Below are 115255 nucleotides of genomic sequence, written 5' to 3'. Positions count from 1 at the left end.
GATGGGGAGGGGAGGAGATGAAAGGATGCAGGAACAAGTCCTGTCAAAGCTGATAGCATTGACCATCTGTCCGGCATGGCACACATGGCCTCAATCCAGCAATGGGCGCTGCACACACATTATGTCACATATTGGCTTCAGGGATCCAGTTGTGAGAGCTATATGCACAGTAATCCTTTGCTTACATGTAAGTGTGAATGTTAGAGAAGATGAGGGCATCTCTCTCTCACCCCTCCCTTCATATGTGCTTTTTTCTGCCTCTGTAGCGCAGCCTGCAGTCTCTTTAAAAAAGGAAACACGTCCCCCTGGAGTGATTCCCTGCTCTCAGGCCTCCTGTTTGCAGTGGATAATCATTTCCCTACGCTGAAGCAGAACTGATTGTAAATCTGCATCTATCACCACAGCAGCCATTCGGATTGAATTAACAAGTCACTACAGCCTTAATTACTTTGTCAAAGATGAAAAATAGTAATTGATCTTGTCCTGGATCAGCTCGCATCTCCCCCTCCTCTCCCATCGGTACCTTGCCCCCCACTCCAAGTCCTTGCAGATAAGCAAATAAATAAATAAATGCAGGGGAAATGAATCCTAATCGTATGAATGTTGGAGTTACGGAAAGGAAAGCTCAGGTTTCAAAATGCAAAACTGCAGGGGGAGGCCTAATAGTTCAGGAGTGGAGGTAAACAGGGAGAACAATTGATCAATAGCCTTGAGATACTGGGAGGGTGAAAAGTAACCCTATAACACACACTCGCAAACTTCACTTTATCTCAAGGGTGGGGAACTGACCCTCCTGATGTCAGTCCCAGTCAATTCAAACTCCTGTCAGGCCCAGGAGGTGGTATTGGATTTTTTGAATAGTCAAGTTACTTTAGAGCCGGTCTAATGTAATTACTGTCTGTTTAAGAGAAACAGGTGCCGGTGTTTCTGTTAATTGCTCACAGGCGTGGGCTCTGCTCCTTGTATATAAGGCTCTGCCAGAAAGCCTTCTGTATCTCTTAGTTAGATCTTTCAGTTTGATTAATCTCTTAGTAGATCACTCTCTCAGTTATTCTCAGTTTAAGAGATTCCAAGTTGAATCTTAGTAAGAGAGACTCTCAGTTTAAGAGATTCCTTAGTTGAATCTTAGTATGAGAGTTACTTAGTTTTAATGCTAGTCTGCTGTTAATTCTCGGGTAGTTTAATGGGAGTTATGTGGGAGTTTGTGGGAGGTTTGGAATGTGGGTAGATAACGTTGCTAAGAGAGGAAGCATTTATCTTTAGTTTAAAGTCTCTTTAGAGTCAGTTTGTTTTTCAGTTAAAGAAACCCAACCGTTTGTATTTTCATCTGCATACTTTTACAAGTGTGCAGCTAGTAAGGGGTTTCATATAAGGGAGATAATTCCCTGTGCTCTTGGTGGTGTTTTCTTAGCCAGGTCAACTTCTGACTGTGTATACTCTGCATGAAGCGTACTTTAAAGGGCCGCTGAAAACTGGGATATATGATTTAGGTTAAGCAAGTCTCAATACCCAGTTTTCTCCAATATTATTCTTATCATATATATTATTATCCAAAAGGTGGGCAGTGGCTGGAGGGCGGCTCCTCTGGCGGGGAAGAGGCAGAGGCTGGACGCGGCACCTCCCGACTCAGCTGGACGCTTTGTGCCATGGTGGCCACGGCAGACAGAGGTTCCGGGCACGGCGCTGCTTCGGCATGGCGGAGGCAGGCTAGGGTGACGAGCTGATGCCAGGAGGCGCTGCGTCCAGTCTCCACTTCTTCCCTGGCACCCTCCAGAACTTGGCGCCCTGGCGCCCCACACCACTAGCCTCTATGGGTAAGACGCCCCTGGATGTAGTCAAGTCACCCTGGAGGACCACAGATTCTCCTCCCCATCCCTGCTTTAGCATATGGCTTGGCTCACTATTCTGGCGCTGTATGGCAGCACACCTGCTCTGTGATGTTGGCATGCTGTAACCTGGATTGAATGGCATTTGGGAGTGAATAGTAGAAAATGGGATTCTAAAACTAGCTGGTGTTGTGATTCCTTCAAGTTTTGTGATGATATGAGAGAACTGCTGAAAAGGCAGAAGCAAAAACAATTAGGGCATTATCCAACCAGAATTAAACACGCTTAAATGCTAATAAGATCAAGGATTGTACATGCTTAGCTGTCTCCAACTGAAATCAAGAGGACATATAAAAATGTACACTGATAATAACACTTATGTATAAAAAGTGATGTGCCTCAGCTTTAACAGATTTTTAAAATATATTGTATAATTCCCTGTGATCCTCAGATGAAGGGCAGTATAGACATTTTAATAATGGTGATGATGTTCTAAATCAAATAACCCAGAAATGATTTAATGGATTGACTGCATCAATTGTGTGTGTGCATTTAGAATGGCAAGTCAAATATGCATAAGGGCATTTTAAATATTTGTATAGCCCAAACCTAAATGTCCTTTGTAGATGCAGCTAAAGCGGCATCCCAACTATCACAATGCTGAGATGTACACATGTGATGTTCAAAAACTAGTGCAGATTGATCAGCCTCAGTTACTTAGTGAAAACAATGTGCCTCACAGCTTGTTTGAGGTCCCACCATCTGACTCACTTTGTCAGTATTTAGCATACTACGCACGATAAGGGTATTTTGATGGTGACCCATTAGGCAGGATTTCTGAAACATTGGACAGTAACAGCAAAGTTCTCCTAGAATTGTTGTTTCTTGTCCCTTGAAATGCAGCTTTTCTTTGCATCCAGAATGTCTGATATTGGATTAAACAAACACAACATTATTTGTTAGCTTATTTTCTACAGTTCATTCTCTTTTTCTCTAGCTCTCTTCTAAGTGCTCTCATTTTCTTCATTCCTGAGCATTCTCAAAGGGCAGACTACAGTGAGAATGAGAAAGAGAGTGAGGGTGCAGAGATGGGGAACCTGTGAGCCTTCAGATGTTGCAGAACTCCCATAGCCCTTGGCCATTGACTATTGTGGGATGTATCATCACTGAAGCAGTCAAGTACAACATTTTCCTGTTGCCTAGAATGGACCCACAGGGGGATGTGGCTCATGACAGGGAGGACTTCCTCTCATACCTGCTCTGGAGCCTCCTCCCTCTGTGTGCAGCAGAGGAGCATATGCCTATGCTGCCCGGGGGGGGGGACGCACTCCCGAGGGGGACAGGGAGCGGGGCACACTCCCAAGGGGGGGTGCGGCATGGAGGGTGCCCTCCTAGGCACAGGATAGCCTCTCAGGTGCATGGAGCGGTGTGCCCCCCCCCCCCCGCAGCCAGGGGCGGAGTGAACCGCCCATGGGGGTGGAGCAAGTTGCCGATGGCAGATATTCAGTGTGCCGCCCGCCCACCCGCCCACTATTGCCAAATGTCACCCCCCTCAGCGAAGACATTCAGGGCAGTTCGCTCCAACTGCACCCCCTTCCTCTGCCCCTGCCTGCGTGTGACCAGGTAGATGGACATGACCCTAGCTGACCATGTAAACGGGCTAGCCACGCAGCCATCTTCCCTTTTTCCATTTTCTCATTTCGGACTTCTCCTGAACCTCCTCTTCTGGCTCATAGCCAGCACATGGCTCATCCTTACAGAGGATGGAGGCCACAAGGTCGAAAGTCTGAGACGTAGCTCAGACTTCTTTTCTCTACAAATGTAACTGTAACCACAAGAAAAAAGCCTGCCTTCAGAATACTGCTGTGAACTGAATGCAAGTAAACTTTACTCTTACTTTTAAAGAAGACTGCCATGTTATTATTTTAAGAGAGAAATAAAGGGGAAATTTACCAGGAACAATCCAGACTGGACAAGCCAGACTGGATTGCTTAATTTAAAGGATTCTAATGAATCATTAACTTGCTTCCAGCAATCTGCAAAGGAATGTGCTCTGCTGCTTGCTCACTAGCATGAGTGAGGAGGGATAATATTTAATCAATATATCCTCTCCTACCTTCCTCAACATTCCCACAACTATGCTCACTAAGATTGATGGAAGTTGGAGTCCAATGACAGATTGCCACCCACACCTGTTCTAAAGAATCAAACTTTTCAGCGCAAGCAAGAGAATGAACTGCAGCTCTTAGCACACCAGGGGGCTTGCATGGTTCTGCTGTGAATGGGGCCAGGTCCTCTATGCAGCATTATGAGAACAGTTAGAAAAGTCCACAAACGGTACCTGCTACCATGGAACTTCATTTTCAAGGAAGATGGGTTGCTAGCTAGTTGAATTACTTTGCCCTACATGCCACACACACAGTGTTCTCGAAGCTACGAACATGAGTTTGACCAAACCAAAGTGTGTGGTTCTCCTAAGCTAAGGTTTTGTTAATGGCCCTCCAGAATGCAATGGTGCCAGCTCTCACCAATGCCACACAAGTGTCATTGCATGGCTCTTAACAAGCTTGACTGGAGTGAAGGGCAGACAATGGAACCAGCCATGCCAATGGCAGGTGCTGCCGCACCACAGATGGCGACTGTGGACAAGGTCCAGCAATGGCACCTGCCAGTCATACAGCTGGGCCATTAGATGATTTCAATACTGCACATCCCAGGAATTAGGAAATATTGCATGGCTGAGGTTACAGCTCATCTCTTGCATTCTCTCTCTCATTCTGGCTGATCATTTTCAGGACTAATCTCAGCCAATTATATCTTAAGCAAAACCTACTTCTGATGAGCAATAAATTGAATAAATAAAATAATAAACAAAGAGAGGTGCATGAACATCCCTCCTCTTGCATTTTTTTAAATGACTGGCTTGTTTTACCATTTGGATTATGAGAAGGGAAATAAGGCTAGCATGCAATCAGTCGTGCAAGGCTGTTTCTTGGATTTCAGTAGCTCCTTTTACTGCAGAACAAAGCCATCAAAGCATGGGTAGATAAAACAGACTTTGTTAAAGGTGACACATTTCTTTGTACTTTCCCTGCTCTCTCTCTTTTTAAATGAAAAGCTATATTTTTGAACCTTTCTTAGATATGGAAACAAATCATTAACCTGTTTTTAATGTAATGCTCACTGGCTTATGAAATTCCATGAATTTAATCTTTCCTCCCGAATTACATCAGATTATTATGACCTACCAATTTCCTATTAAAATTGACTTCCTGCAATTTATTATATGTGATATAAAGTATACAGCACATGACTGTGTTGTCTGCCACAGTGAGCTGTGGGTTAGATTGGTTGAAATTAATTTTGATTTGCTGCTGGTAGTGTTCTAATCGTGGTTTTAAATATTGCTGGCTGGCTTGAATATGAGTGTCCCCTTCTTCTGTAACTGTACAGAATTTCTTAGCGTGGGTCCTTTCAGTTAATAAAGAGCCAAGTCGCTTGGACAGGGAAATCATTACCTTTATAAGAGCTCTCTGATAAAAGTTCTCTCTCATTTCATTTGAAATTATCCCCAGATAATGAAGGGTCTGGTAAATCTTTAAAGCCTTAATTGCTTGTGCGGTTAGGCTTCTCTGTGGCAGCTTGTGTTAACTCATCAAGCAGTGGAAGCAGGATGTGCACCTAGCCTTGTGTTCTTGTCTCTAGTTGCTTTAATTTATTTACACAACAGCTGCTGGAATGTTCAAATACACATTATGAATCTAGACAGTAAGAAGACTGTGAATAGGGGACTTGGCTCCTGTCAGGGAAGTTTCATTTAATAATATTGGAAGTTGGGAGCTCAAGGGGATCAGGTGCGCGGTGGGGAGGGGAAAACAGACACATCTGGAGGAGGTTTCTGCATCACTGGCCAGGCAGGCATGCTGCTAACATCTATTGTCCACTGACCATGTACGCACTATGCCACCAAGGATTTCTGCTGGCCACTATATCATATCTTTAGAATACACTCCCTATAGACATCTATGGTTTCAGCAAAAAATGTCAGTCAGGGGGTCCAACTAAACTGAACCCTTAATCCACCTCTCCCCTCAAGGCTGAAACAGATTCTAACTTCAAGTAAAAGCTCAGAATAAGGGCTTATCTAAATAAACAAATACAGTGGTACCTCTAGTTACGAACTTAATTTGTTCCGGAGGTCCGTTCTTAACCTGAAACTGTTCTTAACTAGAGGCGTGCTTTTGCTAATGGGGCCTCTTGCTGCCGCTGCGCCACCAGCGCACGATTTTTGTTCTCATCCAAGGGCAAAGTTTCCAACTCAAGGTAACTCTTCCAGGTTAGCGGAGTTCGTAACCTGAAGCGTTTGTAACCTGAGGCATTTGTAACTCGAGGTACCACTGTAAACAGTAATAGAATCATAGAATCTTAGAATCATAGAGTTGGAAGAGACCACAAGGGCCATCCAGTCCAACCCCCTGCCAAGCAGGAAACACCATCAAAGCATTCTTGACATATGCCTGTCAAGCCTCTGCTTAAAGGTAAAAGGTAAAGGGACCCCTGACCATTAGGTCCAGTCGTGACCGACTCTGGGGTTGCGCGCTCATCTCGCATTATTGGCCGAGGGAGCCGGCGTACAGCTTCCAGGTCATGTGGCCAGCATGACAAAGCCGCTTCTGGCAAACCAGAGCAGCACATGGAAACGCCGTTTACCTTCCCGCTGTAGCGGTTCCTATTTATCTACTTGCATTCTGACGTGCTTTCGAACTGCTAGGTTGGCAGGAGCTGGGACCAAGCAACGGGAGCTCACCCTGTCACAGGGATTCGAACCGCCGACCTTCTGATCAGCAAGCCCTAGGCTCAGTGGTTTAACCCACAGCGCCACCTGGGTCCCTAAGCCTCTGCTTAAAGACCTCCAAAGAAGGAGACTCCACCACACTCCTTGGTAGCAAATTCCACTGCCGAACAGCTCTTACTGTCAGGAAGTTCTTCCTAATGTTTAGGTGGAATCTTCTTTCTTGTAGTTTGAATCCATTGCTCCGTGTCCGTTTCTCTGGAGCAGCAGAAAACAACCTTTCTCCCTCCTCTATATGACATCCTTTTATATATTTGAACATGGCTATCATATCACCCCTTAACCTTCTCTTCTCCAGGCTAAACATACCCAGCTCCCTAAGCCGTTCCTCATAAGGCATCGTTTCCAGGCCTTTGACCATTTTGGTTGCCCTCTTCTGGACACGTTCTAGCTTGTCAGTATCCTTCTTGAACTGTGGTGCCCAGAACTGGACACAGTACTCCAGGTGAGGTCTGACCAGAGCAGAATACAGTGGTACTATTACTTCCCTTGATCTAGATGCTGTACTCCTATTGATGCAGCCCAGAATTGCATTGACTTTTTTAGCTGCTGCATCACACTGCTGACTTATGTCAAGTTTGTGGTCTACCAAGACTCCTAGATCCTTTTCACATGTACTGCTCTCAAGTCAGGTGTCACCCATCCTGTATTTGTGCCTTTCATTATTATTTTTTGCCCAAGTGTAGTACTTTACATTTCTCCTTGTTAAAATTCATCTTGTTTGCTTTGGCCCAGTTGTCTAATCTGTTAAGGTCATTTTGAAGTGTCATCCTGTCCTCTGGGGTATTAGCCACCCCTCCCAATTTGGTGTTATCTGCAAAGTTTCTCAGGATGCCCTCAAGCCCATCATCCAAGTCATTGATAAAGATGTTGAATAAGATCGGGCCCAAGACAGAACCCTGTGGCACCCCACTAGTCACTACTCTCCAGGATGAGAAGGAGCCATTGATGAGCACCCTTTGGGTTCGGTCAGCCAGCCAGTTACAAATAATGGTGTACTGGTGCACTGAACTGCGGGGCAGTAGAATACAAGTTTTTTTTTTTTTACCCTACATGAAGGCTACGGTTACATGAAAGCTGGCAATATCAACCCCACTGTGTGGGAATTCCAACAGATGGCTGCAGCGCCTGGAGACAATCAGTCCAGTTGTGCATCCAGAACAGTGACCAGAGGAGGAATGACTGCTGGGAGAAGCGCAGAAAGAATAAATGCCATGACACACCTACATCAGCACCACCAGACGCCTTCATCTGCCCCAGCCGCAACAAAACATGTCTCTCCTATATTGGTCTCTACAGCCACAGCAGGCGCTGTAACTCTCCCTTAGGTGTTACTGGACTGCAACTCACAACATCCCTGACCATTGGCCGTGCTGACTGGGACTGATGGGACATGGAGTCCAACAACAGTTGGTGGGCCAAAGATTGCTCACTGCTGCTGTGAAACAAGGTGAACCCTTGGAAAGAAGCCTCACCTGCACCTGACAACTAAAATCCAGATTTGGCTTGACAAGCAATAGTCCCTGCCCCAGAAATTTACTGAGAACGAAGCTATCTCCAAGTACCAATAAGTTCAGCCTGGTCCTCCTGAGGAAAATGCTTCGCTTGGTTCACTTTGAAGTATGGTTTATCTTGCAGCAGAACAAGTGCTGACCTATTTTACACTGACAAGTTTCATTCCTCAGTATGTGGAACGTGAAAGAAATAAGTCCTTAAGACTGAAATTCAGTAGGGGGGACACACACACACACACAGTTTCCAACAGAAAGGAGTTTGATTTGTCAACAATGGCTAAAAATTTGTAGTGCTGAGCTTTTTGGCTACTGTCAAATTTATTTTGGGCAGGCTTTTTTCCTTCATTGTGCAAGTGCAATTTTGGAAAAAGCGAGCACAAAGGACAAAGGACCCATTATTCTGAAGTTAAAGCAACTGAATACAGATCCTGCAACTGCCATCCACTTCACTAGCATATTTATTAGCAGGACATTAAATATACGATTCTGGAATAGCTCCACAATGGACCATTTTCCAAGTAGGAGTGAGGGGGAGAGCGGCATTTAGATGAAGGGCAAGGGATGAATTTAGAGAAGCCACTTCTTGGTGGATCTGGTTAGTTTCTGTGTAATTCTAAGCATTGAGTTGAATGGGGCTTATACCCAGGTAAGTGGGAACAGGACTGCCACCTTAATAGTTGCTTCTCACATATGTGAAAAAGCACAGTAAGAGGGTAGCAGCGAATCAACAATGGGTCCAAATAAATGCAAAATCTTGGAGGTAATTTATTGAACTGCAATGTTTTTCAAGTTAAAATAGGACCTTTTCTGGGTCCCGCCACCCTCACAGGCATGCTTGGTGGGGACATGGGATAGGGCCTTCTTGGTGGCTGCTCCCAGACTCTGGAATTTCCTCCCTAGAGAAGCTATACTGGCTCCCTCCTTCCTGTACTTCCACCAGCAGACGAAGAGACTCTTGTTGCAATAAGGCTTTTGGGAACTGCTTTTAATGGAAGGGCTGGTCCCAGGCTGTTTTTTATTATAGCTACGGTATTTGTATGTTTTAAATAGCTATTTTACACACACACACACACACACAGAGAGAGAGAGAGAGAGAGAGAGAGATTTAATTCTATCAATGTTTAAAAGTTTTTTAAAAATGTTTTTCCCCCCTATGTTTTTATTGATTCTTGTTTTTATCTGTAAGCCATCAGGAAAAAAGGCATAATATAAAATATGTCCTTTATCATGGGAGATATAAAATGAAGAATATACATACAGAAATATAGCGTAAGTAGGATAAGTGCTGAGAAAATATAGTTAAGCATGGAAAACATCACACAACTTTTCAAAAATTACATTTTGAAAGGAAGCACGGTATTATAAATATTAAAACCAACTTCTTTCTGTATCTATTGTGTCAATACCTCAGTAGCCCAACATTCAAGATACTGATCAAATAACATACTATGGTTAAAACAATAAAATATGCTATCAGAACGTTAATTATATATTTCTGTGTGTATGCTCTGGCATTTCGGTATCTCTTGATGAAGGCTATCTAGTGAGATACACCTGGACTTGCACTCCCATGTCCTTGGCTATATTAATTTCCATGCATCTTAGTACAAAAGTGGAAGTGTAAACTATAAGTGGAGGGAACCTTCTTAAAATATGGAAGCTGCTTGCAACGGTAGAGAAAATGCAGGGGGAAATCTGGAAACATGCTCTTTGGTTATTCTCCCTACTAGAGATGCAAACAGCACAGGCCAAGTGAAAGAAAACAGAATATTTCCCCTCCATTGCATCTACAATACATAGGCTGTTAAGGCCTCTTATCTTGGTTCTCTTATTCTACTCTTCTACTGCTTGGCCATCCAGATAAGTCGGTCTGACATAATGCTTAATATGCTGGCAGATTCCCAAGGGGCAGATGGTTCACAGGATTGCAATGATGGTGAAATTGATTAAGAGATCATTGGCTACAATAGTACATATCCTTTTCGGTTATCTAGATGCTTGCTTTAACCCCCTAATATATATATATATATATATATATATATATATATATATATATATATATATATGCCAACAAGATTATTTCATGAGCATGCTCACTCTCCACACATCTGCATTTACCTGAGACAGTCCTGTGTATCTTCTACCAATCCTAGATACAGTCTGTTTGGCAAGACTATCTTCTTCTCTGTCCATCGATTCATGCCTGCACTATCAGGGAGTAGCAGAGAATCATTTCAGCAGCAATAGCAGGATTGATGTTTGGGCAGCCAGATGAAAGGGATACTGCCCTCTGTCCTTCCCAAAGCACTGGATCTGCTCAGAGAGACTTTTAACACAACCTTCTCTCAGGCAGGTTTAATATTAACTGTTGAATTGTATCACACTTTAGTGGTTTGAAATGCTGAAAGGAAACAGCCTGCCACACCAAGGCTTTTAAAATTTGAACTTCAGGAGGTGATTACGGCAAACTTTATCTAATAGAGATAGCAGGGAGAGAAGTGCTAGCAGCTTGATTCAGAAGCCAGGCAATAAGGTAAATTAGCCTTATGTCTCTGCTTACCCTGGAAAACTGACACGGTGGTATAATAATGGAAAGCATTTCTAAATAATGGAACGTAACAACAGGGCCATATGAACGCCAGCATTGGCGTAGTCCCAGGGCATGTTGCACTAAGGGCAAAAATTTTAGGGGTGTAAAATTTCAAAAGAAAAATGAATAAAGTAGTAATAATAAAATTTAAGTAAAATAAAAAAATTCCTTCAGTAGCACCTTAAAGACCAACTAAGTTTTTATTTTGGTATGAGCTTTCGTGTGCATGCACACTTCTTCAGATACCTGAAGGTATCTGAAGAAGTGTGCATGCACACGAAAGCTCATACCAAAATAAAAACTTAGTTGGTCTTTAAGGTGCTACTGAAGGAATTTTTTTATTTTACTTCGATCCAGACCAACACGGCTACCTACCTGTAATAAAATTTAAAAATAGCATGGCTTCCCCCTCACACAGAAAATCTCCCAATATTTGCCTGGGTGGACTGCAGAGTGGATTTGGGAGATGACTGGTTGCTAGGGCACCCTCTGCAGGGCTTTAGAAAGATACCCACTCCTGACCAATCCCCCACCCCACTCTCTGCTGTGCTCGCCGCTCATGGAGCACTGCAGTTGCCACTCGGGTAGGTTGCTGAGCTATTGCCCCTTCGTTCTAGCCTATCGGTGGACAGTGTCAAGGATACTTGCCTTGCCCCGGGCACTGGCAACCCACACTATGCTACTGGGAATAAGGTAGTTCCAACCAACAGATTTGGATTTTCTAAGTAAGCATCTGATTTATATGATCAAGGCTGCAATCCCAACCCCATTTATGTGGAATTAAGTCCTACTGAATTCCAAATGGTTAGAAATGGTTAGAATTGTGCTGTAAGAATTGTGCTGTCTAAGAAATTTTGCCTAGCAGGAGCATCACCGAAGAACACTGAGAAAAACACCATATTTTAATAGTCTACTGATGAAAGATCACCTTTGATTTCAATTTGATAATTGATTATGAAATACTCTTAAAGGTTATATATTTATTCCTTTTTGCACATATCCCACATATGTATTGATGGTGGGTGGCACTGAGCCTAGGGCTTACCGATCGGAAGGTTGGCGGTTCGAATCCCCACGGACGGAGTGAGCTCCCGCTGCTCGGTCCCAGCTCCTGCCAACCTAGCAGTTCAAAAGCACATCAAAGTGCAAGTAGACAAAAAGGTACTGCTCCGGTGGGAAGGTGTACGGCGTTTCTGTGCGCTGCTCTGGCTTCGCCAGAAGCGGCTTAGTCATGCTGGCCATAAGACCCGGAAAAACTGTTTGCGGACAAACATAGGCTCCCTTGGCCAGTAAAGCGAGATGAGCGCCGGAACCCCAGAGTCCTTTGTGACTGGACTTAACTGTCAGGGGTCCTTTACCTTTACCTTTTTAAAGGTGCTTAACTGGTTTGAATGAAAAACACTGATTTATGTTTTAAATGCAGCATCATAAGGGATGATGGGGAGCAAGGGAATAGGGATGGTGGATGTTTAACCCACAACTTGTTTCACTGGGGAAGGGGGCATTGGTTGCTCCAGATCACTTCCTCACTGCTGCTTAAAGAAAGCTCATCTTATAAGGTAATGAATCTGAGGTTTTACAGTTGTTGTGGAAAAATTAGGAGCTATGAATACCTTAGAAAATCTTTCTTTAAAATTTTGGTTAGGTGGCTTGCAGACAAAAGGAGTGAACCACCACTAGTAGTTTCCTTATGTTTCTGTTTCCAATGCAAGAATCAATTCACTTACATGGGGAAAGCATAGCTCTACTACAGTTCCTGAATAGCAGAGAAGTTCCACCACATGCACTCCCCCAATCCAATTTTCCAGCTGAATGGACAGTGGGTTAAGGCTATCCAGTAACGTGACAAAGGTCAATGCTATTAAGAGGTCCTCCCCCACCTAAGTTGCTCATTACTAGTTCATTGCACACTTCATCGAGAGGTTCAATAAAAAGCTCAATTGTATATACAACTGAACTTTGTTAAGTTCAATAATCATGATGCAATATTAGCCTTCCCCTAGTTATTCCCAAATGCCAGGAGAGACCCATAATTGGCCTGCCCCACATGATCATATTTTACGGTCCATGTATCTAGCATGTGAGTCTGTCCACCCCCTCTCCTAAAGAGAATCACTGCCACAGAACATCAGAAAGCCAAGATGGGGAATAAGTTAAAAAAAAATTGGTTTGGCATTTCAGAGTGAGTGTGCTTCCAAATTGCCAGTCTTTCTGGGGGCAGCAATAGGGAAAAATCCATTTAAATGCAGAGTGGAAGATCTTTGTTAACCCAAGAACCAGCAGACGTAACCTTTCTTTCTACCCCCTCTCCTGGTTGCCAGCTCTTCAGTTTTTGAACACCTTTACAATTTAGTAGCCATGTTGTGAGTTTACTACAGGTGTAATGCTTAGTAAAAAATAATAATACAATTGGCGAATTTCTTCTCGATAGTTGAGCTAGAGGAAATCAGTGCAATGGGACTTCCCCCTTTCACACCTCCTGCCCCTTCTCAAATCTGCTCTGGAGGGATGGGAGAATAATGGAGATCATTCCACCAGACATGGAGAAATGCTTGTGCTGACAGAACAGTATCCTTAATGCTGAGTTGCACCAACCACAGAAAAATGATCAGTGTAAAGCATCTTAAAACAAATGTCAGTGTTTGAATATTGGTGATGCTACTATAAAACACGATGGAAACCATTTTTGGATATATTAGACAACTATCTGGGTGCACCAACCCTATTTTGTTCTCTAGAGCTTTATTCCACTACATTATACACATTTCCATGGGACTTTGAGTTGTACCCAAGTGGAAAATCAAATTAACTTGTTGAGTAATTTTTATTCCTCTTTAATTTGTATGGTCCCCATTAAGTGGTTTGGTTTTTGTGTGTGTTTTGCTTTGGTTACCCACTGCCAGCAGCAGTAGGAACAGCAGCAGTCAAAAGTCAAAAGCAGCACTGAGCTCATTCCATGGTACTTGCATTTAGTTGCTATGGATCATTTCATGTGTTGCCACTGTTACCAGCATCTATCTGAGATGGTTGAAAGTGTTTAGTAAAAACCTTAACAGCATTGCCTTCACTTTCCCCAGCTGCTTAGGCAAGTTTATCTTTGCATGGCAGAATGTCATTAGGTTTTCCAACCCATGGTGCAGATTATCTTGAATAAAGTCCCCAAATCTGGAACTTAATTTATTGCTATTTTCCCTAGGACCAGCCCAAGACATTTTGGGCTGCATCCAATGTTCTCTGCTAGTGCAAAGGTTCTTTAATGTTGCACAACAAAGGAATCCAACACAACAATTCTGCTAGCAGAAATGAATTGTGTAACAGATTGCAGAATCTATTGTGCAACATAGCAGCAACTTGCCTATGCATTCTCTTGTGCAACAATGTCCTGATGGCGCAAAATGTTTTGCTAGCAGAAAAAGTACGGTATATTGCTAAGTGACTTCAGCTTAGCACTACATTGGATGCAACCCTTTGTTGCCCAAGATGAAGGGCAAGTTTATTTGTCTTCCATTTCACATACAGAATCAGACTGGGGTAGAAGTTGCCTCTTGCTTCAAAACTGACAGAAGACAATAGCTCAATTGGTAGAGCATGAGACTCTTAATCTCAGGGCTGTGGGTTCGAGCACCAGGTTGGGCAAAAAGATTCCTTGCATTGCAGGGGGTTGGACTAGATGATCCTTGTGGTCCCTTCCAACTCTACAGTTCTGATTCTGTGACCTCAGCATGTCAGCTCAAGTGGTGCAATGCAAACTAGGGTGCTCAGGAAGAATGGCAGGAAGCAGCAGCACACACAGTAGGGTTTACTGCCTGAAGCAGCTGATCACTCTGCCTATTTGCAGAGGCAGCCTTGCTGTACCCACGTGTGAGCGAAGGACAATGTTTTGTGACTATTGCTTCTGCTGGGATTGGACCTAGTCCAAGACACTGACTGTCCCATGGGAGTTTATCAACTTCCTTTTCTGCCTTTTTGCTCGATACCTCCTGTAGCAAGGAAAGTAGGCTGAGATGACATGACTTCTCACATTTGATCCCAATTTTCTCATTTGGTAGCATCTGTAGGCCCTATGTATGTCAGGTGTCCCTTGTTTATGAATGATTCTAGAGGCTGCACTTCTAAAGCAGGTCAAAGTCTGCCTAAGGAGTACGTATTGGGAGATGGTGTAAATATTGCTCTGCAGGTGGAGGCAGCACATGCGCTCTTAAGGAGGCCCCAGAAAGCTCAGCAGGTGTAATTGTACCACCAGCAGTTTTTCACAGGGTTAATAAAGGGTGGATGTGGCAAACGCCTTGGATCTGCAGGATCCCAAACCCTTGTTCCCCTGAAACAATTCTGAAAAGGGCGGCAGAATCCTACACCAGTCCTGGAGAGAGTGTAGTGATTTTCTATCCATTATGTTAATATCAAAGGGAACATTAGCAACAGAAATAAATAAATCAGGGGTAGTGGACAGAGCAAACAAGAAAACTTCACCTTCTTCCATGCTAGCCAGAGTGAGGCAGCAACGATTAGGAAGTTCTTCAGCTGTGGGATTTCCCCTCTCCCCACATTTTAGTATTGCCTAGGTAGCCTTGCATTCTTTAGTATGCCCCCCAATACCACAAAGTCCAACTTCTCCATCAGTAAGCATTCTTATATAATCATGCCACTTTGACATCGTCTGGGAATAAGGATAACCCTTTCTTTTTAAAGGATCTGAATCAGGCGGCTGCAGCGATTGTATGAAACTATCTGTCATGCTTCTCTGCATTCCTTTACCCATTAGAACATTGTCGAGTTTAAGATTAAGCACTCTTCCTGCCGGATCACAGGCCCTGCATCCCATTAAAGTAAACACACTATGTCCTAGAGAATTAAAAACAAAGGACAACCAAGAAAGAGTGAGATGGGGAAAAAAACTCCAAATCTATTAAAGGCCCCAATAAGTGGCTCATTTCTTACGAAAAGACCCAGAGCAGTCGCCATATTAATGGCTTTCCCTTGTCCAATGACAAAGCTATGTTCAGTTTTGCAGCTCAGTTGCTGATACACTCCGAAATCATCTAGTGGCGTATTATAAATGGAAAAGTTCCCTACTGTTTTCCAGTTCCATAGAAGCGTGTTTTATTTCTTTATATGCACTTGACACCCAGAAGTAAAACCTATTTTATACTTTGGCAAAAATAACCGGGAAAGGTTGGGTCAAACTCAGTTCTGGATAATACTTCTTAATTTCTGGAAACTCCACATGTATACAACCCTTTCTAATTTATCCAGGAACAACTAAAAAGGCATCTGATGAGTAATAGCTTACCTCATAGTCCAAGAGTTTTTTCTTGCTTCTTCTCTGTGAAAGGGCCCGTGTTCCCCCCAGTGTAACATAGCTAGCTTTAGGAAAATATGTCTCCAAAAACAGCTTTGAAAATTATTTTCGTATAGCTCATTGCAAAATGGTAAAGGTAAAGGTAAAGGGACCCCTGACCATTAGGTCCAGTTGTGACCGACTCTGGGGTTGCGGCGCTCATCTTTCATTATTGGCCGAGGGAGCCAGCGTATAGCTTCCAGGTCATGTGGCCACCATGACAAAACCGCTTCTGGCGAGCCAGAGCAGCACACAAAAACGCTGTTTACCTTCCCGCTGGAGCGGTATCTATTTATCTACTTGCACTTTGACGTGCTTTCGAACTGCTAGGTTGGCAGGAGCTGGGACCGAGCAACGGGAGCTCACCCCGTCGTGGGGATTCAAACCACCGACCTTCTGACTGGCAAGCCCTACACTCTGTGGTTTAACCCACAGCACCACCTGCGTCCCTGCAAAATGGAAGTAGATGCAAATAATAATGGGATTTTTGATGATTATACTGAAGTATTTGCCCGTTCTGAGTAACTTTTAATTATTAGCTACAGGAGTTTACCCTATAGCACTCTTCATGATTACCAGACCTGGTGCCTGTCAGGAAAAGGCCTACTTACGAGTAGGACCCTGGCAGAGACACATGCCCGGCTGGCATGTTCTCCCCCTCCTGGGCGATCGTTCGGGAGCTTCGTAAGCATTCTCCAGCCCGAACATCACAGCAACTGGTGCCAGAAGACACCAGCATACTTTAGGCATCCGCAGAGGTTGCGCAGTTGCGTAACAGACCTCAGTAGCACAGCATCTTGGCTAAACTACTTTATTTACATATAAACACACACGGAGCTCTTCATCGTGGCTCCCTCTCTCTCTAGCATCAGACAGCAAAGAGAAAGAACAAAGGAACAACAGTTCCACTTAGGAATACGGTAAGACAAACATCCTGTCTACGTCACTTCCCACTCTGTGGAATCAGAACACATACCCAGTCATGTGATAGACAACAAACCCATGACTGACTGCACACGGGGAATGAATCTCCCAACAGTGCCTATATACAGCAAATGTTCCATCTTCAAAGGCTAGTCATATCATTGCTTTAAATAGTTAAAGGAATCATTAAATATAAAAACAGTCTGCACAAACTGTAGTTACATCAGCTAATGACAAACCTCTTAGCTTTAATAGCCCATGTGGCTTTGCATCATTAATAAGCTATTTAGTGATGTGATTAATTTGAAATCTTATTTTTAAGTATTAGCACCACTTGTAAGAATTTATTAAAAGAACCATTTTCTTTAGTAATGCACTGATGGGATGTTGTTGTTGTTTAGTCGTTTAGTTATGTGCGACTCTTTGTGACCCCCCATGGACCAGAGCACGCCAGGCACTCCTGTCTTCCACTGCCTCCCGCAGTTTGGTCAAACTCATGTTCATAGCTTCAAGAACACTGTCTAGCCATCTCGTCCTCTGTCGTCCCCTTCTCCTTGTGCCCTCCATCTTTCCCAACATCAGGGTCTTTTCCAGGGAGTCTTCTCTTCTTATGAGGTGGCACTCTTGGTGGAACATCACAAAATTATCCCTGGTGACTGAAACTTAATGCAGAATCGGTTTGCAATGTTAATTCCCAACATGGCCTGGGCCATAGCCTTATAGAGACAGGAGGGGGAAGTGTTCTATACAGCTGTTCATTGAAAGCAAATATAGCCACCTTTCATATTTCTAGCCAATGACTGCAGATGCATAGAGATGATCCACAAACTGGAATATATCCAGAGGATGACAACACAGATAGTTTGGGGATAGAGAACAAGGATGTGAAGAGCTGGAGCTCTTTAGCCTGGAGAAAAGATTATTTAAAAGGCAATATGACAGTTCTCTTCCAATATTTGAAGGGATATCACATAAATGGGCCAAACTGGTTTTCTGTTGCTCCAGAGGGTGGGATCTAAACCAGGCATCCCCAACCTTCGGCCCTCCAGATGTTTTGGAGTACAATTCCCATCATCCCTAACCACAGTTAGCTAGGGCTCATGGGAGTTGTAGGCCAAAACATCTGGAGGGCCGCAGGTTGGGGATGCCTGATCTAAACCAACAGATTCACATCAAAAGAGAAAATGATTTAGATTAAACATTTGTAAGAATGTTCCCAACTGCACTGGCTGTGTTGACAGTGGAGAAGACTCTCTCTGAAGATGGCAGTGGTGGTCTCTCATTTCTAAGTGGGCATGCAGCAGCCTCTGCTTAAAATCTCCTGTTGGGTGTGCTGCATAGCTGCCAAGTTTTCCCTTTTCTCGCGAGGAAGCCTATTCAGCATAAGGGAAAATCCCTTAAAAAAGGGATAACTTGGCAGCTGTGGTGTGCTGCAGTAGTGGATTTTCTGCTAGATAAGATGACCTTTGCAGTTCCCTCCATCACAGACAAGAACACTTTAAATGAGGATGTGTACCCCTTTGGCTACGACTAGCATTCCCCCGCTTCCCGGTTCTGTGTACATGTCAAGGTGGAGGGGAGGGTCTCATGCAGATCTTTGGAATAGGCAGAACCTCCAGCCTGCTCTAAAGCTCCTCTCAAAACACACCATACCTCACTTGAATTCTCTGCAATACAAAGAGAATGAAGGAGAAAGTGACTAAATGGAGAGCTGAGTGTCCTTGAGGTGACAGGGCTAATTACCCAAAGGCTAGGGGCAGCAATCCCTTCGGACTGCATACTGGAGGGCAGGAAATGCATTAGATAAATTCACACTAAACATTGCCATCTTGCCCTCTGCACCATTTGTTGTAAAGACACGTGCATAGCCTCAAACATCTAGTAGTGAAGGGGGAAAGAGAATTTTTCTAAAGTGTTACAGGTATTGCAGCAGATTGTACATGACTTTAAAAAAAAACAAAAACCTATGTGCCCATTTTTGCTATTCTTTATTTCAGATAGCCAAAGAATCCAGGTGTATGTTAAAACCAGATTGGTCTTTAACTCAAATCAATGTACTGCAAGCAGCAGCACTGATTACGAATGGCAATTGCGGTATTCTGAATCGGTTGGGAGGGTCGGCAGATAGGCAATAGTATGTCATGATGTATTGCACATTTGTCTTGTTACAGTTTACAGATTTAAAGTATGACAATCTTAACGGGTGATGGGATTTTATTCTGTAAGTAGAAGGGCATATAATATCAAGTGTCACAAGTTAGCAAATCAAAGAATTGACAAGACTGATACCTCAAAGTCTCAACAGGTGGCTCAATACAAAAATCTCATAGTCAAGACACATAATAAATTTATAGTGTCAATACAAAAAACCTTTATTTTTTCAGTTGTAATATAAAAATAGTTGAGGAAAAATAATGTTTTGACCATCTAAAGGAGGCCAAAACTGGAAAAAATAATGCAATAAGTAAATCCCAGAAGATTCCTTGTCAAGAACCTTGGCTATGTTTCTAAATTCTTACCTTAAGTATCCAAGTATTCAACAATGCCATGTTCAGAGTAGACCCACTGAAATAAACTGACAGTCATGCATATCTTCAATTCATTTATTTCATTGAATCTACTCTGAGTACAACTTAGTATGATTTCATTAACATGTCAAAAGTATTTTTTAAAGTTGTGCTGCTCACGTCCACGATACCAGACTTGCAATAAACTTAATTCCCTTGTGGTTTCTTCTACTAAGAAGCTTTGGATTGTATGAAATGGCCTGCAGAGAAGAACCACCAGTCTATGGGAACACACTTTCTAGCACCATCATTTCCAGAAAAACGTATTTCAAAGTTGTTGATCCAAATAACCATTGTTTTTATTCATTTTATACATTTCAAAGCCAGCTGTGGAGTAGTCCTCACTGAAGACTGTATGTCTGCTTCACATTTTTCAGTGAAAGTGTTATGATGAGGGAACGTGGATCTTTTCTGTTTTTGTGGACTGTTATCTTTCCTTTCAGTTCTTCACCTACAAAAAAAATGCACAAATGAAGCAACTTTATTAGTTTACCAAGGAAATGGTTACATATAGTGTTACTAAATTTGCATGCACAGTGACACCTGCTTCATTGAAGGCACTTGTAATATGGTAAAAAGTCATGACAATTGAGATCACATTTGGGTCGCATGTTTTTGAATATTTGGGTGGCATATTTTTGAAACCTTCACCATCCTATTAATGTAACAGTAGGAAGAAAAGAGTCGCCCTTAAAACGCTGGAGCACTGAATACTGCCCCCAGTGACTCTGGAAAAGTCCTTCTGCCTTTTGATTACCAAACTGAAACCTACCACTCCCAAAAGATTTCCCTAATAAGAATTCTGCACACACTCACATAAAACCATAAAGTTGGTTCTCTCCTGCTCAGAGATGCTCAAAGCAACACCATTGCTTTGATATCCCTTCAGTTGTTGGAAACTATGACATATTTTGTTTGACAGCTTTCTAATGATTTTAAAACAGAGATGGGGCTAAGGGATGGGCAGAGATGGCAGGTAGGAAGGAAGCTAAGTGGCTACATACTTTTGTGCTGCCTTTGACCTTAAAAACATAAAGGGATGATATCCAAATTGGCACCTTGCAACCACCCTAAAACCTTTGTCAAGGAGACAAAAAGCAACCACGCTTGATAACCTTCTGTGAAGTCTCTGTCAGGTTATCTAATGGGAGATGGAGGCACAGGTAGTTTAATAAACTGAAGGTTTTAACAACCATGCTTTTAAAAAAAAACCAATACCAAAACATTACAGCATTAGATAGGCAAATCCATCTGTTTGCAGTTGTCTGTTCTATGCTTTGTAATTGCATGAGTATTTGGAAGGACTTAAAGGATTTGGCTAAAGGGTATTTTGAAGAACTGTCTGTATTTAAGAAAGAACCAAATGTATTTATTTTATATTACAAAGTAAATTGTTGACTGTTTTTGTTTAAGATTTGCCAGATCTTTTGGTAGGTGTTTAGTGCAGATATTTTGGCAATGTACCAAAAAGATCCTGCTTATTTAAATATTATCCCTGGATGTTTCAGCTGAATTTGTTTGTCCCAATCCTTCGAAGTGTGTTTAATTTGCTATTGTTGTTGTTGTTGTTTAGTCGTTTAGTCGTGTCCGACTCTTCGTGACCCCATGGACCATAGCACGCCAGGCACTCCTGTCTTGCACTGCCTCCCGCAGTTTGGTCAAACTCATGTTCGTAGCTTCGAGAACACTGTCCAACCATCTTGTCCTCTGTCGTCCCCTTCTCCTAGTGCCCTCAATCTTTCCCAACATCAGGGTCTTTTCCAAGGATTCTTCTCTTCTCATGAGGTGGCCAAAGTATTGGAGCCTCAGCTTCACGATCTGTCCTTCCAGGGAGCACTCAGGGCTGATTTCCTTAAGAATGGATAGGTTTGATCTTCTAGCAGTCCATGGGACTCTCAAGAGTCTCCTCCAGCACCATAATTCAAAAGCATCAATTCTTCGACGATCAGCCTTCTTTATGGTCCAGCTCTCACTTCCATACATCACTACTGGGAAAACCATAGCTATTAAGCAGTTTGCTATTAAGCAGTTGCTTATATTCCACCCCAGAGAGAAATGTGCTTCAGCAGTGGGCAAAATCATCATTACCACCTTTTATGTATCCTTAGAGGTTTTCAATTGTTTTATTAATTTAGGGAATGAACATAAAGCTGCTAGTATAAAAAAAGAAAGAGAAGTTTAGTATAAATTTTGAAGACAGCACCAGCACATTTTATGTAAGACAAAGTGTTTACTTGGTATTACAGGAACTATAGCAGACTGTACAAAATGGAGAGCTGCTGTACCTTCAAGGGATGAGGGAAACTTGTTTTTATAACCAAACACATTAATTCTCCAACATGTATGACAGAAGTCCTGATGAGCAATGAAATGAATGATTTTATCTGAGGAACAGGATAATATTAAGAGAATTCTGAAGCCTTGGGCTGCAACTTAACTGGGAGTAAGCTCCATTCAACTCTGTAGAAATTAATTCTGAAATGACATACGTATGGGATTCTATAGATATATTGTATGGAATGGTGGCACTAAGCTTAAAGCAGCCTGAATTAAGGCACATATTGGCTTTCCCCCAAAGTGGCTTTCCTATTCACTCTTCAAACCAGGAAGTGCAACTTCCTGCATATTTCATGCCTCTCCTTGTATAGAAAAATTAGAAAAGTATTATCTGTGCTCAGGCACTGAAGACTGTCAGCATTGACTAATTTATTTGTCCTATTTATTTTTCTTCTAATACTGTAGCAGTTAGATCTTCTATTCCCTTTATATAAAGCAATACCCCTCCTTGTATTTTTTTAATTGAGTTTCTAAATTTGAAATATAAATGCAATAAAAGAACGTATAATAGAACTTTTACTCCATAGGAAATTCTGTCTTTCCCTTCTGCAGCCAATCCAACCCTTTCTCCTAACTCTTTCCATCTTCTGAGAGAGCAGGTAGAGAAATGAATCTTTGTGTCTCCTTGTGTCACAAACATATAACTTTGCAAATTGAGCCTGGAGATTTTGTGAATACATTCATGAATGCTCTGTTACCTTTATAACATTGCTATTTATATGAAGTTCAAAACTGGATGAATGCATGAATCTTTGGGAAAGGTGAAGCTTTACTAAAATCACTGCAGGGGGAATTATTACTGATGGCTATTTTAAATAAACAGGCCTTAAAATATCCCATCCAGATGCCTCATGAGTCTTCATGAGGGGCAGATACATGAAAAAAATCAGCATGTTGACAAAGCATAATCAATAGTTTCATAATTTATTCCAGATTAACTAATGCAGCAGACATGGTTTGATTTTTAATTCTGTTCACAAATAGTCCAGTAATTTATTATGAAAATAGGTAATGTACATTTGGCATAAAAACATATGTGGTCTCCATTTTTGAGTGGCTGGAGAAAGCCTACGTAATCATGGTTTGATCTGAATTGTTTGTGTAAAACAAAAATATGCATACAGTGGTACCTCGGTTTGCGACTGCAATCCGTTCCGCGGAGGCGGTCACTCACCAAAGGCACACTTCTGTGCGTGTGTGAAGCGTCGATAGGGCGCTTCTGCGCATCCGACGCCGCAGGACCCAGATGTAAACACTTCCGGGTCCGCGGCAGTCACTCGCCGAGGTAGGAGTAAACTGAGGTTTGACTGTACATGTAATGGGTGGGAGTATCTCCTTAGAAGAGCTATCCTTATTCTGGAACCGGGTGACTCTTTCGTGTATTAAAATATCAGCTCCTAAGTAAAGATCTTCTATTAATGTTATGTGAACAGGACTAGAGATTGGTTTGATGAGAAAAAGTAAGAAGGGAAAAAGCCTATTTGGTACCACATGTGATGTTTTACAGCCCCCCCCCCAATGCCTTTTTAAATAATTGCCTTTAAAGTTCCAGGATTGCTTTATTATAGTATTATCTTGGGTTGCTGACACTCTTTGTACAGTACTTGCGAGTCTTCATAAATTCAAGAATATAACTAATCTGACCTTTTTAGCTCTATGGAGTGCCATTGCTTCCTTTGTTAGAAGCTCTGAGAAGCACATTCAATAACTGCATAAATACAGAATTAAATCTCTGTGCTAGTTAATATTGTTGACAGGGGCATTTTGTGAAGTCATCATAAGCATTCAAGAACAGCAAGACCATACATGTGTCTGAATGCAAGGCACATCTGAACCCATTGAGCTGATGGGATTAATCTTATTCATTGTTGTGTATGGGCAGTTATGCAACTGAGGCCTTTTTAAAAACAACTTCAATTCCAAAAGAAAAGAGCAGCAGAAGAATTGAGGCCCTAAAAAAACTCCAACCCCTTCTATCCCCCACACCCCAAAGGCAGCAGAAAACTGAATGTTAGCTGAGAACTGAAGGTGTCCTAGTTCATATAAAATTAATTTGCATGTTGCAAAATCTAACTCAAAATAATTTTGATAGTATAGACAAGATTTCACAATCATTTGGAGTATACATAAAAGAGGCTGGTCTTTAAAAAAAATCAACACACACTAGTGTATAAAATTGATTAATATGCCCAATATGCGTCAATCTGCTCACAAAAATATTCTGTGTCTGACAGCAGCACACAAAAGCCAGCCAAAATGTCCCTAAAAATGTGGACAATCAGATCCTACTGTAGAGTTATAATTCTACCCCCTGGGGGATTTTATCAGAATACACAGTCTAGCTTTAATTGCCTAAAAATGAATTAAACTTGCTATTTAAACAGCTCTAGTGATGCATACCTTGAGGCAAGCTGCAAGAGGCAACATTTCTATAACAACCTACCACAGCTTTCATTAAAGGTAGCCCCCAGTTATTTATAACCATGTTAATTGCATTAAGCAACCCAGACCATCAGTTTAATTCATTGTCTTGAGGAAGATCATTGCCTTTTCCTCGCCCCAACAGGCCACGTTAAATCTTTTGTGCCCAGCCATTTCCGTTGCTAAACTAAAGCAATGGCTGTGTAATCATAACAGAGAGGAAGATCAGACCAATTAATCAATGCCATATAGATATAAAATGACTGATGTGCTTTCAACAGCTCTACTGCTCTATGCCCTGCAGAAAACGCTTCCAGAGACTGAGCTGCATCACCTATGCTCAATAAGATGCAAGGAAGGCACAAGTCATGTCATGGTTTGATCAAGACTGAATGCATTATCTTTCTACTGCAGTACTGTCATTCTTCCCTTGGAGAACACTTAAGTTGGCTTTGCATAGTAAAAAGTACAGCAAACAGGAACAGAACAAGAAGTGTGCTGTTTCTGCAGCATACAAAATAAGTAGGTTTTTTCCCCTTTTAAAAAGGCACTGCTCTATGGCCGAGCATGTTCTAGCATTTCTGCTCATGTATCGTTGAGCCTCTTGCTTAAACCGAAGGGCTACTCAGTGACACTACAACATACTTATGGGACAAACTATTCATATGAAGTGATATTATTTATTTATTTATAATATTTATTAGTCACTAAATTAACAGACTTTCTGGGGATGCACAAGATGATTCAACCATTCCCATTGCAAACAAAGGGGGAAAGAGAAGACCAGCTCCAATTACAACAATTAGGACTCAGTTACAGCTCTCAGACAAGACAGAAAGTTTGTGGGATTATCATGCAAGTACAGAAACAGTACTCAAATGGAGAAAATAGATTGGGATGGCTACATTTCACTGTATCCAACAATAAAAGGATAGAAAATGCCATATGGGATTTGGAGGAACTCCTCTGCCTTGAGCAGAAAAGATTGCTTATGGTGGCCTTTTCAAATGTTATGGCCTGTGAAATCCAAGGGATCGTGGAAACGGCCCCAACGTGAAGCACACAGTAGCAAAAAACCAATGGGACAACAGTACTGAGACACAATTGTGGAAATGTGTGTGCAGCTGCTATAGAAATCTTCAAAGGAGCTTATCAGTGAAGCAGAATCAAATGAAAAAAGGCACATCCAAATACTGCAAACAAACAAACAAACAAAAACCAATTTGAACTAGTGAAGAAAAATAAACAAAATGGTTGTCTCACCCCAAAATAGGAGGTGATGGGCAGAAGGTGAAAAGTGCGCTTAATAGGTGCAGTGTGTAGGACAGTGGTGGCGAACCTATGACACGCGTGTCAGACATGACACGCAGAGCCCTCATTGCTGGCATTCACCCCATTGGCCCATTTGCACTGTTGTTGTCCCCCCCCCCCATTTGTTCTCCCGCTCCTCCAGAGATTGGTTTTTTAACCCTTTCTGTGCTGTTTTTCTGGCGCTTTGGCAGACTATGATTGGGTGTAACAGCGGTCGGTTTTTAACCCGTTCTGTGCTGGGGTTTTTGGCACTTTGGCAGACTGTGTTGGTGCTGCGTGTTAGTTACAGTGAAGGTATTATTCGTCATTTATTTCTGTTCTCTTCCCCCCCCCCAAAAAAGCGCAGCAGCTTTGGGGCATCCCCCGCAAAAAAGCAAAGCAACTTTTGCACCCCCCAAAAAAACCTCCAAAACTTTGGTTAGCAGCTCCCAAAAAAAAGCTCAGCAACTCTGGGCACTTTGTGATAAATATGGGGGTTTTGGTTTGGTTTGGTTAAATAATTAGTTTTTGGTTTATTAAATACAGTTATATATTACAATTATACATTTTTGTTATTTAAACTATATATATCGTGAAATTAGTTTTTTTCTCAAAGTGACACCCCCCCCTCCCGAGTTATACTCGGTTTTTTGGTGAATTTTGACACACACTGGTGTAGGAGGAGAAGGAAGAGGATACAGGGGGTTACCAATGGGGTGGTTAGTAGGTAAGGTGGGGTGGCACAAAAGGTGGGGGAGACAGTGGCATGGACATGAGCAGGCATAGGCAACCTTGGCTCTCCAGATGTTTTGGAACTACAACTCCCATAATCCCTAGCTAACAGGGCCAGTGGTCAGGGATCATGGGAGTTGTAGTTCCAAAACATCTGGAGAGCCAAGGTTGCCTATGCCTGGACATGAGGATGAAGGTGAAAAAGGGTGCAAAGTGGGGCTGCAGAATAGAAGAGAGAAGTGGCTCCAGAAATGGGGTTGGGAAACTTGGTGGCATGGGGTGGGAAGGGGGTTAATGGAGGAATGGCAGGGGAGCTGAGAAGCAAAGGAGAAGCTTCTAGTATTGTATATTACGTATTATCTTTGCTGGGGTGTGTGTGTTAAATTAAAAAGGCATCTCTTGCATATTACGGAGGCCATGTTCTTAAAGGGAGTGGGGAGTTTTGTCCAGAAAGGGTATCTGTTATACCACAGTAGGGCTACTTGCAGTGGAGTGGGTGCTTTTAAAGGCTGGAGTCACACACTAGGATGCAAGTCCCACTGAACTTCATCAAAGCAGCCAATATTTGGTCTGCATAGTGCAAAGTAAGATTTTTCTAACTAGAGTGGTAGGAACTGATATGAATGAGTGATGTTCCAGAATATGATGGCGATTCACAGTGAGGTACAACAGAATGCTGTCACCATGCTCCATTTGTTCGTAATACCTTGCTGCGTAGCTAAATGACAGAAGAAAGGGAAGCCTTAATATGTAATAGACAAAGGGAACTATCCACTTTGAAAGGCATTTTTTGAAGTACATTCTTGACTGACATAGATACGCCCCATAGATTTAACAAGGCTACCTCATGAATGCTCAATGGTGTTTTTATGCAAGAACTGTCTTTAGCTTTGAAGCCTACCACAAATTAGAAGTCTTCCTGCTCTTAAAAGTTTTTTATTTCTCGCCAAAATAGAAAGGATATGCTTGAGAGCACCTCTGCTTTACCAGGCTGCAATCTCAACCTAATGTTTAATATAACTTTTCTTGAAATCTTAAAAAAAAAGAGATTTTGCACTGTCTTGCTCTGAACAGGAGGAAAACCATTAACTTGAACCAAAAAAAGAGAGGGGGAAAAACACACAAAACCCATTAGCAATAAAACAGCACATGGTTGCATTTTATGTTCTTCATAATGCCTTGCAGTGAAAATAAAATGTTTGTTGTTTTCCACAGCAATTTAAAAGGTTGTACACAGCAGAGCAGTGCAGCCAAAACTCGTCAGAGGAAAACACTTTTCTGAAGACCAGTTCATCCTTGGTAGTTTAATATTCTAGGTAGGAGAAAATATGTACACACTGATGGACATTTTTAATGTATATGTAGCGTGATTTATTCTGTCATAAGTAGACAGATGGGCAACTACTGCAAAAGTCATATGTGAAGTAGCCTTGACACTCTTCTTCCCTATGGATTGTGTTCAACTAAGTCCTACTCAGAGTAGACCCACTGAAATTAATGAATACCATCCTCTTTTTAAATTTTAAAGACATATACACATTACTGATGAAGGTGCTGGTAATGAAGTGTGCTGCCTACATGCAATCCTGCAATATGAGGGAGCTTTTGACATTGAGATTTCGACATATTCCCATGTTTGGCACCCCAAGAGGGACCAGAGAGAGAGAGAGAGATAAATCAGAATTATTATTTTTTATAATATTTGAGACTAGCTTACTGTCTCAAAAGGAAATTAGAACATTTACTGAAAAGTATTAAAATCTATAAACGGCACACTAATACCAGTCTGAGATTAGGAACGTTAAAACCAGTACACAAGATGTTCTTAGAAGCATTCCTAGGAACCAACAGGAAAACTGGGATGTTGGTCAGTGAAAAAGAGAGGTTTGGGGTTAATTGGGTAAGGAGTTTGGGTTGAAGAGTGAAAGTGGTATCACAGAACAAAAATGAACAAAGTTGCTTGTTTGCAGAAGGAAAAGGGGAGGTTAGCAGGGAAGTTTCTAGTGAGTTTTTGGGAATGTTTTAAGGTGAAAATCAGAAGAAATTAGATTTTGAGGTAATGGCTGCTTTCATCTTCAATCCCTTTCTCCTACACCCGCTTTTTTGAAACCCCCTTTGCACCCCCATTTCCCCCTTCACTCCCTTTTTAACTCCACCCTGAAGGGTTAAACAAAAGCAGAAGTTCTGGTGCAGAGTAAATTATGTATGGATTCTGGAACACATGACAAGGAAAAACTGATAAGCAGATTTACTGTGATCACTGGTATAGAAAGGTCATGCACTTATTAGGTACATATGCTCAGGGTCTAAGATTGTTCTTAAAGTCACTGGACCTTAGTTAACAGAGTTCTTATAGTAGATTAGACACCTATTTTTTAATGTTAAGCGTGTTCTGACAAATGCCACTGCACATTTATTAATTTAGAACAAGCAAGAAACGTCAGCTAAAATGACCTGTGGAAAAAAGCTAGTTAGGAGCCTAACACTGCCGCATCCACCTCAAGCACACACATTTGGAGTTGTGGCAATGGGCAAAGAAAGTTTCATGTATGCCTGCCTTCAGTGGACATTTCAGCAGCCCACTCGAAGGGAGTCTTGTGTTCTTCAGGTTAGATCAGGTACCCTCCAGGTGTTGTTGGATTCCAACTCCCATTTGCCCCAACCAGCATGGCAAATGGTCAGGCATCAAGGGAGTTGTGGTCCAGCAACATATGGAGGGTACCATGTTGTCTACCCCTGGACTAGATGTAGACCAAAAGCAACTAAGGCCTGCTTCACATAAAAGGCTACAGTGGCCTTATTCATTCTTTCTTCACGCACAGCTTCTACATGTGGGCAAGTGGGCAGTGGATGTCTACCGCTGGCCCTGCTCCTGAACACTGCACTGGTCATGCCACATTTTGGTTGCAGTGCTATTTGCAGGGAAGGAGGGAAAATTTAATAAAACAGACAAGTCTACATATGAACAGCTGCTCCTACGCTGCTTTCCCAGCCGTGCAACCAGTACCATCAGGGGCGTGGCAAGAAGCACAGTTCCACTGCAGAAGCTACACGTGGAGATCAACTGTGTGTGCATATTGTGTATTTCACCACCCCTGAAACCACTGCATATGAATGCATTTTCCTTCTCTCCCTTGGGAAGTTATGGATCAACACACTTCCCTGCGTGTGAATGCGGGTAAATTCTGTAAATATACACTACTTGTACATGAAGTGTATGCTCAACCTAGAAACACATTAAGTAATATGGCCTAGTCCATATACTGGTCAAATTTGATTTAAGCAAACAGTGACCTGCTCTGCACATGTAGTGCGAACAAGTCATTACGACATGGTATGTAAACATCACTGCTCACTGGGGAAATAAGGTACCAAAGTCTTTCTTGGACTCTTACGACTCCTGGCTGGATGACAGGGGTTGCAGTTTTGATTGTTGTCATGTAAAAAGTCCCTGCATGTAGAAAGCTAGTATATAGGGGAGAAATACTTTTGCCTAGTCCTCTTTCTTTTGTTCTACTTGCCTATGTGCAGAGTATGTGTATTCATCTATCTAGTGAAAGAGCATTCATAATGCAATACTGCATGAGGCAAAGTCCTTGTAAGCCTCTAGTCACATTATTTTGGTGAACTAAAAGCAAGAACTTTCACATATAGTATAAGGCAGGAGGGAAATTATTATTGGATGTTGTGCAGGAAATTCCCAAGTGTTTACTTTCAGCTTTTGAAACAAATCTGAAAGCGTGTCAAGAAGAATCTAGTATTGCAGAAATTATATTTAGCTAGGGGGAAAAAATACTGTACCTTCTTCCACAGAAATTGGGTTCTCCAAAAAAAATGCTGTTTGCTTCCAGTGTGTTTTGGTAAAGCAGGGACTAGTTGAGAACAATACCTACAGTGACAGAGTTCAAAAATCTGTGATGACATACAAGACTTAATATCATGCTACATTTATCTAGCACACATACATTAAATGCTTGCAACAGCAAAACAGGCTTATTCCAAAACACCTTAAGGCAAAAAGTTGACAAAATATACAATATATCTTCAAATTAATGTTGAACATGTACTCACTGTTTTGCTGCAATTCTTCTCAAAATATATATCAAAATATCCAGCAACTGCCTGCAATTTAGAAATAAACAAACGTCAGCAATCTTCACGTTCATTATCCTTGAAGTGTTTCTTCATATCATCAGTATAAATGCTGGAAATAATATCTTGAGTAATACCAAGTTCTTGCTTGGGCACGGGCATTCAAAACAAACTGAAAACTCAACCGCCTTGATGTCATTCAGCAAATACAATGGCTCCTTAACATGTTGTTTAAGGCCAGCAAGTATGAAGGGTTAAAGCTGAGGCCTTTAGTCAGTTAAGGTTTGTCCTTCCATTTTCATTACTGTAATAGAAGCAATATTGTTGTGTTTCTGGGGTATGGAGAATGGGGAGCTACTGCAAATACACTGCCTGGAATCAAAGTAGAAATGAAAAGACTACCAAAGTCAACCAAAACTGCCCAAAGCATGCATTCATTTGTCTGGTTACTTTAAGAGAGCCCTTGCCTCCGGTGCATCAAACTGTGTTGCAGAAAATGCACAAGATCATCAGAAGGAAATAAGAAGAGCTTCTGGATAAGGTCAGGCCAAAGGCCCTTCTAGACCAACAACTAGATGCCCATGGGAAGGCCCCAAGCAGAACCTGAGTGCAATAGAGCTCTCCCCACTTGTGATCCCAGCAACTGGCTTTCAGAGGCACACTGCCTTCAACAATGGAAGTGGAACACAGTCACAGTCGGAGACACAAATATCTTTGGGGGTCTTTTTATTAAAGGGGGAGGCTTGCCTGAACAACTAATGTTACGCCATTCCTCCCACTTTAGTTTTCTGTCTTCCTTCTTAAAAGTTGCATATATCTTTTATCTCTTAGAATTACAGACTGGCTGTCTGTACTTCCCCACAGTTCATCTTCTGCAGAACCATTCTAATTGAGACTTGCTATATACATTTGATCGCTGAAGAATTGATGCTTTTGAATTATGGTGCTGTAGGAGACTCTTGAGAGTCCCATGGACTGCAAGAAGATCAAATCTATCCATTCTTAAGGAAATCAGCCCTGAGTGCTCACTGGAAGGACAGACCGTGAAGCTGAGGCTCCAATACTTTGGCCACCTCATGAGAAGAGAAGACTCCCTGGAAAAGACCCTGATGCTGGAAAAGATTGAGGGCACAAGGAGAAGGGGACAACAGAGGACAAGATGGTTGGACAGTGTTCTTGAAGCTGCCAACATGAGTTTGACCAAGCTGCGGGAGGCAGTGGAAGACAGGAGTGCCTGGCGTGCTCTGGTCCATGGGGTCACCAAGAGTCGGACACGACTGAACAACAACAATATACATTTGAGAGATTAGATAGTTTCGTAATTTAGCGGAGCAATTATTTTTATTTATTTGACCTTTTATCCAACATTATACGAACAGCTTTGATACAAGATACAAAATATTATTATTTTTTAAGTTAAAGCAGAAAGGTCAGCGTAGAAAATAGAATATAAAGATAAAAACTGCAATAAAACTGAAAATGGTGTTGACTCTTAGAAACAGTTACTTCAGATATTACTTTGTTTTACACGCAAGTGACTTATGCTTGCTTTTACCTCCTTCCCCACCACAGCACTTCGTCTGACAACAGATATATAGGTCCCCAGAGAAATAATCACAATAGACTCCAGCATCTCCACTAGAGTCACTCAAACACTATTCTCTGAACAGTAACCAGTAGGAAATTGAAAGCAAACACAATGGGATTGGCCGTATATAACTGAAGATCTGGCCTATTGAGCACTGCAAAAGGATGCTTTTTGTTAAAGATACACCGCAGTAGAGTAATTATTCTGCCTTCTGTTCTCAACATCCCATCAACAGACAGAACTGCTCTGCAAGTTGCATAGAAGGCGGCTGTTTTGAAAAGTAGGCAAGCAAAACAGAGCAAGGAGGTTAATGAGATGAAGAAATTCACCAAAACAAAAAACAAAAACCCCACACCAAATTTCTCTTGCTCATAAACCAAGTCAGCTATGCAGAGGGGAAAAGGAGGAGCACCAGAGCTGCAAATGTGATCATTAAGCCTGTATGCAGACCTGTGAAATCAATTCACAGACCAAGCTGACACTGAAATATAAGCCAGGCTAGTTGCTAGAAATTCTCCCAAATATATTACTGGGAACATGTAAATAATCAGACATCAGTAGCCATAATGTAACCAATCTGGGAACTGCAAGTACAAGGTCTCTCTCTCTCTCTCTCTGTGTGTGTGTGTGTGTGTGTGTGTGCATGATTTCTCACACAAATCAAATCTATTGCAGCTCTGTGCCTTACTTATTTGTTCTGTTGCCACAGTGGGGCACAATTTTATTCAGAGAAACCACAAAATAAGCAGTCTCTCTCTCTAAAAAAAATCAGTGTCTGTTGAAGATGGTCAAACACCCACAGTTTACTCATTCGTTATCCTATATTTCAGGCTCTCTCTCTCTCTTTTTAAGAACAGAGCAAAGTGCAGGGTAATATCTGCTTATTCATTTACCTGCGCCGCTTCTTTAAGAAAACACTTCTGTCCCCAATTGTAAATCCTTGTCTGATTTATACAAACCCCTGTGAAACCAGTTAAAAGCAATTTGACCAATTCACTTAGGAGAGAGGAAATTAAAAGTTACCATCATCGCTATCAGCTGCAGGGAGTAATTTATCATTTTTGTTCCTCGTCAGTATCGTGTTCCAACAGCATGCAGCTAGAGCAGATACAATTAGGCAGCTGGCCACAGAAGTAGGAGGATAATGTGCTTTTGATGGAGTTTATCCAAGCATGGAGATGAAATGCTTGTAAGCCATGCAGCAGAGAGGGAGAGGGAGACAGACAATCGCTATGTTCTTGGTGCAGAAATACCACTTCTGTTTTTAAAATGATATTTTTTAAATGAAAACAACTCAGTACCTCAAGATTACTGAATGATCCTTACTCTTCAAAGGGGGAGGGCGGTACTGAAGAAAATTTACTTCATTTATTGTACCCTGTACAAAGCCTCATTCCATCTCAAAAGGAGAATAATTGAGCATATTAGGTATTATTCAAGTAGTCTTTGTACCACACTATTCAAAGTGTGATACTGTCTGAAAATTAAATCATCTTCAGCCTTGTAGAACTGCTTTTCATATGACAAAGCGTTAAGATTTTTATTCCTGGATGAAAGCAGTTCCTCTTTCATTCATCACTTCCAAGCTGTGGTCTACAAAGATCATGGAGGGGAAATAAATGGTGGAGAAATTCTCTTCACCCTAGTATTGCTGAACTTTGCAGCCAGATAACTAGATTCCTGCTCACCTAGCTCTAAATCTCAGCAGTCTAATGTTATAACTTAATTGACCTATAGTGGTGATACCTGAGATTTGGGTCTATTAGAAGCTGCCTGGTTCGCACAATTTCAACAATACAGATTGAAGTAGGAAGGTATTTTCCCTCCCATTGGAGAGTATTTTGAGAGTTTGGGTGCAAAACTGGATCAGCTATGTATGTGCTATGCATCCTCTGACGCCAACACTCCACCCCCAGGATAACCCTCTGTGGGTGAGCCAGAAGAAACACTGACAACTGGGAAACCCTGGCCTGTGAGCGCTCCAGTTGGAGAAGAGCCTTTACCAAAGGTGTCATGGGCTTTGAAGAAACTCGATCTCAGGACGCAATGGAGAAACGTGCTAAGAGGAAGGCATGCTTGGCAAATCCACACCGTGATCAACTTCCGCCTGGAAACCAATGTCCCCACTGTGGAAGGATGTGTGGATCCAGAATTGGCCTCCACAGTCACTTACGGACCCATTGTTAAAACCGTGTTTATGGAAGACAATCTTACTCGGCTACAAGTGATCACCAAAGAAGAAGAGGAGAAGATGGAACCACCCGAGTCTGAATAAGAAGGGAAAGCAGGGTTAAAATTTGCATTGCCTATCCTTACTGCTCCCAACTCCGAAACCAAGCCAATCATGTGGCAGAACTCTCAGCAGTCTTTAAAGGGCCCTCAAAGGCAGATTCCATGCTTTTAGGGTGAACCCTACATGTCCAGTCAGAAGTAAGTTTCATCATATTCAACAGGGCTTACTGTCAGGTAAGTGGATGGAGGACCGAAGCCTTAGCCATACAGCAAAACTTAAGGTGTAACAATTTAGATCACCGCTAACACCACCAACTAGTAAGAACCTATAAACAGCAATTGATACTTAACTTATTAACTGATATTAACTAAAAGCATCTTACAATACCTGTTTTGTGCTAGGGAGGAAACCACCTACAGTGGTACCTCGGGTTAAGAACATAATTCGTTCTGGAGGTCCGTTCTTAACCTGAAACTGTTATTAACCTGAGGTACCACTTTAGCTAATGGGGCCTCCTGCTGCCACCATGCGATTTCTGTTCTCATCCTGAAGCAAAGTTCTTAACCCGAGGTACTATTTCTGGGTTAGTGGAGTCTGTAACCTGAAGCGTCTGTAACCTGAAGCATCTGTAACCCGAGGTACCACTGCATTAAGCTCATTAATTTTAGTATTTATACTGTGCTTTTAATCAAATAAACTTGGGCAATTTAATTTAATTTTATAGCCTGCTTAATCCCAAAAGCTCTGTGAATGTAGCAATATATTAAAGCTGATTATCAGACATTTTAAGAGTACCTATTGGGGGGGGGGGGAACCAGATAGCCATGCATATGGTGCTCTTGTATTTCTGCTCTTTGCTTACAGAGCCCATGAGGTTGGGTAAAGTGGTGGAAGCACAAGAGGCAGTGCCCTGCCTGTTCAACCGCTTGCAGAATGCTCCCTCTTGCCGGGAGCATTCCAGCGCGTGACGCTGTTGCTCATCTTCCCTGGCCCAGGGCAGAGAAGATGAATATTAAAGCGTTGAGGAATGCACCCCCTCTCATGTGGGGCATGGTGTGGCAGGGGGGCAGGGAGAGGAACATTCCCATTTCACCACAGGTCGTGAAATGGAACAGGCTGCCCATTTGCTTATATGTGTGTTATTTCAAATTGGCCTATGGTGAGAACATGCATACACATGGTCATCTTGGGTTGAGCCAAAATACCATTATTTACAGAAATGTGAAATGGTTATTTTGGGTAATATTGTTCATAGGCTTCACAAACCCACTTTGCCTAAACACACACCTTACACTTTGCTTGTATCTATGATAGAGATGGGAAGTTGACATATAAGGATTGGGGAATGGCACAGAGGATCAGGCCCGCAATAATGGCGGCCTAGAGCTCCATTGCAAATGGCAGGTGTTTGGGTCATGAGAAAGCAGGGGATAGAGAAGAACAGGCAGATTTATGAAGAGGGAGGGAGTGTTAAAGTGTTAATAGTCGCCTGTTCCAAGATTAGTAGGAATTTCACAGTGACCTGCAAACCTGGGTCAGTGACTGTATATTAAAGTTCTAAGAGTGGCTGAGCACGAATCTCTTGATATATGCCAAAGTCTACTTTCCAATGTTGTAGACTGTGCCTGACTCATAAATATCCCAACGTAAAGCTAAGGAATTTATAGTAGCAACGTGGGTTGATTGGAACTCTACCCAAATGGTTCTAAAAATAGAAATATTGCCTCGAAGAACAACAATCAACTTCCACTTCCCTTAAGTTTCTGGACTATATCAAATAGAAAACACACATTGTGGTGTCAATAACTGGACACAGTATTCCAAGTGTGGCCTGAGCAAGGCATAATAGACTGGCACTATTACTTCCCTTGATCTGGACACTATACTTCTGTTGATGTAGTTTGACTCTGAGCTGAGACTCTAACCCATCTTTTCTCAAAGGGGAAAAACAGCCACATTAGTTTTAAGAGCAAAAATGTTATGACATTAAACCTTTATTCTTGTATCTTAGGCCAAACTAAAATTCTACATACAGAAAATCAGGGGTGAATATTTGTCCAGCTGAAGAAATACACTTTTAAACCATCTTCAAAATATCCAATACATATAATGGATTTATTGTTCATTTACTGCAAGGTTAGGCAGCCTGATGTGATGGATGGACTGTCAGCCTCTAACTAAACTGCTATACTCCATCACAAAAGGAGTGGAAATTCTGGTCATAAGATGTCAATAATCTTACATGATGAAGTACGCAATACTTGACAAAGTGTTTTGTTTTTTTGCGCAACACCACAAATCTTTGATCCAAATCTAGAAACTTCCAAACCAAACATTTCACCTGTATCACTATATTTTTAAGGCTGAAGAACACAAGTGTATATAAAAAGCAACAAATACATCCTTTGGTTCGAAAATGAAGTTACAACCCATACCCCAAACCCATACAAATAAACAGGAAGATACAAGATATATGTGAAGGCAAGATGTAGAAACTGCTTTTCTGGAAAAGTGGGTGTAAAAAGTACAATTCATAGTGAGAAAGGGAGAAACTCTATATGAAAGAGGTCACAAAGAGTTCAGAAGGTGGGTGGAAGATGAAATTTTAAAAGGAGATAGCAGATAAGCTTGTGACAAGTGGAAAGGAAGGAATGGTGAAACAAGCTTACACAGGAAAAAGAGTAAAAAAAAGTATTAAAATTAAAAAAAGATATGTAAGAGAAACAGGGACAGCCCAATACACTTTGGTACCCAAGGCAACCACAAATTGGTGCCCCTCTTCTGCCAGCGAAGAAGGGTTGAGTGAAGATCTACATCAGGAATAAAGGGGGAATAACGTTCTACATGGCTGGCCCCGAAGAGAGAGGACTTAAGAGGAATGGCTGGTGTAAGGAATACATTATACAAGATGGGAGACACTGCTTGACAAGATTGCAACACACCAATGGCTACCAGGTAATGCCAACATTTAATCCCGTAGCCATAGTCGATAGCTACTGGTAGCTAGTTTGCAAATGAAGGCTTTGACCAAAGGTTTCAAAAGCATGACAATCAAACTCCCAGAAATGATGAAATAAAATATTTACCGTACACACTGAAGTCTTTGTTACTCTCAGAGTGAAGTCTGATGAAAAATTCAGTTCTGAAACCGATACAACGTGGCAATCTATCCGCTGCAAGAAAGTGCAAAGTCTTGTGTGAGAACAAAACAGAAGACTAGTATCTGAGTGGAATCAATGGAGACTGCTTTATTCATCTCTGTATAATAGACCTGAAATAAAACTTATTCTCAAAAGCAACCTACATGGAAACTAGTTGCCCACCAGGTGTATATGGCAAAAATCTGGAAAGTTTAGTCTCTAAGTGCAAGCTCAGGACTCCCACTGGCTTTATAACTGCAGTCTTCTAAAAGCACATGATAAATGAAACAAAGTTCAAAAGTTGCTTGCAATGAATGCTGTTTGCAGAATATGAACTGGGGGTAGGACTATGAAGTTTCACTTGGATGCAGTTAGACCAGGCATCCCCAAACTTCAGCCCTCCAGATGTTTTGGACTACAATTCCCATCTTCCCCGACCACTGGTCCTGTTAGCTAGGGATCATGGGAGTTGTAGGCCAAAACATCTGGAGGGCCGCAGTTTGGGGATGCCTGGGTTAGACTGTAAGTTCTTCAGCCAACGACCAGAAAGTTAAAATTGTTGGGATGTTTTTTTAATACAGATACAGTGGAACCTCGGTTTATGAACACCTCGGTTTATGAATTTTCAGTTTATGAACGCCGCGGACCCACCTGGAACGGATTAATTCACTTTCCATTACTTTCAATGGGAAAGTTCGTTTCAGTTTATGAACGCTTCAGTTTATGAACAGACCTCCGGAACCAATTACACCCATGCTTCAGTTTATGAACGCTTCAGTTTACTCCGCGGACTGTCTGGAACGGATTAATTCATTTTCCATTATTTTCAATGGGAAAGCTCGCTTCAGTTTATGAACGCTTCAGTTTATGAACAGACTTCTGGAACCAATTGTGTTCATAAACCGAGGTACCACTGTATATTTCTCACAGGGATAATGCTTCCATTCAGAAAAAAATGGGCTTATACGTGAAGCCCTAAGCCAGGCATCCCCAAACTGCGGCCCTCCAGATGTTTTGGCCTACAACCCCCACGATCCCTAGCTAACAGGACCAGTGGTCAGGGATGATAGGAATTGTAGTCCAAAACATCTGGAGGGCCGAAGTTTGGGGATGCCTGCCCTAAGCGGCAGCAAAATGAGCTCTCTCTGTCAAGTACATACAAGTTCCTATATAAAACTGATATTTATTGAAGATATATCACATGTAAAGCAGTTCTAAGCTGAAGGTAGAGGGAACAAAAAAAAAAATCCTTCCAGTAGCACCTTAAAGGTAAAGGAACCCCTGACCATTAGGTCCAGTCGTGACCCGACTCTGGGGTTGCGGCGCTCATCTCGCGTTATTATCCTGGGTAATGCTAGGGATATGAAAGGCAACTCTTATCATTTTGCTAACCTTGGAAATGGCAAACAAAAGAATATTGCAAAGCTATGGTGTCATAATCATGTCAGCCAATGAGGGACATTTTAAACACCTTTTGTTGCTCAGCCATTCTTGTTTGTCCACCACCAGGAGTGGTGAAATCCAGTGGCTACAAAGCTGAGAGCATTCTTTGTGGCAGCCCCACAGCTGTGGAATTCATTGCCAACTGGACTGTCAGGCCACAACACTACAGAGTTCTTGGAAATGTCTGAAGGCTTGCATGTTTTTTAAAAGAAAGGCTCATATATGGGCTTGTTTCCTACTGTTGACTACCTTAGTAATCTTGGGCTAGCTGTATATTTTATCAGTTGCTGGTTCACACTATTATATCTATGATTATTTTGTATGATTTTCTGTCTTACTCTGGGACGTTTAATACATTACTGCTATACGTTTGCTCAACTTTATATTATTTTTGATGCCTAATGAGAAATTCTTGAAACTGGGATGTGATTTTTCTAAACAAAGAAGTTACTGAATAGGACTATTAGTAACTGCTCGTCCTATAGAAAAGAAAATACACTTTAAAATACACAAAAGTCAAAATTTTACATAGAAGCTGTCAGATTTTCATGAGGCTGAGTGGAGTATGACAAAACCATTACTCAGGATAATAAATGCCAGATTCAGAGGTGAAACATATACATTCTTAGTCATCATATGATTAACTAGGTACATTTTTATAATTTCCTCAATATTTGAAAATCATCAGCTTTATGGAACAATTATTGATTTTGGTTGTTTACTCAGGATGACATTCTTGGTGAATTCATTAATTTTACTACATGTTATACAGAAAAATGGATGGTCCACATTTAAAGACTTATTTGGAAGTTTTATCTATCAATTCCACTCAAGCAATTATTTTCCAGCCTGCAATGTAAAAGTAGGTTGTTAAGCAACAGCAGCATCTCGAAGTAGTCATAACCAAAACAGGCTTCTCACTCTTTTAAATCTGTTAGAGATGCACAAGGAGCCTGAACTACAGGATCCCTATTTTTCTCCAGGAACAAATCTAAGACAATGAGGGCTATTATACAGTGGTACCTTGGTACTCAAACAACTTGGAACCCAAACACTGCAAACCCAGAAGTAAGTGTTCCGGTTTGCGAACCTATTTTGGAAGCCGATTGTGCTCTGTTTTGAGTGCCACACTTCCGTTTTGAGTGCCACACTTCCGTTTTGAGTATTACGCTGGGGTCTGTCTATTTTTGCTATTTATTTAGCGTTTTTGTTTTTGCAGCTCTTTTGTTTTGTTTTTGTGATTGTGTGGAACCCATTCAGCTACTGATTGATTGAATGTGTGTTTGCAGTACACTGCTTATTGCTTTCATTTTATGGATCAATAGTCTCGTCAGATAGCAAAATTCATGTTAAATTGCTGTTTTAGGGGTTGTTTTTAAAAGTCTGGAACAGATTAATCCATTTTGCATTACTTTCTATGGGAAAGCGCGTCTTGGTTTTGGAACGGACTTCCGGAACGGATTAAGTTTGAGAACCAAGGTACCACTGCACAACATTTAGAGGGAGGTGTTACAAATTAAAATTGTGATTGAATAGTTTTGTGTAATAAATATTCTCTCTTTTTAAGAGGAACGTAGCCTATTGTGCTCTAGATGGGAGGGGGCAACTTGAGGCCATTGGTCTAGGGATGTACATTATCAGAGCATTGAACGCATTCAATTTCACACAGCAACAATGTTGTTCTTTTGAAAAAATAAGATTGCCTTTTCAGACAACAGTTAAAAAGAGGAGGGGATTAGAAAGGAACTTTCCCCCAATTGCTTCAGTTAAGCACACCTAAGTGGTACATGCAGCAATGATTGTGATTTTCTCTAATGTTTATCTACAGAGGTGCTACAATATATGTTTACACGGAAAGCAATATACTTCTTAACCAATCATCTTGGTTCTCCTGCCATTAATGGTGTAGTGTACTTGTTAGTGTTACACTAGGACCTGAAGACCAGGGTTCAGATCAGACAGTCACTGTCTCTCAGCCCAGTCCAACTCTCAGGGTATTGTGAGGAAAAATTATGTATGTCACTCTGAAGTCCTTTGAGGAAAGGTGTAATAAATGAAATGAAAATACTCTTTAGCACTCCGACTGAATGTGCAAATAGTCAAGGATTTTAGCAAACAATATAACTAATAATTATAGCACAATTAATTACAATATAATTAATGCCGCTCCAAAGCCTGTAATTAAGCATACCAGAGACAGAGCATGACCAGGTGGAGAAAAGAAAAGATGGGGAGACAATCAGAAATTTGAGTTAAGTTTTAAAGACAGCCTCTTGAGACTTTTAACAGGTTCCAGATGGAACCAACTGCACATCATTTTTGACGTATAGACAATAGATGTTGAATGAACAATGGGCAGGTAGCCATTACACCTCCTTATTTTATTTCTGCCTTTATTACTGGTAGTTTTGTGGTGGGAAAGAAGAGAGGAAAAACTACTACAAGAAGGCTGCAAAATCCATAAAGATGTGTGCAAATTCCAAAATACTGTATTAGTATCGCGGATTCCATATTTTATTAACACTGAATGGCCAGGGGGAAACAAAACATATTCTATATAAGAACAGCTTACATACTGCACTGGGTTGATAATTAGAAATTCCTTTCTAGAAATTTAAATTATTTGTTACAGTACCTTGATGACACAAGCTTCAGATATAAATGTGCCTGAATCTAACACTTCCACAACAGCTTCTGGAATGACAGCCTTCTTCATGCAGGACATGTTGAAGCCATACACATCATCCCAGAAAGCTAATCTGTCTGCATGCTTCTTGAGGTCACTGACAGCCACCAGGCTGATGGTGCAGATGTCAGGATACACTGCAAAGAGACATTGCAAATAATTTATTGACAGCAAACAATGGTACAAGTTCCCTTTTATCTTAGCATTGACTTTAATTTGAAATATACGAGGAAATTTTCTACAAGCAGAAACAGACAAACCTACTGTTTTGAGGAAAACCCTTTTTAAAAAAAATAAAATAAAATCCATCTCATGGGATTCATTGTTGTTGTCTTGGTAGAAACAAAGGCATGGCAACAACTGGGGGAAGTGGTGAAAAGCAGAACCTGAGACAGATAAATGGCTCTGCATACATGACAGCTGTCACACAAATGGGCACATGGAGTATACAGTGACTGCTGTTTCAGGCAATATTGCTGACTTTTTTGGGGAGGTCTTCCCTTGCTATATATTAGGCTTGTTCCTGGACTATCGGCAGTATCTCTCTGCTACAGTAGACAAAGCACTGTTAAGAATCTCTTTCCAAAATGACAGTGCTATATTTGGTAAGCAGGGGAACACAGGAAAACTTGCCAAGTAGCACCAGAAATGTGTTACCACATTAGCAGAGGAAGGTAATGGAGTGATGATTTTATCTGATTTATATTGTAAGCTTCCTAGCAATGAAAAATGCCTAAATCATCCAAAAAGCAGGGCAATGTCTAACAAATATACCACCCTTTTATAACATTCATATTTTAGATAACATAATGACCAAACAAATGAGGCCTATCAGATGATGTGCTGCTTTGTATGTGTAAAAACCCGAACTAGGATGAGTTTAATTCTGTTGTTCTTTGTATATCCAGCTTTTAAAAGAGACATGAAACTGAAGGTTAGTTACAAAAATCAAAATGCAACAGGCAAGTGGAGTGGACCAAAAGGTATGCAAGCACCAATTAAACATATGCGCCAGAATTTCTTTGTGTTTCTTGTTCAGCAGCTACACTAAACCATTTTATTCAGATGGAAGGCTACTTAAATAGCAGCTGTTGAAAAGGAAAGCAACCAAACTCTGCTCCAATACATGCCCACTGTGGCCAATGTGTCCCTGGATCACAAAACCAAACAGAGCGTTAAGGGTACAAATCAGACCACAATAAGCATGCTCAGAAGCTGTGGTCTTCTCTGTGCCCTTAATGCTCCTGACCAAGAAACACATTAGCCACAGAAAACGTACATCAGCACTTCTTGTTTTGAATTGTGCAGCTTATTAAATTAAATCCAAGAAGTACTCTTTTAAAGTAAGTACTCTGCATCCCGATTCCAAAGAAGGGCAGTGCCAAAGAATGCTCTAACTACCGCACAATTGCGCTCATTTCACACGCTAGCAAGGTTATGCTTAAAATTCTACAAGGCAGGCTTAGGCAGTATGTGGACCGAGAACTCCCAGAAGTGCAAGCTGGATTTCGAAGGGGCAGAGGAACCAGAGACCAAATAGCAAACATGCGCTGGATTATGGAGAAAGCTAGAGAGTTCCAGAAAAACGTCTACTTCTGCTTCATTGACTATGCAAAAGCCTTTGACTGTGTCGACCACAGCAAACTATGGCAAGTTCTTAAAGAAATGGGAGTGCCTGATCACCTCATCTGTCTCCTGAGAAATCTCTATGTGGGACAAGAAGCTACAGTTAGAACTGGATATGGAACAACTGATTGGTTCAAAATTGGGAAAGGAGTACGACAAGGTTGTATATTGTCTCCCTGCTTATTTAACTTATATGCAGAATTCATCATGCGAAAGGCTGGACTAGATGAATCCCAAGCCGGAATTAAGATTGCTGGAAGAAATATCAACAACCTCAGATATGCAGATGACACAACCTTGATGGCAGAAAGCGAGGAGGAATTAAAGAACCTTTTAATGAGGGTGAAAGAGGAGAGCGCAAAATATGGTCTGAAGCTCAACATCAAAAAAACCAAGATCATGGCCACTGGTCCCATCACCTCCTGGCAAATAGAAGGGGAAGAAATGGAGGCAGTGAGAGATTTTACTTTCTTGGGCTCCTTGATCACTGCAGATGGTGACAGCAGTCACGAAATTAAAAGACGCCTGCTTCTTGGGAGAAAAGCAATGACAAACCTAGACAGCATCTTAAAAAGCAGAGACATCACCTTGCCGACAAAGGTCCGTATAGTTAAAGCTATGGTTTTCCCAGTAGTGATGTATGGAAGTGAGAGTTGGACCATAAAGAAGGCTGATCGCCGAAGAATTGATGCTTTTGAATTATGGTGCTGGAGGAGACTCTTGAGAGTCCCATGGACTGCAAGAAGATCAAACCTATCCATTCTTAAGGAAATCAGCCCTGAGTGCTCCCTGGAAGGACAGATCGTGAAGCTGAGGCTCCAATACTTTGGCCACCTCATGAGAAGAGAAGAATCCTTGGAAAAGACCCTGATGTTGGGAAAGATTGAGGGCACTAGGAGAAGGGGACGACAGAGGACAAGATGGTTGGACAGTGTTCTCGAAGCTACGAACATGAGTTTGACCAAACTGCGGGAGGCAGTGCGAGACAGGAGTGCCTGGCGTGCTCTGGTCCATGGGGTCACGAAGAGTCGGACACGACTAAACGACTAAACAACAACAACAACAACTCTGCAAGCATAAAGTGAAGAAAAACATAACACTATGAAATTCTATTCGCACAACATGGGAGATATCTCACCTTTTCCCACTTCCCACCCTTTTAAGTGCAGCCCAGTATGCCCCATTTCATAAGAGGTTGGTGATCCTGCTTTAACACTACCACTAGGTCCACCCATTCATCAACTCACGTCTTGCTTGACAGCCAAATTTCAGAATTCAGTTCAGCAGTAGGCATGCAAGTTTCCTTGCTTCTGGCTTATGGCATTCAGGCCATTATTTAGATGCTCATTGCGGTTTTACAATGTTTCCATGAAAAGCTTACTTTTTAAAAAATTGTCTTTATCAGAAAAGATCCAGCCCAACAAGTATTCAAAAATTTATGTATCTTACCCATCTAAAAACACAATAGGAAAGGGAGTCAACGTATTTTGAATAGTCCACTTCCGTGATGGGCCATTTTGGTTTCTTTAAACCCCATGCTACTTACGAAAGTAAAACCACTCCTATGCAAGAACCTTTTGTTTCATACATATTCCATTACTTAGTTTTTAATGTGATTGAATTATTTCTCACCACACGTAATATTAAACTGCTGATCAGACATCTCTTAGAGAAGCGCACTTTAGAAATTCATAGGTTTGTCATCTGTGTCCTTCTCGACTCACTGCCCCCAAATCATTTGTCATTAGTAACAGCTCACACGGGGAGCAAGGCAAGATGGGAAATCTTTTATCCCTCAGCAATGCCTCACAAATGTAAGGACATTAAAAGGGTAAGATCGTAGTAACTGCAGGGCTAGAGGCATAGCTGTAAACGATTATCATTTGAAGGTGGAAAAGCAAATATAACCAATCACCTTTCTCATATAATACTTTTAGCTCTAGCCTGAAAGCCCCCTATTTTAGGGATCAGGCTTTTGGAAAGCTTGAGGTAGAAGATGACACAGCAACCAACCATTAGCTCACACTGTGAATACAAAGTAAAGTCAAATGAAACTATGGGCTGGAATAAATGATTAGCACTTGGCCAAGTTAAAGCGGTAACAAAAAGATGATCACAGAAACACAGGTGGGAAGTATTGATAGTTTTCTTTCTTTGTTCGGGGGCCTTAATAAAGTTGCACACATCTGCTGTAGCTTACAAGCATAAATGAAACCTAAATATTCTTCAGCCAGCACAGCTTGTACACTAAGGTTGCAGTATCTAGTTTACCTCAAAGGTGCAATGTAAACTTTTAATTTCTCTGGAATATATGAAACACTATGATGAAAGGTTCTGTGAACAACTGTTTTAAACTAGTTGGCAAAATAGCTCACGAGCTACAACTGCCCAAAGGAGGAAGTGTCCTATTTAAAATTCTGCTAAATGAGCTGTACAGTTAAGCTAGTGGTATTGTATTGAACAAGGAAAGTTGATAAATGCATGCATATCTGACAGCTAGTTAATTTTGAGTATCATGTTCCCCAGCCCCAACATATTCTGTTTTGGCAGAACTTTCACTATTTTGGCCGCATTTACCATTTGAGAAGCTTCTAGGCATTTCTTCCTTCCTTTTCAGTTTGAAGGCAGCCTATGCTTATGTCTTGGAGAACAGAAATGAGATACAGAAATTAAAGGGCAATGAAGAAAAGCTTCTCTTTTTTTAAAATGATACACATTTTTGTGTTCTACCTGCTTTTAGTTTTTATTTTATTTTGTACATGGCTTAGATATATGGAAGGCCATTAATAACTAACAATAACAAAAATGAAAAGAAGAAGCCATGCCAGTAACACTCCCATTAATCAGGTTACACATACATACACTGTTGTAGTGTCAAATCCCATGGATTATAATACCATGTACTACACTATATCAAAGCACATTCATTACAAATATCCATCTTTCCTTCCATCAGGCAAGGAGGTTACTGGACCTCTAGTCTAACTCTTGAAAAAGTTCCACCCTAAAATTAATGTAGCATATTTTTATCTCAATGGTGTCTGACAGAATTATCGGTCTGTTGCTACACATGATGCAAAAGTAAATTGCATCTACTGTGGATGTTCTGCTTTTTCAACCCCACCTGCTGACTGATTTATAGAGAAACAAATGAAACCATCTATAAAGCCTCCATTAACCTTCTAAACTAGTTGGCATTAGAGATCAGATACAAGCGCCTGAACGTATAAGAGCTGTTGTTTAAAATACTGATAAATGAACTGGACTATCAGGCTAGATAGCCACTGTTCCGTCCTGTCCGAAATCCGCTACCATAATACCCCTGCCAAAAAAAGCAAAGACAGACAGTCTGAATGACTTTCGCCCTGTGGCGCTAACACCCATCATAATGAAATGCTTTGAAAAACTGGTGCGGAATCGCATTATATCATGTTTGCCAGTGGGACTTGACCCTTACCAGTTTGCATATAAGGGGAAGAGATCCACGGAGGATGCTTTGGCAATGACACTACATGCTGTCCTGACTCATCTGGAGAAACAAGGGAACTATGCGAGATTGTTATTTGTGGACTTTAGTTCTGCATTTAATACTATTCTTCCACAGAGATTGGTGCCCAAACTATTAGACCTGGGACTTCTGCCGAGCTTATGCAGGTGGATATTAGATTTTTTATTGAACCGTTCCCAACGGGTCAGGATGGGTTCTCATGTCTCAGCGGATCTCAGTATGAATACAGGGACGCCACAGGGGTGCGTATTGAGTCCACTTTTATATACGCTTTATACATCTGACTGTGCTCCCAAGTACCCTAGTAACAAGATCATTAAGTTTGCAGACGATACAACGGTGGTTGGTCTAATTACTGCTGGAGGGGGGGAGGGCTATAGGAAGGAAGTTAAGCAGTTGGTGGAGTGGTGCAGGGAAAACAACCTATTCCTTAATTTAAAGAAAACAAAAGAGATAATTGTGGATTTTAGGAAATGCAAATTGAATATTCAACCTCTTAATATCGAGGGGAAGTGTGTGGAACAGGTCTTGGGTGTTTCGATTTCTGGGAATGGAGTTGAGAGATGATCTAACATGGGGAGCAAATAGCAAAGATCTGATGGAGAGAGCACAGCAGAGGCTATACTTTCTTAGAATCCTCCGGAAAAACAATCTCTCAAAGGACCTGCTGAGGGCATTTTACCACTGTACTGTAGAAAGTGTATTAACCTATGGTCTGTGTGTGTGGTTTGGGAGTTGCACGGTTGGGGAAAGAACAGCGCTGTCCAGGGTCATAAAGACTGCGGAGAGGATAATTGGGTGCACTCTTCCCACTTTGGATCAAATCTATGCCTCCAGGTGCTATAAGAAAGCTGTAGATATTGTGCAGGATAGTGTACACCCCAGAAATGATCTCTTTCAGCTTCTGCCTTCTGGAAGGAGGTATAGGGTCATAAAGACCAGGACTAGCCGCCTGAGAAATAGCTTCTATCCAAGAGCGATTTCGGTTTTGATTGCAGCGAAAGGCAGTCTGTGAGGGTCTGTATTCAGTCATGGGGTACCAGAGTTTTAGGGGGTGAATCAGGAGGGGTATTAGAGGTTTTTTATGGGGTAATTATGCTGATGGTTGTGTAAGTTTGATGTAGATGTTCAATTTCGTTGTTCTGCATGGGACAATGGCAATAAAGATTATCGTATCGCAGAGAACTATTATTGGGAGTGAGAAAGGAGTATAAATATTAAGCGCTTAACATGTATTTTCACTCATCAGTCTTTTCTGTCTCCAAAGTGAAGAACTGTTTTCTTTTTAAAATAATTTTAATTACATTTTCAGATTATGCATTTCAAAATGAACATCTTTCATTATAACCATACATTCAATGACTTCCCTCCCTCCCCTTCTAAGGTTCTTTTAATTTACCCACCATTCCTGCATATATTGTATATCCATCCAATTCAGTTCTCCAATCTTATATCCCATTGCAATATATTATACTGTTGAATTTACCTTAATACTGTTTTCACCTTAATGTTTTTAACTGTGTACATATTTTCTACGTACTCAGCAAAAAAAATTCCACTCCTCTTTAAATATCTGTTCTTCTTGCTCTCTTATTTCACTTGTTAGACCTGACAACTCTGCATATTCTAACATCTTAAGTTGCCAATCTTCTTTACTAGGAACCTCCCTCACCTTCTATTGTTGGGCTAACAAGATCTGAGCCGCCAGTGTTGTATACATAAATAAGTTTTTCTGAGACCTGGGTACCCCTGTCTGCACCACTCCTAACAAGAATGCCTCTTTTTTTGGGGGGGGCCTTGTTTTAAACATTTCCCCCCATCTCATTATATATCATTTCCCAATATTCTTTAACTATTTTGCATGCCCACCACATATGAAAAAGGTTCCTTCTATTTCTTTACATTTCCAACACAAATCTGATTCAAATTTATACATATTACCTAGTCTACTTGTGGTTGGATACCATCTATGAATCATTTTCTTGTAGTTCTCTTTCAACGTATAGCATGCTGTGAATTTCAAGTCTTTCTACCAAAGATTCTCCCAGAGGTTTAGTTCTATATTATACCCTATATCAATTGCCCAGTGGGTCATCGAGGCTTAGACATGCATGCCAGCTGAATTTAATATCATGGCCTTCCAAATCTAAAATGTGAGCATTTTTCAATACAATCCATTCCCTTAGCCAACGCAAACAAGCTGCCTCATAATAAAATTGAAGGTCTGGCAGCGAAGAACTGTTTTCTAGCCACACTTGAATATCATTTGAATTTTTTTATGTCAACGTTAATATTCAGTTCAAGCAACTGGTTCAAAGGTACTGGGATATTATGCATCTATTACATTATCAATCCATAGTGTATTTACTTATCTTTTCCCAAAGATCTGCTACCATTTCCCTCTTTGCTACAGGAAACTACTTCAACTCAAGTGACTTCCTAAAACGAGTCAAGCGCTTTCTTAGTCACTTAGGATAATGGATCTTCTTAGTCACTTAGGATAATGGATTTCTTAGGATAATGGATTTCTTGAAGTCCTGCTTCACTATAAACCGACAGGCCTTCTTTCCTTTTTTGACATCTCTAACAAATTCTATTAAATCTATTAATTCCCTATATAGAAATTCTGTTGACTCATATCACACTATGCATCACAAGCATTTGTATAATCAAAAAATGCAGTCATAAAATTTGTTGAGACATCGGCAATATCATTTCTAATTAACCTATATCAATAACAGCTCACAAATATCCTGCCAGATAATCGGTAATACCCAGACTATACTCAAAAGAGACAGCTCCTGTTTCAAGTGAATCCATGATAGTGAATTCTCATCCATTCCACTATTTTTAGATTTCTACTGAACAGAAAAACCAACAACTTTTCAGTTCACTAGAAGAGGGAACACAGTTCTTACCAACCAATTTACATCATTCTACACTGCATTGGCAGCTAACTACGAAGAAGGGGACAGAGATAATCTTCATTATGCTGGCCCAGCAATATTCCCCTCCCTAAAGCTATACTTGCCTGCTTGAAAAGTAGAAGAACAGAGAGAGGACACATAGATTGAGTGTGTGCTGCTGTTCTAAGACCTCTGTGAATGCAACTTGATGTCTACCACCTCCTCTTCCTCCAGCTCCACTGACAGATAAACGGAACAGTCCATTGGGGCTGTGAAATGACACCACCACTACAAAATGCCAGATTTGCTTCTTAAACTGCCAGTTGCCTAATCCTGTTTTAGACAACATGTTAATTTCCTGGCTGCACTGGCTTAGTGCTTTGCAGTAAGAACTGGAGGTGGAAAAACTTTAAAATGTAACTGTACCATTTGCAACTCGAGTACGGATTGTTTTTTTCAGGCTCTGCAAAACTATATACTTCACCCAAGAGGAAAAGCAAGCAGGCTGTAGAAAATAATTCAATTTTATTGAACCTCAACCTGTTGTACTATCCGTGTTTCTCTCAAGCAACTCAAATTACTATTTCCCCTCTGCGCTTAGTTACAGACACAGTGCGTTCCCCACTAATATTTCCCATGGTCTGACAGTAGAGTAAAAGAGCAACTCTCTTATTATTTTGGACACAGACATGCCAAATATAAAACATGAAGCTGCAATATTTGGCAGCTTTATAATACTACAAGACGGGCAAAGGTCCAAATTCCCAGGATGCTTTAAATGCTGCAGTCTGCCTTGAAAATATTTCCCCTGGCTAAGCACCATTTTTAATTAAGCCATCCAGCTGTGCACATTGCTAGTAGGTGGATCAGTGAGCACAGATGACTCAACAATTCCTATTGCAGAAAGTCAGAATTAGATGTTCCACAATCTAACTCTGTAAGCAGGAAGAATGAATGAAAATACATATGAAGTGGGTTTTGGTTTGGGCCAAACTATATCCAAGTGCTTATCAGGTCTCTAAGACGAAACCAATTTCCCACCAAGAAACAACTCAAACTTGAAAGGGCATAAAATTCTGCCTGAGTCCTTGACCTAGTCATGGAGAAGAACAGTTGAAACAGCAGTAGAGAATGTAGTTATTTCAAAGGAGAAACTCACAGGTCACAATTTCAACTTGTTTAGAACTGTTTCTATAGATAAACTAGGAAGAGAAAGCTAGCCAGTGGTTTTGTAGCATGAAACAAGCACTGCCAATGTTTATCACGTCTTATCATTGCTGGTTTCCCAACAAACAGTTTTTTTGTAGTTCTGCAGAAGTGTACAGGAAAAAAGAACAAAATTTAAAATATACTCAGATTTCAATTCCATAAAAGCCTGCATATTAGGCACTGAAAAAAGACTAGTGTAAAATAAAATGTGATTAATGCATGGGACTCTAAAAATGAGAAGGGAAGAAATATATTAGAGCACCCAGATTACTATTGTTATGGAATGGCATGCCTACATTTCTATAATTTATCAAATTTATTATATGACTACGGCAGGCTATTCTGTAGCAATGTGCAATTTAGAACAAAAACCCTGCATACGTATCTATTAATTCATCTTTCCATTTCCAGGGTGGTATAAAAAGGTAAACACAAATTCAGAATTAAAGAGATACATAAAACAGCAACACCACACCATACAATCATCTCTTGCTCCCACTTCCTTTAATACACCACAGAAGGAAAATCAGGTCTTTATTCAAACAAGTGAACTTCCAGAGGAGTCACAGTGGTAGCCTCTCACAGCAAGAGCAACAAGAGTATTATGTGGCACTTTTAAGGCACACAAGGCTGTTTTATGAATGGAAAAGATAACTAAAACAGATTACCAGGCATGAGATCCCTAGTGCTCCTCTACTTCTTTCTTAGCCCTGGCAACTAGTCAACATGGTAAATGGTGTCATCCTTTCAAACAAAGCAAAGTTTAGTGTCCTGTGGATGAGCTGCTATCAGCACCACCTAAGTATAGAGACTGCATTTCATTATTCTCCTGACATACGTGTTTGGAAGACTAGGCTTTGTATGAGTTTAGTTTCACTTGTTATGCTTGAACCAGGGATCCTAGTTTAGGATGAACTCTGGCAGATTTAACAGGCCAGCTTCATAAACCATGGTTTGAAGTTACTAGAGTTGGTTTGTGAAACAGAACCAGGCTGGAACAGGCCAAAGTTTCTTCTAGTCCAGCACTTTGTGCAATAGAGCTCTCCCTACCTGCAACTGGTATTCGGAGGTATACTGCTTCAGACAATCACAAGCCAAGCTTCAGTAAAACTGAAACAAACACTTCCAAACTCCTCCTCCCAGATGTATGGGAGGAGTGCTAAACCAGGGTTTAACTTTACATGCTCAGCATAGCCAGATTAGTTAGCTACCCAGCTGAGTTAGATAAATGCAGCTATTTCCATGCTCAGTTTCTGACTACCTTATTGCCGGGCTATTTACTGATTTTTAAAAATAAACTTTCAAGGTTTATACTTCAATATCTTTCAGAAGTCAAAGTGTTCTTGAAAACACTATTTCATTTAAGGCCCAAGTATCCCATTAATGCTTTTGTATTACCCATACTATGAAATGAATGCCTTGGAGCTTCCACTAATGGAAACATTTTTCATCACAGGTTCGAACTTTCTTAGTCATGCATAGCAGAATCTAAATCTTTCAGGTTTCCCCAGAGCTTGATTATTTATTAGAATTCCAGAACTAACCTGAGCCTCCTTCTGCCAGGTACTTGTCCCTTGCATAAATGACAGAATCCAGCATTGACTCAAAGAGAAGGAAATAACCCTGGGAAAATGAGAGGAAGGAGAGAAAAAAAGCACCACATTGAAAAGGAGACAGTGCTACATATCAATTTTATCAAGTTCCGTGTTTCAATACGTTTTTCAGTTATAAATTTGTTTTTCAAAGCAAAACAAACATACTGGAGGATCCTTTGAAAGTTATTCTATTCTCTACTCTATTGCAGATGCCTGCTGTAATTTAACAATTACTTCCACAAGCACTTTAACAGATAGTGCTGTAATACGCAGGGTTGTGAAATAAATTCCCACTGCTATTGCCATTAGAGTAGGTTTTACCATCCACATTCCAAATTGCAGTAGAATTGTAGGTCTCTGAAGAGATTCCCTGCCTTTGCAGAACAGAGGCTCAGTCTATACGTTCCCTCTTGTTCCCCCAAAAGTGGGAGGTCAGAGGACTGTGAGTGTGCAGAATGTTTATGCTATCAGAAAGTATCACTTCTGCAGAGCGCAAACACTAGCCCTCAGCTAGTGTAAGAACAGCCCTGCTGGGTGAGACCAAAGGCTCATCTAGTCCAGCATTCTGCTATTACAGTGGCCAACCAGATTGCCTGTGGGAAGCCTGCAAGGAGGACCTGTGTGCAGCAATGCTCTTCCCACGTGTTATTCCCAACAACTGAGCTAGCATTCAGAGACATAGCGGCTCTAAAAGTGGAGACAGAACACAGCCATCAGTAGGCATGGATTTGTCTAATCCTCTTTTAAAGCCATCGGGCAACCACTGCCTCTTTTTCTTTAAGCAAAAGAGACTCGTATGTTGTAGGGGAGTTATTCAAACATCTTCTTGATCATTTTGGTTTCCCATTTCTAAACCCCTATCAGCTCTACGGTACTCACTCAGTGCAGCAAGAAAACTGTTTGCACACTGGCAAAGCTAAGCAGGGGTTGGTATGGTATTATACTGGATAGGAGACAGCATGTTGAGATTCCTGCATTCCTGCCAGTTGGGCTAGATGACCCCCAAGATCCCTGCCAACTCTATTATTCTATGATTTTCAGGTGAGGTGCTCAGAACTTATTCACACCACGGGTTTGTGTAATGGCATTGGGGCTGGCTATTTTATTTTCAATCCTTTTCCTAATGATCCAGATCTACATCTTCATGAAGCTATCCTTTACAAGGTCTCATTCCTGGTCAGTCACCATCAGTTCATACTATATGAGCATATATGCAAAATTAGGATTTTTGACCAAATGTGCATCACTTTATCCAACCCAGCAAGAATGTACACAAGCACAAATGATCTTTAATTGGTTAAATGACTGAGGTTTTATGGCTATTGCATTGAGAGATCTTTTGTTGCTCATTTGTTTTGGGTTTTTTTTTTTTAAATCGATTCTGACTTTTATTGTTATAATCTATGGCAGGGGTAATGAACCGCCAGCTCTCCCACCACATATATTTTTGGTCTTTCAAATCACCTACAGATCTTCTTTACCCACTAGCCTAAAACCGCTACTGGCTGCAACACAATGTTTTTATGCTGTCAGGTGCTATATGAAAAGGTGAGTCAAACTACTGCTATGCTGGTTTTCAATAAACATTGTGTTCTCTCACTGGCATCTGGTCCTGCAAGTTTTACTTCTCATGCAATATCACGTCCCTGCATCTCACTAACAAACTATCCCCCATATAGAATCAAGTCATTTATTACTAATCTCTGAATGCATTGCTCTATGTGTGGTGCTCATCTCTGGTATAATTTAGAATGTAATTTCACAGGCTGCTGCCTCACCTGTAGGGGTGCCATCTGGAAAGAGAATTATACCTGACATTTTATCCTATGATACTCAGGGACTCTCCTGCTTCTACACTGACAAGGTTCAGGATTAAACAAAAACAAAAAACCTCGCATTAGCACCTTCAAAATTAATTACAGCAAAGGGTTCTGTACTGCACAGATATGTGAGCAGAATATTAATGACTTCGGTGAGCAGCAAAACCATGGCATGCAATTGACATGTTCACTCTGGGTGATATTCAACTCATTCCTATTCCAGTAGAGCCAATGAAATCTATGGACGTAAGTTATGAAGTATGACTTAGCAGAATATCATCCTATCAGATGAACTAAAAGGGGGAAATCATTTTCTCTTTATAGAAGGACACTACTGTAAGCAATAAAAAGGATTGTTTGAGGCATATTCCTGTAGTTATAAATTGTTCTACATCAAGAAGTAGGAAAATTTAAATCAAATTAGACTGTCCTGGCTGGTGGGAAAAAAGGTTACTGCACCCAATTTGACTTTTAAATAGAATGGGGGGGGAGGCTTTTTCAAGGAAGGAAAGCCTCTTGCTTCAAATGAAAGCTCGTGTCATAAAAGACACAATAGGCAAAATTGAAGTAGGCTATAACAATTTACAAGAAATTGCATCTCTCAAAAGAATGTTCAAATATATAAAAGGATGTCATATGGAGGAGGGAGAAAGGTTGTTTTCTGCTGCTCCAGAGAAGCGGACACGGAACAATGGATTCAAACTTCAAGAAAGAAGATTCCACCTAAACATTAGGAAGAACTTCCTGACAGTAAGAGCTGTTCGGCAGTGGAATTTGCTACCAAGGAGTGTGGTGGAGTCTCCTTCTTTGGAGGTCTTTAAGCAGAGGCTTGACAGCCATATGTCAAGAATGCTTTGATGGTGTTTCCTGCTTGGCAGGGGGTTGGACTGGATGGCCCTTGTGGTCTCTTCCAACTCTATGATTCTAAGCTGGTAACAGCCTACATTATCAGAAGCTGAACTATATTGAAGGCCATCATTTTAACACTGTCTATATCAGAAACCCACATCCAAAGGACTGTTTAGTTCAAAATCAGTTTCAATTAGTTTTACCATACTCCTCCTGCTTATCTGTTCCGAGTTCAGGAATGGGGAACCCATGGCACTCTAGATAGTTGCTGGACTTCAACTCCCTTAATTCCTAACCACTGATACACTGGGTTGGGGCTGATGGGAGTTGGTCCAACAACTTCAGGTTCCCCACCTCCATCCTAGTTGAAACAATGCTGCAGTGATAACAAAAGCCATGAGGGAAACATATGCCACTCTTAAAGCAGGGGTGGTCGTCCTGCGCCCATCCAGATGATGTTGAACTAATTCCTATCTTCCCTGGCTATTAGCTGAAGGGCTAGCTTAGTCATCTCCATCTTAAAAGACAGCAACTGTCTCAAAGGCCACATACACCCCAAGGAAACAAAGATGCAGTTGATGGCTATTTGGACCTCCAGGACCAGAGGTATCAAGTTTTTGAATGCTTGGTTGCTGGGAGTAAGAGTGGTAAAGCCCTATTTGCTCTTTTCCTTGTGGGCTCCCCACTGGCATCTATCTGGACATTGTGGGAAGCTATTATTTCATCTGATCCAGCAGGTCTTTGGTTATGTTCTTATGTCTTGTACATTAGTTCTCATTGTCAGGCTGGACTGAAGGTGTTCCAAGAGGATGGAGTACCAAGAGGATGGAGAAGAGCCACTGCCCACCCCTGTTGCTGCCTGGCACTGCCTACCCCTCTGCCACTGGAAAACTTGCTCGAGGAGGTCTACCTCAAATATGACAATAGTCCTGGACACTGCCAACTCTATGCCCTCCTGCGAGATGCATCAAACATAAGTGCAAACTGTTCTAGATTCTACAACATGCTTCCAAAGGTAAAGTCTCCCTTCTCAAGACTAGCATGATAATTTGGGGGGGGAGGGAGGGAGGGAGAGCACCAGCCCATTCCCCTAAGGCATTCTGCTTGTTCTGCTATCTGCACTCATTCTTTCCAGTAGGAACGTTTAAGGAATCTAGACATGGGGTGAAATGTGAAGCCTGTGCTGAAAAGCTTCCTCCCAGGTGTACATACACATGGAATCATCTCCCTCAACTGATAAAATGAATGTTCTGAAAAACTAGCACCAGCATATTGCACAGCCGTTCTCATTTCAGTTAACTACTGAATGTAGAATTACCCTAATTACTGTAAAACAGCATTACCTCTTAAAATTCTGTACCTCGAGGGAACAGAAGCACAATTTTGACTGCATACAAAGCAGCCTTGTTCACAAAGCCTGCTCACCTAAGATATATAGTCCGCTGCTCCAGCAATATGAACGATACCCAGGTCACATTTCTTAGCTTCCAACTAGCACAAAAAATGCATTGTGTGTAAACACTGACACATGCTTCTAAGCGCTTCTAAATGCCAGTCTAGTGCACGAGTAAAGCCCCAATTATTTCATACCTGTCTTCCTAACAGTATTGTTGCAGTGTCCTCTAAAAGCAGCCGATTTTTAACATTATTGTTCATTTGCTAATATGGCTGCTTAAAAGTACAATCCTTTGTGTGTAAAAAGTCCTATGTATTTCCAACAGGTAAAGGTAAAGGGACCCCTGACCATTAGGTCCAGTCGTGACCAACTCTGGGATTGCGCGCTCATCTCGCATTATTGGCCGAGGGAGCCGGCGTACAGCTTCCAGGTCATGTGGCCAGCATGACAAAGCCGCTTCTGGCAAACCAGAGCAGCACATGGAAACGCAGTTTACCTTCCCGCTGTAGCGGTTCCTATTTATCTACTTGCATTTTGACGTGCTTTAGAACTGCTAGGTTGGCAGGAGCTGGGACCAAGCAACGGGAGCTCACCCCCGTCACAGGGATTCGAACCGCCGACCTTCTGATCAGCAAGCCCTAGGCTCAGTGGTTTAACCACAGCGCCACCTGGGTCCCCTATTTTCAACAGGACTACTTCCCAAATAATTGTGGAAAGGATTTCATCCAAAAAGATTCATGTTGTATAGATTCTCACATGCAGTACAAGCAACTTAAGATCTTTAAAGTACCTCTATTGCCACCAAGATAGACGAAAAACTATACCATAGTTTAGTAGTGCTATGTAAAACAAGTCTTCTTTTCAAGGCTCCTGCACTCTTCCCAGTACAGTTCAGAAAAGTTCAGATTTTGCTTAGCTATAGCTTGTTGCTTCCTTCAAACCAGAAAACAAAGTTTAAAACCAACGGTGGTCAATTTCTTAAGAAGTCTGCTTCAAACCATGTTATGAGACCAATCACAGATAGTGTTAAAGTTTTCTGGTTTGGAGGTAACAGGCTGCAGTTAGCTAAAAGTAGTAGCAAAAGCTTCCAAACTTCTCCTCTTGGCCAGAGAGGAAGAAAGCGCTAAACCAACATTTAGCAGTACATCTGAACACAATCATTCAGATCTTGCCAGCAAACAAAGGATATATATTCAAGTGCAAGTGCAAGTGTACAACGGGAGTATTTACCGGTAAGTAAAACAGAAAAGCTAGAATAGCACAGAAGTGAAACAGTTAAAATACATAAGCAGGTGTCTATTCCAGTCTAATGTTATTACAACACAGAATCCTATGTTCAAAAAGCAGCCATACTTCCTACATTTCCGCAGGAAAGCTCTACTGGAGTATATCAACACAGTGTCTTCAAAAGATATTAGGTTTTAAAGTAGGTCATGTACGTTTTTATTAGACTTCCATAAATTATGTATGGTATAAAAAATGGAATCAGCCTACAATATTTATCATCACAGGGCTGCTAGCCATCCAAGAAACATAAATACACTTGCTGGCAAGTAACAATTCATTCATTAACTTTTAAGTTTGAAGAAGGAAGCAAGTAGATCTTCTCCACCCCCCCCAAAAAAATACTTCTGACCTTTTCGTTATGATGCACACCTTCATTCCACTGTTTTGAAGGAACATTTTCCTCAAATAAATGGATCAGAACACAAGTCTCTCTATTTTTCCAAGGGTATTTGGCTTTATGCAAGTCTCAATTTTCCATGCTGCAATACCATTAGAAAAGCTGATCTGATGCCCAAATATATCTATAAAAACACTCACTAACTATTTCTATTAGGTTTTTCCAGATGTATACACCATCACAATTATAATTATCAGGCTGTTCAAACAAGAAAGTTATATGGAACAACTATGATGCAATTTGGTATCCACCCCACCTCAATCACAGCGCTTTTGTCCTGGTTTCTAGTGTTCCTTTTACATTGCATTACCCATTGTGTTATGGAAATGCGGCATTTTGAAAGATACACTGTCATGTCATGTTAAAGTTGGATACTTTAGTTACTAATACAAAACTCTAAAACATGAATTTGTGTGTGGGTCCACAAAGCCACACTTCCTGGATTGTTTACAAAAAACCACAAAAAACTATGCATCATTTGCATCAGTTTCTCACGCTAATTTGTATAAGTAGAAGCTGAACACATATGAACAGACAATTAAAACATTGGCTGTTCATTAGGAACATAAGACTATTTTGCTGGATAAAGCCAATGGCTTATCTGGTCCAGCATCCTATTTTCACAGGGGCCAGGCAGGAGAGGAGCAGAAGAGTACCCTTGACTCCTGGCATTCAGAAGCATTACTGCCTCCACATTAATGCCCTCCCCTTGGCATACCTACACATAATGCCAAAACATCTGACAATATATATAATTTAAACACAGTGACAAAGTTCACTAAAATCAGATCAAGTATTGGTGATAAAATCTAAGAGAACATATTTGTGCACTCACCATCCACTCGGATATGACAACATCTACTTTGTCAACGGGCAAATCAACTTCTTCAATTCTTCCTTTGATCAAAGAAATAGTATCTCCCAGTCCATTGAGTCTGCAAGCACAATGTTGAGAATGCTACACGCCTTCTGGTCAAGATTCACAAGTGCTCCAATAATAACAGACCCACAAAAGAACGATGAGGGGGGTGGAAACGGCAGTGATGATACTCAGGAATTTAGCAATGGACTTTTTAACCACATGAGATATCAAAATGATTTATTTTACACATAACCAATGACATAGGGCATCACAGAAGTGAACAATGATACAGCACCTAGGGGGACTGTACATGCAGAACTATGAACCTGGTCTCTGCCCTCCATGTAAATTAAAGTACATTCATGGCGGCACTCAAGGCACTTTGGCCTCTGGTGACTGATTACTGATCAATGGGGATTGACCAACCTTCACTGCCAATCACATTTCATCTTAGGCAGACATTCCAGGAAATCCTCAGGAAATCATGGCCAACATCCCTGGAACAAGCCAAGATATTGGGGGGGGGGATTAACAATGGCTTCATATCGTGGCTTGCTCTGAAGACATTAACCATAGTTTCCCAGTATGGATTGAATACTTCTGGGCTTGTTCACTCATGAACACAATAGGTGGTGATTCAATGGAGGCAAAAAAGGCGCAATCATATATCTCAACTTAAGCTAAGATCGTCTGAATGCATACTATGTATTCAAAATGGGTGGCTGTGACAGCTACTCTGAAAGTCTGTAACAAGACTCTTACAAATTGTTTTAATGTGAATTAGAGACAAATGAAATAGTTTTACGATCAGCAGATGTAACCTTAGAGCAACTGTTCACTGGGTACTCCTAGAAACCATTCATCACTGTCATAAGATTAGTTCTTTTAAACCCCCTTTTGCCCCTACCATGGCATGCAAATCAAACAACTCCAAAACTGTTGCGCTGACAGGTATTTTCATAATTATCTCAGATACCAAGTGTCGCAAGGTCTTCCTGTACTCCGTAATGAAGGAATAAAAAATTAGTCCAAATGGCAGTTTCTTAATGCAACAGCTGCCTGCAGCCCTTCAGAAAAAGGATAAACCGAGATAACTGCTCTTTGTAGAAACTGCAGTTCCATGATGGAGGTATTGCACATATCATGTAACGTGCTCAAACCCGCCAATTTGAGCAGGATCTGAAAAAATTAATTGCCTTAATTGCAATGGTCTACTTTCTACACCTTGCAGCTTAAGAGCTAGAAATACACCCAATCAGATGTCCATATATGAGCTTATTTGCCAAGGTCTTTACAATATCCCAAAGTGGGTATAGAATACAAGCAATATAAAATACAGGGTTGAAATCTAATTCCAATGTTGTGAAAGGCAGCTGTTTTGCCACTTTAGGTGCAAATTTTGTTTGCCTTTCCTCATTAACAGTGAGCGCTAGAGGCTCCTAGACATTGGGCCATGTCCCTGGATCCCATAATTTGCTGCCCATGAGTTAGCGGTGAATTAATTAAAGGCTTTGCTGACAGTACAGAAAGTGAACTATGCAACAGCAATGTACAGCAACATAGGCAATGTACAGGGGACAATTAGTGTTACTTAAAAATATAAAGTGCCACACTCTTAAATGCAGATGGGCACCCAACAATGGGTGTGTACATAGTGAAGAATGTTAACACAGGGAATTCAAGTTTCTAAAATTCTCTTACCTAATGATGTCCATAGCTTGATAGATAATTTCAGACTGGTCTACTCCTATCACCCTCTTTGCACCTGCTTTGGCAGCAAACATGGAGAGGATTCCAGTTCCACAACCAACATCCAGGACAATCTAACAGAAGAAAGAAAGGAAGAATTATTGTGGCAATACTTGGCGATGCTACAAAGCCATTATAATGGAGCCCCAAAACCTATTTGTGAAAGTTTGCAAGTTTCCAGTGAAAAGTAAGTAAGAAACACAATGGATTAAATTCTCAGGAGAGCAAAGAATACACCTCATAGCAGAGATAGCGAACCTGTACTCCTCCAAGTGGACTCCCAACTCCCATCAGCCCCAACCAGCATGGACAGCAGTCAGGGATTATGGGAATTTTAGTCTAGCAACATTCAGACACCTACAGGTTCTTCACTTCCTGCCACACAGGTCGCATGCAGCTATTGAAACCATTTTTGCAGAGTGTCGCAAGCTATACTGAGAAATCTGAACAACTTGGCATTAAACAATATTCAAAAAACACATCTCAATGTCTCACAGGTTGAACCCACACAACCCCCAGGCAAATACAGTGATACCTCTACTTACGAATAACTCTACTTACGAATGTTTCTACTTACGAATGGAGCTCCGTCCGCCATCTTGGATGCGGTTTAGATAGGATTTTTTCTACTTACGAATTTTTAGATAGGGTTGCTTCGACTTACGAATTTTTTCTCCCAATGCATTCCTATGGGATTCGACTTACAATTTTTTTCGACTTACAAATGTGTGTTCGGAACGCATTAAATTCGTAAGTAGAGGTACCACTGTAATATACTTATGGTGCCTCTGAAATCTCGTTGCAATTCCAAAACATTCAAAATCAGCAATACCAGCACCACAGTGCAGCTAGGTAAGAATGTTACTTGTCCAACATACTGGGACAGTACAATAAAGTATATCATTTGAGTCCTATGATAAATTCAAGCCATCTATGTAGAATATGTGGTCCACTACTGAGTTAACGTGTGTGTGTGTGTGTGTGTGTGTGTGTGTGTGTGTGTATCATGGTACATATGTATGTGCATGTGCACACACAGGCCTGAATTCAACTAACTTGGCACATTAGGAGAAACCAGTGTAAGGGCTCCTGCTAGTGCAATGGGGCTTACTCCCTCCCATGTGCCCCCCAAAAAAATGCTCTGGAGAGACAGAAGAACCCCCAGAATAGCATGTAGGAGAGGGAGGATTGTTCTGCCTGGCAAAGGAGAAATACTTGCGCTGATGGAACGATTAGAAGAGCGCAACACTGAATTCCTCCCACAGAGCTGTTCATTTACAACAGTCACCTATATTCATTTGAAAACAAGTTGAGCTGGCGAGCATTGGGGGGGGGGGTATAAGACAGATGCCCAGATAACTGGACACACAAGTGCTCAGCCACCAGATAATTATTCAGACTGCCAACATCTGATGGAGGGCTCTGATTGTATTCCAGTGGTGCCACTTACAGGTCTGTAATTAAAGGCCTGCCAGCTTTATTTCATTATAGACCCTTCAGTGATTTTTCACCAGAGAGATTTCCAAGCTGAATAGCAAACTCAATGATGAGGTGTTTTTTAAAAAAGAAAAAAAATCACAAAAACTCAGAGAGGAAGATCATTTGGGTTAGGCATAGAGAAGCAGTTTGCTTACAGCAGCGAACTTCCAAGTGTATATTAAAGACCTGAAGAAGTACCAAGATATTTAGGTTAGGCATTATGACCGCAGCACTCTTAACTGTTTGGCTAGTTTATCTTCCTGCTTATATACTGCTTTGTTCTTTAGACACTCCATTATAAATATTAATACATCATGTATCAATATATAGCAAAGTATCTCATTCAAGTGTTCGAAGTTTTTCTTCTGACAGACATCAAAAACACATCTCTCAACCAAAGGAAAAAAAGGACAGTTCTTAAACCAATGGGTAGGGAAGCTGTCCTTCACACCTTTGGTCCGCCTCAAGATAGCTGCCACTGCTACTTCTTAATTCACCTGAAATATATCCAAACTTACTCAGTATATTTTTTAAACTATGAAAGTGGCAGATAAAGTAGAATGGATGGCTGCTGGAACTGGTCTGCTTACTTCCTTCTGCCAATTTTCCAACATTGGCAAAATTAAAATGCTTGTAGTTGGAAAAAGAAACACAAATAGTCCCTAGAAATTCACACAACTATGGGGATGGTCCTTGCTCCCTCTTCCAGCTCCAAGGCAGAGGACAGGAGCGGACTTCTCAAAGAGGCAAAGCACAAGACTGGGGACAACACACTGCTCCCCATCCAAGGACTCTGGTTGCTTGACAAGGCCAGGCAAAAATTGTGAATGCAGGATATGTTGTTGAAATGTCCCCAAATAAATTAACTTGCATTATGAAAAAAAAAATCAGGAATCTGTTCTTTAACGTATTTTAACCGGGGCACAGAAGTCAGAAGTGTAGTGCCAACATGTATCTGTATGGAATATGTGGACAGGCCTTTCATTGAGGGAACGTCACAGTGCACTGACATTATGTATGCTCTGCCAAGGGCCAGTGAAGGAGACAATGGAAAAGGCCAAGCAGTGGGTCATTGCTGTATGTGTTTAGGGGAACAGATTGTGCCACGTATTTAGAGCATTCTTCTCTTTCATACACTTATCCTTGTTCTTTGGTAGCACCATATAACAGCAGAATACAGTCCCCAGCAAAGACAGATACCAGCAACAATGGATTTTTATACACTGCCCAGGGAAGTCTAATTTATGTGGGTATCAGTCACAAGAAAACAATGGAATCTGAACTATTTCCAGAACCTATTTCCTTAGGGATGGCCCTAATGCCTTTATCATGCAAGATACAGGTTAGAAATTACCTCGAATTACTGTAAATAAGTGTATATGCGGCCTATTTCAGATGCCACTAAAAGAACAGTAGACAAGGAAAGGTTTAACAAGACGATGCCATCATAATTAATGAACACTCAAAGACAGCACAATGAACAATGACAATGCTGATCAGCAATTTTTCTTATCAGTGCTCTGCACCCTCCAGCAGTATAATAATACTCCCTGTGTAATAGAACCCAAGTACATTGAATCAAAGCCCTGTCAAAGCATCAGTCTCCCAATTCTAGAAAGAATACAATCCAAGAGGCTTTTATTACCGCAGAGAGTCCCATACCGCAAGAACATTAAGAGCTTTAAAGCTGGCCCACTTACCTTATCTCTAAAGATGTGGGCGTTTTGATATATGAAGTCACGATAGCTTTCTGTGCGTACTTTATCCTATTTAAAGTAAAAAAAGATGTGTTCAGAGCACACTTACAGTTTACTACAGTAGAATAAAATGCTTTTGTCACCTTTCCAATGTTACCTACCCTATTCCATTTTTAAAAAACAAACAAACAAAGATTTGGAATTTTCCAAGCAGAGACATCTTTACGGTAACAGTTAAAAAATAATAATCAGGAAGTAGCAAATTAACTTCATGTCTAGCCTGTTATGGCAACATTGGCAAAGTTAGTGGGTATAAATGAAATACTGAAGTTTTGTTGTACCAAGATATAACCCGTCCCTTTTACTCATAAGGAAATATTTAATGTATGGTTCATATATATCTTCCATCATTTTTAAAGCATCGTGCCAGGAATCAAGCACATTGCTTCTTGAGTGCAGTCCAACACAAATCTTACTGAATATTGGTACCGGGGGTATGAACTATTGAAGTCATATTAAACGAGAAAGGTAATATACTGCTTCTATTTGTAAATAAGGCCACTGGGTCAGCTCTAGGTAGCACAGCATGCTGTTCTAGGAGAAATCTTATTTTCAGCAAATGCATATAAACCAAGAAAGGTACATAGCCAAGTGAATTTCAGAAGCTGTGCAAGTCGCTCTACAAAATGCCAAGATCAGAAAAAACCTCCAGTGCCCACTCAGCGTGACTAGAGATATACTGGTGTTTTTCCAGTTCGCGCACCTGAATTGATGTAGTACATCTGTACGTGATCTGGCTATGTAGCTTTTCTCTGCAACCAACTAACATCACTCCTTTTAATATGCGTAGGCAGGGAGAAAGACTGCCAGCAAGCCATATGCTTTACTATCCCTGCAAATGGCTAGAGAACCAATCAGCCAAGCAAAGGTTTTTATTTTTAGCTCCTTGTGACAGCGGTCAAAAAAAGAAGAGAAGAGAAGAGAGTATAAAGTGCGCAGAGAACAGCTAAAAAAAGGCAAGAGCCTTTACTTGCATACAAATTGGACACTGCAGCACCGGATGCAATGCTAAAACACTGAAAGTGCAATTCTCTGCAGCAACCAATATTCCAGAGCTTGAGTTTGTAAAAGCAAAATAACAACCAGAGCTAGACTACCATATCTGTAAGCTTCTTTAAATTTATAAATAAGAATTTGAGAATGCAACATGAAATGGTTGTTTATAAGGATTTTAACATATTGAAAAAAACAAGCAACCTTTAGGTTCAAAATCTTCTATGGCAGGTGTGGAGAACTCTTGTCCTTCCAAAAGTTGCTGAACTACAACTCCCATAATCACTGACCATTGGCCACAGTTGCTAGAGATCATGGGAGTTGTAGTTCTGCAACGTCTGGAGAGCCATAGGTTCCCAACTCCCTATTCAGGGCTTTAGATATCTAAAAGGACCACCTCTTGCATGAATCCAGGTGTCGTCAGGAGTTGCAGCCATCAGAAAAGGCCATGCTATGCATCTCTATGCCATGTGAGATGCAGAGAATGGAAACTTGGGACTGGTCCTTCCCATCAGCAGTGCAAGGTTTATGGAATTTACTGCCCTATGATATCTATCTCACTGGGCATATGCAGATAGCAAGTAAAAAGAACCTTGGTTGAATGTGCATTTTATAGCACTATGCTATTTACTTTATGCTGTTGCTGGAAAACTGACCCGTTGCCTGACTTGGTGTAAGGCAATCTAGTTCAAGAGTCTATGTTGCCTGGCAGCAGCTCCCCAAGGACTGGGTAAGACATACCGGTATTTCCCAGTCCTACCTGCAGAAGCCAGGCATTGCGTGCAAAAGATCCCATAATTAAGCTATAACACTTAGTTATGGTCCTTGCCAATTTCAAATTGTTGTTTAATTACTGTTTTGCAGCACTGATTGTAAGACATCTTGAAAATTCAACTTGGGTGGAAGGTGCAAGTTATAAATGAAATGAAATAATGAAATGAAGCAAAGCGAAGCAAAGCAAAGCACTTCAGTATTGCTTACTGCAAACATCTGAAATGAAGTGATTCATTTGGGTCTCTTTTAATGCTCATTTTTGAGAATTAGGAACTATTTTATTTATTTGCGTCCACTGCTTTGACACTCTATTACGTGAGACTGCCTAATATTAAAATTCTCTTTGTCTGTCACAAGAGCAGTCAACTGTGAATCTCTCAGACTTCCACCCTCACTACTTTTTGCTACCTGAACTTAATCAATAGATTTTCAACTGCTGTCTTCACTACATGCACGGCTGCTCAGGAAACCTCTAGCCATTTATTTTGGGGAACTGTTAACTCCTCCTCCCCCCCCTCCATCAACCACTGCCCCCTCTGCTTCTGTGTAGGAATAATATTCAAGCAGTAAAAAGGGGGAGGGGGGAAGACAGGGAATCCATTATATGTGTTACAGCCCAAATTTCAATTAGAAAAACAGACTATTTGCAATGCTGCAACAGCAGAAAAACTGGCAAACCTGGGTCCTTGTGCAGAACAAATGGGGAAGTGCTTAAAACATAAGCAATATTTTCCATTTCAAACATACAAACGAGTCTGACAAATCCAGTGTTAACAAGTCCCCCCTTCCCGACAATGTAAAAGGCATTTATTCCTGCTTTCCTCTCCAAGATAAAAAAAAAAATTAACACTGAGTTAACACATCTAAATTAACACATCTGAGGCCATGTGGAGCTTAATCACCCCTTAATTGCACATGAAAGGCTGTAGCTCAATGGCAGCCCACATGCTTTGCATGAAAAAGGTCTTATGCTCAGTCCTCAGAAGCTATATAAATATAATGGATATTTTGAATCGCCTTTCAGGCTAAGTCATCTTCCTAAGACGGTTTACATTATATATTATTTATCATATTTATATACTGCATTTTATCAAAAGATCTCAAGGTTGTTCACAAGATACAAACACAAGTAATTAAAACAAAAACAATAGCCCCCCCTTCCCACACACATGCAAAAAGGCTGTAGAATATTAATCAGCCAAAGGCCTGGTTGAGGAGGAACCTTTTTGCCTTGCACATAAAGATATATAATGAAAGCACCAGGTGAACCTCCCTGGGAACAGCTTTCCAAAAATGGAGAGTGCTACAGAAAAGGCCAGTTCCTGTGTTATTGGACCTCATGTGGAGGAGGCACACAAAGAACAGCCTCAGAGGATGAACACAGAGTCTAGGCAGGTTTGTATGGGGAGAGGCGGTTCTTGAGGTATTATATACAGTATAGTCCATTTTTTAAAAAATCCAGTAAGATTACAAAACACTAAGAGTTAAACAAAACAGAAGTAGCAAAAATAACCAACAGATTAATACTTCAGCACCAGATTGAACAGTTTTTAAAAGATGGCAACATAACATTATCTATATACGCTGTAATAAATAGGACTTTAAAGCTCTACCAAAGACTTGCAAGTAAGGGTACTGAACCCGTTTCTCAGGAAGGATATTCCAGCCTAGCAGCTCTCACTAATGGATCCGATATGGGGTCTCTGATGCCAGCCTTAAGCCTTGGGCAGGTATGCGAGTGCAGGTGGTCTATCCCAGGCATCCCCAAACTTCGGCCCTCCAGATGTCTTGGACTACAATTCCCATCTTCCCCGGCCCCTGGTCCTGTTAGCTAGGGATCATGGGAGTTGTAGGCCAAAGCATCTGGAGGGCTGCAGTTTGGGGATGCCTGATCTAAACCTACAATAGGCCCTGCACATAAATGAATTGTGTAAGCAGGGATCTACAAGACCCAGAAGGAAGAGGTTCTAGCATGTTAAGTGCTTTCAGTTATGCGGGAATGTTCAGGGTGGCAGAAGAGGATATATTGTTTATTAATATCCTTCCTAACTTGCGCTAGCAAGTTCCTTTACTTAGCAGAGTGCATTCCCCTTTATACAGCAGACAACTAGTTGCAAAATCGTGTGAGTTTCTTAAAACAATACGCAATTCAATCTGGCCTGTCCAGATTGAAATGTGTTCTAATATTTTCCTGGTAAGACACCTTGAATCCCTCCTAAAAGAATCAAGACACCACAGTACATTTCAGGCCATCACTATTTTCATCTTTCCGCCTCAACCATCTACTTTTACAGCCATCAGGATCTACCATATCCAAATGAGCCGAAAGTAATTATATCCGAAGTATCTTCCATTATGGAGATAAACAGAGCTGACCATCTTCATTCCTGGCCAAATTGTTTTGGTGCTGCATTGGATCCCTCTGCAGGGAATCCACAAACCTTTATGACTGGCTTTCTGGACAGTGTAAAGGAAGATTAAAGTCTGTGCTGTGCATGCCCCTTTGCATCTTGAGCCTGGGTGCTTATTCTTCCGTAGTGTTTCCCCCTTCATGCTTTTATTGTGTGTGTGTGTTTTGGTTTTTTTACCTTTGCTTTCAACAGAGCAACAACCAGGAAGCACAGTCAGGGTTAAAAATGCAGCTAACTATGCTGCATTGTACTTATGGACAAACCCCCATGGCTTCCATCTTTATGGCGAGAAAGACATGCTTCTACTGGTTTGCTGACCTTTATCATCTCTTCATGGATCCCATAGTGGCCATATGAGCTGAAGTAAACATCTTCCTCATCCTCCTTTAGGTCCGCAATGGCGCCACTTCTGACTTCTGTGTTCATCACGAAATCCTGGGCAAACTGTCTGTAATCAATTTGGAACATACCCTTGAGACACATTAAGGAGACCATAAAAAGGAATGCGGGGAGGGTGTGTGAAGAGAGAAAGCATGCAAGTTTCACGGGGCTATTGTGGATCTGAAGCATGCTGAAGCTCCCCCTGCTGGCTGCTGTTCAGGACGCTGCAGCGTAAAAATTTTGTATTCTCTTTGCATGCTAGCCTCAGTACTTTTCCACATTTCAGATTCCCTAGAACTCATGATTTGGAATCTTGACTTGCTATTTTCACAAGATACCTTCAAGATAAAAAGCCTTCCACATTGAGCCATTTAAAGTAGATGCTATCGTTAATCTTAAAAGCCACAACTATACCGAGGAGGACACACTTTTGATGGTGTTCTTAAAAGGCAGGCAAACAAGCGGAGAAGCCAGGGATACAGATCCCCCAATTACCCAAATGGTATAGTACAAGATGTCCTTATTACGTATAATTGAAAATAATTAGCAATGAAACAGAAAATGATCTTTCAAGGACAAGCAATCAGCTATGGAAAAAGAAAAGGCAGCCATAAAAAGTACCATGTTTTCAAAGTGACTATAGTATACAGCTGGAAGAACAGCTCACTCACTTTAACAGCGCAATCCTACAGCAGCAGGGGACAATGGATCTGCGCCAGAAAAAGTGCCAAATTCAAAGCTCTGCTGGTTTTATGCAGCTATGGCAGATGATGGCAAGGGGGCTGGGCTGGCATACCCCCACCCCAAGAAAATGTTGCCTGAGGTTTTTGGAACCAAAGGAGGGCTTGGAGTCCCCATGATCTACACCAAAACACATTTTTGCTGTCACCACCACCGGAGCTCTAATGACAGTATGGTGGCCATTTCCACACCCACCACGTGAAGGCATGTAAAAGTGAATCTCATTCACCATCCATGGACTTCCTCTTCATAGAGAGAGGGTCCACTCTTTAGGGATGGACAGTCCATCACTCTAAATGCTTATTTGGTTTTTCATTGCTCATTTTTCTATAATATGTTAAATTAGACATTACTACACAGTCCAGATTTTGTAAAGGCATCCTGGACCTGATGTGGCAATATTCCCCTTGCCCCCCAATTTATTTGCTGAACAAATCTGAAGGCAGTGAGAAGATCTGCCACCATTTCCAAATCAACGCCTAAAACGAAAGGTTTTCAATAGCTCAATGAAACTTTTTTAGGTTCTGGAAATAATAAATATCTACTACTTTTCCTTATTAGATTCTGAGATGTGTTCTGAATGATCAGGTATTTCCTATATACATGTATAAAGTCTGCCAGTGGATCTCTAAATCTCCAACACCTCTGTGTTGGTGAATCTAATTACTTTCTAGAATTAATTTCTCCATTAAGTTCCAGGTTTTTTGCAAGAGAAGGGGGACAATAAGTTGAAAAAGAGACTAGAGTAGCTGTGATCAGTGCAGTATGAATTGAAACCATGGACTGTAGGAACAGCAACTACACCTTTAACTAGGAAATACCTCATCAAAACACTTAATTTTGGAGTTTCAAGTAGAATGTTTTTAAACAGCTTCTTCCTGTGGTGTAAAGCAGACATGCTGGTTTAGAATCTGGAAGCCCACTGTGATCTGTTTGTGAAGAACTTTGCAGATAAAATTTTTCAAATCCATTTTGACTTGGACTCCAGTTTGCCAGTAGAGTAAGGAATCTGTCTGGCGGGCCTGGTGTTGCAAATCCAGAGATTTGGGTTGCAAAGTCCTCAACATACACTCAACTCTTCCTCTCATTTTCATCTGATCCTAGGGAAGGAGCTGAAAGGCTGAATCACTGTGCTATAACTGTGAAGGACTGGATAGGCTGCAAAGAAGCAGAAACTTAATGCAGACAAAACAGAACTATTTGTAGGTTGACTGTGTGACTCAGGACTGAGTTCACAGCCAGTTCTGCATGAAGTTTTTTCTCTGAATGACCAGGTATGCATAGTTGAAGATAGGGAGGTATTCCTCAATCCAGATCTCACACTTGTTATATGTGGTGTTGGTTACTAAGGGTGTCCCTTTTTGAGCTTTGGCTGTGCCAGGTACAGTCCTTCCAGACAAAACAGGCTTTGCCTTCATCGTTCATGTTCTACTGACCGGTAGGTTAGACACAGTTAACTCTGACAGTCTATGCAGGGCTATTCTTGAAAAAGCGTTTGGACACTTCAATTACTGCAAAATCACAAAAGTCAAAATGCTGGCATGAGCTAGGTGTTTTGATTCTATCATGCCATTTCGATGGGATCAGTTAAAAAAGCACTGGTCTAAATATTTAAACCCCTTAACAACTTGGGAACTGCCTTCTTCTGTATGTTCCTTCCCACATGTTCCAATTGACATCTGGGGTCCAGCTGCAAATCCCTCAAACTTGGAAGACAAGGCTGGTAGGCCAGCTAAAAGTAAGGACGGTTGTGTCTCCTACCCTATGGAACACCTTGTCAAGGAAATCCATCAGGCCCCATCACTATACTGCTTCAGGCAGCCGGTGAAGGCCTACTTGTGTTACTTTTGCTGAATCGGCTTTTAGGGATTATGCTCCATTTCTACTACTTTATCTTAGCTGCCTTGGGTCTCCTTGGATAAACAGAAGAGGTAGATCTTTTAAAAATTAAAAATAAACTAAAATGCATCTTTCCCTTCCACATAACACCTCAGGAAGCATGATGTGCAAATCCCCCATTTTTAAGAATTTTTAACTTTTAAAATAGAAAGAGTACTGCAGGAACTGCCATGTCTATGACATACCTACACTGCGGAATAGGAACGGCAGCTGTATTATTTGTTTGCAGAATCCTGCTTCCCAACAACTTAGCCGGAGACTCGGTCTCTCTGTCAACAGGCACCCCCAAACTTTGGCCCTCCAGATGTTTTGGACTACAATTCCTATCTTCCCCGACCACTGGTCCTGTTAGCTAGGGCTCATGGGAGTTGTAGGCCAAAACATCTGGAGGGCCGCAGTTTGGGGATTTCATAAGGAACGTACTAACCTCTTCCTAATCCATTCAGCTGAAGCATCATCCTACTGAGTTCTAGTGGTCTAAGTGCTAAAAGATGCTTCACTCTAATAGATACTAGAGTAAAAGGCTCTCTGGCCAATACCTCATTTTTTGAAGATCTTCTTGGGCTCTGGCCAATGCTGCTTCTGCCAGCTCTGCTTTGTGCTCTGCATGTTTCAAACGCTCAAGGAGAGATGAATTCTCAGTTAGTCCATTAGAACAAAAGATGTCAGTGGAGTCAAGGAGATCTTCTATATCTGGAAATGAACCAAGAGAATTCATCACACAGTGTGCAAATATTTAGAGTTACTGAAAGTTTGGGATCCAAATAACTGCATGGTTTGTTCTGTACACCAATAAGGCTATATTTATTACTACATTTTTGTAAGTCTATTTATATCCCATCTTTCCTCTAAGGTGCTCAATCTAAACACAGAATGCCATCTGTGTTCATCTGAAGATATAAGAGGTTTTTTCTTGGCCTAGAATATATCCGCCCTTTAAACCATCAGTATATAAAGTTGCACATTTTCATCAACTATAAGTATACAAATTAAAAATTAAAAAGAACCCTACCAAACTGGAGTAAGAGGTCATCTTCCAAGACAGGCTTCAAATATTTCTCTTCTTCCCAAGGAAATGGGGTATTGATAGAACTAAAATACTCTACAGTTGGTTTCTGAAATAAAAAATGAATATACTGTATACTGTTCTTAACATGTTTAAACTATGCTTAGTGTTTTAAAAATATCTTTATAGTCACCGGAGAAGGAAAATATTTAAAAAGTCTGGTATCAAACCTTAACTCTAATAAGTATTAACTGGGAGCTTGGGCAAGTAACTGTAGTGTTCCAAAATGCTGAATCTTTCTTGCTATTTGTACACTAGAGCAGCCCAATCCATTTTGGCACCTAAGGTGGACCCCAAAATGGTGCCCCCCATTTTGGTGAGGGAAGAATAAGGGGATATGTGAAAATTGACATCAGAATCTGCTGCCCCTGAGGGTTCTTAAAATTGTATTCAAGCCCTACCAGTAGCATAAAATGACAAAAAACAACAACAGTATATATGATACACATTTGCCATACATTCTACATCTGAACAGAACCTTTCTCTCTCCGCATTGCACATCTTTACCATACCCAAATTTGCAGCCTTAATATATTTTACATGTACAAATTTGTCTAGACAAATTGTAAGTATGAAAACAATGGATAGTAAATTGCATGTTTAGAAAAAAAGTGCATTGTTTTCCTCATAAACCTATTACTAAACTTTAAACCAATTCTGACTACCATGGCTTTGATAACATAGTATAACTTAACTTTAGTCAGATAATATTTGGTAACCTACTTCCAGCCTAATGAAGTTCACTAGCTTGATGTAACCATAGAAATTGAGTCCTAGAAGAGAGAGAGGAAAACAGAAGTAGTGTCAAGCTGAAACGGTCAACATTTTAATCTATTTACCACTAGAATTCAGACATGGTCGTTTCTTTTTGCTGAACTATTTTATTCCATATTATGACCTCTAGACTGTTTTTTTTTAATATTACCCTATAGAAGACTGCCAAGAATACACCATCTCTCTTACTGGCTCACACTTACAATACATTTGAGTGTTTTATGTTGTAATAGCAGACAGTTTGTCACCACACAAAAGGTATTTCATAGCTCATAGATACCATTTACAATAGTATTAAGCACATTTCTTGTAGTATTTCTGCTTATCTTTAGCCTCCAAGATCTGTTGAATGTCTAACACCAACAATCTTGCTTGTCACACCTAACATGGTAAATTTTGCATGCTTCTGTGTTTGGCAACTTATACTGTAGTGCTAATGAACCAATCTTTTATGTAGATTAAGATGCTTCATATAATGCTATTCAGCTTCCCTTATTCTCTCTTTCTGCTTCACTGGATAGAATTATTTCAATCATACTGAATAAGACATTCAGTAACATACACATTAAGACATTCATACATGCACTTAAAACAGTTTAACTAAAAACACTTTGTATACGTAAACCTGTTTCCCAGTACCCTGAAATCTGGGTTTTATTTCACAGGTTAAGAGCAATTCATCAATTTGTAAAATGTAAACTTACCGCAAAATACTAAATCACTACATAAAATGCAGAAATAAACTTACTGTGTTTATGAGCCAGATTTCCAATATTGAATCCATGATCTGATGTACAGTGGCAAAAAACATCTTCAGCTGAACTGAAAAATCTTGGAAAACACAGTTCAAATGTTGTTAACATAGAAATTGTCCATATGTTATGTTAAGTTAAGCTTTTTAAATAAGACTTTGACAGCAATAGAAAACAAACTACAAGCTCCTGAAAAGTGGTGAAAAAATCTAGCTGAGTAGATAGTGGTTTGGGCAATTATCAGTAGTTTGACCCCAGGAGTATGAAAGTGAATAATAAATGTCGAATAGAAACTGGAAACATATTATTGGATTGCAGGATAAACTTCAAAAATTAACAGGAAAAAAGCAAGGAGAGAAGCATTGGCTGGATGGAAACTAGCGGCATTTAAGAATCATACAGTTCCGCAGGTTGCTCCTGTGCTCCTTGCTTGCTTGGCAAACCCTTCCCAGATTAATCAATACAGTATTCCCATTTTTACTGTTAAACAACTATTCCCCTGCACAAACCCATCCAACTTAGTGGAATTCATTAGAATTATAATGGTGGCAGTTACCATGAAAGTGAACACAGAGAAGTCGACCAGTTTGTCTCTACATCAGGGATGGAAGTACCTGTGCCCCTTCAGATTTTATTGCAGTGTAACTCCCATCATCCCCAACAATTTCAGCCCCCCACTAACATTACAGCAACAAGTATAAAACTTAGAACTTTGCACTCCTTTGGTTCTTTTATACTGACTTAGACTAAGGTTACCAGACATCCCCGTATCCCGGGGACAGTCCCTGGATTTACAAATCAGTCCCCTGACAAAATCCATCTATTTAGTAGGAAGTTGAAAAGTGATTGGAAAAAATCTGGTAACCTTAATTTAGACAGCACCAGCACCTCTCTACTTAAAAAAATACAACAGGGTGCTTTGACATCTAATATATCTCTGGGAACTGAAGGAGTTTTGCAAGATGTCGTCTTGCTTTGATAAAACTTCTTCCTTGCAAGTTTAACAACTATTCGGATTTGCAAGGGATGTCGCTCAGTGGCGGAGCACCTGCTTTGCATGCAGAAGATCCCGGATTCCACCCAAGGGATCTCCAGGCAGGGCTGGGAGAAAACAGCGCACAAAACCCTGGAGAGCTGCTGCCAATCAGTGTAGACAAAAACGAGCTAGATGGCCCAATGGTCCGAATCAGTGCAAGGGCAGCTTGCTACCTCCTATCCTATTATAATTACTGTTGTTGGAAGCTGCTGGGGGAACTCCACTAATGCAGGGGAAGGGAATGAGAAAGGATATACTGTAGATATACTAGGCGACGGGAGCTGCTGGAGCCACTGCTGAGATCAAAGCAAGAGCTGAGAGGCTTGTCGGGGTGGAGACTCCCCTCCGACCCGGGGGCACGAGGCAAACGGAACCGAACCTAAATTAAAAAATTCCTTCAGTAGCACCTTAAAGACCAACTAAGTTTTTATTATGGAACCGAACCTGTCGCAGAAGAGGCAGGAGGCCAGCGCGGGCGCCTTCGACTCGTCGTCTTCCTCCCAGGCGCCGTCGCTCCCGCCGTCGTCAGACGAGCAAGGCTCGCTGTCCGGACCATCCCCTGCCTGCATCTCGCCTGCGATGAAACGAGAAGAGGGATGAGAGCCGCGGGGCTTGGAGGTTCATCCCCCGCGCCGGAACCTTCGGACGGAGGAAAAAAGGAACCTACCAATCACCACAGCTGCCCGGGAACTCATGGCCGGCCGGGAGGGTCCTCGGAACTGCCCTCTGCTTCCCCGAGAGGCGGACTGGAGCACGTGCGGCTACAGAGAGACCCAAACTTCCGGGTTGGCGCTTCCGGCAGCTAGAAGGCGTGTGCGAAGCAGGGGAGGAAAGGGGGGGTCTACGGCGGGCCTAGTGAGCCAAACTTGATAAGTGCGCGAGTTTTTGCTTTGTTTTTGTACCCGCGGTGGGATTTGAGGGGAGGCCCTGATAAACTGCAGCGCCGCTGCATCCCTAGCTCTTGAGGATTATGAAGTCAGGCGGGCAGCGGAGCGGGCTGTTTCCATGGTTTAAGACCACGACGAGAGAGATGACCGTTGAAAGGAAGGCCTGAGGCGGCCCATTTTACGCATAAATTGCTAAAAGCTTGTATTGGCGGTTTAATAAACGATTTTCTCGCTCCAAGCCTTTAACTAGCTTGCGTTTAAACAACACTGAACCGCAAACAGCGTTTTGAAAGAGTTCATCCCATGAACGACGTCGGCTTTTCGTCTGGAAAACATGACCAGAAACAATCCCTTACATACTCCATATAAATATACTACGACTTCATTTTAAAACTGTGTGGCAGAAACAAATACCTTAGGGTTTTCTGTTGCTGTTAATAAATCAGTGTTAATCTGCAGTGCTTGTTTGTGTGACTTGTTTGGTTTTTAAGCCCCTTTCGAGTTTAATAGGGTTGTGCTTTATGATTAGTTTCTGGCGCACAGCAAAGCTAGAAACGTACATATTAAGATATCTCAAATGGAGCCAGTCTATCTCCGGCTGTTCCCTCGGAGCTTCCCAGGCTTGTTGTGTAGGCAGAGTTGTGGCCAGGGGCTTTTCAGCCGCTACGGATCACAGACTAATAAGGGGTACCTGGAAATCTGGCATTTCCCAAATGGGCCACGAGGTGACACTATGGGCTGGCATCTACAGATTTTTCAAATGAACTAAGCCAGTCATTCTTGCTGCTTCACGTCGTAATGATTCCTTTCAACCTTTGCTCTGAACAAGGTTTAGTTTTTGCTGAAACATATGTTCAGTGAACTCTGGATAGTGCTCTTCCAGGAAAAAAATATGCAGTAGTACAATAAATAATACAATAAAAATGTCCAATTATTTTCATTTTCATTGATTTAGTTGGGATCCCCTTTTAATGCACTGGTCCCTTTAACCTACATTCCACACCCCAGTTCTCTGGGATAAATCTCAACTTCTCAGTTTTAAACTCAAGACAATTCTGTTATAACTTGGCATCACTTTCAAAAGAAGTGTTGGGGTTGTTTCCAATCTGAGAAAACAGCACACATGTTGAATTAATTCTAAATTAAATTTGGATCAAGGCTTTCCATTAGCTTTTTCACAAGCATACACAAGTAAATCACATTTTGTGTTTTTTATTTCAGGGTCTTTGCAAAATAAAATAGAAAAGAAAAAATGAAAGCGTTCAGGACCTGGAAAGAAACAAATATGATGGAAGTGACAACAAACACTACTGATAAGACTAGAAAGTGTTAAAAATCTAGCCAACATGGGAAGCAAAAGCTTATGAGTAAGACAAAGATGATGGATATGAATAGATGACATCACTGGTTCTGGTAACAAATACTATAGTACGGAAAGAATATAAAGTAGATCAGACAACACAGTGTAGTAAACACACTTCGGGTAACTCAGAAACAGGTAGAAATGAACCCCAAACCCAGGGTCATTTGTGTTTGTATGTATGAGAATAGGTATCTCTCTCTTGCAGTGTGTGTAATACAGTGTGCCTTTGACCTGTCTGAGGCTTGGTCCACTTATCTGTTTGGCCTCTCAGATTTACTGACTGAAGTTTGGAAATTCTGTTGGTCAGGGTTTCAAAATTGTTTTGCACATGTGTTGTCTGCCAAAGATTCACAGTGCCTTTGGGGCTGCATATTCACTATTCCTTTAAAGCACATCCCCCCTTCAAAGAATTCCAGGTACTGTGGTTACGGAGTTACAGTTCCCAGCAACCCATAACTAATTGCAGTGCCCATAATTCTTTGAGGAAACAATGTGCTTTAAAAATATAGGATGTATGAAACTCTAGAAAATGTTGGGTCAAATTCCAGGATGCAGAGCCTGAAGAGTGCTGGACCACATTGTTACCCCCACATGAACTGAGAATGTGGCTTAGAACACACTCCTGCATCTTTCCTTTCATTTGTTAGCATTTCAGAGGTACAATTGTGGACAAGATGCAGATTCTCAACCCTAGTTTAATGTGCTGCGGTGAAGTCCATCCCTTTGGAGTGCCCATTGTAAAGAATTCTGAGATGAGTTACAGGTGAGAAGCAGGGGTCATTTGCGTTAAATCTTAATTAGAACAAAAAGACAGGTCAAACTATCAACATTTATAAAAATGCTGCAGTAGTGGAATGAATTTTGAAAACAAAGGAATGGAGTAGGCAACTTTCTTGTTCTGGGTGTGATTGGGAGATCTGCATGACATACAGCGAAGTAACAGCTGTAGATTCCTATAACACTATTGTTAATGTGTTCATTTGGTATTTATTTATGTAGGCTCCATTGGTGGTAGGCAGAAAGAATCTTTTCCCCTGTGTTTATTGAATGCCTATCTACTTGTCTGTGGAGAGACAAAGGAAACAGGGATAGTACTTGCAGGTGGTTCCTGTAACTAGCTTTTTATTGTGGGTTGGTGGTGAGTGATTAAAAAGAAGTGCTGTCAATCCAGATGCTATTTCATTCTATACTCCCCAGTTTCTCCCTCTCAGTGCCGTGGTGGTAGTGGTTCTGATGTCTGTATTAGAAAATAAACTTTCCTGCCACAGTGTCCAGTTGAGGGTTGTCCAGTTGAGGGTTGTGTATGCAAGAATGTGATTATCCTGCCATGTCATCACAGGGTTTGTTGTTGATGGTATCCTTATGTCTCAAGAGACAATGGAGTACATCTCCAGGGGTGAAGCCAAACCACTGTGTTAGTAGTACTGAAGTGAGCTCCCTGGGTGCAAGCCTGGGCAGTGGGTATGGAGGTTCTGGGCTGCTAAGATCCCACTCTCAGCCTTGCTGGTATGGTCCAAAGGAGAGCAGAGCAATATGTTTGGCACCAGCTAGGCTTCAGGAGTTGCAGAAAGGAGGCGTTCAAGACTCCATCCAACCATCTTAGGGACTCCACTCTCGATTTTTGTAGGGTTTGCTCTGTAGCCTTTTCTTCTCCCAAATATATCCCAGAAAGCAGCAGAGGTATAGGATCAGAGTTTTCCTTCTCCTAGATGGGCTACCTTCCCAGGTTGATGAGTCCCATCTGCCCCTCACTTCCCTCTACAGCAGGTGCAGAAACCGCCTTCTTGACTGTTGGATCCAATATTGGTCTCATCCTCTCAATCCTCTGGAGCCTGTCTTCACATGCAGGGGAAGTCCCTAATGCACCAAGGGTTTAAGACCCATTGGCTACTTTCACCTGGTTTAGCTGGCCAGTCAAAGCTGTTCTCAGGGTGGCCGCTGTTGCCTGCTGACAGCTTCTAGGAGTTCACAGTGAGAGCAGAGTGTAGGGTGGGGACCAAAGGTGGACACACTACCCCAGAAGGAGCATGACATGTCCCCTGCTAGACGTACTACCCCACTCCCTAACACCCCATACACAATTACATTCTAGGAATTTACCTACATTTGGGTATGCATAGTACAGCAAGCCACATGCTACTTAGTGGGGCATGCTGTGTTGAGTAAAGGAGAATTTTTCAAACCAGCACAGAGTTCAAATTAATCACAGAGGAAATGAGAGAATCACAATAGTTGTGTGCATTTGAGTACATTGCACTCCCATCTCTTTGGGAAGGGGGAGGTTGAAAGAAGAATGGAGAAGGCGCCTGGTTCCTATTCTGAAACGTAGCGCACCCCTGCAAGCCAGTATTTTTTCTTCCATTACTTGCTGGGGGTGGGAGTGCAGCACCAGTTACAACAGTGAAATTCAGGTTCCTAGTGGATACTGGTCCTGTAGTGCTGGGAATATGAGTGCTAATTATCTGCCTGTTGATTTGTATAGATTGATTGGGTTCTTCTTTGCAGTTGATTAGTTGTGCCGAGTGTTTTGTTGTTTGCTATATTATTCCAAATTCATATTCATGGTGTAATATATTATGTTTGGAGGTGTGCAATTATTAACTTGTTTTAGCATTTTGAGTTAGTTTTAATGTCTAATTATAGGTGCTATCCATTCATTTTTTGTGCCCTGGGGTTGACTGTGGAGCAATTTACATCTAACATTGAATTGCTACTTTGAGACTTTTGAACACTACTTTGAATATTGTAGTGTGTTATATAGGCATATGGGCATAGAAAGAACATCTCAACTAGAACTGCAATCCTATATAAATTTAAATGAGTGCAAGACCCATTGATCTCAGTGGAGCTTAGTTCTGAGTAGAGATGTATAGTATTGCACTGTCACTGTAGTATCTAGCAAGCATGGTTCTTAAAGCCCAGACTGAATTGACCACCTTAAAGCAAAACTTACAGTAAAAGGAACTATGAAAACACTGACATTTAGTTTTGATATCTTGTGGTTATTTTTTGTTTTCTTAATCATACTACATTTTCTTTAAATGAAAGAGCCTTCTGTAAAGAGAAGAGAAAGTTTCACCAGACCTTTCTTACAGTCTTGGGATTGTGTCTGGATACACTTTATATTGCTTTGATGAATTCCTGTTGCCTTAATGGGAAAGCAACAGCTCTTTACAAAAAGTGGGGAAAGCTATAGCTTAAGCTTATTTAATTCAACTAAATTGAATTAATTCAAGCAAATTATACTTTAAAAAAGCTGAAGCCTCTCTCTTCCTTACAAAAATACTAATTCTCCTTACACATGCATTATTTCCAGTTTTTAAAAGAAAAAGGAGGGGACTGTTTGAAGTATTATATGTAGTAGTTGTGTGTAAAATCTCTCATTCTTCATATTGGCTTCTTAAAAATTAGCCAGCCAATCAAAAGTCCCTAGACCGACGCTGTCTTTCTGAGTTAATCCAAGGCCAGTAAAAGGATAATTTGATTAAACTGAGACCCTAATTTATTTAGCTTTAGTTCTGGATCAAGCTTTCCTTAATAGAGTGCTGTCGTCTTCAATTGTTTGAGGCAAATTAAAGTGACATAAATACCATGGGACTTTTTCAATCTGATTAGTCAGCTAACTTGCATCAATACTACCCCAGCCATCAGATGCTGGCGTCCTTCCTTTCATTAGTCTTACTAACAACTGACAAGTTCTCCTTGAAGAATGGGCACCCACGCTGCCACGTCGACCCCCACACTTAACCCATCATCCTTCCTCAATGGGTCCCGTTTGACAAGGTGCCCACACCTTTCTCCACTGCTGTTCCCCAGACAAAGCTAAATATTGTTTTATGAGCTATCAATAGCCTTTTAATCCCAAACAATTTCACAAATCCACTGAGCACTCAAACTGATTATAAACATTTGTTCTTTTAAGATGCTAAATTTCTGCTGGTTTATTTCCTCTGTTCTCTTTCCTCACCATGCGATGCCCAGATCATTGTAGCTGGAAAGGAAAACTTCAAATACGAAAGGCAGGCTGCATTTTGCCAGTGAGCACCAGAAAAAGTAACTTCTTTGAAGATAGACTATCATGATATGGGAACAAGATTTAACAAATGCAAGGAGGGCTTTTGTAATTGTTGCTGTTAAAGATACAAACTCGCCATCTTTTCAAGCGTCAGCACAGTAGGATTCTATTTGCAAGGCTTTCTAATTGGAGAAAGTTCCATATTTAACTTAAAGGCGTCTGAAGCCTCAAAATGATCCTTACCATTAATGCAAATGGCAAGTCTGTTATACTATAGATTCATTTTTGAAAACAAGTTTTATCTGTTCAGGTGTAAAAAATACATAGTTAGTAAACAGTGAACTAAAAAATCAACTATATTCAAACATTGGCTATACTTAACCAATGCACAAACCAATAAATGGAACAAGATGAACATGAGAGATTACTCCAGAACTCTTCAATGCCACAGGGTAAATTATGTTTTTTTAAAAAAAGATTTAGAATAATGGCATCATCAATGACCAGGGGAAATCCATAGCTCAGTGGTGGAGCACATGCTCTGAAAACAAAAGGTCTCCAGGTAGAGTTTGGAGTGGGTTGGAAGGGTCCAAAACCTTTTAGAAACACTGAGCTGGGTAGTATGAGGCAATTTCATATGTTGCTTACTTCAGGACAGTTTTCAGGGGCAACAAATTATCTGTCTACTACCATATTTCTTTTTCAATGTTAGAAGGAGAAACACTAAGGCAAAGTTGAACAGTGCATAAAACCTGAGCTCATGTACATTGTAACAAGAAGCTGTATAACCAAAAAGGATATAATCCAAAACTAGTTTAGGCCAGATACTTGTGCCAGTGGTGCAATCCTGTACATGTCTGCTCAGAAGTAAGTCCCATTGACTTCATTGGGGCTTCCTCTGAAACAAGTGAATCTTGGATTGCAGCCAGGTAGAGAAATCCAAACCCTCTTGTCCTGGACTGGAGTGGGGTTGAACTGGGTGAAGATGTCCTTCCACACAGCTCTCTCTGCTAGACTGGCTTCTCATCAGTGTGGCACTCCTGTTTCCACCCACTGAGCTTCTTGGTGGAAAGCCCAAACATGGGGCATCCTGGAGGCAGGGCTGAGTGAGCCCTGGTCATTTGGATCTCAAGCTGGTGTCACTGCTGTTGTGTGACAGCATTAGGCCTGGTTGGTGCTGCAGTCTTACTGCACTCAACTTTCTTCCCTAGCCACTGTTAACAGCAGGACTGCAGATGTGGTGGTGACCCCTCTATTCCACGAAGCCCCACTAGCAGTGGGTAGCGGGAGGTTTGAATTGCAGCCTAAATAATCTTTGTTCAAGTCTATGGACCTCATGGGAATATGGGTGTCTACCCAGTGCTATGAGTACTCCTAGCAGAGATGCAGCTTATCCACTTGCAGCTTCTTTTAGACACACTTCCCTGCAATTTGTGGCCAGTCTCTGCACAGCATAGCTCTTTCCATTCTTTCCACCTGCTTCCCTGTGTTCTGAGGCACATGTTAAATGCAAAGCAGTTAGAGCTGCACAAGGCACAACTGGTTTTCAAGCCAACCAGCGATGATGATGATGATGATGATGATGATGACAACGACGATGATTTTATTATTTCTAGCCAATCCACCTGGATGGGTTTCCCTAGCCACTCTGGGCAGCTTACAGAATATATAAAACATAATAAAGCATCAAACATTATAAACTTCCCAATACAGGGCTGCTTTCCGATGTCTTCTAAAAGTTGTGTAATTCTTTATCTCCTTGACATCTGAAGGGAGGGCATTCCACAGGGATTCCACTGCCGAGAAGGCCCTCTGCTTGGTTCCCTGTAACTTCGCTTCTTGCAGTGAGGGAACCAACAGAAGACCCTTGGAGGAGCTCAGTGTCTGGGCTGAATGATGGGGGTGGAGACGCTCCTTCAGGTATACTGGACCGAGGTCATTTAGGGCTTTAAAGGTTAATTGATAAAAAGGAAAGAGGAGGATTAAATTTGCCAGATTTCAAACTATATCACGACGCGGCTGCCCTATTTTGGATAAAAGAATGGATAGAATTAAAAGATAATGAGATATTGGATTTGGAAGGCGCTGGGTTGGGGTTCGGGTGGCACTGGTACTTACTGAGAGAAAAGATGGAGATGCATAAAAAAAAGAATTGTGCTTGAAAACACACTGGGAGCCAATGAATATCCTTTAGGACCAGTGTTCTATGGTCCTGGCGACCACTCCAAGTCACCATTCTAGCTGCCACATTCTGGATTAGTTGCAGTTGCCCCCATTTCTAGTCACCACACAGAAGCAGCTTAAGATCCAAATTAGTGTGTATAGGATCACAGTCTTATATAAGATTGTGAAAATGACTAGAGCTGGGAAATATCAGCTTTTCAACATTGCGATGTATCACCAGCCAAGCACCACAATATATTGATACATCATGATGTTGAAAAGTGGAGGGATGAACAAGCTGCATCAGGTCCAGTCCCATGAGGTGCTGGAGTGAAACCACCTCAGCTCCCTCAACGAAATGAGCTCCGTTGGCCACAGTGCCTCACCGTCACATTAGCAGTGTCAGCACCAGCAGCTTCTTCTCTTCCTCCTCCCTCCTTGTGTCACCTTTTTCAATAAGGGCTGCAGGGATCCTTCTTCAGAGACAGACATTCTGAGTGGGGTGGCCAGGATAATGCCTGTGTATCGAACTTCTTCCCCATCCTTACTCTGTTCTTGAGAGGAGTCACTGGTTGGTACCATACTAAGCCTGCTCTGAAAGAACTGTACTGTCTTCCATTGTGCTTCCTGTCTGAATTCAAGGTGTTGCAAATAACCTATAAAGCTCTTTAATTACTTGGATCCTAATACTTTTCTTGTAGAGTCTTGCTCATGATTTAAGAGGAAGGCCCTCTTTAGCTCTCTGAAACTTGGGAATGATTCATCTAGCAACTACAAAAAAACCACAACCAAATAGAAAACAGATTGCTTTCCAAAGATGTTACAAGGATGGATTTCCCAAAGAATTAATTTGTTCCAGTGCAGGAACCCAGGGCACAATTCCAGAATTGTTTCAACTCTAGGGAATAGGGATGAGTAGCTGGAATAGAATCTAAGCCTGTGCCACAGTCTATTTCATCATATTTTAGATTCCCGGCATGGCTTCAACGCAGCACCTCTCTACTTAGAAACTTAGCATTGTGTGGGTGCTTCCAGATGGGGGCCTAAAAACACAAATGGGTCATTCTGCTCTGATTTTTCTGTGTGCACATTTGGCACATTAGCTTCTCCCCATTCCCCTTTTCATCCAGTCATGGATGTTGTTGATCTTCTACTGCTTGCTGTCAACACCAGTGGGCAGAACTTGATGAAAGTATCTGCATTGTGTTCTCTTGTCCCTTCCCTCAGCTATTCTTCCTTCACTCTCTCTATTTTCATTCTGGGCATGCATGCACATATCCAAATCCATTTTTATTTTTTAAAAACTGAATTCTTGTGCAATAGTAATATTTACTTGCACAAGAGTGATAAAAAGGTCTTGCACAAGTTTCCTTATTATTATTATTATTAAAAAAACTGGATCTATGTACTGTGATTACTGCCTTCAAGGTAATCTCTCGCTTGTACTATGGGGAAATCTTGAGAGCACAGTTCTTCCAAACTGGGTTGCTGAGATTCTGATATACCTTCAGCATACAGGAATTGGTGGAAATGGGTACTGTATGCTCATATTTCTTGAGGTGCCAGGAGGGGGAAATGGCCATCTTCTGCTCCGGTGAGGAGCAAATGCAGGTAGGGGTTTAGCAATAGAGACCACCCACCAAAACATTACTAAATACATGGCAAACTGCCCACCACAGAATCATAGAATTCTAGAGTTGGAAGGGATCCCGATGGTCATCTAGCCCAACTCCCTGCAATGCAGGAATGTCAACTAAAGCATCCATGGCCAAAAAATGTGCTAGCCAGCTTCCTCACCAACAATGACCATGGAAGTATAATTGATTATTTTTACTTATTGCATATTTGTATTTTTTTAAAAAAGAAGCTGATGTTTTGATGATGATGTCATCATGTGTATGCTGTGAAAAAACATGCTTGCATGAGCAGAACAGATTCGACAATGAACTTCAGTATTGAACCATGCTCTGCTCCAAAGCCATGGGTTAGGCATATTCACAGTAGTCCAACTAAAATTATTGGACATAACTCACTCAAATGCAGTCCTGCGTTTCTTAAACGGTAGCACCCCGCTTTAGTATTGTTTGCTTGCAATTTCCAATTAGAAGCACAAGAGGGCAGTGCGGTTCTAACCAGAGAAAATATATTCTCAACTATGACTGGAAGGACTCTTTCTCAGAAAAGTCTCAGAATACATTATTGCTCCAACTCAAAAGTCCCACCGAACCAATGGTACTTACTTCTGAGTAAACATATTTAGGATTGGGGCATCAGTCTTAGTTACATTGGGTGAAACTGACAAACCTTTTCTAAAGAGAAAAAAAAGTATTGCGTATAAGGCATCTTGAAATTACTGACTTGAAACTTTACATTGTCTTTTCAGCTCAGTAATGTTCTGCTGATCTTTTGTCTGATTTTCCCAGTGCATCCCTGCTGCTTTTCACAAAAACAAAAATTTAAAACATCTCATAGAAGGGCAGAAAAGCACAATTTCACACACAGGAAAATTTATATTCCTCCCCCATTTTTTATTTTTTTACTTAAATGAACTTTCTTAGTAGCTATGCAGAATTTCTGCTTCCTTGTTGTTGTTTAGTCGTTTAGTTGTTTAGTCGTGTCCGACTCTTCGTGACCCCATGGACCAGAGCACGCCAGGCACTCCTGTCTTCCACTGCCTCCCGCAGTTTGGTCAAACTCATGTTCGTAGCTTCGAGAACACTGTCCAACCATCTCATCCTCTGTCGTCCCCTTCTCCTAGTGCCCTCCATCTGCTTCCTAATGAAACTCTTTTCATACACCAAGTAATGAAGAAGTACCGTAGTCTGAGTTTGACTTCAATGTTATGTGAACATATTAAGAAGTAACAGTGTCATGGACTTTGGTGTCATGGACTTTGAAGACACTCAAACTCAGAACGCAAGGGAGAAACGTGCTTAGAGGAAGGCACGCTTGGCAAATACACACTGTGATCAATTCCCACACGGGAACCAATGTCCCCACTTTGGAAGGACGTGTGGATCCAGAATTGGACTCCACTTATGAACTCATTGTTAAAACTGTGTTTATGGAAGACAATCTTACTCGGCTACAAGTGATTGCCAAAGAAAGAAGAAAGAATTGCAATAAACATACCTAGGTTCAGGCAGTGTGGCTATTTGTGTTTATTAGCCACATAGTCTGATCCCAGTCATGTTTATTTGCAAACAAGTGTGTTTTTCACAGAAGTCAATGGAAGAAAATCAGTCCTCTTTTGTATATGGCAGATCCATTCCTTCATCCAGACCATGATTCCAGAATGCTCTGGCCTAAGCAGACTGTTGACAGATGATTCAAACCCTCTAAACTCATGAAGGAAAATGTGTCAAGGAATTGAAAAGCTTTTAAATATATACAGTGGTACCTCTACTTACGAATAACTCTACTTACGAATGTTTCTACTTACAAATGGAGCTCTGTCCGCCATCTTGGATGCAGTTTAGATAGGGTTGCTTCGACTTACATTTTTTTTCTCCCAATGCATTCCTATGGGATTCGACTTACAATTTTTTTCCGACTTACAAATGTGTGTTTGGAACACATTAAATTCATAAGTAGAGGTACGTGTGTGTGTGTGTGTGTGTGTGTGTGTGTGTGTGTGTGTGTGTGTGTGTATATAAACTTCACATTGATGACACTGTTAAGCCAGTGAGTGTACCACCCAGACATATTCCCATCCACGCCAGAAAATCTAAGAAGAATTAAAATACAGTGGTACCTTGGTTTAAGAACAGCTTAGTTTATGAACAACTTGGATTAAGAACGCTGCAAACCCAGAAGTAGGTGTTTTGGTTTGTGAACTTTGCCTTGGAAGCAGAACATGTTCCGCTTCCTGCTGAGTGTAAATTGATTCCCCTGCTGCTATGGTAAAGCACGCCTTGGTTTAAGAATGCTTTGGTTTAAGAATGGACTTCCGGAATGGATTAAGTTCATAAACCAAGGTACCACTGTATCAAGAAGAGCTTGGCATTGTTGAGCAAGTAGAAGGCCCTACCCTTGGGTCTCCCCAACAGTAATGGTCCAAAGGCTATGCAGCCAAGCAGAATCCAGATTTGTGTTGACATGCACCTCCTTAATTGAGCCAGAGAGAGAGATTACTTCTACTGCAGATGACATCATTGCAGATTTCAGTGGGGCCTTATCAGGAGTGTAGGAAGATAGGGGTGGTGGGGGCAGGCTGCCCCGAGTGGCGGGCTCCAAGGGGCACCATTGCGGGCGCCCGCCCTGCCCCGCCCCCAAAATGTGTGCCCCGCCCCGGAACGTGTGTCACACCCCTCCGGGAGGAGCGCCACGTCCCCGGAACGCGCGCCGTGCCCCTGGGAGGTGCGCTACGGCCCTCCAGGAGGCGCGCCACGGCCCTGGAACGCGTGCCCTGCCCCTCTGGGAGGCATGCCCCGCCCCCAGAATGGGTGCCAGCCCCAACTCCGGTGCCAGAGCATGAAGCTCCGCCACTGGGCCTTATCCAGCCTTGGCCTTAAAGCTGGCTATCATCAGCTGGAGCTCCTTCCAGAATTCAGATATAGAACAACTTTTCCAACTCAGGTTAATTTTCATCACAACAAGTGCTTTTAAACTAAACAATGATCTCATATTCAAAGTCAGTTATCAATGCAAATGGCAAAAGATAAAAAAATAAGAAAGCTGCTTAAACTGCTTATATACTTTGTAATATCAATATTATTTGATTCATTTAAAATGCATTTTGTTAACAGTTCCAAGACGACTTACAATAATGTAAGCACAACAGTGAAAATATTAAAATCAAATTGTAAAGTGGTAATGGCAAGTATGTTCTTCATACTTGTATGTGTGTTTACATGTGGACTATATATGGGTTGACTCCAGATCTGTCCTGTAAGCTGAACATATCTTCCATGAACAGAAAGACTCTTGCTGAATTACTGCAGGTTCCTTGTTCAAGGGAAGAAAATGGAAATCCAGTGGTGGTCTTCTGTTAGTACAAGGTCTTGCACAATCTCTCAGAAAACATTTTGTGATGCACACTTGCACTAAGTCTTTCAATAGATCTTCTATAACAGTTCACAGAATAGCCCTTCCAGCAAAATTTATTCTTCGGGCTTTTCTCTGAGTCTCACCAATACATATACATTTCTCTTTTTTAAGAATAAAAAGTGGGTTTGTGCCTAATATTGGGTTGGATCAAGGCTAAGATAGTTACACTAATTTTTCAGTGAAATCAATGGGATGCAAGTACAGAATAACTTCCTTGTCCCATTTGTATCAAACATATTTTCTCCACTTTGCCCTGGTCTAATTTCTGAATCATGGAGGAAACAAACCTTCATTCGCTTCCCAGGGTGATACCCTTACAGCACAATCTTATAGATGTTTACTCAGAAGTCTGTGTTCAAAGTAAGTATGCTTAGCATTGCTACCTTGATTTAAGTGTTTGGGGTGCACACAGCTCAGGATTGCAGTAAAATACCATTTCATTTACCTTTCAGTATTTACCTTTCATCTAATATTTATTTTTGTTGTCCTTGAGAATAGTTATCTTACAGGCTTCTGCATATAATCCTCCTTGGAAGAGTGGAGAATGCACAATCACCAGATCTGGAGCATATGTGCATCCCTGCATGAGGCATGCAATGTAATTGTTACCTATGGAGATCAGGGTTTGCCATCCCATTTTTCATGCACTGCCTCTGGCCACAAGTTGTGCTCTCTTTCCTTCTCACAGTTTGCTCAAAATGCCAATTGCTGCGAGACCAAAATGAAATACACACAGCCCATCTCAGGCTCTCCAGCCCCGAAAGAACTCAGCAGTGGAATAAAAGAAAGCATCGCCCGTGTCAATTCCATTCCCACATGTAATCATTAAGGGGTTGTTTAAGAAAAATTTCACTGCCCGTACAATCTCTCACAGTGACAAGCAGCTGCACATGATATCGTTTAAAAACACTTGCATAATATTTCTATCCCCAGAGTTTTACCTTTAAGCTTTCGACTGACAGGCATCAAGGAGATCCATCCTTCTCTCTAAATCTCGGGTTGGTGGTATTCCCCGCCCCCGCCACCTTTTACGTTCAGCAGCTGAACCAAACTCCACAAAAGCAACCCCAAAGAATGGCTAAAAGGTTGGGATAGATTGACTGTTTCCAAATTGGAATACTAATGATGATCTTTAATGAAGCCTGACAGTACAATCTGTTTCTTATTGTTCCCTAAGTGCTGGCTACTGATCATATTCACTGGCTTTAGGTGATGGGGAGAGGTAGGGACAAATGGTACCCGCTGGCAAGCAGCACTGTGCACAGCTGATCTTTCAGCAAGGATTAAATTAATTAAAATGATTCCTGCATCTGAAGAATCAATCTTTTTATTTGTTATCATCATACTGTTTATTAATATTGAATGGTGGCTAATTGGTGCCACTGCTGTTTGGGGTCATCTGGCTTGATAATCTTCTTAGAAGGTAGTCACAAATGCCCAATTTGAGTAGCTTAGGACTTAGAGAAGGGAATTGGGGGAAGAGATTTTCCAGCTTCTTGTTTATGGGGAGAGGTGGGGAGAAATGAGAGATGGTTTACTACAACTGCACATGGCATAAATTGTTATTTAACTGTTCGTTCTGAGGAGTAACAGTATTTCCATTTGGACATATTTTATTAATTTGCTTTCATTTCAAACCCATCTTCCTCCAGATACGATCAAAGGTGCATTAGAGACCATGGGATATTAAGAAACTATAAAATATTGCATGGATATATATTTGCTTACTTAACATGGTAATTTGGCTTTGACAAGGCAGTGTATATAAAGGTTGATGAATTGTTCATTACTAAAAAAAGATTAGAAATCCTCCTATTCATGTTTTTATAGTGATTGGCAGAGATCGGATTCTGTAAAAAACAAACACACACCCTGATTTATTTGTTTTGGCAAATTAAAGAGGCAGCAGTCTTGAAGGAGCGTCTCCACCCCCATCATTCAGCCTGGACACTGAGATCCAGCACCGAGGGCCTTCTGGCAGTTCCCTCATTGCGAGAAGTGAGGTTACAGGGAACCAGACAGAGGGCCTTCTCGGTAGTGGCACCCGCCCTGTGGAACGCCCTTCCAGCAGATGTCAAGGCAATAAGCAACTATTTTACTTTTAGAAGACAACTGAAGGCGGCCCTGTTTAGGGAAGTTTTTAATGTTTGATGCTGTACTGTTTTTAATATTCGGTTGGAAGCCACCCAGAGTGGGCGGGGTATAAATAATAAATTATTATTATTACTATTCATGATGATTGTGTTCTGCCTCCAGTATCAAAGGTGGTATGTCTCTGAATTTATTTGTTTTGGCAAATTAAAGAGGCAGCAGTCGGGTTTTCCAAGGCTCCTGAACTAGTGGATTTTTTGGAGTCATTTTTAGGTAAGGCTGCAATCATAAGCACACTTACTGAAGAGCAAATTTCATTTAACTCATTGGGATTTCCTTCTGAGAGAATATGCTGAGGATTAGGCTGAATAGTTATACTTTTCTTTATAATGATGTGTCACTTTGAAAGAGATTTTTTGACACACAACCCCATAGAGCAAATGTAATTCTATATTCTCACTCCTGTCCCTGAACGACAGGTGGTTGGTTATAGTTGTTAAACCCATCAAAATGACTGTAAAACATTAAAAAGCAAATCTAAACATATTTTATTTCAAAATTTGGGGAATAGAAGGTACATTCTGGAAGCAGCAAACTGAGTAAAGCTTACAGCACTATCCTAAGCATGTTTACACAGAAGTAAGGTAAAGGTAAAGGGACCCCTGACCATTAGGTCCAGTCGTGACTGAATCTGGGGTTGTGGTGCTCGTCTCGCGTTATTGGCTGAGGGAGCCGGCATACAGCTTTCAGGTCATGTGGCCAGCATGACAAAGCAGCTTCTGGCAAACCAGAGCAGCAGACGGGAACACCGTTTACCTTCCCGCTGTAGCAATACCTATTTATCTATTTGCACTTTGAGGTGCTTTCGAACTGCTAGGTTGGCAGGAGCTGGGACCGAGCAACGGGAGCTCACCCCGTCACAGGGATTCAAACCACCGACCTTCTGAACTGCAAGTCCTAGGCTCTGTGGTTTAACCCGCAGCGCCACCTGTGTCCCTTACACAGAAGTACACCCCCCCTAAATTAAACACAACTTACTTCCATGTAAGTGAGCAAAAGATTGTAGCCTTAGTGTTTCGTTGCATCACCAGTTTAATATGTGAGCAGGAGTAAGGAATGGTTGTCATGCAGCTGATAGCAAGATCAATAAATCAAAAATTTGACAGGTCTTTCCTAATCCCGCTGTGTGCTGCTCATGTGAAATATAGGACATAACACTGGTCTCAAATATTTATTACTAATGCATGAACAACCCTAGTCCAATGTTCACTAGTGAGAAACATTTGCTCATTGGTTTGTATATCCCAACCTCAAGTGTACTTTTTAAAACTCCATTTTCTATATGTTTTGATTCTTCAGAAATAAGTACTTTAGAGGATCTCTTGGTGCCATAGAAGTTGTTTTCTAGGAAGCAGAGTATAATTGCAAAAAGAAGGATGAAAAGCTTAAATTATTTGTTAAGATCTGAGCAATTTATCTCTGTTTAGTCAGTCCTCGAATCCTGTTTGCCTTTTAAAAGCTTCCTATTATCTTCTGTTCAGAGACTCCACTGACTGCTTAGGTTAGAATTCCAAAACTTTTCATATGCTTACAACGTTACGTTAAAAGCATTCCTGACTGGCACTCTGTGGCTCCAGTCCAAAGACCCCATTTAGGCTCACACAAGTGAATGCGTGCACACATTGGCTTTGTGTGGCAATATGCCCTCCTTCCCCGGAATAAAGACTCATGACACCGGAATAAGATTTAATTAATTGGGTGGTTAAGGCCACAACTTTATTAATCCATGTAAAGCGGAATTGGCTTAGGCGTTGGAACCTAACGGACTATATCCGACTCCAACCCGTGTGTTGAAGTCTATGAGAAGTTAACCACCAGCAAGGAGCCCCGCGACGTAAATCTACTAGAGCTCCCCCTGTGGCCACCGAAGGGGCGTGCCTTACGGCCCAGGCAACTCCAGGCTCAGGACCAAGCCTCGCCCCCGGAATCCTTTAACGGAATTACTTCTCCAGATTAGGGCAGCTGATGACGTGTCTTGCCCCTCCTCCAACTAATTGTTATGTAAATTTCCAACGCCTAACCGCCTAACCTAAGTTGTGACGACATGCTACGAGGTAGGCGAAAAACCCATCATGGCTACTCCAGTATGGGAAAAATCCTACCCAGCCCCCTGGCCAGCCAGGGCAACCAACTGACGTCCATAGCAGCGTCCCCTTTCCTCTTTTTAAGGGGTGGGCGGGTGGGTGAATCGTTCGCTCCGGCGAACAAGGAAGCGAGAGGAAGCTTTTCCCGCCTGCAGAGGCCTTTAAACGAACTGACCCCGCCCCGTCCGACCTCATTGGTCGGCCGGGGGGGGTGACGCAGGCGGGAACGTACCAACGCGTAGGGGATGAGCTCTCATCCCCTACGCGATGGTACAGTCGGGCAGCCCACAACCCCACCTCCGACGCAGGCGCGGAAGTGGCTTTGTGTGGCAATATGCCCTCCTTCCCCGGAATAAAGACTCATGACACCGGAATAAGATTTAATTAATTGGGTGGTTAAGGCCACAACTTTATTAATCCATGTAAAGCGGAATTGGCTTAGGCGTTGGAACCTAACGGACTATATCCGACTCCAACCCGTGTGTTGAAGTCTATGAGAAGTTAACCACCAGCAAGGAGCCCCGCGACGTAAATCTACTAGAGCTCCCCCTGTGGCCACCGAAGGGGCGTGCCTTACGGCCCAGGCAACTCCAGGCTCAGGACCAAGCCTCGCCCCCGGAATCCTTTAACGGAATTACTTCTCCAGATTAGGGCAGCTGATGACGTGTCTTGCCCCTCCTCCAACTAATTGTTATGTAAATTTCCAACGCCTAACCGCCACTCGAGCCCCTCCTGGCTCGCCGCCAATCCGCTTACGGTCATACCACCCTACACCATAATTAGAAATTAATTAATTAATTATTTGTAGCATTACCATTATTACAGGGGCAGTGGTCCTAGTCTCTTATTCACCTAGTTATATTCTCTAACTTGTAACCAATCACGGATTTCCGCAATAATGTCCTCGAGCCATATATCATTCCCCATTGGCGACAGATGCACGCCATCATAGCGATAAAGGGCTGCTTCGCTCTGTTTCAAACTCGGGTGCGAGACAACACGGCCATTCAGGGATATCACCCTGCGAATCACGAAGGAATTTAGGCGCCGCCTGGTTCTGTTCATAGCAATAGGGCAGCGTCCATCGCGCCAAATGCGCCTCTCCAGCAGAGAGGACCAAAGCAGCGTCATCCCCGGGGCGGAATCCAATAGAATATTCAGGTCACGGAATATTTCCAATTTCAGGTCCACCGCATTCCGGTAAGCTAGATCATTTTCCCCTAGCTGCAGCACTAGCAGGTCGGGGTAGCCGAGCGAAGCAGCCCGGGAGGCCTTTAAACGAACTGACCCCGCCCCGTCCGACCTCATTGGTCGGCCGGGGGGGTGACGCAGGCGGGAACGTACCAACGCGTAGGGGATGAGCTCTCATCCCCTACGCGATGGTACAGTCGGGCAGCCCACAACCCCACCTCCGACGCAGGCGCGGAAGTGGCTTTCTCACCTTTGTTCCTTGAAAAGTAGCTACTCATGCTGCACTAGAGGATGTTTTTGAGGCCTAGTCAGGGCTGGCTCCAGGTCTGAGAGAGCCCTTGACAAAGTGCCCTTGGTTCTGCCTCTCTTCCCTAATCGCAGGAGTAGGCAGCTTTGAGGCAACAATCTTAATTTCCCACAGTACCTTGGAGGAGTGCTGCAGAGATTCTACAGTGATACCTCTACTTACAAATAACTCTACTTACGAATTTTTCTACTTACAAATGGAGCTCTGTCCGCCATCTTGGATGCGGTTTAGATAGGATTTTTTCTACTCACGAATTTTTAGATAGGGTTGCTTCGACTTACGAATTTTTTCTCCCAATGCATTCCTATGGGATTCGACTTACAATTTTTTTTGACTTACAAATGTGTGTTCGGAACAGATTAAATTTGTAAGTAGAGGTACCACTGTACTTGGGCTGCCCTTTATGTTTCTTCTCCAGTTCTCTGCCCCATCACACACATACACCACCTCTGCCGCTGGCAGGAAAACAAAGCAGCGCTCTTTGCAAATGGGCTAGGGAAGTGGGGCTAAGCAGTTCCTGGGGGCTAATTGTGCTGTATGAATTTATTTAGAACGTGAGTTTTGCTTCCAAGTTTGGCTGTGACCCTGCACACACTGATGTGGAACTAAGACCCTTCTCACTGGGGGGGACAGAGATTTACCTCCAAAGAAACCTAGTTGTAAATGTGTGGTTGCAGTCTTGGTTCTCCTTTGGTTAAAGAGGTTAAGGAAGTGGCATGTTCCAGGAAAAGGGGGGGGGAATAAGCAGCTTTCACCACTTTTTGCTGTTACTCTTGCTCAGGATATTTGGCGTGGAGGTGAGCAGCTTCGCTTTGTGTGTTGCTTTCATGCTTGCTTGCCCTCCCTTTCTCATTATTGTGTGGTGCATTGCATTTCGGTCAGTAAACCGAGGGCATTTTGGGCTATAGGTGTGTGTGTGGAGCTGGTGGTGCATTCTCTTAAACGGCAAATAAATAACCCAAGTAAGTGCATGCACAAGTAGGACGGCACTGGCTTTTCTTCCCATGCGCTTAGGTGCATGTGGCAAGCCCCTGTTTTTTGAAGGAGTGAGGCATGGTAGTGGGGTGCATTCTATAGTTTGCCTCAGGCGGCATAATGTCTTCGGCTTTACTCACACACTTTTTTCATGTATAGCAGGAATTAGCACAAAATGCACATAGCCAGCTCATAGCATAAAACACAGGACTAAGCTGCATAGAGCATAAATTACACAATAATCTTACATAAAATCTTATTAGTCTAGTCTGGTTACCATTTGCAGGTATGCAAGAAACATAAAAACTAATAGGGTAAAGTTAAGTACTCCAGCTGGGGTGCCCAATTCCAATTCATGGTAACTGGTAGGAAGCCCATTTCCTTGATCTGGCTTCTATAGCCAAGCTTGAAAGGGTAATGAAAAGGTAAACCACCGTGATGTGGTTACAATGAAAAGGTAAACCACCGTGAAGTGCAAATATTTAAAAATATATGCACCAACAACCTTCACATATACAAGGAGTTTCAAAAATGTGTACAAAATCTCATGCTCGAAGTCTTAAAAGTCCAGTATAAAGTGCAATAATCAAGTCCGATAGTAAAGTGCCATGATGTATCATGCATTCTTATCTCTTCCCATGCATTCTTATCTCATCCGACGGGTGGCCAGCTTCTTCCCCATTTCACAGGAATGGTTTCCTCAGGGGGCGGACTCTTTCTTAAGTAATAAATTTGTATAAATTTATATGATGCACCATAAATACTTATACATTTCTTTAAAACATTGTACAGAAATGTTTAAAATACTCACCAAAGGTTCATGTGCAAAAGCTTAACAAGACTACCGAAGCTCACAATTCTCAAAGAATGATGAAAATGCAACAGTTACTTACAAGGTTAAATACAAGGTTCAATCAGTAAATCATTTCAAATCAACCACTCCTTGCAAGAAGTACAACACCAGCAACTCTTAAAGATACACAACTGTTAATAATCTCATGAATAGGATAAAAACGTTCCCCACCAAATCCTTGAAATTCCTCATTTATAGAAAGGCACTGAATTCTGCTTGGAGATTTAACCCCGTGGGTGCTAATGATCCGAATCTATGTATCCAGTATGCCTCTTTTTGGTGTAGTTTCCTTTTCAAAACTTCAGCATTTATTCCAGAGTGTTTGTGCTTATAAATAATAAACCATTTAAAGTCCGTAGCTCTATGGTTTTGCTCAATAAAATGGGACGTAAGTGGTGCCTCCAAAACTCTATTAAGTATTCAATTTTTATGCTCCAAGATTCTCGCCTTCACCAGTCTAATAGTACTCCCTATGTACCATAATTTACAATTGCATTGTAGGGCATACACAACTCCTCGAGAGTTACAATTAGTAAAAGACTCCATCCAGACAGGTTTGCAAGAACCAGGTATTGTGAATTCCTTAATTTCTTGCGTTAATTCACAGGCGGCACACCTTCCACATTTAAAGTGGCCCCGTATACTGCTCTGGGTCTGGTGCGCATCAGAAATGGCCGTGTGTACCAACATATCTTTAAGATTCCTCGTTCTACGATAGCCTATCTGTGGAATTCTGGCACATCCCGGTAAATCTTTTACCAAATGCCAATGTTTTTTAATGATTCTACTGATGGAATAAGCCAAAGGAGTGAAATCCAGTGCATATATAATTGGCTAGTTTTCCTGTCTTGTATGTTCCTCAAACAGACTGTTTCTAGGTTTATAGAATGCTCTAGATTGTGCTGATTTGACTATTTTCTGTGGATATCCCCTGGATAGAAAATCTTGTGCCATGTTATTGCTATCTCTGTGGTAGTCATGTGAGAAAGTAGAGTTTCGTTTAATTCTTAGAAATTGGCCATATGGTAAGTTCTGTTTCAAACTCATTGGGTGATATGACTTATAATATAAATATGAAGGTTTATCCGTGGGTTTTTTTTAAAGGATCTTACAGCTAACTTATTCACACTATCCCTGAATACGATAGTATCAAGGAAAGTTATTTGTTGTGTGTGAAAATGTGTAGTATATTTAATGCTAGAGTGTATCGTGTTGCACCACGAAAAAAATCCGGTTATGTTTTCTGGTGATTCAAAGATTAAAAACAAATCATCCACGAAGTGTTTGTAAAATAGTATTTTTTCATAAAAAGGGTTGGCCATTGAATTCATCAGGTACTCTTCCTCTATCTTTCCCATAAAAAGATTAGCTATGCTAGGGGCACATGAACTCCCCATAGCCACTCCCTTAGTTTGCAAGAAGAATTCACTATCAAATTTGAAAAAAAATTATGTTCAAAAACGATGTCAACCAGTTCCATGAGAAAAAACATAGGTGGTTGTTGGATTTCTCTAGAGAGGAATATGTTTTCCACAATGCGTCGAGCCTCCTCTAAGGTATATTGGTGTATAGTGATGTTACATCCATGGTAACCAAGATTGCAGATACTGGGATATAGCCAAGCATAAGGCTATTAGGCAAGACCCTACTGCCTACATCCTTTTAGTTGCTCAGACTCTTGGGCAGCAATGGTCCCTCATAGCCAGGGTGCAGCATCCCTGTCGGCTCTGGGTCTTGCTCCTCAATTCCTCATTTTATTAATGGAATGTGCCTTCTACCCCTTATTTTATTAAAGCTCAGAAAATATTAAGCAGAACTGAAAACTTCTTTAAAACTTTGTTTACAGGGAATCCTACTCCTTAAGACTGCAACAGTACATGAGCTTATCTGGGAGCAAGTTTCATTGAATCTAATTGAATTCATTTCTGAGTTGGCATGTCTAGGATTGCACTGTAAGCCTCCTTCCAAACAAATTTAGATGCTGTGGTGGTTTTTGTTTCTGTGTTTTTTAGGAAGAAGATCCCAAACTACTGGTGCCTTTCAGTTTTTACAGTGACAAGAGACTGTAGAATGCTCTTCTACAAATTCCTCCCATCCCCTACACTTTCTAAATACTTTCCCTGTTGGCAAACATACTGACTCCAAACAAAGCTAACAGATAAGTCCTCTAGCAAATGTTTTAAGGACCTAATTTTGAATAATACCTTGCCCTCAGAGTTAGCCAGTAGTTAACCTTTGACACTTTATTCTGTTAGGGAAAGGCATACAATAAATATGCTAGTAGTCTGATTTGACCTCAAGGTTTTCTAAAAGTAACTCTCCCTTTCTGCTGTTTCAACTCATTCTTTAAACTGTAGCTTAGAACACATACTTTTTACTTTCTAAAACAATGACAATTATTCTTCCCCACTATACCTAAGCAAGTTATATGCCTGATGGTGCAGTCTTATGCATGCCTACTTGGAAATAATTCTTCTTGAGTTCAATGAGACAAAATCAGCAACGGTGTTCGACGTCAGCATTTGGATGTATTGAGGTGTCCTGCAACTGCAGAACAAAGGTCCTATGGTTTTCATTGGAATTATTTGCTGCACTGGAAAATAACGTGAAGTACTAATTTTCCCAGTTATGAACAAAGAGTTCCAGCTCTGATAGAGGTCCACATACATAGGCTTCCTCTTGTTAGATGTCCACATCCAATATGTGGGCATTGGTTGGGACAGAGTTAGGAGCCACTCAGTTAGGTGCAGAGGTGATGCTTCACTATCCCTGAGATAGGGTGGACGCCTTTAAGTGATTAACATTTGAAGGGACCAAGTATCCTATTTTATAAAATGTACAAGTTTGCTTGTTCACATACCCTTGTGTTTTTACCTCTCCTCACCATAGATTTCAACCACTAATCCTTCTGAGAGTCATCTGTCTGCACTGTTACATGTATTAATTGTATACACCAGCAAATTACCTCAGTTTTTTGCCGGTTTGTAGAGGATTATCAGCTCTTTCCAATATCAGATATGAAAATGTGTTGCACTAATATGAGTACCCTATTCTAGTTTGAAGGACATCTGCTGTTTCTTTACTTATTCTGTTTAATCTGTAATTTGCGCTGGTTTTCTTGATGCTACTTTTATTTTTAATGATGGGAAAGTCTTTTCTGTAATTGCTTTTATTTTATTTTTTACTGATTCTAAAGACCTCTATGGTTCAAGTTCAGGGTTTAAGTAATCCTAATAAATAAGCAAATGGACAAATATTTCAACAGGCTAATGTTTCAGTGGACTTATACTGAGGGTTGCAGACTTAAGCAGTTAGCCTACTGATCACCACACATCCCTCAGACTACTTTGTCCAAGTTGTGATTTATGAGACTCGAAGAACAACAGTTCATACTTTCATACTATACTGTATGCCTTTCTAGATTTCTTCTTCTGACATCTAATTTTTTGGCGTTTCCCACAATGATTTCCCAGTGTTGTCGTTTTTTTAAACAGCTGCACCATAAAGCAATGCCGCCAGCTTTTTTTAAGGAAACAAAATGAATGATAGCTGCGGTCTGCAATTGAAATCAGCAGCCCAAGCTGTATTACAAAAGTGCTGCTCATTTTTAAAATTAGTTTTTCCTCTTTAACCCAATGCTGTTCTACATTTCTTCTCCTTAGTGTTGCCACTTTAACTATATTCCCCTTCTCAGACAACTGAGAACTGGCTCCTTGTGGCCAAGAGAAAATGGAGGTTAAATGAGTTATTGCTAAGGTTCACCCTTTACCCAACGAAGTATGTGAAAAGTCCATATAAATGGTAAGTAACATTTAATTAAATTCCCCTTTGACTGATCCATGGCTATTTCCCATGGACTGATTCAGGCAAAGCAAAGGAGGCGGGGGGCCATAAAGAAACATCATAAATACCAAACCAATAGGATTTATTAACATCATATCTGACAACCAGGAGTTCATGTCGGACCCACCACAGTACTAACAGAGCTCCCACTGGGCCTGCAAACATTGGTACAAATGACAAGGCCGCAAGCACAATCGCAGCGTGAATGGACCTAAATTAGTTGGGGCCGAATAACCAGTTTACTAACACCTGTATTAGTACTGTATCACTGTGGGGAGGACTGCTGTTAGACAAGCCATAATCCCATAAGCTTGTCATTTGCATATCCCTCATTAGCTGATTAAAACCTGAAGGAGGCAGGTTTTTGCAGCTGGTGGGTCCATTCCGACACTCAGTCTGCCTGGGTGGCTTGGTAATGAAGTAATGTTGGTGAATGTGAGGTTTATATGTATGGAAGGGATTAAGAACATTAGAATTTGTGTGAACTGATGTTGCCATATTCTCTCTACTGGATCACAGTAATTGGATGGGAGGAGCAAGAGGGGATCCATTAGTTTTGTCTGTTTGCTCAGGAGCTGGGTGCTAGAGATTCAATTTTGTTTCCTTTTGCTCCTTTGCTTTTGTGAAGCATGCCTGCTTTGTCTAGGGGAGTCCTTAGCACCTCTGTACACTAACCCCACTAAGGCGATTCAGCTACAAAGAAGCAGCCTAGGAGAATGTGAAACCAGCCAGCATAAAAATGCAGCCTAGACTCAAGTAGTACTTGAGAGACCAACACATTCCGACCTAGTCCAGGCCTGGGATAGAAAAGCAAGAGATAATTGAAATCTATAAACACCTCTGGGGTCTTTTTATTATTTTATTAGTTCTCCACATTTAAGCTTATCCAAGTTTCACATCAAAAGGCGCCGGGAGCTCTTTACAGGGAAACTGAATGGTTTTAAATTTCAGTGACTTAAGAAGCAATTGTTACGAGCATTTGCTGGGCATGCATAATTTTAAGGCCAAGAGGGAAAAGAATACGCATTCCTATGCTATTTGTACAGCTGTAGGACTTAATGATTGAAAAAATTACAACATTGTTTCCCCCGTACAATCAACAATACAACTCCAGAACGTTGGTAGGAAAACTTGGTCGGTCAGAAAACCCAAAGCCAAATCTGACTATTTATGGTATTGTGAATGATGTACAAAACTTACTGAGTTTAAACATAATATTATTAATGTAAACAGTTAGAGCATACATTTCAGCAAAATTTTGACTGTAAGCTTGTGGACATACCGGTAGTTTGCTCTGTACTTTATAATTCTAATTAGCATGACAGCATTGCACGAGGGATACTACTTCATTTTATATATAGCCTTTTATAGCTAAAGCTAAGTTTAAATAAACCCCAAGAAAAAGCAAGAAAAATGTTTTAAACTTTATACTCTTTATCCTACTTTCGATTTTGTTCATTCTTTTCCCACTCCATACATTTAAAGCACATGATTTCCCCTAAAGATTTCCCCTAAAGAATCCTGGGAACCATAGTTTCCTCTTCAGAATGTTACAAATTCCCAGCATCCTTAAAAAACTACAGTTATCATAACTTTTGGGGAGAAGTTGTGTGCTGTAAATGTGCACTGGATGTGTTTTAAATGTGTTGTTTGGCTCTGCTGCTGTGTGTTTAGTATCCAGTTCATTGGTTTGCTCCCCCCCCCAAGTTCAATGACCTTTATCTTGCTTATATGTGTGTTTAGAACAGGACCTAGCACAGTGTTAGCTAGCGTGCTGCCCTCCATATGTTGTGGGTGACAACTCCCACCGGTCCTAGCCAGCAATCACTGCCACTGAATAATCTGACTGCCATATTCTGAACCACCAGAAGTTTCTGAATAGCTGGAAGGGCAAATCCACAGATAGCCTACAGCAGCAATCAAGTCTGGATTGTACCAGTCATGAATAGCCACGGAAAGGCTATGTCCATAGGGGCTGCAGTGGAGTATCAGACAATACTGTCACTGCCGCCAGAGAAGTGAGGAGCAGCAGTGGCTTTTGGTGAGAACTTATGAGATCTTGTGGCTCTCTCACAATAACTTGCCTCTGCTGCCATTTCTCCTGTGGTGTGTGTGTGTGTGCCCTGCCCACCTGCCACGACTGCCAAAGCAAGGAGAAGTGGGTGAAGCTTACAGGTTCTGGCAAGATCTCACAAGGTGGTGCTGGAAGCCGCAGCCATTTGACACCATGTTTAATGTTTGATTTTGCCTGAGACTCCAAGGATGTCTTGAAAATAAAATACATAAAATGTACATAAAATTCCTGTCACGGTGCTGTTGCAGCTACTCTTGAGTAACAACGTCCAAGTCTGCTCTGTCTTTAAAAGTTTTATTGTGCATAGTATTTACAGTGCAAAGATGGCAAAGAACATGACCTCTCAGTCACTCGCAGAATCCGGGAGTGGACGCCTCCTGTTACGCGTCCAGCATAAGAGCTTGGGAACCCCAAAACGCCGCCCCCTGACCTTACGTTTCGGTGTGCGCCTTAAATCAGGCGACGGAACCGGCTGCCTGCTCCCCTCCACCTGTTGGTCAGGGCGGTGCAGGGCTCTCCTACATCGCTGAGCCTTAACTGCTCCATCCCGCTAACTTCCTCATTACCCCCACCTGACCCGCTGCTGCTGCTCTCATTGGTCGAGGTGCTGGTCCCTGTACTGAGGTCCCCTGACAATTCCCCTTGAGTATCAAGACCTGTCACTCCCAGGGAAGTTTATGGGGTGCAGTGGTACTACTGGCTAGCCTGTTTTAGGTGGCTGAAATTACTTTTAAAAACCAACAAAAAGAAGAGAGACAGGCAGCCTTTGGACTCACAACCCAGGTCACCTTGTGTTTCCCAGCCTTAATATTTATGTTAAACAATTGTCTGTGTATTTTTAAGGTTTAATATGGATTTGTCCACAAAAACCCACACAGAATCTTTAGTCCCATCCTGTAATGCGGATTTTTTCCCCGTTGGCTCATCGCTATGTTGAAGACTTTGTCACCCACAATTTTCTCAATGCCCTCTGCAGATATAAGTAGTCAGTACTGTAGCCATGTCCCTGTAGGGATAGTATGAATCTAGGGTTGCCAAATGTCCAGAATTTCCTGGGCATAGCCAGAATACTGCAGTCGGAAGCAGCGTCTGGGCGGAAATCGCAAAAATGTCGGAAGTGTTGGTTTTGGCAATTTTCCTTAAAAATAGCTCAACAACTTTTGTGTCTGGATTTTGACTTTTTGAAATATGGCAGCCCTAAAATCAGCTTGTGAGCCCCAAACAATACCTCATGTGAACTAGCCAGCTCTTTATTCTAAGTGATTCCCAAACCTTCCCCCCCCCTATTGGACCACGTGAATATGGCCCGGGGTCTTGAAAGACCACTTAATGATTTTTCTGCCTGTTGTACAGTAGCAATTGTAATGTGCTGTGCTTGGTGCTGTGTGGTTTTTTAATTGTATTTTTATTGCTTCTTTTCTCTTACGTTATTACAATTTGAATTCCATATAATTTGGAATGTAAGCGTTCTATACATACATTCCATGGATGATGTATGTGGACTACTGGTGGTCCATGAACCACAGTTTGGGAACCCCTAGTCTAGGGTGTTTTGTTGGTTTATTTTTGTGCTGCTACCCTGCACAAAGTCCAAGCCTAAATCTAAGCATGTCACTATAGTTGCCTTGTAGGGTACTAATTCCATTGAACAGATTGGCCAGTTTCTCCATACATTGTCCTTCCTCAGTAGTAATATGCTGGGAGTCAAACACCATCATTGGCAGCTGTGTAAAAATATAATTCCCTCCCGCCCCATAGGGAAGCAGTTTTTAGGCTTGCTGCTGACTGATGCCACTGACCTATGCTATTCCTGCAACAATACATTAATAAGTCCTCTCACAAAGGACACAAAAAACTCCAATGTGAGATTAAACTGTGTTATCACTCAGTTTGTCTGTTTCTGTTGTAATATCACTGTAGTGATAATTATTATGCTACATTGGAAGACTGCTTCTCACCCTCTTGGCAGTTAAATAAATACTTGTATAAATCCTTGTTCTACCAAGACACTAATAAGCTTTAAAAGAAATCTGCTCAATGAATCATGTTATGGCTGCACTGTGGCAAATTCCCTAACACATTCTAATGCCCCCGTTGTTTGTTTGATTCATTTTATGACTCTACATGCCCATTAAGCTGATGTACTAATGCTAATGTACCATGCCTTACTCAGAGTTAGAATTGTATAATATCTCATCAAAGCAAACAGTTTTATTGCTGAGCTATGAATGACAATTTCTCAGATTTATTACAGTAATCAGAGGATTTATTCAGGCAATTACCAAATTGGGTTCTGTAAATTGATAAGCTGAACAATGCACACAGGGATTGATCCAAATTCTGTGGATGAAGTGAATATTGAGTTCAAAGCTGCCAATAGCTTGCAGGAATTGGCCTTGACAATCAACAGACCAGTTCATAGATCACATGGGGGTGAAGAATGCAATTTGCTTTGGGCTTACTTTGAGACAGGATTCACCAGAGCTTAGCTATTCAGCTATGGCAAAGCCTAACCTTAGGACATGTAAAGTAGTAAGAAGAGAAAGGAAAAAAACACCCAGTGCTTTACAGCACAATCCTTTGCATCTTTATTTGGAGCTAAATCGCAGTGTGTTCAGGACTTTCTCTCTTGGAAAGTGTGCATAGGATTATTTACTTGGAATACATACAGACTGCCTATCTAATTAGTCACCATAACCAATCCTTCGGTACATCTGAAATTAGGGTAAGGATTCCACAGTAGACCTCATGAGCTGTGCCATCTTTAGTTTAGAAATGAAACACTAATTTGAAGGCTTACTTTTCACAAAGATGTTGGGTTGTGACTTATAAGAAAAAATACCAACAAAATTCCCTTTTCCCTTTGAAAGGACTAAGACCCCAAGTAAGGTAGCTTAGGGGTCATAGGGGATTGCAGGACTCCATTTCCATGGTCAGAGAAGGAGGACTGTGTTTGGAGAAGGAGGTCTACCACCAGAGGCCTCCTCAATACAGTGGGACCGCAGCCTCTTTCACCCTTGCTACTCCACTGTCAGTAGGGGATGAAAAGTGGCATAATGGGGGAAGCTTGAACCACAGGATCCAAAGCCCTCTCATTCCCCTGGGACTCAGCAAAACTATTGCAGCATGCAGCAGGCCTAGTTAATTTCCCCCAATTGTGATCAGTTTGCAGGGCAGGAAGAACTATAGTATAGAGAAAATAAAAAGTTGTCTCCTGCCACCATCTTTTACTTCGGTTGGCATCAGATACAGCATTAGAAGTGGAGAAGGTTTCCTCCTCCTCTGTGAAGGAGGAGCAGAACTTAGAACTCCTGCTTACTAGAGCAAATTCAAGATCCAAACTATTCTCTTATTTAAATAAACCCTAGAGCTTTCAGTGAGATTTTATTAAGCTGGACCTCATAGTTGAAGGGTAGGTAATCATCATCATCAACAACAACGAATTTCTTATAACACCCATTCTGCCCTGCTTACATGGTAATGAGATTCCAGCATAGCTGTCAAGTCTCCCGTTTTTCGCGGGAAACCCCCATATTTAAATCTGTTTCCCGCTGTTATCCCGAATTGCAAAATACCCTGTAACCCACCCCCACCCCCGGATTTATAAGAAAGCAGCTCCTGCCGGCCAGGGAGGCTCCTCAGCTGTGTAAATATCCCGGCTCCTGGATGGCTGCTCGCTCACTTGGCTTGCCGAGTGCTTCCGGAAATCGCCTCTGCGCATGCCCGGACATGCACAGAAGTAATTTCTGGTGCCCAGACATGTGGACATGGGCAGCCCGGCACTGGAAGTTGCTTCTGTGCATGTCTGGATATGCGCAGAACCGATTTCCGGTGCCACTCTGCCCATGTCTGGGCACCAGAAATCGGGCAGAGCCAGCACCAGAAGTCGCTTCTGCACATGTCTGGACATGCGCAGAAGCGACTTCTGGTGCCACGCCGCTGCTGATCCCTTATTTTCCAATCCAGAAGTTGACAGCTATGGATTCTAGCCTAGGAATTCCAGTTCCAATTCCATCTCTCTTCTATCCACTCGGGCCTGTTTAAATGCCACCGTTGCTTTTCTGTTATTCCAGACAAATTCAGAAATTACATTCTGCCATTCATTTAATGTTTTGTCTAATAGGATCTTAGAAATATAAAGTGGTTTTAGACAAAGCCTCTGCTTTATTAAGGTCAATTCTACCTAGTAATTGCAATTTTAATCTGGAGCGTAGTATTACATCTTTTATTATCCTCAGAAATATAGTTGTTTCTGTATAGATCCTCTAGATAAAAAGATACTTTTCAGCCCAAGCAAAACACCTATCTTGGTTTTCTTGGCGAAATCTAATGCCACATAATGGCTCTTGATCCAGCCGATGCCTTCATTCATGTAAGAGGATAGCAGATGATTTCGGTAGATTCTGCCGTCCCATTGCAGCCACCTACACACACAGAACCAATATCTGTTATAGAGTGTTGAGGGAGCATCCATACAGTGTAGATAAAAGAATAAAATCAAGAACAATTTGCAACTGTACTTTTAAACATATAAAATACTAAAACAGGTTAAAATTACTTCAACTTTCTAACCATCTGGGTAGGTTTGTCTAGACCTTATACATCAAAGGAAACAAACGGCAGGCCCAGAAATGTCAGGCCTAAATGTGGCCCTTGAGACTCTCTGCAGGCCCCACCCCTTACCCTGCTTGCTCTATCCTTTCCTTGAGTGTTTTTGCCTGGCTGGAATGTGTTCTTGAAGTGTCAAAATGCCTGTCACTTAGCTAGATAGAGGGCTGTGTGTGTAGAAATGTCTGGTTTTTAAGTGTCTGAAATGTAGCCTACTGTACAAATGTAATGCGAGTCGCAGATATTGTTGCACCCACTTTTTGCTTCTGGGCTCCAACCACCATTGGCATGCAGCCACCAGAAGGTTGCCCTTGAGATGAAAAAGGTTCCTCTTGTTCTGTATACATAGATAAAGTGTGAAATAAAGTCCACCCCCTTTGTTGTCTATAAGTACATCTAAGATACTTGCACTCCTAAACATTCATATAATTTTAGGTATACACTTATAAAACATACTGTAATATTGCATACCCTCCAACATTTCTCTGAGGAAAATAGGGACGTCCCATTCCATAATGATAATTTTATTGTTTATACCCTACACATCTTACTGGGTTGCCCCAGCCACTCTGAGCAGCTTCCAACATATATAAAAACATAATAAGACATTAAACATTTTTTTAAAAAAACACCTTTCCTATACAGGATTGCCTTCAGATGGTTCAGGAGTCAAATAACTCCATACCCTCCAACATTTCTCCAATGAAAATAGGAACATCCTACCATATACCCACTAACATTTTTTCGATGAAAATAGGGACGTCCTCAGAGCCTAGGGCTTGCCAATCAGAAGGTCGGCGGTTCAAATCCCCGCAACGGGGTGAGCTCCTGTTGCTTGGTCCCTGCTCCTGCCAACCTAGCAGTTCGAAAGCACATCAAAGTGCAAGTAGATAAATGGGTACCACTACAGCGGGAAGGTAAACGACGTTTCCGTGTGCTGCTCTAGTTTACCAGAAGCGGCTTTGTCATGCTTGCTGTGATGGATTGGGCTGGCTTGAGTAGAACTCCAGGGTGTTAAGTGTTAAACCCAGCCTCTTAGTTGATTGACGGCATTCCATTCCATGAGGGGCCATGGGTTTAAAGAGGATGGGTAGCCATTAATTCAGGAGAGAGGGTTTTGGGAGCGTGAGCGTGTGGGAGGTTGTGGTGTAGGTTACTAGAGTAGGTGTAGATGAGGAATTGGTTAGGTTTGCAAGTATATGATTAACAAGAACAGTGCTATTGAAACCACAAGCTTGTACACATGAAACTTGAATGCAACCGTTAAGATTTTAAGGCATTAAATGTTAAGTTAAAGTGCCATTTAAACTATCGTCTGTGTGATCTTTCCAGCAGAGGTATGTATTGCTCATCTGGTGGGGATACTCATTAAAAGGACAAAACCCCTATCTAAAGCAGAAAGGATAGTTTGTTGTCCCTTGAGTGCACCGAGAGGGGGAGGAAGAGGAAGACTGGTTCAAGGGTGACACAAAGTTTCCTCGGGAGGGAGGAAAGCTTCACAGTGGGGAAAGCTCAAGTGAGGAGAACCCCTTACTGGTGTGTACACTAAGAATAGTCTCATATTCACCCCAGAGCTTAAAAAGATACCGGGCCACGTTTGGGCTGGAAAAGTACTCTCATTTTATTTGTAAAACCCACAAGGGATAGGGGGGTTACAATAATGCTATAGGGAAGAGTAGAGAGGTTTAGTGTTACCTCAGAAATCCCTATTAGTGCTTTTTTATAATTTGAGAGGTTTGAAAACAAAAGGCGTAAGGTGGGGACTTCTTACGTCGCACTTGCCACATGGCCTGGAAACTGTACACCGGCTCCCTCGGCTAATAATAATAATGATAATAATAATAATAATAATTTATACCCCGCCCATCTGGCCGGGCCTCCCCAGCCACTGTGAGATGAGCACCGCAACCCCAGAGTCAGTCACGACTGGACCTAATGGTCAGGGGTCCCTTTACCTTTAAGGAAAAGTGGAACATTATGGGTTCAAATCAGAAATTGGGACAGCGTCTCCAAATCAGGGACATCCCTGGAATATAGGGACACTTGGGGGGGGGTCTGACATTATTCAGACAGTGGATGTAATTAGATAAATTTCAGGAGCCTGCAAATACGGCTAGCGGTTCACTGGTGCCTTGTCAGTTCTAGGAAAACTCAGTTGCTCTAAAGGCAAACACCCTTCTTTATCTAAACCTCAGCTCCACTTCTCCACACTGAAACATTTGTATTTATTGGGACTCAGGAACTAAGCTGGCTGGCTCCAAACATACGATTCTCCCCTTTACGCCTGCCAACTGAGCAGTCTGGTAAGAATCACACATTTGTCTGTTTCCACGCTTGCTTCACAGTTATCATTATAGAAGAACAGAAGTAATCAGTGGGAGAAAGAAATAGTTCTGTTAAATATAATATGGATTTGGAAAGCTGAATTCAGCTACTGTTTGCATTATTAAACTCACGTCCCCCCCTATTTTGTCTGATCTGTCCCTACCATTTTACTGCTCCCCTTATCTTTATTGATCACTTAATTTATCTTTTCTTAACTTCCCCTCGAACCGTCTGGTGTCCTGTGTCTATGGTATTGAAGCTAAACACCCGTCTGTCCATATTGCCATGACTGGTTTGCCTTTGAAATAATAGGGGGAGCAGGTGGTGTGACTAAGTAGCCCCTCAGCAGAATAGGGACACCACTGCTGTAGCCTGCCCCAACCTGCCACTGATCTCCCCACCCTCCCAACTGTTCTGCATTAACGCAGTCAACTGTGGCTTTTACAGTTCAAGTTTTACACAACTGTTTTACAGACCAGGAAGAATTTCTTTTGTGGAGAAGCTTTTGTTAGGCTGCAGAGGAGGGGGGAGAGCGAAGGAGAAGGAGGAGGCAGTGGCAAAAGCTGGCCTCAAGATTGAGTGAATTGAATGTGTGTGTAGATAGCTGTTTATTTCATAACCTTGTTTTACTGATGCTGCATTAAAAAAGGAAAAAGAAGTACATGCATTTAAAATCTCCTTGCAGCATTATCTGGTGCTTTTCTGCAGAGCCTTTCAAGACAATGAAAAAAAAACCAATAGAATTATATGGTAGCAGCCTTGCTGCAAAGGGAAACCTCCTTCACTGGGTTGTTGTTTTTTAATCAACAAGATATGTTTTCTAGCATTGGTAAGAGGAAATCGGCGAAGAGAAGAAAAGAAAAAGAAAAGAAAAGGGTACATAAAATAATCAAGGGTTGATGCATGGCAGATGGTAGCCTTGCTGATGTTCACCAGATATATTTAAAGGCTCTGTGAAAACACCATGAATGGCATGAATGGCAGAGACAGATTCCAATGCACATCAGTGACATCATCACAGACAAGGGGCAAACAGAAGTATCATTTGTTTGGAAAACGGCTGATACTTTTCTGGCGGGATCATACTGCGGTGATAGAACACACGCTTAGAGGTTCAATTTCTGGCACCTCCAGTTGAAAGGATCCGGTAGATGGGATGTAGCTGTTGGGAAAGATCTCTCCCAGAATCCCAGTAGAACAGCACCTAATCAGGGCCAAGTTAGATGATATGAAAATACAAGTGTCTGGGTTGTATGAGGAAGGGGAGCTGATCAGACTGGAACCAGGGGGGGTTCCTTATTATCTCCCTGTCTTGAAAAAGGCCCCCAAAACCTAAAGCTGTTATTCACTCCCAGAGCGAAGCTTCTGTTCGTGTGAATAGCTCCTTTAGGTGAAGGGATTTTTCTTGGAACAATAGTGGGGAAGTGTTCGAGCCCCCTTCTCACACACCATGATCTATATCAGGGGTTGGCAGCCTAAGGCCCATGGGCCACGTGTGACCCATGGGGGTCATTTAACCAGCCAATGGACCCCTGCTGCCCGCTCGAGGACCCCCACCGCCTGTTCAGTCGGCTCCTGTGCACTGCGCTAAACCGGTGCAGAGCAGAGCGGGGACCGCCTTCCGAGATGTTGGCTGGCTTCCCATTGGCTGCAGGAAGCTCCTGCAGCCAATGGGAAGCTACACACGCCTCCTCCATGCAGGGAGCACCGGAAATAGCGTATGTGCGTGCGCGCACTCTGGCCCACCACAGTGTCTGCGGGACCGTGTACCGGCCCAAGCCACAAAAACTTTGCCGATCTAAATCCAGGACACCTGTATACCTAGCTGTTATTTAGAAGGGTGGGGGGAACCTAGTCATAAGTAATTAAATGTGTTCTGACATGCCCATGGTTGGAGTGTATGTCTTGTCTTCCTAAATATCACCTGTGAGTTTGCAAAGTAGAGATTCCAAAAGCCAGCCATGGCAAGAGAATGTGTAGGCTGTGCAGTTCAGAATGGTGTGAATGTTTGGACAGTGCATTATATCCAGAGCAAGACTGCAGTCTCCCGGTTTTGAATTAATTTTTGTGATACCATTTTTCATTTTGTTATTTATACAGCAGTAGCAGATGGCATCATGGGGTGGGTGGTCTGCTTTCTGGGAGGGGGAGGGACAAGGAGGCAGGGAGGGCAACTTGGTGCAAACACATGGGCAAGAGCACTGGATTAGCTCTGCTGGTGTGTTTGTCCCACACCAACCACACCAGTGCCTTATCCCTCCCAATAGACCAGGTTCAAATGCCCACTCAGCCATGAAGCTCAGTGGATGTCCTGGGCCAGTCACTGTCTTTCAGCCTAATGTACCTCACAAAGTTGTTGTAAGGATAAATCGGGGAGCATATGCACCATATGCACCACTTTGAGCTTCATTGATGAAAAAGTGGTATATAAATGTAATAAAATCAATAAATAGTATAAACAGCAGCAACTCAATGTCCCAGAGGTCAGGGGAACATCTGCACTCTATCATGCCATCCAGTATTGTTATAAAGATAATTTTATAATGGTTGTGGGCCATAATAAGGGCCCCCAAAGCAGTTGCCATAAACAAACAAAAGGAAACCGAACACTGCCAAGTGACAAAAATTGAAACTAAAACCTTAAAATCCAAAGGAGCAAAGGTAACATAGGTAGTCATACCAGACCTGGTTAATTTTGAAAGGTTATAATGTCTGCCAATCTCAGGGGCCAAGCCCTTTTAGATAGATATTTACTTACATTATTTACCAGTGATTGCAGTTTAGAGACATCAAAAACAAACAACTGATTCTCTGAATGCTCAGTGCTGTCATTCATGAGGAATTCGGTTCAGGACCAAGACTTTCTGATACTGGTCTCAAGAAAAGAAAATCCCAGCATTCTGACAAACCCTGCTTTTTAACATTTCACATATCTTTTCTTGATTTTGTTTTAAAATGAAGAGAAAGAAAAGACAGATGAGAGTTGTCACATTTGGATGCCACACTAAATCATAGTTTAGCGTGATGAGAACAAGTCACAGCAAGCCACAGGCAGTCCTGTACTCTTCCTGAGTAGCCATGGCCATTCTGGTTAGACAGAGTTTAGAGCAGGCATAGGCAAACTTGGCCCTCCAGATGTTTTGGGACTACAACTCCCATCATCCCTAGCTAACAGGACCAGTGGCCAGGGATTTGGAGGGCTGAGTTTGCCTATGCCTGGTTTAGAGTGCCACATTGTGATATTTGCCTCTGGGAAGGGCAGTGCTAGGAGTATTACCACTGCTTTGCCACTTCAGCAAAATGGTTAGTAGTGCCTCCATAGAGCGCTCCAGTAGCACTTGGTGACACACAGCAGGCTCTGAGATCCTTCCTCGGAGCAAGGCGTATTAGGAGAGCTGGCCCTGGAGAGTGCCTAGGCCACTGCCACTTTGCTGTGGCAAATATTGCTTAAAGTTTAACTGTAGTGAAACTTCCATTTCACTGTATCTGAAGAAGTGTGCATGCACACGAAAGCTCATACCAAAATAAAAACTTAGTTGGTCTTTAAGGTGCTACTGAAGGATTTTTTTTATTGTAGTGAAACAGTAGTTAAGCAGTATTTTATTGCATTTTCTAGTGCTGTTGCAAAGCAGCCACTGAGCACTCTTCAGCACCACCTCGAAACATCGCCAAGTGTAAGACCCTGAAAAGCCTCACTATGCCCATACTGCCACAGCATGGGGAAAATGGGGGGGGGATCAGGAAGGAGGGATAGATCAATGTGCAGGGTGTTGGTGCATAGCAGCTCTAAACCCTAAACTCTGGTTAATGTTAATCAATGGTTGGTTTAAACAACTCAGCTTCATAACCAATAGTTTGAAGCTGGCTTGTTTCAAAGGAACCATACGTAAAATGAATCACAGCTTTTCTTAGAGGCAACAAGCTGTGGTTGATCTAAACCAGAAGGAAATATTTCAAACTCCTCCTTGTGACTGCACTAGAGGAACAGGGAGGAGTGCTAGGGCCTAAGGCTTGCAGCAGTTGGTTCTCATCAAACTGAACTATAGTTAAGTATGTAAGAAGGAAAGCTGAACTATTATATGGTAAAAACTTAAATGTGGTGGTTCTCAGGGTTTGCGCTTAAAGCTAGGTTGACAATTACAATAGTATACATTATTAACATATAATTTCATCAGACTGATAAATTTAATTGGACACTGGTTTCACTTGTCGTACTGGCCAAAAGGAGATTTTTTAAAAAATGAAATCAATAATACTTACTGAATACATTTTAATATAGTTTTCTGATTATCCCATTGCAAATTAAAATGTACATAAATTGCTTTCAGAATAATTCAATACAACCCTTTAACAATCCACAAATTATCACTTGACAACACAAAATAATAGGGATTTTTGTTAAAATCAGAAAGCATGTGGAGATCAAAAGGTTAAACAGGTCTTTCATCATGATAAATCACTGGTTAATGAAGCCACTGTTTGTGGGTATTATCCTTGCTCACTTTAACGTCATTACCTTCTGCTTGTAAAGCTGACACTACTAATGATCTTCATTCTTTGAACTTTTTTCCACAATATTGACTGGTTGCTCTGAGCAGATGTTACTTGGATCTGACTGCAGAAGTCGCAATTCTTATGGTGATAGAAAAGAATTTTGAAAGGACTTATAGAGTGCTCATGTATGTTTATATCTCAGTAAAACAAAACAAAATAGTCTTCCTAATGCACAGTGAAGATGACAGGGTAGTTACACAGAGAGAAAACAAGAGAAATGTTGGAACTTGATCTTTATTATTTTAGATTTTATAAATTAAAAAGCAAAGTTTCTTTTAATATTACTGTGCTGACTTCTTCCTCATTTTCCCTCCTAATGATCCTAAATCTATCGTGAATGATAAAAACACTTATTTGATGTCCCTCAAACGCTGGATGACAGCTTTTCCACTATACTGTATGTGTGGAGACAGAGAACCATGTACACCACAAGCTACAAATGTAGCTAATAACATTAAAATATTTATGATACTTGACAATACATTACAGACCTAAGTATCCATTCACCCCTCATGCATACCTGGAGCTTCCTCATTAAGACAGCTGTACTCATTTTAATGAAGGTAGCAGATTCACACAGTTTGAGTTACTAGATTTCTTATTTTTAACGCTTAAAAGCTCATTGGAATATATATGTGGGGCTCTGGATCAAGAGCTAAGGCAAAGTACAGTCAATACAGTCCTATGTCTCCACCCTCTTGCATGTTTGAATACTGTAGTAGGAAACATGATTGTTACTTAATGTCTGTCTATGGTTGGGGATTTGAATCTAGGTAATCAAATAAAATGTATCCTTACCGACATTGTGGCTGGAAGATCCTTCGAAGGCAGGAGTGTGAACATCTGGAATTAATGAGATCAGCATCCCACAGTCATGGAGGCTTGGCATCAGCACCCATTGATGCACCTGCAATACTGTATGACATAGAAGGGGTGGGTTTAGGAGGTCCATCTGGTAAGAAAGGTGTGGTTATTCTTCTAGGGTTTATGCTTTGCAATGCCACTTCATCTCTTTATAGTCTCAAAGCTTGTATTAAAGATGACACTCAATGTTGACATACTATAACTGAATGCTAGATAATGCAACCTCTCACTCTTCTCAACCTCTCTCTTGGACTGCTTTAAGTGTTGTTGATTTTTTACAATCAGGCAGTGCATAAATTTTATGAAATACTGTAAATAATATGAACTATGCCGTGAGTGAAAGCACCATATTCTGCGTCCTCCCCTGCTTTCCCTATTCCAACCCCCACTGCCACCGCCCACCTAGGGTCTGGACATGCATTAAAAAGTTGTCACAGATCAAATTCAGATTTCATACCAGCTTAAGAACAATACTTTAGTTCATTCAACTGAGAACCACCGAGTAACCAAGCAATGAGAGATGGTGGTGTACATGGGGACCATCCATTAGTTCACAGGCCCTGCCACACAAATGACACTTGCAAATTCAGTATTTTCAATTAATCCTGCTAAAAAAAAACAATGGCTGTGATCCTAAGTAAGCTCTTTTTAAATAATTGGCATTTCTTTTTCATCAGATATTTTCAATAAATAAAATTGGTGCATCTAATACTGAGTTGTCTTAGACTTACTGCAATGCATGACACATGTTTGTGAAGGTCTGCTTTCACACCATTACCAGCTCCAGATTTGTGAAACCAGGTTGGTAAAGTGCCCTCTGGTTGGCCCTGTCCTGCATCACTGGGCTCTCACGGGCTTACCTGGTGGCTGCAGGCAACAGCAGGGCTGTGATCAGTGTCAGGCAACGTTGAGCTGCCATATTAATTTTCTACAATGCCCCTAATGCTGAGGTGTGCTGAAGGACTGTGTGAAATTAAAATGGTGGCCCTAATCTTCTTGGAGAAGGATACCCAGGGTAGATGCCAGTGCAGCAGGAGTTGCCTCTCCCTGGACACTGAGGCCCCAGCAGCTGGCTGAGGATGCTGCTACATGCAGACATCAGGCCTAGT

At 41.6% G+C, this 115255-nt stretch overlaps 1 protein-coding gene across 1 annotated transcript; it reads right to left on the bottom strand.

The window, feature by feature from the left end:
- Nucleotides 1–18997: 18997 nt before the first annotated feature.
- On the bottom strand, nt 18998–75633 carry PRMT3 (protein arginine methyltransferase 3). Its single transcript, XM_035117387.2, has 16 exons — nt 75508–75633; nt 75285–75414; nt 73801–73883; nt 73002–73051; nt 72225–72327; nt 71752–71905; nt 68510–68639; nt 63957–64022; nt 60730–60851; nt 59002–59101; nt 52367–52445; nt 41523–41710; nt 37391–37477; nt 30463–30513; nt 30193–30280; nt 18998–20062 (listed from the first exon to the last, which is right to left on the bottom strand). The coding sequence occupies exons 1-16, from the start codon at nt 75533–75535 to the stop codon at nt 19953–19955; spliced, it is 1569 nt and encodes a 522-aa protein (XP_034973278.2). The 5' UTR covers nt 75536–75633; the 3' UTR covers nt 18998–19952.
- Nucleotides 75634–115255: the final 39622 nt, after the last annotated feature.

This window comes from Zootoca vivipara, chromosome 1 (assembly GCF_963506605.1).
Source record: "Zootoca vivipara chromosome 1, rZooViv1.1, whole genome shotgun sequence".
Taxonomy (NCBI): Eukaryota; Metazoa; Chordata; class Lepidosauria; order Squamata; family Lacertidae; genus Zootoca; species Zootoca vivipara.
Note: the sequence above shows the minus strand (reverse complement) of the source record. Positions and strands in the feature narration are given on the sequence as shown.

Excerpts from the sequence above, each read along its gene's own strand:
- PRMT3 (XM_035117387.2), bottom strand. The coding sequence starts at position 75,535 with ATGAGTTCCCGGGCAGCTGTGGTGATTG. Across the intron at positions 68,640-71,751 it reads GAAGATCTTCAAAAAATGAG|ACAGTTTGCCCAGGATTTCG; the intron begins GTATTGGCCAGA and ends AATTGATTACAG. Across the intron at positions 64,023-68,509 it reads TCCATGAAGAGATGATAAAG|GATAAAGTACGCACAGAAAG; the intron begins GTCAGCAAACCA and ends TACTTTAAATAG.